Source organism: Myotis nattereri, assembly GCF_964212035.1.
Source record: "Myotis nattereri genome assembly, chromosome: X".
Taxonomy (NCBI): Eukaryota; Metazoa; Chordata; class Mammalia; order Chiroptera; family Vespertilionidae; genus Myotis; species Myotis nattereri.
In genome coordinates, this window is record NC_138078.1 from 1,449,644 (window position 1) to 1,575,177 (window position 125,534).

The 125,534-nt window shown below is 45.5% G+C and overlaps 17 protein-coding genes across 17 annotated transcripts; 13 read left to right on the top strand and 4 right to left on the bottom strand.

Moving 5' to 3' along the window:
* Positions 1-624: 624 nt before the first annotated feature.
* Positions 625-963, bottom strand: LOC308511046 (T-cell leukemia/lymphoma protein 1A-like; the record flags this gene model as incomplete). Its single annotated transcript, XM_081081056.1, has 1 exon — positions 625-963. One exon carries the CDS (start codon positions 961-963, stop codon positions 625-627), a length of 339 nt encoding a protein of 112 aa, XP_080937182.1.
* Positions 964-6,857: 5,894 nt separating this feature from the next.
* LOC308511047 (T-cell leukemia/lymphoma protein 1A-like) lies at positions 6,858-7,193 on the bottom strand (the record flags this gene model as incomplete). The annotated part of the gene is made up of 1 exon (XM_081081057.1): positions 6,858-7,193. One exon carries the CDS (start codon positions 7,191-7,193, stop codon positions 6,858-6,860), a length of 336 nt encoding a protein of 111 aa, XP_080937183.1.
* A 9,461-nt stretch (positions 7,194-16,654) lies between these two features.
* LOC308511048 (protein p13 MTCP-1-like) lies at positions 16,655-16,993 on the bottom strand (the record flags this gene model as incomplete). Its single annotated transcript, XM_081081058.1, has 1 exon — positions 16,655-16,993. The coding sequence occupies one exon, from the start codon at positions 16,991-16,993 to the stop codon at positions 16,655-16,657; it is 339 nt and encodes a 112-aa protein (XP_080937184.1).
* A 4,656-nt stretch (positions 16,994-21,649) lies between these two features.
* Positions 21,650-21,988, bottom strand: LOC308511049 (T-cell leukemia/lymphoma protein 1A-like; the record flags this gene model as incomplete). The annotated part of the gene is made up of 1 exon (XM_081081059.1): positions 21,650-21,988. One exon carries the CDS (start codon positions 21,986-21,988, stop codon positions 21,650-21,652), a length of 339 nt encoding a protein of 112 aa, XP_080937185.1.
* Positions 21,989-33,828: 11,840 nt separating this feature from the next.
* On the top strand, positions 33,829-34,158 carry LOC308511050 (T-cell leukemia/lymphoma protein 1A-like; the record flags this gene model as incomplete). Its single annotated transcript, XM_081081060.1, has 1 exon — positions 33,829-34,158. The coding sequence occupies one exon, from the start codon at positions 33,829-33,831 to the stop codon at positions 34,156-34,158; it is 330 nt and encodes a 109-aa protein (XP_080937186.1).
* A 2,884-nt stretch (positions 34,159-37,042) lies between these two features.
* LOC308511052 (T-cell leukemia/lymphoma protein 1A-like) lies at positions 37,043-39,040 on the top strand (the record flags this gene model as incomplete). The annotated part of the gene is made up of 2 exons (XM_081081062.1): positions 37,043-37,144; positions 38,723-39,040. The coding sequence occupies 2 exons, from the start codon at positions 37,043-37,045 to the stop codon at positions 39,038-39,040; spliced, it is 420 nt and encodes a 139-aa protein (XP_080937188.1).
* A 6,722-nt stretch (positions 39,041-45,762) lies between these two features.
* On the top strand, positions 45,763-46,059 carry LOC308511053 (protein p13 MTCP-1-like; the record flags this gene model as incomplete). Its single annotated transcript, XM_081081063.1, has 1 exon — positions 45,763-46,059. The coding sequence occupies one exon, from the start codon at positions 45,763-45,765 to the stop codon at positions 46,057-46,059; it is 297 nt and encodes a 98-aa protein (XP_080937189.1).
* A 4,512-nt stretch (positions 46,060-50,571) lies between these two features.
* LOC308511054 (protein p13 MTCP-1-like) lies at positions 50,572-50,919 on the top strand (the record flags this gene model as incomplete). Its single annotated transcript, XM_081081064.1, has 1 exon — positions 50,572-50,919. The coding sequence occupies one exon, from the start codon at positions 50,572-50,574 to the stop codon at positions 50,917-50,919; it is 348 nt and encodes a 115-aa protein (XP_080937190.1).
* Positions 50,920-60,285: 9,366 nt separating this feature from the next.
* On the top strand, positions 60,286-60,627 carry LOC308511055 (protein p13 MTCP-1-like; the record flags this gene model as incomplete). The annotated part of the gene is made up of 1 exon (XM_081081065.1): positions 60,286-60,627. One exon carries the CDS (start codon positions 60,286-60,288, stop codon positions 60,625-60,627), a length of 342 nt encoding a protein of 113 aa, XP_080937191.1.
* Positions 60,628-70,573: 9,946 nt separating this feature from the next.
* On the top strand, positions 70,574-70,909 carry LOC308511056 (protein p13 MTCP-1-like; the record flags this gene model as incomplete). The annotated part of the gene is made up of 1 exon (XM_081081066.1): positions 70,574-70,909. The coding sequence occupies one exon, from the start codon at positions 70,574-70,576 to the stop codon at positions 70,907-70,909; it is 336 nt and encodes a 111-aa protein (XP_080937192.1).
* Positions 70,910-75,227: 4,318 nt separating this feature from the next.
* Positions 75,228-75,584, top strand: LOC308511057 (protein p13 MTCP-1-like; the record flags this gene model as incomplete). The annotated part of the gene is made up of 1 exon (XM_081081067.1): positions 75,228-75,584. The coding sequence occupies one exon, from the start codon at positions 75,228-75,230 to the stop codon at positions 75,582-75,584; it is 357 nt and encodes a 118-aa protein (XP_080937193.1).
* Positions 75,585-85,347: 9,763 nt separating this feature from the next.
* LOC308511058 (protein p13 MTCP-1-like) lies at positions 85,348-85,692 on the top strand (the record flags this gene model as incomplete). The annotated part of the gene is made up of 1 exon (XM_081081068.1): positions 85,348-85,692. One exon carries the CDS (start codon positions 85,348-85,350, stop codon positions 85,690-85,692), a length of 345 nt encoding a protein of 114 aa, XP_080937194.1.
* A 4,938-nt stretch (positions 85,693-90,630) lies between these two features.
* Positions 90,631-90,969, top strand: LOC308511059 (protein p13 MTCP-1-like; the record flags this gene model as incomplete). Its single annotated transcript, XM_081081069.1, has 1 exon — positions 90,631-90,969. One exon carries the CDS (start codon positions 90,631-90,633, stop codon positions 90,967-90,969), a length of 339 nt encoding a protein of 112 aa, XP_080937195.1.
* Positions 90,970-95,165: 4,196 nt separating this feature from the next.
* LOC308511060 (protein p13 MTCP-1-like) lies at positions 95,166-95,504 on the top strand (the record flags this gene model as incomplete). The annotated part of the gene is made up of 1 exon (XM_081081070.1): positions 95,166-95,504. One exon carries the CDS (start codon positions 95,166-95,168, stop codon positions 95,502-95,504), a length of 339 nt encoding a protein of 112 aa, XP_080937196.1.
* An 8,673-nt stretch (positions 95,505-104,177) lies between these two features.
* LOC308511061 (protein p13 MTCP-1-like) lies at positions 104,178-104,516 on the top strand (the record flags this gene model as incomplete). The annotated part of the gene is made up of 1 exon (XM_081081071.1): positions 104,178-104,516. The coding sequence occupies one exon, from the start codon at positions 104,178-104,180 to the stop codon at positions 104,514-104,516; it is 339 nt and encodes a 112-aa protein (XP_080937197.1).
* Positions 104,517-112,636: 8,120 nt separating this feature from the next.
* Positions 112,637-112,975, top strand: LOC308511063 (protein p13 MTCP-1-like; the record flags this gene model as incomplete). Its single annotated transcript, XM_081081074.1, has 1 exon — positions 112,637-112,975. One exon carries the CDS (start codon positions 112,637-112,639, stop codon positions 112,973-112,975), a length of 339 nt encoding a protein of 112 aa, XP_080937200.1.
* A 9,498-nt stretch (positions 112,976-122,473) lies between these two features.
* On the top strand, positions 122,474-122,812 carry LOC308511064 (protein p13 MTCP-1-like; the record flags this gene model as incomplete). The annotated part of the gene is made up of 1 exon (XM_081081075.1): positions 122,474-122,812. The coding sequence occupies one exon, from the start codon at positions 122,474-122,476 to the stop codon at positions 122,810-122,812; it is 339 nt and encodes a 112-aa protein (XP_080937201.1).
* Positions 122,813-125,534: the final 2,722 nt, after the last annotated feature.

The window sequence follows — 125,534 nt, forward strand, 5'->3', positions numbered from 1 at the left end:
ACATCAATGATGAGAGAGAATCATACATCGGGTGCGTCTTGCACGCCCCTACTGGGGATCGATCCTACAACCAGAGCATTTGCCCTTGATCAGAAATGAACCTGGGACCTTCCAGAATCCACAGGCCAACCCTCTATTCACTGAGCCAAACCATCTAGGGCTCCTTGGGCAATTGTTGTCTGTGCCTGGACCAGGAATCGAACTTTGACTTCCCGATTCATAGGTCGTCCTTCAACCACTGAGCAACACCAGCTTGGCTCAAAATTGATTTGAGAGAGAGGGAGAGAGACAGTGAGAGAGAGAGAGAAAAAGAGACAGAGAGAGAGAGAGAGAGAGAGAGAGAGAGAGAGAGAGAGAGAGAGGAGGTGAAGAAGAAGAAGAAGAAGAAGAAGAAGAAGAAGAAGAAGAAGAACAACAACAACAACAACAACAACAACAAGAAAGAGAGAGAGAGAGAGAGAGAGAGAGAGAGAGAGAGAGAGATTAATGCGCCCTCGCACCAAAGAGGTGGCAGATAGAAAAACAGAGCTTATTGAGAAGGTGAACAGAGCTATACATGGCCCACTTGCAGGCCAGCAGGACTGGGGCTCAGGTTGACAAGAGCCAGGGACCCCATCAGATGTCCTACGAGTTGTCCACCAGCTCAAGTATCATTTCTTCCACACCATTCTCCTTGATGTGGTGCACGATGTGCCAGAACCGGCACCTGCAGTCCAGGTACTGGTTGTCAGATTGGAGCATCCACAGCGAAGGCATGGTGCTCGAGTACAGCGGGTTGATGGTGAATTCGATATGCCCACTGGGGATGTCTTCCTGGCGCAACCGTACTTGCAGGACACCTCTTGTCTCCATGACGAAATGCAGCCACGTGCGCTGCTTCTCGTCCTGGTAAACCGAGGGCCGACGCATCCTCAGGCCAATGGGGTGAGAGGTGAGATGCACCTTCAACGGGAGCTCGGCCATGACCCCTCCGTGGTCCAAGGATGAACAGCCTCAGCTTCTCAGAGCCTCTTGCTACTTCGGTCCTGGTATCGAAAGACAGGGAATGGGGTCTCCAAACGCATTTTACCTCTGCTTTTATCTTTATGGTTTTTACCATTGTGTTTGTGGTTGCCTTTGGTTTATTTTGCAAATTTATGAGTCTCAACTTATCTTTCTTTATAGTTTTAGATCTCTGTTCTCAAACAACCTGTACAAAACGTACTTAATGTAAAATATGACTCTATGAAGGTAACATGGTCCTATGTAATTTTAAAAACAATTTTTAAATGAGTTAACATAGAACATTAGGTTCATTTCAGGGATACACCCCAATGATTAGACATTATATAATGGACTAAGAAATGATGTAATTAATGTCAAACCCATATGACACCGTACACAGATGTTATAATATTACTAGAGGCTCAGTGCACAAAATTAATGCACTTAAGCCAACCCCTCAACCAACCCTGCTGCATCTTCCAGTACAGGACCCCTTGAGGGATGTCCAACTGAAAGCTAAGGCCTGCTTTAGTGCTGCCGTGGAGTCTCCCACTACCCCCTGTGCTCGGCAGCTGTGAGCCTGTCTTTTGGCTGAGCGGTGCTCCCCCTTTGGGAGTTCACTGACCACCAGTGGACAGCTCCTCCCATGCGTATCTGCCCCCGATCTTCAGTGTGTGTCATAACGACCAGTCATTCTGCCGTTTTACGATTTGCATATTAGCCTTTTATTATATTGGATTGACTCAAGGCTCTACTTTCCTGTGCCAAGACTATTCTTTCTTTTTTTATATAGTTTTACTGATTTCAGAGAGAAAGGGAGAGGGAGAGAAAGAGAAGGATCAATGATGACAGAGAATCTAGGAACGGTTTCCTCCTGCACACTCCCTACTGGGGATCAAGACTGTAACCCGGGCATGTGTCATGACTGGGAATCAAGTCGACATCTCCTGGTTCCTAGGCTTAAGCTAAACAACTGTGACATGACAGCCGAGCTCTTTATTTCTTTTCTATTCTTTTCTTTTCTTTTTTTCTTAATTAAAGTTTGTAGTTTGTTCAACTTTTCTTTTTGTCCTGACAACAACACCTTCTCTCTGTTCATCTCAGAGGGAACTCACAGACCATAGAAGTAATATGCAATACCCACCCCACGCAAATAATATGCTTTACCTTTAACAGCTGGAAGAGGAACAAAGCTAACGTCTGCGTCCAGGTGGGCTTCTGAACAGCCGTCTTGCTTCTCAAGTGCTGGTGAAAGAGGCAAGACCAAAATATTCAGGGACAGACAGACACCTGGGATAGCTGATTGGGAAAACAGGAACCAAGTGACAGGTGAAACAGAAAGTCGGATTCCTGAGGTCTCATTACATCATTTATAGAATGATCTCTCCCTTCCCCAAACCTCAGCCATGCTCTTGGCAAGAGCTGTATGGTTTTACTGGTAAACTCACTTCAGTCCACAAAGTCCAACTTCCTCCATCAGATCAGACTCCATTTCCCATCCTTCCTTCTCCTCCTCCCATCCATCTTTTTCTTACATGTTCTTCTTGTTCTGAAGGCAAAGCACCGTTCTTCGCTCCTTTCCTCTGGGACTGGTCTCTGCTTCCCCCTGTCACCTGCAGAAGAAAGAATATGAGAATGATACACATATTCCCAGGAGTCCATGTACTCGGAATGTGTCCAGAAAAACAAGTTTCCCCTGACTCACACCCCAGAAACCAGTTCCGGGAACCAGGTGGTCATCAGAAGGAAAGAGGTTTATTCAGGTGCTGGCAACCTGAGACGATGGGGGAAGCTCGTCCCAAAACTCATCTGCACATCTCAGTGCAGGCAGAGGCTTTTATAAGGAATGAGAGGCCAAACGGAGCAAAGAGGTCAGGGGGCGGGGCTGGAGAAGTTCTCTATGTGCCCACAGGCAAAATCCAATCTGATAAGGATCTTGCAAGTGGTCATGTGACAGTCCAGTGTGCATCATCCTAGCTTTTGTCCTCCTGGTTCTAAGGTTGAATGTGACTAAATCTCCCAGGACTAGGAAGGTCAGAGTTTATATCTTCTAAAATTAGTTCTAGGATTCTTATACAAACATGCTGTTTACCTACCAGCTTCTTTGAGTCAGAGTCTGTATTTACAGAAAAAATGTGGAAAGAATGGGGAGGTGAGTTGTAATTCCCAATGTGACATGAATGCTGAGATTCTTCAAGGCGTTTCCACCCTTTGAAAATGTCAAATTGGTTCTGGCCTATTTGGCTCAGTGGATAGAGTGTCAGCCTTTGACCTGAAGGGTCCTGGGTTCTATTCCCGGGCAAGGGCACATTCACAGTTTGTGGGCTTGATTCCCAGGGTGGGAAGTGCCGGAGGAAGCCCATCTAGATTCTCTCATCATGGATGTTTCTAACTCTCTCCCTCTCCTTTCCTCTCTGAAATCAATAAAAATGTATTTGAAAAAAAAGAAAAAAATCAAATTGCCTCCTTAATATTCACAACCTGAACTACCGTGCATAGAAATACCCAGAATCAGGCAAATGTCTAAGTTTCTTGGAAAGAATAAAAGTGCCCGTCTCCAAAACCCTTGTTTTAAATCCCCAGCGGGGAGAGGAATTTTTCATGGAGTGTGAGGTCGCATATTGTTTTCATTTTCGGACATCTGATCAACCCAATTCCAACGGTAGTTCTGATGTAAGCCTGCCCCCCCTGCAAAGGGTGAGATATCAAATAGCTGGGTAAGCCCACTCTTAAATTCTTAAATATTCCTCTTTCATCAGTCCACACTTAACATCTATCCATAGCCTCTCATCCGAAGAATCATGCCGGCTTAGAAGTGTTAATATCATGGAGAAATGCATCCAATAAACCTCAACACACAGTCTTCTCCCTACTCTTAAATAAGACAAAGAGTATTCAATGACAGACACAGGCATCCCTGAGAATAAAGTTCAAAAATAAAATTTAATGCATTCATTTCAGGAGAGAGTCATTGATTCATTTCCAAGTAATTTTCAGTATAATCATGTTAATCCTTCGCTGAACTTAAGGTCTTTGTATTTGTGTTTGAATGAATCCTAACCATAGGTTATAGCAACATGTATGTATCGTTAAAACACGAAAGAACAAGTAGAGCAATTACTATCTATACTAATAAAGGGGTAATATGCTAATTAGGCCAGACATCTTCTGGACTACCTTCCAGACATCCTTCCTGAAAAAAGGCAGCCCCAGGCAAAGCCACCCAGGTCCTGGGTGCCTGGAACCAGCTGGCAAAAGCAGGCCCTGGTCCTGGGCGCCTGCAGCTGCCCAGAGGGAGGGAAGACCGGGTCGCAGGTGCCTGCTGCCAGCTGGAGGAGGGAAGCTTGGGTCCTGGTTGCAGGGGCTGAGGCAGAGGCATTTAGGGGCGATCAGGCCAGCAGAAGAGCAGATAGAGGCCATCGGGCCAGCAGGGGAGCTGTTAGCGACATCAGGTCGCAGGGGAGCAGTTAGGGGTGATCAGGCAGGCAGCGAGCGATTACAGCCAGCAGTCCTGGATTGCAAGAGGGATGTCCCAGAATGAAGAATGCCTGAGGGACGCCCCCCCCTTCTCCCCCAATGCAGCAGTTCCATGCACAAGACCTCTAGTACTGAAAAGATTTGCTATGGTGGATGTTCTTCTCTTCTAGACACCATCATCTCAGTCTGCTTTTTAAAAAGTATTTGCTATTTTTACAAAGACCAAAGCGGTAGTTGGACATTATATATGACGTCCTACATATACTTCCACATAATAGATGTTTTAGGGGATATTCATAAATATCAAATGCCAACTAAGTGCACGGGTTTTTAATACTCTGGGACACTGCTCAAAAGCCAGAGAACATATATGCGTAACCCATAGACACAGTCAACAGTGTGGTGATGGCCACAGGAGAAAGGGAGGACATGGTGGAGGTGGGATAAGAGAGGGAAAATGGGGACATCAGTAGTAATGACAACAATAAAAATAAAGTAAAAAAATAAATATGAAGCCCAGCTGGTGTGGCTCAGTGTTTGAGTGTCAACATATGAACCAGGAGGTCACAGGTTCTATTGCCAGTCAGGCACATGCCTGAGTTGGGGGCTCGATCCCCAGTAGGGGGCGTGCAGGACACAGCCAATCCATGGTTCTCTCTCATCATTGATGTTTCTCTCTCTCCCTCTCCCTTACTCTCTGAATTCCCTAAAAACATATTTATTGAAAACACACACATACACACACATAAAACCAGAACTTTTTCTGAAGGGCAGTAGAAAAAACGATGCTTTCATTTCTTTGATGACATGGGCCAGGGAGTGTGTCATAATCTGAAATTATCCATAACCCTCCTTAAAAAAAGGCCAGTCATGGGTCAGACTGCCAAAACCCAACAAGGATGTGAAATCCAATTCAAATGCATAAAAATTACCAGTAAAAACAACAACAAAAAATACCAAATGTAAACTTTTGGGGGAAGGTGAGAAAAAAAAATTTCTAGGGTTATTGGGGCAAGAACACCACACACAATGAGACAAATCGGTTCTACCAGCAGAAACGTTATGGGAGACAAATTATACACACAATTAACACGACTTTCCCTTTATTTGAAATCCCGGGCTTTTTTCTAATGGAAATGGAAGCTCCCTCGGAGGTAACTAATCACCAACGCGATGAAATATATATACTGTGGGCAGTCTCTGTATTTGCGGAATATGAGGTTAAATTCCTGTTCATATTCTTGGAAGAGTAACGAGGGGTCTTAGGAACTGGTTCCCAATTTCATCGCCCGTGGAAATAGAAGACTTGGTGTGTTCTTTAAATATAATTTTACGAGAGGCCCGGTGCACGAATTCGTGCACTAGTGGGGTCTCTGGGCCTGGCCGGCGGGATCGGGGTGAAAACGGCCCTCCTACGTCCCCCGAGGGGTCAAGATTGGTAGAGGGCGCAGGCCAAGCCTAGGGACCCCACTGGTGCAAGATGGAGGATGGGGTGGGATGTGGGAGGTTGGCCAGCTGGGAAGGGACCATAGGAGGGCTCCAGGGCATGTCTACCCATCACACTCAGTCCCGATCAGCCAGACCCTAGCAGCAAGCTGTCCTACCAGTCTGAATGTCTTGTCCCTGGTGGTCAATGCATGTCATAGTGAGCAGTTGATATCCTTAGCATATCATTTCCCTATTATGCTTTGATTAGTTGAACAGACAACCGGTCGACTGGACACTTAGCACATTAGGCTTTTAAAATATCGGATTGATGTCATACAGGAAGGGAGCGAGAAACACCAATGATGAGAGAGAATCATACATCGGGTGCCTCTTACACTCCCCCTACTGGGTATCGAGCCCACAACCAGAGAATGTGCCCTTGACCAGAATCGAACCTGGGGCCTTCCACCGTCCATAGTCCAACCCTCTATCCACTGAGCCAACCAAGATAGGGCTCATTGTTTAATTCTTGTCTGTGTCCTGACCAGGAATCAAACCATGACCGCCGGGTTCATAGGGCGTCCCTGAACCACTGAGAAACATCAGTTTGGCTCAAAATGCTTTTATTGATTTGAGAGAGAGGGAGAGAAACAGAGAGAGACACTGAGACAAAGAGACACACAGAGAGAGAGAAAGGAGGAAGAGGAGGAGGACAAGAGGAAGAAGAAGAAGAAGAAGAAGAAGAAGAAGAAGAAGAAGAAGAAGAAGAAGAAGAAGAAGAATTACAATAACAAGAACAAAGAAAGAGAGAGAGAGAGAGAGAGAGACATCAATGTGCCCTCATACCCAGGGGGTGGCAGATAGAATAACAGAGCTTATTAAAAAGGTGCACAGAACTATACATGTCCCAGGGTAAGCCAGCAGGACTGGGGCTAAGGTGACAAGTGCCAGGCACACCATCACGTGTCCTAAGAGTCTTCCATCAACTCAAGGATCATTTCCTCCACGCCATTCTCCTTGATGTGGTGAACGATGCGCCAGAACCGGCACCTGCAGTCCCGGTATTGGCTGCCAAGGTGGAGCATCCACATCAAAGGCATGGTGATCAAGGCCAGAGGACTGGTGGTGAGTGCCATATCTCCACTGGGGATATTTTCCTGGCGCAACCGTACTTGCAGGACACCGTCTGTGTACATGACCAAAGGCAACCATGTGCGATCATCCTCGTCCTCATACACCGAGGGCCCACGCCTCAAGCACATGGGGTGCGAGGTGAGGTGCACCATCGATGGGAGATCAGCCATGGGCCCTTCATGGTCCCATGAGCAACAGCCACAGTTTCTCATAGCCTCTCGCTTCTTCAGTCCTGGCAATGAAAGACAGGGGATGGGGTCTCCAAATGCATTTTACCTCGGATTTTATCTTTATGGTTTTTACGGTTGTGTTTGTGGTTGCCTTTGTTTAATTTTTGCAAACTTATAAATCTCAACTTTTCTTTCTTTTCAGGTTTAGAGCTCTCTTCTCAAAAAAACTGTACAAAAAGTACTTAAGATAAAATATGACTCTATGCAGATAACATGGTCCTATGGAATTTTAAAACCATTTTGTAGATGACAGTTGAGATACAACCTTAGGTTCATTTCAGGGGTACATCCCAATGATTACACATTATATAATGGACTAAGAAATCATGCAATTAATCTCACACCCATCTGACAACATACACAGTTATTATAATATTACTAGAGGCTCAGTGCACAAAAAATCTATACACTCTGGGGGGTCTCTCAGCCAACCCTGTGGCCTCTCCCATTCCGGGACCACTTGAGGGATGTCTAACTGACGGCTTAGGCACGCTTTAGTGCTGCCGTTGAAGCTCCCACCAAACCTTCTGCTTGGCAGCTGTGAGCCTGACTTTTGGCTGAGCGGCGCTCCCCCTGTGTGAATGCACTGACCACCGGTGAACAGCTCCTGCCATGAGCATCTGCCCCTGGTGGGCAGTGTGTGTCTTAGTGACCAGTAGTTCTGGCATTTGGTCTATTTGCATATTAGCCTGTTATTATATAGGATTGACTCAATGCTCTACTTTATTGTGCCATGACTATTCTTTTGTTATTTTTCATATAGGTTACTGATTTCTGAGAGGAAGGGAGAGGGAGAGAAGGAAAGATCAATGATGACAGAGAATCACGGATTGGTTGCCTCCTGCATGCCCCCAAGTGGGATCAAGACTGTAATCCGGGCATGTGCCATTACTGCAAATCAAATCGACATCTCTGGTTACTAGGTTTAAGATAAACAACTGAGCCATGCTAGCCGGGCTCTTTTATCTTCATTTCTTTCCTTTTCTTTTCTTCTTTTCTTAATTAAAACTTTGTAGTTGGTTCAACATTACTCTTTGTCCTGACTACACCACCTTCTTTCTGATCATCTCAGAGGGAACTCACAAACGATAGATCAACCCACCCCATGCAAGTAATATGAAAATAATATGCTTTACCTTTAAGAGCTGGCAGAGGAAAAGCTAACCTTAGCGTCCAGGTGTGTTTTTTAACAGCGGTCTTGCTTCTCAGGTGCTGGTGAGAGAGGCAAGACCAAAATATTCAGGGACAGACGGATACCTGAGATACCTGATTGGGCAAACAGGAGGCAAAGAGCAAGGTGAAACAGCAAGTAGGATTCCTGAGGTCTCATAACATCACTTATAGAATGATCTCTCCCTTCCCCAAACCTCAGCCAGGCTCTTGGCAAGAGCTTTATGGTTTTGCTGCTATACTCCCTTCAGTCCACAAAGTCCAAATTCCTCCCTCAGATCAGACTCCATCCCCAATCCTTCCACCTCCTCCTCCTCCCATCCACCTTTTTCTTACCTGTTCTTCTTCCTCCGAAGGAAAAGCACCGTTCTTCGCTCCTTTCCTCTGTGACCGGTCTCTGCTTCCCCCTCTCACCTGCAGAAGAAAGAAAATGGCCATGATACACCTGTTCCAGGCAGTCCATGTACTCGGAATGTGTCCAGAAAAACAAGGATCCCCTGACTCACACCCCAGAAACCAGTCCCGTGAGACAGGTGGTCATCAGGATGGGAAGAGGTTCATTCAGGTGCCGGCCACCTGAGAAGATGGAGGAAGCTCGTCCCAAAACCCATCTGCACATCTCAGTGCAGGCAGAGGCTTTTATAAGGAGGGAGAGGCCAAACAGAGCAAAGAGGTCAGGGGGCAGGGCTTGAGAAGTTCTCTACATGCCTACAGGCACAATCCAATCTTATAAGTATCTTGCAAGTGGTCAGGTGACGGTCCAGTGTGATTCATCCTAGACTTTGTCCTCCTGGTTCTAAGGTTGAAGGTCATCAAATCTCCCAGAACTGGGAAGGTCAGAGTTTATATCTTCTAAAATTAGTTCCTGGGATTCTTATACAAACATGCTGTTTACTACAAGCTTCATTAATAGTCAAAGTCTACATATACAGGAACAATGTGGAAAGAATGGGGAGGTGAGTTGTCATTCCAACTGTGACATGAATGCTGAGATGCTTCAAGGAGTTTCCACCCTTTAAAACGGTCAAATTGGCCCTAACCAGTTTGCCTCAGTGGATAGATGTTGCCCGGGTTCGATTCTGGGTCAAGGGCACATGCCCAGGTTGTGGTCTTGATCCCCAGTGAGGGACGTGCAGGAGGCAGCTGATCCATGATTCTCTCATGATGGATGTTTCTAACTCTCTCCCTCTCCATTCCTCTCTAAAAAAAAAATAAAAATAAAAAACAATTCCCAGCTCAATGACCTGTCCTTAGGCAAACTCTTTCCCAACTAGGATGGAAAGATGAATGGGGCTATGAGGGAATGTCAGATATTTGCCTGTTGGCATTTAGGAGAAGTAATAGAAAAAGAAAAAAGAAAAAAGGGGTGAAAAAAACCATAATTCAAATGTCATTCTCATACCGCCCTCGAAGGAATCGAGGCCAAAAGGGTTACGAGACAATGTGTCTGCCGTGCAACACATGACAGATCTCGAGGCATGGGCTCTTTTATAAATATATATATATTTTTTTATTGATTTTAGAGAGGAAGGGAGAGAGAGATAGAAACCTCAGTGATGATGAGAGAGATCATGGACCTGCTGCCTCCTGCACACCTCCCACTGCGGATCGTCCTGCAAACTGGGCATGTGCCCGTGACTGGAATTGAAACCGGAACCCTTCAGTCCGAACACCTATGCTCTATCCACTGCGCAAAACCAGCTGAGGCGCTAGGTCGTCTTTAAATAACTACACACCTGGTATGTTAAAACAAAAAAATAATAAACTGTTTTAAAACAATGTGCATGCCATCTGATGCAACAATTGCTAATATTTTTTTAAATGATTTTATTGACTCAGAAAGGAAGGGACATCGAGAAGGAGAGAAACATCCATGATGAGAGAGAATCACGGCTTTAGAGTCTAGCACTGTGTGCATTTGGGTTTTTAATTGTGTTTAGCACTAAACAGCCCCAAACAAAGCCCAGCGATCATAAAATTCTTCTACCATCACACCAGCTAGAGGAGGCTTGAGGGTGAAGTGGAGGGAGTACCAGAAATCAATTTCAGGACCTCCATGATTGCATTAAAGAGAATCACGGATTGGCTGCCTCCCACACGTCCCATACTGGCAATCGAGCCAATAACCTGGGCCTTTAGTAAAAATATATTAAACAGAGAAAGAAAAAGAAAAAGACCTTAAGCCTAAAAATATTAGCCCAGCCCCGGTAGACAAGGCTCGAAGACATCACTGGAAATAGTTTTCATTTCAATGACCAGCGTTCTCATTGTTTGATCTCCTGAGGTTCGTCAAGCAATACTACCCTCTCCAAAAAAACAACGAAAGTTTGGGGGAATTCGTGCACCAGTGTGGTGCCTGCGCCTGGCCTAGGGGAATCGGCCGAAACTGGCTCTCTGAGATCCCCCGAGGGGTACCAGATTACGAGTGGACACAGGCCAGGCCAAGGCACCCTCTCGGTGCCCCATTAGGTCTGCGGAGGGACAGGGGAGGATGGCCAGCTGGGGAGGGACCATGGGAGATCTCCAGGGTGTGTCCAGCATGTCTCACTCAGTCCCGATCAGCCAGACCCCAGCACCAAGCAGACGTACAAGTCTGAATATTTTCTCCCTGGTGGTCAATGCATGTCATAGTGAGCAGTTGAGCAACCTTAGTATATCCTTTGCATATTATGCTTTGATTGTTTGAACAGATGACTGGTAGACTGGACACTTAGCACATTAGGCTTTTATTAATTAGGATTGATTTCATACAGGAAGGGAGCGAGAAACATCAATGATGAAAGAGAATCATACATCGAGTACCTCCTGCACGCCCCCTACTGGGGATCGATCCCACAACCAGAGCATGTGCCCTTCACCAGAATTGAACCTGGGACTTTCCAAGTCCACAGTCCAACCATCTATTCACTGAGCCAAACAAGGTAGGGCTCATTGTTTAATTCTTTTCTGTGCCCTGACCGGGAATCGTACCATGACCTCAAGGCTCATACGTCTTCCCTCAACCACTGAGAAACACCAGATTGCCTCGGAATGCTTTTATTGATTTGAGAGAGAGGGAGAGAGACAGAGAGAGACAGAGAGACAAAGAGACAGCGAGAGAGAGAAGAGGGAGGATGAGAAGAAAAATAGAAGAAGAACAACAACAAGAAGAACAACAAGAAGAACAACAAGAATAAAAACAGTACCAAGAAGAAGTACAAGAAGAAAGAGAGAGAGAAAGAGAGAGAGAGAGAGAGAGAGAGAGAGAGAGAGAGAGAGAGAGAGAGACATCAATGAGCCCTTGCACCCAGGGGGTTGCAAATGGAACAACAGAGCTAATTAAATGGTGAACACAATTATGCATGTCCCACCAGCAGGCCAGAGGGCTGGGGCTCAGGCTAACAAGAGCCAGGGACCCCATGACGTGTCATACGAGTCTTCCATCAACTCAAGGATCATTTCCTCCATGTCATCCTCCTTGATGTGGTGCACAATGCGCCAGAACCGGCACATGCAGTCCAGGTACTGGTTGCCAGGGTGGATCGTCCACATAAAAGGCATGGTGCTCGAGGTCAGCGGGCTGGTGGTGAGTGCGATATGCCCACTGGGGATGTCTTCCTGCCACAACCGTACTTGCAGGACACCTCCTGTCTCCATGACTAGATGCAGCCACGTGCGCTGCTTCTCGTCCTGGTACACCGAGTCCCCAAGTATCCTCAGGCAGATGGGGTGGGAGGTGAGGTGCACCTTCGATGGGAGCTCGGCCATGACCCCTCTGTGGTCCAAGGAGCAACAGCCACAGCTTCTCAGATCTTGCTACTTTGGTCCTGGTATCGAAAAACAGGAGATGGGGTCTCCAAATGCATTTTACCTTGGCTTTTATCTTTATGGTTTTTATGGTTGTGTTTGTGGTTTCCTTTGCTTTATTTTGCAAATTTATATATCTCAACTTTTCTTTCTGTTTTAGCTTTAGATCTCGCTTGTAGAACAAACTGTACAAAACATACTTGAAGTATAATGTGACTCTGTGAAGGTAACATGGTCCTATAGAATTTTTAAAACATTTTTTAAATGGCAGTTGACATACAACCTTAGGTTCATTTCATGGGTACAACCTAACGATTAGACATTATATAATGGACTAAGATATCATGCAATTAATCTCACACGTATCTGACACCATACACAGTTATTATAATGATACTGCAGACTCAGTGCATAAAATTCATGTTCTTGGGGAGGGGTCACTCCATAAGCCCTGGGGCTTCGCCCAGTCTGGGACCCTTTGAGGGATGTCCAACTGATGGCTTAGGTCCGCTTTAGTGCTACTGTGGAGGCTCCCACCAACCCCTTTGCTTGGCAGCTGAGCCTGGCTTTTGGCTCAGCGGTGCTCCCCTTGTGGGAGTGCACTGACCACTGGTGGACAGCTCCTGACATGAGCATCTGCCCGTGGTGGTCAGTGTGTTTCATAGAACCACTTGTTCTGCCATTTGGTAGATTTGCATATTAGCCTTTTATTATATAAGATTGCATTGACTCAATACTCTACTGTGCCATAACTATTCTTTCGTTTTTTTCATATAGTTTTACTTATTTCAGAGAGGAAGGGAGAGGGAGAGAAAGAGAAAGATCAATGATGACAGAGAATCAAGGATTGGTTGCCTCCTGCATGCCCCCTACTGGGGATCAAGACTGTAACCAGGGCATGTGCCATGTGTGGGAATCGAATTGACATCTCCTGGTTCCTCTGTTTAAGCTAAAAAAACTGAGCCATGCCTACTGAGGTCTTTTCATTTCTTTTCTTTTCTTTGGTTTTCTTTTCTTCTTAATTAAAACTTTGTAGTTGGTTCAACTTTTCTTTTTGTCCTGACACCACCACCTTCGTTCTGACCATCTCAGAGGGAATTCACAAACCATAGAACAAGCCACCCCATGCAAATGATATTCAAATAATATGCTTTACCTTTAACAGCTAGCAGAGAAACAAAGCTAATGTCTGCATCCAGGTGGGCTTTTTAGACAGTGGTCTTGCTTCTCAGGTGCTGGAAAGAGGGGGAAGACCAAAATATTCAGGGACAGACAGACACCTGTGATAGCTGATCAGGAAAACAGTAAGCAAAGTGACAGGTGAAAGAGCACTTAGATTCCTGAGGTCTCATAACATCAATTATAGAATGATCTCTCCCTTCCCCAAACCTCAGCCATACCAGTTGCAAGAGCATTATGGTTTTGCTGCTAAACTCACTTCTATCCACAAAGTTCAAATTCCTCAAGCAGATCCAACTCCATCCCCAAACCTTCCTCCTCCTCCTCCCATCCATCTTTTTCTTGCCTGTTCTTCTTGCTCTGAAGGCAAAGCACTGTTCTTCACCCCTTTCCTCTGAAACCGGTCTCTGCTTCCCCCTGTCACCTGCAGAAGAAAGTAAATGGCCATGATACACCTGTTCCAGGGAGTCCATGTATCAGGAATGTGTCCAGAAAAAACAAGGTTCCCCTGACTCACACCCCAGAAACCAGTCCCAAAAGACAGGTGGTCATCAGGAAGGAAAGAGGTTCATTCGGGAGCCGGCAACCTGAGAAGATGGGGGAAGTTCGCCCCCAAACCCATCTGCACATCTCAGTGCAGTCAGAGGCTTTTATAAGGTGGGAGAGGCCAAACAGAGCAAAGAGGTCAGGGGGCGGGGCTTGAGAAGTTCTCTAAGTGACGACAGGCACAGTCCAATCTGATAAGGATCTTGGAAGTGGTCAGGTGTCTGTCCAGTGTGCGTCATCCTACCCTTTGTCCTCACGGTTCTGAGGTTGAAGGTCACCAAATCTCCCAGAAGTGGGAAGGTCTGAGTACATACCTTGTAAAATGTGTACCTAGGATTCTTATACAAACAGGTTGTTTACCTACAAACTTCAGTATTAGTCACCGTCTGCAGTTACAGGAACACTGTGGAAAGAATGGTGAGGTGAGTCGTAATTCCCACTGTGACATGAATGCTGAGATGCTTACATCTTCTTCAAGGAATTTGGGTCCTTTGAAAAGTCAAATTGGCCCTGGCTGGTTTGTTTCAGTAGGTTGAGTGTCGGCCTGCAAACTGAAGTGTCCCGGGTTCGTTTCCCAGTCAAGGGCACATGCCCAGGTTTTGGGCTTGATCCCCAGTGAGAGACTTGCAGAAGGCAGCCTATCCATGATTCTCTCATCATGGATGTTTCTAACTCTCTCCCTCTCCCTTCCTCTCTTAAATCAATAAAAATATATTTGAAAAAAAAAAAAAAAGGCCGATGCTCTATCCACTGAGCCAAACTAGCTCAGGCGCTAGGTCATCTTTAAATGACTACCCACCTGGTCTGTTAAACCTAAAAAATAATAAACCATTTTAAAAGAATGTGCATTTAATCTGAATGCAACACTTGCTTAATATTATTTTTAAAATGATTGAATTGACTCAGAGAGGAAGGAAAAAGAGAGGAAGAGAAACATCCACAATCAGTGAGAATCACGGATCGGTCACCTCCCGCATGCCCCCTACTGGCAATTGAGCCCGCAACGTGGGCATGTGCCCTTGACCAGGAATGGAACCATGACCTCCTGGTTGATAGGTTGATGCACAACCACTGAGCAACGCTGGCCAGGCCGGAAGTGCAATATTCTGAATGTGAGAAACGCAACTTGGAAATACTTCACTCACACTTCCAAGTCCTCTGCCTTAAAGGTGTCAATGTGCATTTGCAAACACTTTCTTGCAAGAGAAGAATTTATTGATCAGTCAGTGATCTCTTTAATGCAACCATGGATGCCCTGAAATTGATTTCTGGGGCTCCCTTTGGACCCCCTCCAACCACCTCTGTCTGGTGCGATGTTAGATGAGTTATATGATCGCTGGCTTTTGTTTGGGGCTGTTTAATGCTAAACGCAATTAAAAACCCAAATGCATCCAGAGCTAGATGCTAAAGCCACACACAGAGCCCGCTCGAGAGTTCAGGAGATGAGCCCTGTCATCCCTCGTATCCTCAAAGGAAAGAGATGATAAGCATAAAACACCCGTAATCCCCCAAACATTTGGTCTTTTTTTTGGAGAGGGTAGTATTGGTTGAAGAACCTCAGGAGATCAAACAATGAGCACGCTGGTTATTGAAATGAAAACTATTTCCAGTGATGTCTTGGAGCCTTGTCTACCCGGGCTGGGCTAATATTTTCATTCTTAAGGTCTTTTTCTTTGTCTTTCTCTGTTTAATATATTTTTACAAGAGGCCCGGTGCACGAATTTGTGCACCAGTGTGGTGCCTTGGCCTGGCCTGCGGGTTCGGCTGGAACTGGCTCTCTGACATCCCCCGAGGGGTCCCAGATTACGAGAGGCCACAGGCCAGGCCAAGGGACCACACTGGTGCACCATTACATCTGGGAGGGACACGGGAGGTTGGCCAGCTGGGGAGGGAACATGGGAGAGCTCCAGGGCATGTCCAGCCCGTCTCACTCAGTCCCGATCAGTGAGACCAGAGCAGCAAAGCTGACCTACCAGTCTGAATGTCTTGTCCCTGGTGGTCAATGCATGTCATAGGCAGCAGTTGAGCAATCTTAGTATTTCATTTGCATATTATGCTTTGATTAGTTGAACAGATGACTGGTCGACTGGACACTTATCATATTAGACTTTTATTATATAGGATTGATTTCATACAGGAAGGGAGTGAGAAACATCAATGATGATAGAGAATCAAACATCAGGTGCCTCCTGCACGCCCCCTACTGGCGATTGAGGCCAATCCAGAGCTTGTGCCCTTGACCATAATCGAACCTGGGACTTTCCAGAGTCCACGGTCCAACACTCTATACACTGAGCCAAACAAGCTAGGCTCATTGGTTAATTCTTGTCTTTGACCTCACCAGGAATCGAACTGTGACCTCCAGGTTCATAGGTCATCCTTCAACCACTGACAAACACCAGCTTTTCTCAAAATGCTTTTATTGATTTGAGAGAGAGAGAGAGAGATACAGAGAGAGACAGAGACAAAGAGACAGTAGAGAGAGAAGGAGAAAGGACGAGAAGTAGGACCAAGAAGAGGACGAGGAGGAGGAGGAGGAGGAGGAGGAGGAGGAGGAGGAGGAGGAGAAGGAGAAGGAGAACAATAAGAAAGAGAGAGAGAGAGAGAGAGAGAGAGAGAGATCAAGGTGCCCTCACAGACAGGAGGTGGCAGATAGAACAGCAGAGCTTATTAAAAAGGTGAATAGAACTACACACATCCCACGGACCCCAGCAGATGTTTTACGAGTCGTCCATCAGCTCAAGGACCATTTCCTCCAGGTCATCCACCTTGACATGGTGCACGATGCTCCAGAACCGGCCCATGGAGTCCAGGTACTGGCTGCCAACGTGTAGCATCCACATCGAAGGCATGGTGCTTGTGGGCAGCGGGCTGGTGCTGAGTGCGATATACCCACTAGGGATGTCGTTCTGCCACAACCGGACTTGCAGGTTACCTTCTAGGTCCATGACAAGATGCAGCCATGTGCGCTGGTTCTCGTCCTCATACACCGAGTGCCCACGGATCCTCAGGAAGATGGGGTGCGAGGTGAGGTGCACCTTCGACAGGAGCTCGACCATGACCCCTCCGTGGTCCAAGAAGCAACAGCCACAGCTTCTCAGATCCTCTCGCTACTTCGATCCTGGTATCGAAAGACAGGGATTGGGTTCTCCAAACGCATTTTACCTGGGCTTTTATCTTTATGATTTTTACGGTTGTGTTTGTGGATGCCTTTAGTTTATTATGCATATTTATAAATCTCAACTTTTCTTTCTTTTTAGCTTTAGATCTCTCTCCTAGAACAAACTGTACAAAACGTACTTAATGGAAAATATGACTCTATGAATGTAACATGGTCCTATGGAATTTTAAAACCATTTTTTAAATGACAGTTAACATAGAACCTTAGGTTCTCCTCAGGTTTACACCCCAGTGATTAGACATTATATAATGGACTAAGAAATCATGCAATTAATTTCATACCCATCTGACACCATAAACAGTTATTATAATATTACTAGAGGCTTGGTGCATAAAATTTATGCAATCAGGGGGGGTTCCTCAGGCATCCCTGCAGCCTCTCCCAGTCCGGGACCCCTTGAGGGATGTCAAACTGCCAACGTAGGCCCGCTTTAGTGCTTCCGTGGAGGCTCCCACTAACTCCCTGTGCTCGGCAGCTGTGAGCCTGGCTTTTGGCTGAGCGGTGCTCCCCCTGTGGGAGTGCACTGACCACCGGTGGACAGCTCCTTCCATGAGCATATGCCCCCAGTGGTCAGTGCGTGCCATAGAGACCAGTCATTCTGCTCTTTGGTCGATTTGCATATTAGCCATTTATTATATTGATTGACTCAATGCTCTACTTTACTGTGCCATGACTATTCTTTCATTTTTTTCATATAGTTTTACTGATTTCAGAGAGGAAGGGAGAGGGAGAGAAAGAGAAAGATCAATGATGACGGAGAATTACAGATGGGTTGCCTCCTGCATGCCCCCTACTGGGAATCAAGACTGTAACCTGGGCATGTGCCATGACTGCAAATCGATTCAACATCTCTGGTTCATAGGTTTAACATAAACAACTGAGCCATGCCTGCCAGGCTCTTTTATCTTCATTTCTTTTCTTTTCTTTTAATTTCTTTTCTTTTTATTTCTTTTCTTTTCCTTTCCTTTCTTTAATTTCCTTTTCTTTTCTTTTCTTTTCTTTTCTTCTTTTCCTAATTAAAACTTTGTAGTTGGTTCAACATTTCTTTTTGTCCTGACTACACCACCTTCTTTCTGATCATCTCAGAGGGAACTCACAAACGATAGAACAACCCACCCCATGCAAGTAATATGAAAACAATATGCTTTACCTTTAATAGCTTGCAGAGGAAAAGCTAACCTTAGCGTCCAAGTGGGCTTTTTAACAGTGGTCTTGCTTCTCAGGTGCTGGTGAGAGAGGCAAGACCAAAATATTCAGGGACAGTCAGATACCTGGGATACCTGATCAGGAAAACAGGAGGCAAAGAGACAGGTGAAACAGCAAGTAGGATTCCTGAGGTCCCATAACATCACATATAGAATGATCTCTCCCTTCCCCAAAACTCAGCCATTCTCTTGAGAAGAGCTGTAAGGTTTTGCTGCTAAACTCACTTCTATCCACAAATTTCAACTTCCTCCAACAGATCAGACTCCATCCCCATTCCTTCCTCCTCCTCCTCCCATCCATATTTTTCTTACCTTTTATTCTTACTCTGAAGGCAAAGCACCGTTCTTCGCTCCGTTCCTCTGTGACTGGTCTCTGCTTCCCACTGTCACCTGCAGAAGAAAGAATATGACCATGATACACATCTTCCCAGAAGTCCATGTACCAGGAATGTGTCCAGAAACAACAAAGTTCCCCTGACTCACTCCCAAGAAACCAGTCCCGTGAGACAGGTGGTGGTGAGGAAGGAAAGAGGTGTACTCAGGTGCAGCAACCTGAGAAGATGGGTGAAGGTCTTCCCATAACTCATCTGCACATCTCCTGCAGGGAGAGGCTTTTATAAGGAGGGAGAGGCCAAACAGAGCAAAGAGGTCAGAGGATGGGGCTGGAGAAGTTTTCTATGTGGCCCCAGGCACAATCCAATCTGATAAGGATGTTGCAAATGGTCAGGTGACGGTCCAGTGTGCGTCATCCTAGACTTTGTCCTCCTGGTTCTATGGTTGAAGGTCATCAAGTCTCCCAGAACTGGGATGTCAGAGTTTCTATCTTCTAAAATTTGTTCCTAGGATTCTTATACAAACAGCCTGTTTATCTACATGCTTCATTATTAGTCAGAGTCTGCATTTAAAGGAATAATGTGATAAGAATGGGGAGGTGAGAAGTAATTCCCACTGTGACAGGAATGCTGAGATGCTTCCAGGCGTTAACACCCTTTGAAAAAGTCAAATTGGCCGGTTTGCTCAGTGGATTGAGTGTTCGCCTGGGAATTTAAGGGTCCTGGGTTCGATTTCCAGTTAAGGGCACATGCCCAGGATGTGGGCTTAATCCCCAGTGAGGGACTTATAGGAGGCAGCTGATCCATGACTCTCTCATCATGGATGTTTGTAACTCTCTCCCTCTCCCTTCCTCTCTGAAATTAATAAAATTATATTTGGAAATAAAAGTTGGATGCTCTATCCACTGAGCCAAACAAACTCGGGTGCTAGGTCATCTTTAAATAACTACCAACCTGGTATGTTAAACCAAAAAAATAATAAACGATTTTAATACAATGTGCATGTTATCTAAATGCAACGATTGCTAATATGTTTGAAACGATTTTATTGACTCAGAGAGGAAGGGAAAGAGATAAGGAGAGAAACATCCATGATGAGAGAGAATCACGAATGGGCCACCTCCCCCAGGCCCCCTACTGGCAATCGGACCACAACCTGGGCATGTGCCCTTGACCGGCAATCGAAGCATGAACTCCTGTTTATAGGTCGATGATCAACCTCTTAGCCACGCCGGCCGGGCCCGATGTGCAATATTTGAACATGAGAAACACACGTTAGAAACCAATCCCTCATGCTCCCCAATCCTCAGCCTTAAAGGTCTCAATTTGCATTTGCAAACACTTTCCTGCAAGAGGAGAATTTAATCAGCAGTCAGTGATCTCTTTAATGCAAACATGGATGCCCTGAAATTGATTTCTGGGGATCCCTCCATCTCCCTCTCTAGCCACCTCTCTCTGGTGCGATGCTAGATGAATTTTATGATCGCTTGTCTTTGTTTAGTGCTCTTTAGTGCTAAACACAACTAAAAATCCAAATGCATCCAGAGCTAGATGCTAAAGCCATACACAGAGCCGGCTCGAGCCTTCAGGAGACGAGCCCTGGCATCCCTAGTAATTCCTCCAAGGAAAGATATGATCAGCATAAAACACCCATAATCCCCCAAACTTTCATTTCTTTTTTGGAGAGGGTAGTATTGGTTGACAATCCTCAGGAGATCAAACAATGAGAACGCTGGTCATTGAAATGAAAACTATTTCCAGGGATGTCTTCGAGCCTTTTCTACCGGATCTGGGCTAATATTTTCAGGCTTAAGGCCTTTTCTTTGTCTTTCTCTGTTTTATATATTTTCACTAGAGGCCCAGTACAGGAATTCGTACACCAGTGCCCTGCCTAGGCCTGCCCTGCGTGGATCCAGCCAAAACCACCTCTCTGACATCCCCTGAGGGGTCCCAAATCACAAGAGAGCACAGGCCGGGCCAAGGGACCCCACAGGTGCATGATGGGCGCCGGGGGGGGGGGTGGATGTACGAGGTTGGCCAGAAGGGGCTGGATCATAGAAGGGTCCAGGGCATGTCCAGCCGGTCTCACTCTGTCCCGATCCGCCAGACCCCAGGAGCAAGCTGACCTACCAGTCTCAATGTCTTGTCACTGGTGGTCAATGCATGTCACAGTGAGAAGTTGAGCAACCTTAGTATATCATTTCCATATTATGCTTTGATTGGTTGAACACATGAACAGTCGACTGGACACTTAGCATATTAGGCTTTTATTATATAGGATTGATTTCATACAGGAAAGGAGCAAGAAACATCAACGATGAGTGAGAATCATACATTAGGTGCTTCCTGCACGCCTCCTACTGGGGAATGAGCCCACAACCTTAGCATGTACCCTGGACCAGAATCTAACCTGTGACCTTCCAGAGTCCACAGTCCAACCCTGTATTCACTGAGCCAAACAAGCTAGGTCTCATTGATTAACTATTCTGTGTGCCCTGACCAGGAATCAAACTGTGAACTCCGGGTTCATAGGTCGTCTCTCAACCACTGAGAAAAACTAGCTTGGTTCAAAATGCTTTTATTGATTTGAGAGAGAGGGAGAGAGACAGAGAGAGACAGAGAGACAAAGAGAAAGAGAGTGAGAGAAAGAAATGACGAGAAGAAGAAGAAGAAGAAGAAGAAGAAGAAGAAGAAGAAGGAGGAGGAGGAGGAGGAGGAGGAGGAGGAGGAGGAGGAGGAGGAGGAGGAGGAGGAGGAGAAGAAGAAGAAGAGGAAGAAGAAGAAGAAGAAGAAGAAGAAGAAGAGGAAGAAGAAGAAAGGGAGAGAGAGAGAGAGAGAGAGAGAGAGAGAGAGAGATCAATGTGCCCTCGCACCCAGGGGGTGGCAGATAGAACAACAGAGCTTAGTAAAAAGGTGAACAGAACTATACACTTCCCACCGGCAGGCCAGTAGGACTGGGGTTCTGGTTGACAAGAGCCAGGGACCCCATCATGTGTCCTACGAGTTGTGCATCAGCTCAAGGATCATTTCCTCCATGCCATCCTCCTTGACGTGGTGCACGATGCGCCAGAACCGGCCCATAGAGTCCCGGTACTGACTGCCACGGTGGAGCGTCCACATCCAAGGCATGCTGCTCGTGATCTGCGGGTTGGCGGTGAGTGTGATATACAAACGGGGGATGGGCTCCTGCCACAACCGTACTTGCAGGACACCTTCTGTGTCCATGTGGAGATGCAGCCATGTGCGATGGCGTTCGTCCTCATACACCGATTGCCCACGAATACTCAAGCAGTTGGGGTGCGAAGTGAGGTGCACCATCGACTGGCGCTTGGCCATGACCACTCTGTGGTCCAAAGAGCAACAGCCACACCTTCTCAGGGCCTGCCGCTACTTCTGTCCTAGTATCGAAAGACAGAGGATGGGGTCTCCAAATGCATTTTACCTCGGCTTTTATCTTTATCATTTTTACCGTTGTGTTTGTGGTTGCCTTTGGTTAAAATTTATAAATCTCAACTTTTCTTTCTTTTTCAGCTTTAGATCTTTCTTCTAGAACAAACTGTACTAAACGTACTGAATGTAAAATATGATTCTATGAAGGTAACATGGTCCTACGGAATTTTAAAACATTTTTTAAATGACAGTTGACATAGAACTTTAGGTTTATTTCGGGGGTACACCCCAATGATTAGACATTATATAATGGACTAAGAAACCATGCAATTAATCTCATACCCATATGACACCATACACAGTTATTATAATATTACTAGAGTCTCAGTGCACAAAATTGATTCACTCAGGAGTGTCCCTCAGCCAACCCTACGTACTCTTGCAGTCCAGGACCCCTTAAGGGTTGTCCAACTGATGGCTTAGGGCCACTTTAATGCATTGACTCAGTGCTCTACTTTACTGTGCCGTAGCTATTCTTTCGTTTTTTACATATAGTTTTACTGATTTCAGAGAGGAAGGGAGAGGGAGAGGAAGAGAAAGATCAATGATGACAGAGAATCAAGGATTGGTTGCCTCCTGCATGCCCCCTACTGGGGATCAAGTCTGTAACCCCGGAATGTGCCATGACTGGGAATCAAATTGACATCTCGTGGTTCCTGGGTTTAAGCTAAACAACTCAGCCCTGCCAGCCCAGCTCTTTTTATTTCTTTTCTATTCTTTTCTTTTTTTCTTAATTAAACTTTGTAGTTGGTTCAACTATTCTTTTTGTCCTGACAACACCACCTTCTTTCTGATCATCTCAGACAGAACTCACAAACCATAGAACAACCCACCCAGTGCAAATAATATGCTTTACCTTTAACAACTGGCAGAGGAACAAAGCTAACGTCTGCGTCCAGGTGGGCTTCTTAACAGCCGTGTTGCTTCCCAAGTGCTGGTGAGAGAGACAAGACTAAAATATTCAGGGACAGAAAGATACCTGGGATAGCTGATCGGGCAAACAGGAAGCAAGTGACTCATGAAACAGCAAGTCAGATTCCTGAGGTCTCATAACATCACTTATAGAATGATCTCTCCTGTCCCCAAACCTTAGCCATGCTCTTGGCAAGAGCTGTATGATTTTGCTGGTAAACTCACTTCAGTCCACAAAGTCCAAATTCCCCCCTCAGATCAGACTCCATCCCCAATCCTTCCTTCTCCTCCTCCCATCCACCTTTAACTTACTTGTTCTTCTTGCTCTGAAAGCAAAGCATCTTCGTAGCTCCTTTCCTCTGTGACTGGTCTCTGCTCCCCCTGTCACCTGCAGAAAAAAGAACATGACCATGATACAAATAGTCCCAGGAATCCATGTACCAGGAATGTGTCCAGAAAAAACAAGGTTCCCCTGACTCACACCCCAGAAACCAGTCCCGGAAGCCAGATGGTGGTGTGGGAGCAAAGAGGTTTATTCAGGTCCCGGCAACCGGAGAAGATGGGGGAAGCTCGTCTCAAAACCCATCTGCACATCTCTGTGCAGTCAGAGGCTTTTATAAGGACAGAGAGACCAAACAGAGCAAAGAGGTCAGTGGGCTGGGTTTGAAATGTTCTCTACGTGGCCACAGGCACAGTCCAATCTGATAAGGATCTTGCAAGTGGTCAGGTGTCGGTCCAGTGTGCATCATCCTAGACTTTGTCCTCCTGGTTCTAAGGTTGAAGGTCATCATATTTCCCAGAACTTGGAATGTCAGAGTTCATATCTTCTAAAAATTAGTTCCTAGGATTTTTACACAAACAGGCTGTTTATCTACAAGCTTTATTATTAGTCAGTGTCTTCATTTACAGGAACAATGTGGAATGAATGGTGAGGTGAGTTGTAATTCCCATGAATTACATGAATTCATGTAATTACTGTGACATGAGTAATGAGATGCTTCATTCTTCTCAAGGTGTTTCCACCCTTTGTAAAAGTCAAATAGGCCCTAGCCGGTTTGGCTCAGTGGATAGAGTGTCGGCCTGCGAACTGAAGGGTCCCGGGTTTCATTCCTGGTCAAGGGAACATGCCCTGGTTGTGGGGCTTGATCCCCAGTGAGGGACTTGCAGGAGGCAGCAGATCCATGATTTTCTCATCATGGATGTTTCTACCTCTGCCCCTCTCCCTTCCTTTCTGAAATCAATAAAAATATATTTGAAAAAAAAAAAGACCGACGCTCTATCCTCTGAGCCAAACTAGCTCGTGCGCTAGGTCATCTTTAAATGACCACCCACCTGGTATGTTGAACCAACAAAAATAATAAACTATTTTAAAACATTGTGCATTTAATCTGAATGCAGCACTTGCTTAATATTTTTATAAATGTTTTTATTGACTCAGAGAGGAATGAAAAGCTAGAGGGAGAGCAACATCCATGATGAGAGAGAATCAATGATCGGTCGCCTCCCACACACCCCCTACTGGGGGTCGATCCAGCAACCCGGGGACGTGCCCTTGATCAGGAATCAAACGGTGAACTCCTGGTTGATAGGTCGACACTCAGCCATTGAACCAAGCCGGCTGAGCCCCAAGTGCAATATTTTGAATATGAGAAACACACCTTAGAAACACATCCGCACGCTCCCCAGTACTATGCCTTAAAGTTCTCAATTTGCATTTGCAAACACTCTCTTGCAAGAGCAGAATTTATTTTTTAAAGAAATATATTGATTTTTTACAGAGAGCAAGGGAGAGGGAGAGAGAGTTTGAAACATCCATGAGAGAGAAACATCGATCAGCTGCCTCTTGCACACTCCCTACTGGGGATGAGCCCACAGCCAAGATACATGCCCTTGACTGGAATTGAACCTGGGACCATTCAGTTTGCGGGCCAACGCTCTATCCACTGATACAAACCAGTTAAGGCCTGCAATAGGAGAATTTAATCAGCAGTCAGTGATCGCTTTAATGCAACCATGGATGTCCTGAAATTGACTTCTAGGGCTCCCTCCAGCTCTCTCTCCAGCCGCCTCTCTCTGGTGTGGTGCTAGATGAATTTTATGATCACTGGGCTTTGTTTAGTACTGGAAGTATTAGCCATTGCAATTAGACAAGAAGAAGAAATAAAAGGCATCCAAATTGGAAAAGAGGAAGTAAAAATCGTCCTTATTTGCAGACGACATGATATTATACATAGAAAACCCTAGAGACTCCATCAAAAAACTACTAGACTTAATACATGAATTTGGCAATGTAGCAGGATACAAAATTAATCCCAAGAAATCTGAGGCATTTCTATACACCAATAGTGAACTTTCAGAAAGAGAGATTATAAAAACAATCCCATTTACCATCGCACCAAAAAAAAATGAAGCTACCTAGGAATAAACTTAACTAAAGAGGTAAAAGACCTCTTCTCAGAAAACTACAGGACGTTGAAAAAAGAGATAGAGGGAGACATAAACAGATGGAAGAACATAGCGTGTTCATGGATTGGTAGAATCAACATCATTAAAATGTCCATACTACCCAAAGCAATCTATAAATTCAACGCACTTCCCATTAAAACACCAATGGCATACTTCAGAGATCTAGAACGAACTCTCCAAAAATTCATCTGGAATAAAAAAAGACCCCGAATAGCTGCAGCAATCCTGAAAAAGAACAAAGTAGGTGGGATCTCAATACCAGATATCAAGTTGTATTACAAAGCCACTGTTCTCAAAACTGCCTGGTACTGGCACAAGAATAGGCATATAGATCAATGGAATAGAATAGAGAGGCCAGAAATCGGCCCGAACCAATATGCTCAATTAATATTTGACAAAGGAGGCAAGAACATACAATGGAGCCAAGATAGTCTCTTCAATAAATGGTGTTGGGAAAATTGGATGGATATATTCAAGAAAATGAAACTAGACCACCAACTTACACCATACACAAAAATAAACTCAAAATGGATAAAGGACTTAAATGTATGACAGGAAACCATAAAAATTCTAGAAGAATCCAAAGGCAACAAAATCTCAGCCATATGCCGAAGCAATTTCTTCACTGATACAGCTCCTAGGGCACTTGAAACTAAAGAGAAAATGAACAAATGGGACTACATCAAAATAAAAAGCTTCTGCACAGCAAAAGAAACCATCAACAAAACAACGAGAAAACCAACTGTGTGGGAAAACATATTTTCCAATGTCATATCTGAAAAGGGCCTAATCTCCAAAATTTATAGGGAACTCATACAACTTAACAAAAGGAAGATAAACAATCCAATCTCCCATTTTTTATTTTATTTTTTTTATTTTGCTTCTCCATAATGCCAACAGGCAAATGTCTGGCATTTCCATAGGACTCCATTCATCTTTCCTTCCTAACTGGGGAAGAGTTTTTCTCAGTTCAGGTCATTGAGCTGGGAGTGCTTTTAATTATATTTTTTTCAGAGAGGAATGGAGAGAGAGAAACATCCATGATGAGAGAATCATGGATCAGCTGACTCCTGCACGTCCATCACTGGGGATCAAGCCCACATCCTGGGCATGTTCCCTTGACTGGGAATCGAACCCGGGATACTTGAGTTTGCAGGCCGACACTCTATCCACTGAGCCAAACTGACCAGGGCCAATTTGACTTTTTCAAAGGGTGCAAATGCCTTGAAGAAGAACGAAGCTACTCAGCATTCATGTCACAGTGGGAATTACAACTCACCTCACAATTCTTTCCAAATTGCTCCTGTAACTGCAGACTCTGACTAATCATGAAGCTTGTAGATAAACAGCATATTTGTATAAGAATCCTAGGAACTAATTTTAGAAGATATGAACTCTGACCTTCCCAGTTCTTGGAGATTTGATGACCTTCAACCTTAGAACCAGGAGGACAAAGTCTCAGATGATGCACACTGGAACATCACCTGACCACTTGCAAGATCCTTATCAGATTGGACTGTGCCTGTGGGCACGGAGAGAACTTCTCAAGCCCCGCCCCCTGACCTCTTTTTATTTTTTGGCCTCTCCCTCCTTATAAGAGCCTCTGCCTGCACTGAGATGTGCATATGGGTTGTGGGATGAGCTTCCCCCATCTCCTCAGGTTGTCGGCAACTGAATAAACCTCTTCCCTTCCTCACCACTGCTTGTCTCTCGGCACTGGATACTCTGGTGTGAGTTAGGGGAACCTTGTTTTTTCTGGACACATTCCTGGTACATGAACTCCCTGGAACAGGTGTATCATGGCCATTTTCTTTCTTGGGCAGGTGACAGGGGGAAGCAAAGACCGGTCACAGAGGAAAGGAGCGAAGAACGGTGCTTTACCTTCAAAGCAAGAAGGACAGGTAATAAAAACATGGATGGGAGGAGGAGGAGGAGGAAGTATTGGGAATGGAGTCTGATATGAGGGAGGAATTTGGACTTTGTGGACTGAAGTGAGTTTAGCAGCAAAACCGTACAGCTCTTGCCAAGAGCATGGCTGAGGTTTGGGAAAGGTAGAGATCATTCTATAAGTGATGTTATGGGACCTCAGGAATCATACTTGTTGTTTCACCTGTCTCTTTGCTTCCTGTATGCCTGATCATGTATCCCAGGTGTCTGTCTGTCCCTGAATATTTTGGTCTTGCCTCTCTCACCAGCACTTGAGAAATAAGTCCGCTGTTAAAAAGCCCACCTGGACGCTGACGTTAGCTTTGTTCCTCAGCCAGCTGTTAAAGGTAACACATATTATTTGCATATTATTTGCATGGGGTGGCTTGTTCTATGGTTTGTGAGTTCCCTCTGAGATGATCAGAGAGAAGATGGTGGTGTCAGGATAAAAAGAAAAGTTGATCCAAAAAAAAGTTTTCATTACGAAAATACAAAAAGAAAAGAAAACTAGGATCCTGGTCAGCATGGATTAGTTGTTTAGCTTCAACTGAGAAACCAGGAGATCACAGTTCGATTCCATGTCAGAGCACATGCCCAGGTTACAGTCTTGATCTCTAGTAGGAGGTGTGTAGGAGGCAACCAATCTGTGATTCTCTGTCATCATTGATCTTTTTTTCTCTTTCTCTCCCTCTCCCTTTCTCTCTGAAATCAGTAAAACTATTTAAAAAAAACGAAAGAATAGTCATGGCACAGTAAAGTAGAGCATTGATTAAATGCAATCCTATATCATAAAAGGCTAATATGGAAATCGACCAAATGGCAGAACGACTGGTCTCTATGACATGCAATGACCACCGGGGGCAGATGCTCATGTCAGGAGCTGTCCACCGGTGGTCAGTGCACTCCCACATGGGGACCGCCACTTAGTCAAAGGCCAGGCTCACAGCTGCCGAGCACTGGGGTTGGTGGGAGCCTCCACGGCAGCACTAACACGGGCTTTTGTTGTCACTTAGACATCTCTTACTGGTCCTGGACTGGGAGAGGACCCAGGGTTGGGTTACGGACCTGCCTGAGTGCATAAATTTTTTCACTGAGCTTCTAGTAATATTATAATAACTGTGTAACTTGTCAGTTGGGTATGAGATTAATTGCATGACTTCTTAGTCCATTATATAATGTCTAATCATTGGGGTGTACCCCTGAAATAAATCTAAGGTTCTATGTTAACTGTCATTTAAAAAATGTTTTTAAAATTCCATAGGACCATGTTACCTTCATAGAGTCATATTTTACATGAAGTACATTTTGAACAGTTTGTTTAAGGAGAGAGATCTAATGCTAAAAAGAAAGAAAAGTTGAGATTCACAAATTTGCAAAATAAACCAAAGGCAACCACAAACACAACCATAAAAACCATAAAGATAAAAGCCGAGGAAAAATGCGTTTGGAGACCCCATCCCCTGTCTTTCGATACCAGGACCGAAGTAGCGAGAGGCTCTGAGAAGCTGTGGCTGTTGCTCCTTGGACCACGGAGGGGTCATGGCCGAGCTCCCATCGAAGGTGCACCTCACCTCGCACCCCATATTCCTGAAGCGTGGGCCCTCGGTGTATGAGGATGAGAATGATCGCACATGGTTGCACCACATCATGGACACAGAAGATGTCCTGCAAGTAGGGTTGCACCAGGAAGTCATCCCCAGTGGGGATATTGCACTCACCCCCAGCCCCCTGACCTCGTACACCATGCCTTTGGTGTGGACGCTCTACTCTCACAGCCAGTACGTGGACCACATGGGTCGGTTTTGGCGCATCCTGCACCACATCAAGGAGGATGGAGTGGAGGAAATGATCCTAGAGCTGATGGAGGACTCGTAGGACACGTGATAGGGTCCCTGGCTCTTGTCAACCTGAGCCCAAATCCGGCTGCCCTGCTGGTAGGACGTGTATAGTTTTGTTCACCTTTTATCTAAGCTCTGTTGTTCTATCTGCCACCCCCTGGGTGCAAGGACACATTGATGTCTCCCTCTCTCTCTGTCTCTCTTTCTTCTTCTTCTTCTTCTTCTTCTTCTTCTTCTTCTTCTTCTTCTTCTTCTTCTTCTTCCAATCCTCCCTCTTTCTCTCTCTGTCTCTGTCTCTTTGTCTCTCTGTCTCTCTGTCTCCCTCTCTCTCAAATCAATAAAAGCATTTTGAGCCAAGCTGGTTTTTCTCAGTGGTTGAGGGACGACTTATGAACCCGGACATCACAATTCGATTCCTGGTCAGGGCACGGACAAGAATTGACCAATCATCCCTAGCTTGTTTGGCTCAGTGGATAGAGAGTTGGACTGTGGACTTTGGAAGGCCCAGGTTCGATTCTGGCCAAGGGCACACACTCTGGTTTTGGGTTCAATCCCCAGTAGGGGGTGTGCATGAGGCACCCGATGTATGATTCTCTCTCATCATTGATGTTTCTCGCTCCCTTCCTGTATGAAATCAGTCCTATATAATAAAAGCCTGATATGCTAAGTGACAAGTCGACCAGTTATCTGTTCAACCAATCAAAGTATAATATAAAAATGATATACTAAGGTTGCTCAACTGCTCATTATGACACGCTTTGACCACCAGGGAAAAGACATTCAGATTGGTAGGTCAGCTTGCAGCTGGGGTCTGGCTGATCGTGACTGAGTGAGACGGGCTGGACATGCCCTGGAGCCCTCCCATGGTCCGTCCCCAGCTTGCCAACCTCCCGAGTCTCTCCCCAGATATAATGGTGCACCGGTGGGGTCCCTTGGCCTGGCCTGTAATCTCTTGTAACCTGGAACCCCTCAGACGATGTCGGAGAGCCGGTTTCATCTGATATCCGCAGGACAGGCCTAGGGATCACACTGGGGCATGAATTCGTGCACTCGGCCTCTAGTAAAATATATTAAACAGAGAAAGACAAAGCAAAAGATCTTAAGCCTGAAAATATTAGCCCAGCCCTGGTAGAGAAAGCTTGAGGACATCACTGGAAATAGTTTTCATTTCAATGACCAGCGTTCTCATTGTTTGATCTCCTGAGGTTCTTCAACCGATACTACCCTCTCAAAAAAAAGAATAAATGTTTGAGGGATTATAGGTGTTTTATGCTGATCATCTCTATCTTTTGAGGAATTAAGATGGATGCCAGGGCTCATCTCCTGAAGGCTCGAGCCGGCTCTGTGTATGGCTTTAGCATCTAGCTCTGGATGCATATGGGTTTTTCATTGTGTTTAGCACTAAACAGCCCCAAACAAAGCCCAGCGATCATAAAAATCATCTAGCATCGCACCAGAGATGGGCGCTGGAGGGGGACCCAGGGGAAGCCCCAGAAATCAATTTCAGGGCATCCATGGTTGCATTAAAGAGATCACTGACTGATGATTCAATTCTCCTCTTGCAGGAAAGAGTTTGCAAATGCACATTGAGACCTTTAAGACTGAGGACTGGGGAGCGTGAGGGATGTGTTTCTAAGTTGTGTTTCTAGTATTCAAAATATTGGACTTCTAACCAACCAAAGTTGCTGAAGCATTGAGCGTCAACCTATAAAGAAGGAGGTCATGGCTCTATTCCTGGTCAAGGGCACATGCCCAGGCTCCGGGCTCGATCCCCAGTAGGGGGCGTGCGGGAGGCAGCCGATCCGTGATTCTCTCTCATCATGGATGTTTCTCTCCCTCTCGCTATTCCTGCCTCTCTGAGTCAATAAAAACATTTAAAAAAATATTAAGCAACTGTTGCATTCAGATTGAATGCACATTATTTTAAAATAGTTAATTATTTTTTTGGTTTTACATACCAGGTGTGTAGTCATTTAAAGACTACCTAGTGCCGAGCTGGTTTGGCTGAGTGCATAGAGCGTCCGCCTTTTTTTCCAAATATATTTTTATTGATTTCAAAGAGGAAGGGAGAGGGAGAGAGTTAGAAACATCCTCGATTAGAGAATCATGGATCAGCTGCCTCCTGCAAGTCCCTCACTGGGGATCAAGCACACAACCTGGGCATGTACACTTGACCGGTAATCGTACTGGGGTCCATTCAGTTCGCAGGCGGACACTCTATCCACAGAGCCAAACCAACCAGGGCCAATTTGACTTTTCAGAGGTCGGAAATGCCTTGAAGAAGAAGTAAGCATCTCATTATTCATGTCACAGTAATTACATGAATTCATGTAATTCACGAGAATTACAACTCACCTCACCATTCTTTCCACATTGTTCCTATAAATGCAGACTCTGACTAATAATGACGCTTGTAGGTAAACAACCTGTTTGTATAAGAATCCTAGGAACAAATTTTATAAGGTATGAACTCTGACCTTCCCAGTTCTGGGAGATTTTCTGACCTTCAACGTTAGAACCAGGAGGACAAAGTCTAGGATGACACACACTGGACCGTCGCCTGACCACTTGTAAGATCCTTATCAGATTGGACTGTGCCTGTGGGCACATAGAGAACTTCTCAAGCCCCGCCCCCTGACCTCTTTGTTGTGTTTGGTCTCTCCCTCCTTATAAAAGCCTCAGCCTGCAGTGAGATGTGCAGATGGGTTGTGGAACAAGCATCCTCCACCTTCTCAGGTTGCCGGCACCTGAATAAATCTCTTTCCTTCCTGACGACCACCTGTGTCCAGGGACTGGTTTCTGGGGTGTGAGTCAGTGGTACCTTGTTTTTTCTGGACACATTCCTGGTACATGGACTCCCTGGAACAGGTGTATCATGGTCATGTTCTTTCTTCTGCAGGTGACAGGGGGAAGCAGAGACTGGTCACAGAGGAATGGAGTGAAGAACTGTGCTTTCCTTTCAGAACAAGAAGAACAGGTAAGAAACAGAAGGATGGGAGGTGGAGGAGGAAGCATTGGTGATGGAGTCTGGTCTGAGGGAGGAATTTGGACTTTGTGGACTGAAGTGAGTTTAGCAGCAAAACCATACAGCTCTTGCAAAGAGCATGGCTGAGGTTTTGGGAAGTGAGATAATTCTATAAGTGATGTTGTAAGACCTCAGGATTCTGACTTGCTGTTTCACCTGTCTCTTTGCTTCCTGTTTATCCCTTCAGGTACCACTGGTTTCTGTCTTTCCCTGAATATTTTGGTCTTGCATCTCTCACCAGCACCTGAGTAGCAAGACTTCTGTTAAGAAGCCCACCTGGACGGTGACATTTGCTTTGTTCCTCTGTTAACTGTTAAAGGTAAACCATGTTATTTGCATGGGGTGGGTTGTTCTATGGTTTGTGAGTTCTGTCTGAGATGATCAGAAAGAGAGTGGTGTTGTCAGGACAAAAAAGTTGAACCAACTACAAAGTTTTAATTAACTAAAAGAAAGGAAAAGGAACGAAAAGAAAAGAAAAGAGAAGAAAAGAAAAGAAAACAAATGAAAACAAATGAAAACAAAAGTAGAGAAAAGAGCCCAGCCAGCATGGCTCAGTTTTTTAGCTTAAACAGAGGAACCCAGAGATTTCGGTTCAATTCCTGGTCTGGGTACATGCCCAGGTTATAGTCTTGATCCCCAGTAGGGGGCATGCAGGAGGCAACCAATCTGTGATTCTCTGTCATAATTGATCTTTCTCTTTCTCTCCCTCTCCCTTCCTCTCTGAAATCAGTAAGACTGTATGAAAAAAACGAAAGAGTAGTCATGGCACAGTAAATTAGAGCATTGAGTCAATCCTATATACTAAAAGGCTAATATGCCAATCTACCAAACGACAGAATGACTGGTCACTATCACACCCACTGACCATTTCGGGCAGATGCTCATGGCAGGAGCTGTTCTCCAGTGGTCAGTGCACACCCACAGGGGGAGCGCCGCTCAGCCAAAAGCCAGGCTCACAACCTCCGTGTACAGGGTGGTGGTGGGAACCTCCACGGCAGCACTAAAGAGGGCCTAAGCCGTCAGTTGGACATCCCTCAGGGGGTCCCGGACTGTGGGAGGACACAATGCTGACTGAAGGATCCCCACCATGTGCATGAAGTTTGTGCACTGAGCCACTAGTAATATTATAATATCTGTGTAAGGTGTCAGATGGGTATGAGATTAATTGCATGATTTCTTAGTCCATTATATAATGTCTAATCATTGGGGTGTACCACTGAAATGAACCTAATGTTCTATGTCAACTGTCATTTAAAAAATGTTTTAAAAATTCTATCGGACTGTATTACCTTCACAGAGTCATATTTTACATTAAGTACATTTTGGACAGTTTGTTCTAGGAGAGAGATCTAAAGCTAAAAAAAAAAAAGAGAAGTTGAGATTTACAAATTTGCACAATAAAGCAAAGGGAACCACAAACACAACCATGAAAACCATAAAGATAAAAGCCGAGATAAAATGCGTTTGGAGACCCCATCCCCTGTCTTTCGATACCAGGACCGAAGTAGCGAGAGGCTCTGAGAAGCTGTGGCTGTTGCTCCTTGGACCACGGAGGGGTCATGGCCGAGCTCCCGTCGAAGGTGCATCTCAACTCGCACCCCATCTGCCTGATGCTTCGTAGGCACTCGGTGTATGAGGATGAGAACCAGCGCACGTGGCTGCATCTCCTCATGGACACAGGAGGTGTCCTGCAAGTACGGTTGCGCCAGGAAGACATCCCCAGTGGGCATATCTCACTCACCACCAGCCCGCTGACTTTGAACACCATGTGGACGCTCCACCCTTGCGGCCAGTACATGGACCCCATGTGCCGGTTCTGGCGCATTGTGCACCACGTCAAGGACAATGGAGTGGAGGAAATGATCCTTGAGCTGATGGAACACTCATAGGACACGTGATGAGGTCCCTGGCTCATGTCAACCTGAGCCCCAGTCCTGCTGTCCTTCTGGTGAGGCGTGTATTGTTCTGTTCACTTTTTTACTAAGCTCTTTGGTTCTATCTGACACCCTCTGGGTGGGAGGGCACATTGATCTCTCTCTCTCTCTCTCTCTCTCTCTCTCTCTCTCTCTCTTCTTGTTATTGTTCTTCTTCTCAACTCCTTTGTCTCTGTCTCTCTGTCTCTCTGTCTCACCTCCTCTCTTTCAAATCAATAAAAGCATTTTGAGCCAAGCTGGTGTTTCTCAGTCTTTCAGGGACGACCTATGAACCTGGAGGTCACGTTTCGATTCCTGCTCAGGGCACAGAGAAGAATTAACCAATGAGCCCTAGCTTGTTTGGCTCAGTGGATAGAGGGTGGGACTGTGGACTCTGGAAGTACCCAGGTTTGATTCTGGTCAAGGGCACATGCTCTGGTTGGTGGTTCGATCCCCAGTCCGGGGCATGCAGGAGGTACCTGATGTATGATTCTCTCTCCTCATTGATATTTCTCGCTCCCTTCCTGTATAAAATCAATCCTATATAATAGAAGCCTAATATGCTAAGTGTGCAGTCGACCGGTCATCTGTTCAACCAAACAAACCATAATATGCAAATGATATACTAAGGTTGCTCAACAGCTCGCTATGACATGCATTGACCACCAGGGACAAGCCATTCAGACTGGTAGGTCAGCTTGCTGCTGGGGTCTGGCTGATTGGGTCTGAGTGAGACATGTTGGATACACCCTGGAGCCCTCCAATGTTCCCTTCCCAGCTGGCCAACCTCCCGTGCCCCCCACCCCCAGACCTAAATGGGCACCGGTGATGTGCCTTGGCCTAGCCTGTGCCCTCTTGTAATCTGGGACCCCTCGGGTGATGTCAGAGATGGCTTCGGCTGATCCCCAAAGGCTAGGCCGTGCCACCACAATGGTTCAGGAATTCCCCCAAATATTCCTTCTTTTTTTGGAGAGGGTAGTATCTGTTGACGAACCACAGGAGATAAGACAATGAGAATGCGGGTCATTGGAATGAAAACTATTTCCAGTGATGTCTTTGAGCCTTGTCTACAGGTGCTGGGCTAGAGGTCTTTTTTCAGGCTTAAGGTCTTTTTCTTTAACTTTCTCTGTTTAATATATTTTTACTAGAGGCACAGGTTTCAGGCTCGATCACCAGTAGTTGCCCTGTGTGAGGTGGCCGATACATGATTCTCTTTAGTGCAAACATGGATGTCCTGAAATTGATTTCTGGGGCTTCCCGGCTCCCCCTCCAGCCTTCTCTCACTGGTGGGATGGTAGGTGAATTTTATGTTCGCTGGGTTTTGTTTGGGGTGTTTAGTGCTAAACACAATTAAAAACCGAAGTGCACACAGAGCTAGATGCTAAAGCCATGATTTTCTCTCATCATGGATGTTTCTCTATCTCTCGATTTCCCTTCCTGTCTGAGTCATTGAAGTCATTTAAAAAAATATTAGCAATTGTTGCATTCACATCCCATGGACATTGTTTTAAAATAATTTATAATTTTTTTTGTTTCACATACCAGGTGGGTACTCATTTAAAGACTACCTATCGCCTGTGCAGGTATGCTCAGTGGATAGAGCATCGGCCTGCGGACTGACGGTTCCCGGGTTTGATTCCAGTCAAGGGCACATGCCTGGGTTGCAGGCTCGATCCCCAGTGGGAGGCGTGCAGGAGGCAGACGTTCCATGATTCTCTCTTATCATCACTGATGTTTCTACCTTTCTCTGCCTTCCTATCTAACATCAATAACACATATATATTTTTTTTAAATAAAAGAGCCCACGCCTCGGGATGTGTCTCACTGCAGACACTCTGTCTCGAGACCCTTTTGTGCTCAATTCCACTGAGGGCAGTATGAGGGTAACATTTGAATTATGTTTTTTTTCGCCCATTTTTTCTTTTTATGTTTCTTCTCCTAAATGCCAACAGGCAGATGCCTGAAATTTCCCTTAGGACCCCATTCATCTTTCCTTCCTAATTGGGGAAGAGTTTGCCTCAGTCCAGGTCATTGAGCTGGGAGTTGTTTTTAATTTTTTTTGTTTTTTTGAGAGGAATGGAGAGGGAGAGAGTTAGAAATATCCATGATGAGAGAATCATGGATTGGCTGCCTACTGGAAGTCCCTCACTGGGGATCAAGCCCACAATCTGCACATGTGCCTCAACCAGGAATCGAACCAGGGACCCTTCAGTTCGCAGGCCGACACTCTATCCACTGAGGCAAACCGGCCAAGGCCAATTTGAATTTTTCAAAGGGTGGAAATACCTTAAGGAATAATGAAGCATCTCAGCATTCATGTCACAGTGGGAATTACAACTCACCTAACCATTCTTTCCTCATTGCTCCTGTAAATGAGGACTCTGACTAATTATGAAGATTATAGATAAACAGCCTGTTTGTATAAGAATCCTAGGAACTAATTTTAGAAGATATGAACTCTGACCTTCCCAGTTCTGGGAGATTTGCTGACCTTCAACCTTAGAACCAGGAAGACAAGTCTAGGATGATGCACACTGGACCATCACATAACCACTTGCAAGATTCTTATCAGATTGGATTGTGCCTGTGGGAACACAGAGTACTTCTCAAGCCCCGCCCCCTGACCTGTTAACTCTGTTTGGCCTCTCCCTCTTTATAAAAGCCTCTGCCTGCACTGAGATGTGCAGATGGATTTTGGGACGAGCATCCTCCATCTTCTCAGGTTTCCAGCACCTGAATAAACCTCTTTCCATCCTAACCACCACCTGTCTCCCGGGACTGGTTTCTGGGGTGTGAGTCAGTAGTACCTTGTTTTTCTGGACACATTCCTGGTACATGGACTCCAGGGAATATATGTATCATGGTCATGTTCTTTCTTCTGCAGGTGATAGGGGGAAGCAGAGATCGGACACAGAGGAAAGGAGTGAAGAACGGTGCTTTTCTTTCAGAGAAAGAAGAACGGGTAAGAAAAAGATGGATGGGATGAGGAGGAGGATTTATTGGGGAAGGAGTCTGATCTGAGAAAGGAATTTCGGCTTTGTGGACTGCAGTGAGTTTAGCAGAAAAACCATACTGCTCTTTCCAAGAGCATGGCTGAGTTTTGGAGAAGGGACAGATCATTCTTTAAGTGATGTTATGAGACCTTGGGAATCCTACTTGCTGTTTCTCCTGCCTCTTTGCTTCCTGTTTGCCTGATCAGCTATCCCAGGTGTCTGCATGTTGCTGAATATTTGGTTTGCCTCTCTCACTAGCACCTGAGAAGCAAGACCGCTGTTAAGAAGCCCACCTGGACGCTGATATTAGCTTTGTTTTTCGGCCAGCTGTTAAAGGTAAAGCATATTATTTGCATATTGTTTGCATGGGGTGGGTTGTTCTATGGTTTTTCAGTTACTTCTGAGATGATCAGTAAGAAGGTGGTGGTGTCAGGACAAAATGAAAAGTAGAACCAACAACAAAGTTTTAATTTAGAAAAGAAAAAAAGAAAAGCAAACTAAGAGCCTGGTCAGCATGGATTAGTTGTTTAGCTTCAACTGAGGAACCAGGAGATCACAGTTCGATTCCCTGTCAGGGCACATGACCGGGTTACAGTCTTGATCCCCAGTAGGAGGTGTGCAGGGGGCAACCAATCCGTGATTCTCTGTCATCATTGATCTTTTTTTCTCTTTCTCTCCCTCTCCCATCCTCTCTGAAATCAGTAAAACTATATGAAAAAAATGAAAGAATAGTCATGGCACAGTAAAGTAGAGCATTGAGTCAATGCAATCCTATATAATAAAAGGCTAATAAGCAAATTGAAAATCGGCAGAATGACTGGTCATTATGATACACACTGACCACTGGGGGCAGATGCTCATGGCAGGAGTGCTCCACTGGTGGTGACTGCAATCCCACAGGGGGACCACCGCTCAGCCAAAAGCCAGGCTTACAGTTGCCGAGCACAGGGGTTGGTGGGAGCCTCCACAGCAGCACTAAAGGGGCCCTAAGTTGGCAGTTGGACAGCCCTCAAGGTGTCCCAGACTGCGAGTTGCCGCACACCTGACTGAGGGACCCCCTGCAAGTACATGAATTTTGTGCACTGAGCCTCTAGAAATATTATAACTGTGTATGGTGTCAGATGGGTATGAGATTAATTGCATGATTTCTTAGTCCATTATATTATATGTAATCATTGGGGTGTAACCCTGAAATGAACCTAAGTTTGTATTTCAACTCATATAAAAAATGTCTTATATATTCTATAAGACCGTGTTACCTTCACAGAGTCAAATTTTACCTCAAGTATGTTTTGTACAGTTTGTTCTAGGAGAGAGATCTAAAGCTCAAAAGAAAGAAGAGTTGAGATTTATAAGTTTGCAAAATAAACCACAGGCAACCTCAAACACAACCATAAAAACCATAAAGATAAATGCCGAGGTATAATGCGTTTGGAGACCCCATCCCCTGTCTTTCGATACCAGGACCAAAGTAGCGAGAGGCTCTGAGAAGCTGTGGCTGTTGCTCCTTGGACCACGGAGGGGTCATGGCCGAGCTCCCATCGAAGGTGCACCTCACCTCGCACCCCAACTGCCTGAGGATCCGTGGGCCCTGGTTGTATGAGGACGAGAATGATCGCACGTGGCTGCATCTCTTCATGGAGAGAGGAGATGGCCTGCAAGTACTGTTGCGCCAGGAAGACGTACCCATTGGGCATATTGCAGTCATCAAAAGCCTGCTCACCTCGAGGATCATGCCTTTGATGTGGACGCTCCACCCTGGAGGCCTGTATGAAGACCACATTTGCCGGTTCTGGCGCATAGTGCACCACTACAAGGAGGATGGAGTGGAGGAAATGATCCTTGAGCTGATGCACAACTCGTAGGACACGTGCTAGGGTCCCTGCCTCTTGACAACCTCAGCCCCAGGCCTGCTGTCCTTCTGGTGGGACATGTATAGTTCTGAACGTTCACCATTTACTAAGGTCCATTTTTCTATCGGCCACCACCTGTGTGCGAGGGCACATTGATCTCTCTCTCTCTCTCTCTCTCTCTCTCTCTCTCTCTCTCTCTTTCTCTCTTCTTGTTGTTCTTCTTGTTTTTCTTCTTCTTCTTCTTCTTCTTCTTCTTCTTCTTCTTCTTCTTCACCTTCTACTCTTTTCTCTACCTCTCTCTGTCTCTTTCTCTCTCTCACTCTCTCTGTCTCTCTCCATCTCTCACATCAATAAAACCATTTTGAGCCAAGCTGGTGTTTCTCAGTGGTTGAGGGATGACCTATGAACCCGGAGGTCATGGTTGGATTCCTGGTAAGGGCACAGATAAGAATTGACCAATCAGCCCTAGCATGTTTGGCTCAGTGGGTAGAGGGTTGGACTGCAGACAGTGGAAGGTCCCAGGTTCGATTCTGGTCAAGGGCACATGCTCTGGTTGTGGGCTCGATCCCCAGTCAGGGGCGTGCAGGAGGCACCTGATGTATGCAAATACTGTTGTGCCAGGAATACATCCCCAGTGAGGATATCGAACTCACCACCAGCCCGCTGACCTCGATCACCATGCCTTGGATGTGGAGGCTTAACCCTGTAGGCCAGTACGTGGACCACATGTGCCGGTTCTGGCGCATCGTGCACCACGTCAAGGAGAATGGCGTGGAGGAAATGATCCTTGAGCTGCGGGAAAACTCACAGGACATGTGATGGGGTCCCTGACTCTTGTCAACCTGAGCCACAGTCCTGCTATCCTGCGGGTGGGGCGTGTATAGTTCTGTGCACCTTTTTAATAAGCTCTGTTGTTCTATCTGCAACGCCCTGGGTGAGAGGGCACATTGATCTCTTTCTCTCTCTCTTTCTTCTTCTTCTTCTTCTTCTTCTTCTTCTTCTTCTTCTTCTTCTTCTTCTTCTTCTTCTTCTTTCTTTTTCTTCTTCTCCTCCTCCTCCTCGTCCTCCTTTATCTCTCTCTCTGATTTTTTGTCTCACTGTCTCTCTCTGTCTCTCTCCCTCTCTCTCAAATCAATAAAAGAATTGTGAGCCAAGCTGATGTTTCTCCGTGGTTTAGGACGACCTATGAACGCGGAGGTCATGGTTTGATTCCTGGTCATGGCACAGACAAGAATTAACCAATGAGCCCTAGCTTGTTTGGCTCAGTGGATAGAGGGTTGGAATCTGGACTCTGGAAGGTCCCAGATTCAATTCTGGTCAAGGGCACAAGTTCTGGTTGTGGGCTCAATCCCCAGTAGGGGTTGTGCAGGAGGCATCGATGTATGATTCTTTCTCATCATTGATGTTTCTTGCTCCCTTCCTGTATGAAACCAATCGTATATAATAAAAGCCTAATATGCTAAGTGTCCAGTCAACAGGTGATATGTTCAACCAATCAAAGCATAACATGCAAATGATATGGTCAGTCTGCTCAACTGCTCACTATGGCATGCATTGACAACCAGTGACAAGACATTCAGACTGCTAGGTCAGCTTGCTGCTGGGGTCTGGCTGATTGGGACTGAGTGTGATGGTCTGCACATGCCCTGGAGCCCTCCTATGGTCCCTTCCCAGCTGGCCAACATCCCACATCCCACCCTGGCCTCTATTTGCACCAGTGGGTTCCCTAGGCTTGGCCTGAGCCCTCTCCCAATCTGGGACCCCTTGGGGGATGTCAGAGAGCTGGTTTCACCCCGATCCCGCCAGCCAGGCCGAGGGGCCCCACTAGTGCACTAATTCGTGCACCGGTCCAGTCATGAAAATATATTTAAAGAACACACTAAGTTCGATTTCCTAGGGCGATGAAATTGGGAACCAGTTCTTAAGACCCCTCATTCATCTTCCAAAAATATGAACAGGAATTTAAGCTCAGATTCCGGAAATACAGAGACTGCCCACAGTATATATATTTCATCGTGTTGGCCATTAGTTACCTCCGAGGGAGCTTTCATTTCCATTAGAAGAATGCCCACGATTTCAAATAAAGGGGAAGTCATGTTAATTGTGTCTATAATTTGTCTCCCATAACTTCTGCTCATAGAACCGATTTGTTCTCATTGTGTGTGGAGTTTCTTGTCCCACAAACCCTAGAAGTATTCTTTTCTCACCTTCACCCAAAAGTTTACATTTGTTTTTTTTTTGTTTGTTTGCTTTTACTGGTAATTTTTATGCATTTGAAGTGGATTTCAAATCCTTGTCGGGTTTTGGGTGTCTGACCCATGACTGGCCTTTTTTAAGGAGGGGTATGGATAATTTTAGATTATCACACACTCTCACCAACCCTCTGCCCCATGTCTTCAAAGAAATGAAAGCATGATTTTCAATACTGCCCTTCAGAAAAAGTTCTGGCTTTATGTGTGTGTACGTGTGTGTTTTTAATAAATATGTTTTTATGGATTTCTGAGAGGAAGGGAGAGGAAGAGAGAGAGAAACATTAATGATGAGAGAGAACCATGGATTGGCTGTGTCCTGCACGCCCCCTACTGGGGATCGAGCCCTCAATTCAGGCATGTGCCTGACCGGGAATAGAACCTGTGACCTCCTGGTTCATAGGTCGACGCTCAAACACTCAGCCACACCAGCTGGGCATCATATTTATTTTTTTACTTCGTTTTTATTGTTGTCATTACTACTGATGTCCCCATTTTCCCTCTCTTATCCCACCTCCACCATGTCCTCCTTTTCTCCTTTGGCCATCACCACACTGTCTACTGTGTTTGTGGGTTATGCATATATGTTCTCCGGCTTTTGACCAGTTTCCCAAAGAATTTAAAACCCATGTACTTAGTTGGCATTTGATATTTATGAATATCCCCTAAAACATCTATTATGTGGAAGTATATGTAGGAAGTCATATATAATGTCCAACTACCGCTTTGGTCTTTGTAAAAATGGCAAATACTTTTTAAAAAAGCAGACTGTGATGATGGAGTCTAGAAGAGAAGAAAATCCACCGTAGTAAATCATTTAAGTACTAGAGGCCCGGTGCATGAATCTCGTGCATGGGAAGGCGGGTGTCCCTCATCCCCTCTCCAATCTGGGCCTTCCCTCTCACAATAGAGGACTGCTGGCTCCTAACCACTCGCCTGTCTGCCTGATTGCCCCTAACCCCTCTGCGTGCCAGTCTGATCACCCCTAACTGTTCCTCTGCCTGACTGATCGCCCCTAACTGCTCCCCTGCGACCTGATGTCTCTAACTGCTCCCCTGTTGGCCCGATCGCCTCTATCTACTCTTCTGCTGGCCTGATCGCCCCTAATTGCCTCTGCCTCTATCCCTGTCCCCAGGACCCAGGCTTCCCTGCTCCGGCTGGAAAAAGGCACCTGGGACAAGGACCAGCTTTGCCCCACCGGGTTTCAGGCAACCTGGACTCCGGGTGCCTTCTCCTGGGCCCACCTTTGTTAGGCAGGACATCCAGAAGGTCGTCTGGAAGACATCCTGTCTAATTACCATATTACCCTTTATTAGTATAGATAGTAATTCCTCTACTTGTTCTTTCTTGTTATAAAGATGCATACAGGTTGCTATAACCTATGGTTAGGATTCATTCAAACACAAATACAAAGAACTTAAGTTCAGGGAAGGATTAACGGGATTATGCTGAAAATTAATTGGAAAAGAATCAACTACTCTCTCCTGAAATGAATACATTAATTTTTTTTGAACTTTATAGTCAAGGATGCCTGTGTTTGTCATTGAATACTATTTGTCTTTTTAAGAGTAGGGAGAAGGCTGTGTGTTGAGGTTTATTGGATGCATTTCTCCATGATATTAACACTTCTAAGCCCGCATGATTCTTTGGATGAGAGGCTATGGATAGATGTCAAGGGTGGGCTGATGAATGAGGAATATTTAAGGATCAGGGTGGGCTTACCCATCTGTTTGATATCTCACCATTGGGGGGGGGGCAGGCTTACATCAGAACTTCCATTAGAATTGGGTTGACCAGATGTCCGAAAATGAAAAGAATTTGCGACCACACCCTCCATGAAACATTCCTGTCCAGGCTTTGGGGATTTCAAACCAGCGTGTTGGAGATGGGCACTTTTATTCTTTTCAAGAAACTTAGACATTTGCCTGATTCTTGGTATTTCTATGCACTGCAGTTCAGGTTGTGAATATTGGTGAGGCAATTTGATTGTTTCTTTTTTTTCAAATACATTTTTATTGATTTCAGGGAGGGGAGGAGATGGAGAGAGTTAGAAACATCCATGATGAGAGAATCATGGATCAGCTGCCTCCTGCACGTCTCTCGGTGGGGATCAGGCCCACAACATGGGCATGTGCCCTTGACCGGGAATCAAAACCAGGACCATTCGGGTCAAAGGTCGTCACTCTATCCACTGGGCAAAACTGGCCATGGCCAATTTGACTTTTTCAAAGGGTGGAAACACCTTGAAACATCTCAGAATTCATGTCACATGGGAATTACAACTCACCTCCCCATTCTTTCTACATTGTGCCTGTAAATACATACTCTGACTAATAATGAAGCTTGTAGGTAAACAGCATGTTTGTATAAGAATCCTAGGAACTAAATTTAGAAGATAGGAACTTTGACCTTCCCAGTTCTGGGAGATTTGCTGACCTTCATCGTTAGAACCAGGAGGACAAAGTGTAGGATGACGCACACTGGACCGACACATGACCATTTGCAAGATCCTTATCAGATTGGACTGTGCCTGTCAACACATAGAGAACTTCTCAAGCCACGCACCCTGACCTCTTTGCTCTGTTTGGCCTCTCCCTCCTTATAAAAGCCTCTGCTGGCACTGAGATGTGCAGATGGGTTTTGGGACGAGCTTCCCCAATCTTCTTAGGTTGCTGTCACATGAATAAACCTCTTTCCTTCCTCACCACCACCTGTCTCACAGGACTGGTTTCTGGGCTGTGAGTCAGGGGAACATTGTTTTTTCTGGACACATTACTGGCACATGTACGCTGGGAAGATGTGTATCATGGTCATGTCCTTTCTTCTGCAGGTGACAGGAAGAAGCAGAGACCGGTCACAGAGGAAAGGAGCAAAGAACGGTGCTTTGCCTTTAGAGCAAGAAGAACAGGTAAGAAAAAGGTGGATTGGAGGAGGAGTAGGAAGGATTAGGGATGGAGTCTGATCTGAGGGAGGAATTTGGACTTTGTGGACAGAAGTGAGTTTAGCAGCAAAACCATACAGCTCTTTCCAAGGGCATGGCTGAGGTTTGGGGAAGGGAGAGCACATTCTATATGTGATGTAATGGGACCTCAGGAATCCTACTTGTTGTTTCACCTGTCTCTTTGCTTCCTGGGTGCCTGATCAGCTATCCCAGATGTCTGTATGTCCCTGAATATTTTGGTCTTTCCTCTCTCAACAGCACTTGAGAAGCAAGACCGCTGTTAAGAAGCCCACCTGGACGCTGACATTAGCTTTGTTCCTCTGCCAGCTGTTAAAGGTAAAGCATATTATTTGCATATTACTAGCATGGGGTGGGTTGTTCTGTGGTTTGTGAGTTCCCTCTCAGATGATCAGAAAGAAGGTGGTGGTGTCAGGACAAAAAGAAAAGTAGATCCAACAACAAAGTTTTAATTAAGAAAAGATATTGAAAAGAAAACTCAGAAACTGGTCAGTATGGATTTGTTGTTTAGCTTCAACCGAGGAAGCAGGAGATCAGAGTTCGATTCCCTGTCAGGGCACATGCCCAGGTTAGATTCTTGATCGCCATTAGGAGGTGTGCAGGAGGCAACCAATCCGTGATTCTCTGTCATCATTGATCTTTTTTTCTCTTTCTCTCCCTCTCCCATCCTCTCTGAAATCAGTAAAACTATATGAAAAGAATGGAAGAATAGTCATGGCACAGTAAAGTAGAACATTGAGACAATGCAATCCTATAGAATAAAAGGCCTATATGCAAATCCACCAAAATCAGAACAACTGGTTGCTATGACACACACTGAACACTGTGGGCAGATGCTCATGTCAATAGCTCTCCACTTGTGGTCGGTGCACTCCCACAGGGGGAGCACCGCTCAGCCAATAGCCAGGCTCACAGTTGCCGAACACAGCAGCAATAAAGATGGCCTAAGCTGTCAGTTGGACAGCCCTCAAGGGGTCCCAGACTGCGAGTTGCCGCAGACCTGACTGAGGGACCCTCCCAAAGTACATGACTTTTGTGCACTGATCCTCTATTAATAGTATAACTGTGTATGATGTCAGATGGGTAAGAGATTAATTGCATGATTTCTTAGTCCATTATATAATGTGTAATCATTGGGGTGTACATCTGAAATGAACCTAAGGTTGTATGTCAACTCATTTAAAAAATGTTTTAAGTATTCTACAGGACCATGTTACCTTCACAGAGTCAAATTTTACTTAAAGTACGTTTTGTACAGTTTATTCTGGGAGAGAGATCTAAAGCTCAAAAGAAAGAAAAGTTGAGATTTATAAATTTGCAAAATAATCCAAAGGCAACCACAAACACAACTGTAAAAACCATAAAGAAAAAAGCCGAGGTAAAATGCATTTGGACACCCCATCCCCTGTCTTTCGATGCCAGGATCATAGTAGCGAGAGTCTCTGAGAAGCTGTGGCTGTTGCTGCTTGGACCACGGAGGGGTCATGGCCGAGCTCCCGTGGAAGGTGCACCTCACCTCGCACCCCATGTACCTGGATATCCGTGGGCCCTCGTTGTATGAGGATGAGTACCATCGCACATGGCTGCATCTCGTCGTGGAGACAGGACGGGTTCTGCAAGTACAGTTGCGCCAGGTAAACATCGCCAGTGGGTATATAGCACTCACCACCCACCCGCTGACCTCGATCGCCATGCCTTCTTTGTGGACGCTCCACCTTGGAATCCAGTATCTGGACTCCATGGGCCGATTCTGGCGCATTGTGTACCACGTCAAGGAGAATGGCGTGGAAGAAATGATCCTTGAGCTGATGGAAGACTCCTAAGACATGTGATGGGGTCCCTGGCTCTTGTCAACCTGAACCCCAGTCCTGCTTTCCTGCATGTGGGACATGTATAGTTCTGTTCACCTTTTTAATAAGCTATGTTGTTCTATCTGCCATGCCCTGGGAGCCGAGGGCATATTGATGTCTCTCTCTCTCTCTCTCTCTCTCTCTCTCTCTCTCTCTCTCTCTCTCTCCTTTTCTTGTTCTTCTTCTTCATCATCTCCTTTCTCTCTGTCTCTATGTCTCTCTGTGTCTCCCTCCCTCCCTCTCAAATCAATAAAAGCATTTTGAGCCAAGCTGGTGTTTCTCAGTGGTTGAGGGATGACCTATGTACCTGGAGGTCACGGTTTGATTTCTGGTCAGGGCACAGACAAGAATTAACCAATGAGCCCTACCTTGTTTGGCTCAGTGAATAGAGGGTTGGACTGTGGACGCTGGAAGGTTCCAGGTTCAATTCTGCTCAAGGGCATATATGCTCTGGTTGTGGGATCGATCCCCAGTAGGGGGCATGCAGGAGGCACCCGATGTATGATTCTCACTCATCATTGATGTTTCTTGCTCCCTTCCTGTATGAAATCAATCCTATATAATGAAAGTCTAATATGCTAAGTGTCAAGAAGACCGGTCATCTGTTCAACCGATCAAAGCATAATATGCAAATGATATACTAAGTTGATCAACTGCTCACTATGACATGCTTGACCACCAGGAAGAAGACATTCATACTGGTAGGTCAGCTTCCCACTGTGGTCTGGCTGATCGGGACTGAGTTAGACTGGCTGAACATGCCTTGGAGCCCTGCCATGGTCCCACCCCTGCCGGCCAACTTCCCGTGTCCCTCCCCACATATAATGATGCAATGGTGGGGTCTCTTGTTCTTGCCTGTGCCCTCTCATAATCTGGGACCCATCGGGGGATGTCAGATAGCCAGTTATGGCCAATCCCCACAGGTCAGGCCGAGGCACCCCACTGGTGAAAGAATTAGTGCCCTGAGCTTCTAATAAAAATATATTAAACAGAGAAAGACAAAGACAAAGCCCTTAAGCCTGAAAATATTAGCCCAGCCCCAGTAGACAAGGCTCAACGACATCACTGGAAATAGTTTTCATTTCTTTTTTTCATTTAGTATTTTTTTATTGCTTAAAGTATTACAAAGGGTATTACATATGTGTCCTTTTTTTTTTTGCCACCTTTGACAATCGCCTGGCCTCCCCTGTCCCCTAGTGTCTTATGTCCATTGGTTATGCTTATATGCATGCATAAAAGTCCTTCGTATTCATTTCAATGACCAGCATTCTCATTGTTTGATCTCCTGAGGTTCATCAACCAATACTACTCTCTCCAAAGAAAAAGAACGAATGTTTGGGGAATTACGGGTGAGTTATGCGATCATCTATTTACTTTGAGGAATTATGAGGGATGCCAGGGCTGATCTCCTGAAGCCTCGATCCAGCTCTGTGTATGACTTTAGCATCTAGCTCTGGATGCCTATGGGTTTTAAGTTGTGTTTAGTACTAAACAGCCCCAAACAAAGCCCAGCGATCATGAATTCATCTAGCATCGCACTAGAGATGGCCGCTGGATGGGGAGCCCGGGGGAGCTCCAGAAAGCAATTTCAGGTCATCCATGGGTGCATTAAAGAGATCACTGACTGCTGATTAAATTCTCCTCTTGCAGGAAAGTGTTGGCACATGCACATTAAGACCTTTAAGGTTGAGGACTGGGGACCGTGAGGGATGTGTTTCTAAGGTGTGTTTCTCATATTCAAAATATTGCACTTTGGGCCCAGCCAGCATGGATAAGTGGCTGATTGTCGACCTATCAACAGGAGGTCATGGTTTGATTCCTGGTCAAGGGCATACACCCGGGTTGCGGGCTCAATCCCATGTAGGGGGCGTGCAGGAGGTGGCCGATCTGTGATTCTCTCTCATCATGGATGTTTTCCCCCTTCTTGCTATTCCTTCCTCTCTGAGTCAATAAAAACATTAAAAAAATATTAAGCAAGTGTTGTATTCAGATTAAATGCACATTGTTTTAAAATAGTTTATTATTTTTTTTGGTTTAACATACCAGGTGGGTAGTCATTTAAAGACGACCTAGTGCCCGAGCTGCTTTGGCTCAGTAGATAGACCATAGGCCTTTTTTTTCAAATATATTTTATTGATTTCAAAGAGAAAGGGAGAGGGAGAGAGTTAGAAACAACCATGATGAGAGAATAATGGATTGGCTGCCTCCTGCAAGTTCCTCACTGGGGATCAAGCCCACACCTGGGCATGTGCCCTTGACTGGGAATCAAACCCGGGGCCCTTAATTTCGCAGGCTGACACTCTATCCACTGAGCCAAACCGGCAAGGGCCTATTGGACTTTTTCAAAGGGTGGAAACGCCTTGAAGAAGAAGGAAGCATCTCAGCATTCATGTCACAGTAATTACATGAATTCACATAATTCATGGGAATTACAACTCAGCTCAACATTCTTTCCATATGGTTTCTGTAAATGCAGACTCTGACTAATAATGAAGCTGGTAGGTAAACAGCATGTTTGTGTAAGAATCCTAGGAACTAATTTTACAAGATATGAACTCTGACCTACAGAGTTCTGAGAGATTTGCTGACCTTCAACCTTAGAACCAAGAGGACAAAGTCTAGGATGATGCACACTCTACTGTCACCTGACCACTTGCAAGATCCTTATCAGATTGGACTGTGCCTGTGGGAACGTAGAGAACTTCTCACGCCCCGCCCACTGACCTCTTTGCTGTGCTTTTCCTCTCCCTCCTTATAAAAGCCTCTGCCTGCACTGAGATGTGCAGATGGGTTTTGGGACGAGCTTCCCCCATCTTCTCAGGTTGCCGCACCTGAATAAACCTCTTTCCTTCCTCACCACCACCTGGCTCCCGGGAATGGTTTCTGGGGTGTGAGTCCAGGGAACCTTGTTTTTCTGGACACATTCCTGGTACACAGAATCCTGGGAATATGTGTATCATGTCCATTTTGTTTCTTCTGCAGGTGACAGGAGAAAGCAGAGACCAGTCACAGAGGAAAGGAGCTACGAACGGTGCTTTGCCTTCAGAGCAAGAAGAAAAGGTAAGAAAAACGTGGATGGGACGAGAAGGAGAAGGATGAGGAGGAAGATTTCGGGATGGAGTCTGATCTGAGGGAGGAATTTGGACTTTGTGGACTGAATTGAGTTTAGCAGCAAAACCATACAGCTCTTGCCAAGAGCATGGCTGAGGTAAGGGAAGGGAGAGATCATTCTATAAGTGACGTTATGAGACCTCAGGAAGGCTACGTGCTCTTTCACCTGTCACTTTGCTTCCTGTTTGCCCGATCAGCTATCCCAGGTGTCTGTCTGTCCCTGAATAATTTGGTCTTGCTGCTTTCACCAGCACCTGAGAATCAAGACCGCTGTTAATAAGCCCACCAGGACGCTGACATTAGCTTTGTTCCTGTATCAGCTGTTAAAGGTAAAGCATATTACTTGCATATTATTTGCATGGGGTGGGTTGTTCTCTGGTTTGTGAGTTCCCTCTGAGATGATCAGAAAAGAGGTGGTGTTCTCATGACAAAATGAAAAGTGGAACAAACTACAAAGTTTTAACTAAGAAAAAAGGAAAAGAAAAGAATAGAAAAGATAAGAAAAGTAAATGATTCTCTGTCATCATTGATCTTTCTCTTTCTCTCCCTCTCCCTTCCTCTCTGAAATAAGTAAAAGTATATGAATAAAAACGAAAGAATAGTCATGGCACAGTAAAGTAGAGCATTGAGTCAATCAATGTAATAAAAGGCTAATATGCAAATCGACCAAATGGCAGAACAACTGGTCCCAATGAAACACACTGACCACTGGGGGCAGATGCTCATGGCAGGAGCTGTTTACTTGTGGTCAGTGTGCTCCCACAGGGGGAGCACCAAGCAGACAAAAGCCAGGCTCACAGCTGCCGAGCACATGGGGGTGGTGGGAGCCTCCACTGAAGTGGGACTAAGTTGGCAGTTGGACATCCCTCAAGGGGTCCTGGACTGGAAGAGGATTCAGGGATGGCTGAGGGACCCCCCAATTGCATACATTTTGTGCACTGAGCCTCTAGCAATAATATTATAACTGTGTATGGTGTCAGATGGGTACGAGATTAATTACATGATTTCTTAGTCCATTATGTCTAATCATTGGAGTGTACCCCTAAAATGAACCTAATGTTCTTTTTCAACTGTCATTTAAAAAATGTTTTAAAATTCCAAAGGACCATACTACCTTCATAGAATCATATTTTACATTCAGTATGTTTAGTACAGTTTGTTCTAGGAGAGAGATCTAAAGCTTAAAAAGAAAGAAAAGCTGAGATTTTAAATTTGAACCAAAGGCAACCACAAACACAACCGTAAAAACCATAAAGATAAAAGCCACAGTAAAATGCATTTGGAGACCCGATCCTCTGTCTTTCGATGCCAGGACCGAAGTAGCGAGAGGCTCTGAAAAGCTGTGGCTGTTGCTCCTTGGACCACGGAGGGGTCATGCCCAGGCTCCCGTCGAAGGTGCACCTCAACTTGCCCCCCACCTCCCTGAGGATCCTTGGGCCCTCCGTGTATGAGGACGAGAAGCAGCGCACGTGGCTGCACCTCGTCATAGACACAGGAGGTGTCCTGCAAGTACGGTTGCGCCAGGTAAACATCCCTAGTGGGCATATCCCACTCACCACCCACCCGCTGACCTCGAGCACCATGCCTTTGATGTGGACGCTCCTCTCTGGCAGCCAGTACGTGGACATCATGTGCCAGTTCTGGCGCATCGTGCACCACGTCAAGGAAAATGGAGTGGAGGAAATGATCCTTGAGCTGATGGAAGACTCGCAGGATGTGTGATGGGGTCTCTGGCTCTTGTCAACCTGAGCCCCACTCCTTCTGGCCTGCCGGTGGGATGTGTATGGTTCTGTTCACCTTCTTAATAAGCTCTGTTGTTCTATCTGTGACCCCCTGGTTGCGAGGGCACATTGATGTCTCTCTCTCTCTCTCTCTGTCTCTCTCTCTCTCTTTCTGTCTCTTTGTCTCTCTGTCTCTCTCTGTCTCACTCCCTCTCTCTCAAATCAATAAAAGTATTTTGAGTCAAGCTGGTGTATCTCTGTTGTTGAGGGACGACCTATGAACCTGGAGGTCATGATTCAATTCCTGGTCAATGCACAGACAAGAATTAACGAGTGAGCCCTTGGTTGCTGGCTCAGTGGATAGAGGGGTGGACTGTGGACTCTGGAACATCCCAGGTTCGATTCTGGTCAAGGGCACAAGCTGTGGTTGTGGGCTCGATCCCCACTAGGGGGAGTGCAGGAGGCACCCAATGTATGATTCTCTCTCATCATTGATGTTTCTCTCTCCCTTTCTGTATGAAATCAATCCTATATAATAAAAGCCTAATATGCTAAGTGTCCAGTCGACCGGTCATCTGTTCAACCAATCAAAGCATAATATGCAAATAATATACTAAGGTTGCTCAACTGCTCGCTATGACATTCATTGTCAACCAGGGACAAGACATTCAGGCTGGTAGGTCAGCTTTCTGCTGGGGTCTGGCAGATCGGGACTGAGTGAGACATGCTGGACACACACTGGAGCCCTCCCATGGTCCCTCCCCACCTGGCCAACTTCGTGTGTTCCTTCCCAGACCTAATGGGGCACCAGTGGGGTGCCTTGGACTGGCCTGCGCCCTCTCGTAATCTGGGACCCCTCGGGAGATGTCAGAGAGCTAATTTCGGCCGATCCCTGCAGGCCAGGGCGAGGCACCACACTGGTGTATGAATTCCCCCAAACATTCATTCTTTTTTTGGAGAGGGTAGTATAGGTTGATGAACCTCAGGAGATCAAACAATGAGAACGCTGGTCATTGGAATGAAAACTATTTCCAGTGATGTCTTTGTGCCTTGTCTTCCGGGGCTGGGCTAGAGGTTGTTTTTAAGGCTTAAGGTCTTTTTCTTTTTCTTTCTCTGTTTAATATATTTTTACTAGAGGCACAGGTTTCAGGCTCGATCGCCAGTAATTGCCGTGTGTGAGGCGGCCGATCCATGATTCTCTTTAATGCAACCATGGATGTCCTGATATGGATTTCTGGGGCTCCATCCAGCTCACCCTCCAGCCTCCTGTAGCTGGTACCATGGTAGATCAATTTTATAATCGCTGGGCTTTGTTTGGGGTGTTTAGTGCTAAACACAATTAAAAACTGAAATGCACACAGAGCTAGACACTAAAGCCACGATTTTCTCCCTCATCATGGATGTTTCTCTATCTCTCGATTTCCCTTCCTCTCTGAGTCAATAAAGTCATTTAAAAAAATATTAGCAATTGTTGCATTCAGATCGCATGGACATTATTTTGATATAATTTATTATTTTTTTGGTTTCACAAACCAGGTGGGTAGTCATTTAGAGACAACCTATAGGCAAAACTGGTTTGGCTCAGTGGATAGAGCGTTGTCCTGCGGATGACGGTTCCCGAGTTTGATTCCAGTCAAGGGCACATGCCTGGGTTTTGGGCTCAATCCCCAGTGGGAGATGTGCAGGAAGCAGCTGGTCCATGATTCTCTTTCATCATCACTGATGTTTCTATCCCTCTCTGCCTACCTCTCTAAAATCAGTAACAAATATATATATTTTTTTAAATAAAAGAACCCACGCCTCAAGATCTGTCATGTGTCGCACTGCAAACACAATGTCATGTGACCCTTTTGGCCTCGATTACTTCGAGGGCAGTATGAGGGTGCCATGTGATATATGTTTTTTTTACCCCTTTTTTCTTTTTTCTTTTTCTTTTGCTCCTCCTAAATGCCAACAGGCAGATGTCTGACATTCCCTTATAGCCCCATTCATCTTTCCTTCCTAATTGGGGAAGAGTTTGCCTCAGTCCAGGTCATTGAGCTGGGAGTTGTTTTTTATTTATTTATTTATTTTTTTCAGAGAGGAATGGAGAGGGAGAGAGTTAGAAACAACCATGATGAGAGAATCATGGATCGGCTGCCTCCTGCATGTCCCTCACTGGGGATCTAGCCCACAAACTGGGCATGTGCCCTTGATGCAGAATCAAACCTGGGAACCTTCATTTCGCAGGCCAACACTCTATCCACTGAGCCAACCGGCAAGGGCCAATTTGACCTTTTTAAAGGGTGCAAACGCCTTGAAATATCTCAGCATTCATGTCACAGTTGGAATTACAACTCACCTCACCATTCTTTCCACATTGTTCCTGTAAATGCAGACTCTGACTAATAATGAAGCTTGTAGGTAGACAGCCTGTTTGTATAAGAATCCCAGGAACTAATTTTAGAAGATATAAACTCTGACCTTCCCAGTTCTGGGAGATTTTATGAATGTCAACCTTAGAACCAGGAGGACAAAGTCTAGGATGAATCACACTGACCACTTGCAAGATACTTATCAGATTGGATTGTGCCTGTAGGCACGTAGAGAATATCTCTAGCCCAGCCCCCTGACCTCTTTGCTCTGTTTGGTCTCTTCCCCCATCTTCTCAGGTCGCCGGCACCTGAATAAACCTCTTTTCTTCCTAATGACCACCTGTCCCACGGGACTGGTTTCTGGGGTGTGAGTTAAGGGAACCTTGTTTTTCTGGACACATTCCTGATACATGGACTCCCTGGAACAGGTGTATCATGGCCATTTTCTTTCTTCTGCAGGTGAGAGGGGGAAGCAGAGACCGGTCACAGAGGAAAGGCGTGAAGAACAGTGCTTTGACTTCAGAGCAAGAAGAACAGGTAAGAAAAAGATGGATGGGAGGAGGAGAAGGAAGGATTGGGGATGGAGTCTGATCTGAGGGAGGAATTTGGACTTTATGGACTGAAGTGAGTTTAGCAGCAAAACCATACAGCGCTTGCCAAGAGCTTGGCTGAGGTTTGGGGAAGGGAGAGATCATTCTATAAGTGATGTCATGAGACCTCAGGAATACTACGTGCTGTTTCATCTCTCACTTGCTTCCTGTTTTCCTGATCAGCTATTCCAGGTATCTGTCTATCTCTGAGTATTTTGGTCTTGCCTCTCTCACCAGCATTTGAGATGCAAGACCGCTGTTAAGAAGCCCAGCTGGACACAGATGTTAGCTTTATTCCTCTGCCACCTGTTAAAGGTAAAGCATACTATTTTCATATTATTTTCATGGGGTGGCATGTTCTATGGTTTGTGAGTTCCCTCTGAGATGATCAGAAAGAAGGTGGTGTTGACAGGACAAAAAAATGTTGAAACAACTACAAAGTTTTAATTAAGAAAAAAAGAAAACAGGTGAAAAGAAATGGAAAGAAAGAAAAGAAAAGAAAAGAAAAGAAAAGAAAAGAAAAAAGAAAAAAGGCCGGCTGGCATGGCTCATTTGTTTAATGTAAAACTAGGAACCAGGAGATGTCGATCAATTCCCAGTCATGGCACATCCCCAGGTTACAGTCTTGATCCCCAGAGGGTGCATTCAGGAGACAACCAATCTGTGATTTTCTGTCATCATTGATCTTTCTTTCTTTCCCTCTTTCTTTCCTCTGAAATCAGTAAAACTTTATAAAAAAAGAAAGAATATTCATGGCACAGTAAAGTAGAGCGTTGAGTCAATCCTTTATAATAAATTGCTAATATGCAAATCAACAAAACAGCAGAACGACTGGTCGCTATGACACACTCTGACCACCGGGAGCCGATACTCATGTCAGGATCTGTCCACCGGTGGTCAGTGCACTCCCACAGGGGGAGCGACACTCAGCCTAAAGCCAGGCTCACAGCGACAGGGCACAGGAGTTGGTGGGAGCCTCCCCAGCAGCACTAAAGTGTACCTAAGCCATCAGTTGGACATCCGAAAGGGGTATCATACTCCCAGAGGCCACAGGGCTGAATGCAGGACCCCCGCCCCCAAGTGCATGAATTTTGTGCACTGAGCCCTAGTAATATCATAATAACTGTGTATGGTGTCACATGGGTATGAGATTAATTGCATGATTTCTTAGTCCATTTTATAATGTCTAATCATTGGGGTGTACCCATGAAATGAACCTAAGGTTCTATGTTAACTGTCATTGAAAAAATATTTTTAAAATTGCATAGGGCTATGTTACATTCATGGAGTCATATTTTACATTAAATACGTTTTGTACAAGGTGTACAAGAAGAGAGATTTAAAACTAAAAAAAAAGAAGAGTTGATATTTATAAATTTGCAAAATGAAACAAAGGCAACCACAAACACAACCGTAAAAACCATAAAGATAAAAGCCGAGTTAAAATGCATGTGGAGACCCTATCCCCTGTCTTTTGATACCAGGACCGAAGTAGCGAGAGGCTCTGAGAAGCTGTGGCTGTTGCTCCTTGGACCACGGAGGCGTCATGGCAGAGCTCCCTTCGAAGGAGTACCTGAACTCACACCCTATCTGCCTGAGGCGTGGGCTCTCAGTGTATTAGGACCAGAACCAACGCATGTGGCTGCTTTTCTTCTTGGACATACGAGGTGTCCGGCAAGTACGGTTGCGCCAGGAAGACATCCCCAGGGGGCATAGCATACTCAGCACCAGTCCTCTGACCTCGAGCACCTTGCCTTGGATGTGGACGCTCCACCCTGTAGGCCAGTACCTGGACCCTATGTTCCGATTCTGGCGCATCGTGCACCACGTCAAGGAGAATGGCGTGGAGGAAATGATGCTTGAGCTGATGAAAGACTCATAGGACATGTGATAGGGTCCCTGGCTCTTGTCAACCTGAGCCCCAGCTCTGCTCACCTGCTGGTGGGATGTGTATAGTTCTGTTCACCTTTTTAATAAGCTCTGTCATTCCATCTGCCACCCACTGAGTCTGAGAGCACATTGATCTCTCTCTCTCTCTCTCTCTCTCTCTCTCTCTCTCTCTCTCTTTCTTCTTGTTCTTATTCTTCTTGTTGTTCTTGTTCTTGTTCTTCTTCTTTTCTCTTGCTCTTCTTCTTCTTCTCCTTTCTCTCTCTCTGTCTCTGTCTCTCTCTGTCTCTGTCTCTCTCTCTCTTTCTCTGTCTCTCTTCCTCTCTCCCAAATCAATAAAAGCATTATGAGCCAATCTGGTGTTTCTCAGTGGTTGAGGGACGACCTATGAACCCAGAGGTCAAGATTCGATGCCTGGTCAGAGCTCAGACAAGAATTAACCAATGAGCCCTACCTTGTTTGGCTCAGTGGATAGAGGGTTGGACTGTGGACTCTGGAAGGCCCCAGGTTCGATTCTGGTCACGGGCACATGCTCTGGTTGTGGGCTCGATCCCCAATAGGGGTCTTTCAAGAGGCATCCGAGGTATGATTCTCTCTCATCATTGATGTTTCTCTCTCCCTTCCTGTATGAAATCAATCCTATATAATAATAGCCAAATATGCTAAGTGTCCAGTTTACCGGTCATCTGTTCAACCAATCAAAGCATAATATGCAAATGATATACTAAGGTTGCACAACTGCTCACTATGACATGCATTGACCACCAGGGACAAGACATTCAGACTGGTAGGTCAGTTTGCTGCTAGGATCTGGCTGATCAGGACTGAGTGAGACATGCTGGACACTCTTTGGAGCCCTCCCATGGTCCCTCCCCAGATGGACAACCTCTCATGTCCCTCCCAAGACCTAATGGGACACCAGGTGGGTGCCTTTGCCTGCCCTGTGCCTTCTCATAATCTGGGACCCCTCGGGAGATGTCAGGCATCCCACTGGTGCACGAATTCGTGCACTGTGCCTCTTGTAAAAATATATTAAATGGAGAAAGAAAAAGAAAAAGTCCTTAAACTTGAAACTAGTAACCCAGCCCTGGTAGACAAGGCTCAAAGACATCACTGGAAATAGTTTTCATTTCAATGACCAGCGTTCTCATAGTTTGATCTCCTGAGGTTCGTCAAACCGTACTACAATCTCCAAAGAAGGAATAAATGTTTGGGGAATTACTGGTGTTTTTGCTGATCAACTCTTTCCTTTGAGGAATTTCGAGGGTTGCCAGGCTCGTCTCCTGAAGTCTCGAAACTGCTCTGTGTGTGGCTTTAGCGTCTAGCTCTGGTTGCATTTGGGTTTTTAGTTGTCTTTAGCACTAAACAGCCCCAAACAAGCCCAGCGATCATAAAATTCATCTAGGATCACACCGGAGAGGGGCGGCTTGAGTGGGAGCTGGAGGGAGCCCCAGAAGTCAATTTCAGGACATCCATGGTTTCATTGAACAGATCACTGACTGTTGATTAAATTCTCCTCTTGCAGGAAAGTGTTTGCAAATACACATTGAGACCTGTAAGGCTGAGGACTGGAGAGGGTGAGGGATGTGTTTCTAAGGTGTGTTTCTCATATTCAAAATATTGCACTTCTGGCCTGGCTGGCGTGGTTCCGTGGTTGAGCGTCAACCTATTAACAAGAAGGTCATGGGTCGATTCCAGCTCAAGGGCACATGTCCGGGTTGCGGGCTCAATCGCCTGAAGGGGGCTTGCGGGATGCGGCCGATCTGTGAATCTCTCTCATCATGGATGTTTCTCTCCCTCTTGCTTTTCCTTCCTCTCTGAGTCAATAAAAAGATTAAAAGAATATTAAGCAAGTGTTGCATTCAGATAAAATGCACATTGTTTTAAAATAGTTTATTATTTTTTTGGTTTAACATGCCAGGTGAAGGGTCATTTAAAGATGACCTAGCGTCCGAGATGGTTTAGCTCAGTGGATAGAGCATCGGCCTATTTTTTCAAATATATATTTATTGATTTCAAAGAGAAAGGGAGAGGTAGAGAGTTAGAAATAACCATGATGAGAGAATCATGGATCGGATGCCTCCTGCAAGTCCCTCACTGTGGATCAAGCCCACACCTGGGCATGTGCCCGTGACCGGGAATCAAACCCGGGACCCTTAAGTTCAAAGGCTGACACTCTATCCACTGAGCCAAACCAGCAAGGGCCTATTTGACTATTTCAAAGGGTGGAAACGCCTTGAAGAAAAACGAAGCATCTCAGCATTCATGTCACATGAATTGCATGAAATCATGTAATTCATGGGAATTACAACTCACCTCTCAATTCTTTCCACATTGTTTCTGTAAATACAGACTCTGACTAATAAAGAAGCTTGTAGGTAAACAGCATGTTTGTGTAAGAATCTTAGGAACTAATTTTAGAAGATATGAAGTCTGACCTTCCCAGTTATGGGAGATTTGCTAACCTTCAACCTTAGAAACAGGATGACAAAGTCTGGAATGATGCACAATGGACTATCACCTGACCACTTGCAAGATCCTTATCAGATTGAATTGTGCCTGTGGGCACGTAGAGAACATTTCAAGCCCAGCCCCCTGACCTCTTTGCTCTGTTTGGCCTCTCCCTCCTTATAAAAGCCTCTGCCTGCACTGAGATGTGCAGATGGGTTTTGGGACAACCTTCTCCCATCTTCTCAGTTGCCGGCACCTGAATAAACCTCTTTTCTTCCTCACCACCACCTGTCTCCCGGGACTGATTTCTGGGGTGTGAGTCAGTCGTACCTTTTTTTTCTGGACACATTCCTGGTACATGGATTCCTGGGAATATGGGTATCATGGTCTTGTTCTTGCTTCTGCAGTTGACAGGTAGAAGCAGAGACCAGTCACAGAGGAAAGGAGCTACCACGGTGCTTTGCCTTTAGTGCAAGAATAATAGGCAACAAAAAGATGGATGGGAGGAGGAGGAGGAAGTATTGGGAATGGATTCTGCTCTGAGTGAGGAATTTGTACTTTGTGGACTGAAGTGAGTTTAGCAGCAAAACCATACAGCTCTTGCCAAGAGCATGACTGAAGTTTGGGGAAGGGAGAGATCATTTTATAAGTGATGTTATGAGACCTCAGGAATCCTACTTGCTGTTTCACCTTTCTCATTGCTTTGTGTTTGCATTATCAGCTATCCCAGGTATCTGTCTGTCCATGAATATTTTGGTCTTGCCTCTCTCACCAGCACTTGAGAAGAAAGACCGCTGTTAAGAACCCCACCTGGACGCAGACGTTAGCTTGGTTCTTCTGCCAGCTGTTAAAGGTAAAGCATATTATTTCCACATTATTTGCATGGGGTGGCTTGTTCTATGGTTTTGAGTTCCCTCTTAGATGATCAGAAAGAAGGTGGTGGTGTCAGGACAAAAAGAAGTGTTGAACCAACTACAAAGCTTAATTAAGAAAAAAAAAGAAAGGAAAGGAAAGGAAAGGAAAGGAAAGGAAAGGAAAGGAAAGGAAAGGAAATGAAAAAAGCCTGGCTGGCATGGCTCACTTGTTTAGCTTAAACCAAGGACCTGGAGATTTGGATTCGATTCCCAGTCATGGCACATGCACGGATTACAGTCGTGATCCCCAGTAGGGGACATGCAGGAGGCACCCAATCCGTGATTTTCTGTCATCATTCATCTTTCTTTCTCTCCCACTCCCTTTCTCTCTGAAATCAGTAAAACTATATGTAAAATACAAAAGAATAATCATGGCACAGTAAAGTAGAGCATTGAGTCAATGCAATTGTATATAATAAAAGGCTAATATGCAAATCCACTAAACAGCAGACAGACTGGTCGGTATGAGACGCACTGACCACTGGGGGCAGATGCTCATGACAAGAGCTGTCCAAACGGTGGTCAGTCCACTCGCACACAGGGAGCGCCGTTCATCCAAAAGCCAGGCTCACAGGTGCCGAGCACAGAGGGGTTGGTGGGAGCCTCCACGGCAGAACTACAGCGGGCCTAAACTGTCAGTTGGACATTCCTCAAGGGGTCTTGGACTGGGAAAGGCTGAAGGGTTGGCTGAGCGAACCCCCTGAGTGCATAAATTTTGTGCACTGAGACTCTAGTATTATTATAATAACTGTGTATGTTGTCAGATGGGTATGGGATTAATTCCATGATTTCTTAGTCCATTATATAATGTCTAATCATTGGGGTGTACCGCTGAAATGAACCTAAGGTTCTATGTTAACTGTCACTTAAAAATGTTTTTAAAATTCCATAGGACCATGTTACGTTCATAGAGTCATATTTTACCTTACGTACTTTTTGTACAGTTTATTTGAGAAGAGAGATCTAAAACTGAAAAGAAAGACAAGTTGAGATTTATAAATTTGCAAAATAAACCAAAGGCAACCACAAACACAACCCTAAAAACCATAAAGATAAAAGCCGAGGTAAAACGCGTTTGGAGACCCCCATCCCCTGTCATTCGATACCAGGACCGAAGTAGCAAGAGGCTCTGAGAAGCTGTGGCTGTTGCTCCTTGGACCACGGAGGGGTCATGGCCGAGCTCCCAAGAATCATCGTGCACCTCACCTCGCACCCCAGCTACCTGAGATTTCGTGGGCCCTCAGTTTATGAGGACGAGAACCAGCGCACATGGCTGCATCTCGTCATGGACACAGGAGGTGTCCTGCAAGTACGGCTGTGCCAGATGAACATCCCCAGTGGTTATAACGCGTTCACCACCAACCCGCTGACCTCGATCATCATGCCTGCGATATGGACACTCCACGTTGATAGCCAGTACCTGGACTCCTTGGGCCGGTTCTGGCGCATTGTGCACCACGTAGAGGAGGATGATATGGAGGAAATGATCCTTGAGCTGATGGAAGACTCGTAGGACACGTGATGGGGTCCCTGGCTCTTGTCAACCTGAGCCCCAGTCCTACTGGCCTGCTGGTGGGACGTGTATAGTTCTGTTCACCATTTTGCTAAGCTCTGTTGTTCTATCTACCAACCCCTGGGTGCGAGGGCACATTGATGTCTCTCTCTCTCTCTCTCTCTCTCTCTCTCTCTCTCTCTCTCTCTCTTTCTTCTTGTTCTTATTCTTCCTGTTGTTTTTGTTCTTGTTCATCTTCTTCTTCTTGTTGTTGTTGTTCTTCTTCTTCTCCTTCTTGTTCTTGTTCTTGTTCTTCATCCCCTCCTTTCTCTCTCTCTCTCTGTCTCATTTTTTCTCTTTCACTCTCTGTCTCTCTCCCTCTCTCTCAAATCAATAAAAGCATTTTGAGCCAAGCTGGTGTTTCTCAGTGGTTTAGGGATGACCTAGGAATCTGGAGGTCAAGGTTCAATTCCTCGTCCTGGTGCAGACAAGATTTAACCAATGAATGCTACCTTGTTTGACTCAGTGGAAAGAGGGTTGGACTGTGGACTCTGGAAGGTCCCTGGTACGATTCTGATCGAGGGCACATCCTCTGGTTTTGGGCTCGATCCACATTAGGGGACATGCATAAGGCACCCGATGTATGATTCTCTCTCATCATTGATGTTTCTCTCTCCCTTCCTGTATGAAATCAATCCTATATAATAAAAGCCTAATATGCTAAGTGTCCAGTCGACCGGTCATCTGTTCAACCGATCAAAGCATAATATGAAAATGATATACTAAAGTTGCTCAACTGCTCACTATGACATGCTTTGACCACCAGGGACAAGACATTCAGACTGGTAGGTTAGCTTGCTGCTGGGGTCTGGCTGATCAGGACTGAGTGAGACGAGCTGAAAACACCCTGGAGCCCTGCCATGGTCCCTCCCCAGCAGGCCAACCTCCCATGTCTCTCCCCAGATCTAATGGTGACCAGTGGTTTCCCTTGGCCTGGCCTCAGGCCTCTCATAATCTGGGACTCCTTGGGGGATGTCAGTCAGCCACTTTCGCCTATCCCCGCAGGCCAGGCCGAGGTAACACACTAGTTCACGAATTCGTGCACCGGGCCTCTAGTACATAAATATTAAACAGAAAAAGAAAAAGAGAAAGACCTTAGGCCTGAAAATATTAGCCCAGCCCCAGTAGGAAAGGCTCAGAGACATCACTGGAAATAGTTTTCATTTCAATGACCAGCGTTCTCATTGTTTGATCTCCTGATATTTGTCAACCGATACTACCCTCTCCAAAAAAAGAACAAATGATTGGGGGATTATAGGTGTTTTATGCTGATCATCTCTTTCCTTTGAGGAATTTCGAGGGATGCCAGGGCTCGACTCCTGAAGGCTGGAGCCGGCTCTGTGTATGGCTTTAGTGTCTAGCTCTGGATGCATTTGGGTTTTTAATTGTGTGTAGCACTAAACAGCCCCAAACAAAGCCCAGCGATCATGTAACTCATCTAGCATCGCACCAGAGAGAGTCGGCTGGAGAGGGAGCTGGATGGAGCCCCAGAAATCAATTTCAGGGCATCCATGGTTGTATTAAAGAGATCACTGACTGCTGATTAAATTCTCCTCTTGCAGGAAGGTATTTGCAAATACAAATTGACCCCTTTAAGGCTGAGGGACGTGTTTCCAAGTTGCGTTTTTCATATTCAAAATATTGCACTTCTGGGCCGGCCAGTATGGCTCACTGTTTGAGCATCGACCTGTCAACCAGGAGGTCATGGTTCGATTCCCGGTCAAGGGCACATGCCCAGGTTGTGGGCTTGATCAGAGTAGGGTCGTCCCGGAAGCGGCCCATCCCTGTTTCTCTCTCATGATGGATGTTTCTCTCTCTCCCTATCCCTTCATCTCTGAGTCAATAAATCATTTTTAAAAAAATATTACCAATAGTTGCATTCAGATGGCATGCACATTGTTTTAAAATAGTTGATTATTTCTTTGGTTTAATATACCAGGTGGATAGTCATTTAAAGACTACCTAGGGCCCGTGCTGGTATGCTTCAGTGGATAATGTGTCGGCCTGCGGACTGAAGGGTCCCGAGTTTGATTCCAGTCAAGGGTACATGCCCGGGTTGCAGGCTCCATACCCAGTGGGGGGCGGGCAGGAGGCAGGGGTCCATGATTCTCTCTCATCATCACTGATGTTTCTATCTCTAACTCCCTTCCTCTCTAAAATCAATAATATATATATATATATATATATATATATATATATATATATATATATTTATAAAAGAGCTCACGCCTCGAGATCTGTCATGTGTCGCACTGCGAACACTCTGTCTCATGACCACTTTGGACTAGACGCCTTCGAGGGCAGTATGAGGGTGACATTTGAATTATGTTTTATTTTCTCCTGTTTTTTTATTTTTTCTTTGTATTTTGCTTATCCTAAATGCCATCAGGCAGATGTCTGATATTTCCTTATGGCCCCATTCATCTTTCCTTCCTAACTGGGGAAGAGTTTGCCTCAGTCCAGGTCATTGAGCTGGGAGTTGTTTGTTATTTTAATTTTTTTTCAGAGAGGAATGGAGAGGGAGAGAGTTAGAAACATCCATGACAAGAGAATCATGGATTGGTTGCCTCCTGCAAGTCCCTCACTGGGGATTGTACCCACAACCTGGGCATGTGCCCTTGCCCGGGAATCAAACCCGGGACCGTTCAGTTCGCAATCCGACACTCTATCAACTGAGCCAAACCGGCTAGGGCATATTTGACTTTTTAAAGGGTGGAAACACCTTGAAGAAGAATTAAGCATCTCAGCATTCATTTCACAGTGAGAATTACAACTCACCTCACCATTCTTTCCACATTTTTCCTGTAAATGCAGACTCTGACTAATAATGAAGCTTGTAGGTAAACAGGGTGTTTGTATAAGAATCCTAGGATCTAATTTTACAAGATATGAACTCTGACCTTCCCAGTTCTGGGAGATTTGATGACCTTCAACCTTAGAACCAGGAAGACAAAGTCTAGGATGACACACATGGGACCAACACCTGACCACTTGCAAGATCCTTATCAGATTGGATTGTGCCTGTGGGCATGTAGAGAACTTCTTTGCTCTGTTTGGCCTCTCCCTCCTTATAAAAGCCTCTGCCTGCACTGAGATGTGCAGATGGGTTTTGGGACGAGCTTCCCCCATCTTCTCAGGTTGCCCCCACCTGAATAAACCTCTTTCTTTCCTGAAGTCCACCTGTTTCACGGGACTGGTTCTGGGGTTTGAGTTAGTGGTACCTTTTTTTTCTGGACACATTCCTGCTACAAGGACTCCTGGGAATATGTGTATCATGGCCATGTTCTTTCTTCTGCAGGTGACAGGGGGAAGCCGAGACTGGTCACAGAGGAAAGGAGCTACCACGGTGCTTTGCCTTCACTGCAAGAAGAACAAGTAAGAAAGAGGTGGATGGGTGGAGATGGAGGAAGGATTGGGAATGGAGTTTGATCTGAGGGAGGAATTAGGACTTTTTGGACTGAAGTGAGTTTAGCAGCAAAACCATACAGCTCTTGCCAAGAACATGGCTGAGGTTTGGGGAAGGGAGAGATCATTCTATAAGTGATGTTATGAGACCTCAGTAATCCTACATGCTCTTTCACCTGTCACTTGCATCCTGTTTGCCCGACCAGTTATTCCAGGTATCTTTCTGTCCCTGAATATTTTGGTCTTTCCTCTCTCACCAGCACTTGAGAAGCAAGACCGCTGTTAAGAAACCCACCTGAAAGCTGACATTACCTTTGTGCCTCTGCCAGCTGGTAATGGTAAAGTATATTATTTGCATATTGTTTGCATGGGGTGGGTTGTTCTATGGTTTTTGAGTTCCCTCTGAGATGATCAGAAAGGAGGTGGTGTTCTCATGACAAAAAGAAAAGCAAAACGAACTACAAAATTATAACTAAGAAAAAAGGAAAAGAAAAGAATAGAAAAGAAAAGTAAAGGATTCTCTGTCATCACTGATCTTTCTCTTTTCTCCCTCTCCCTTCCTCTCTGAAATAAGTAAAATATATGAATAAAAACGAAAGAATAGTCATGTTACAGTAGAGTAGAGCATTGAGTCAATCCTATATAATAAAAGGCTAATATACAAATCGACCAAATGGCAGAACGACTGGTCCCTATGACACACACTGAGCACCCGGGGCAGATGCTCATGTAAGGAGCTGTTCCCCAGTGGTCAGTGTGCTCCCACAGGGGGAGCACCGCTCAGACAAAAGCCAGGGTCACAGATGCCGAGCACACGGGGTGTTGGGAGCCTCCACAGCAGCACAAAAGCGGGACTAAGCCATCAGTTGGACATCCCTCAAGGGTTCCGGACTGCGAGAGGCTGCAGACCTGACTGAGGGCCCCACCAAGTGCATGAATTTTGTGCACTGAGCCTCTAGTAATATTATAATAACTGTGTATGGTATCATATGGGTATGAGATTAATTGCATGATTTCTTAATCCATTATATACTGTGTAATCATTGGGGTGTACCCCTGAAATGAACCTAAGGTTGTATGTCAACTCATTTAAAAATGTTTTAAATATTCTACAGGACCGTGTTACCTTCACAGAGTCAAATTTTACTTCAAGTACGTTTTGTACAGTTTGTTCTAGGAGAGAGATCTAAAGCTAAAAAGAAAGAAATGTTGAGATTTATAAATTTGCAAAATAAACCAAAGTCAACCACAAACACAACCGTAAAAACCATAAAGAAAAAAAGCCGAGATAAATGAGTTGGAGACCCAATCCCCTGTCCTTCTATGCCAGGACCGAAATAGCTAGAGGCTCTGAGAAGCTGTGGCTGTTGCTCCTTGGACCACGAAGGGGTCATGGCCGAGCTTCCGTTGAAGGTGCACCTAACATCTCACCCCATCTGCCTGGATATCTGTGGGCAATCAGTGTATGAGGATGAGAACAATCGCATATGGCTGCATCTCTTCATGGAGACAGGAGGAGACCGGCAAGTAAGGCTGCACCAGGAAGGCATCCCCAGTGGGCATATCACACTCACCACCAGACCGCCGACCTTGATTACCATGCCATCAGGTGAGCGCTCCACCTTGGCATCCAGTACCTGGACTCCATGGGCCGGTTCTGGCGCATCATGCACCACATCAAGGAGGATGATAGTGAGGAAATGATCCTTGAGCTGATGGAGGACTCGTAGAACATGTGATGGGGTCGCTGGCTCTTGTCAGCTAGAGTCCCAGTCCTGCTTCCCTACCGGCGGGAAGTGTATAGTTCTGTTCACCTTTTTACTAAGCTCTGTTGTTTTATCAGCCACCCTCTGAGTGTGAGGGCACATTGATCTCTCTGGCTCTCTCTCTCTTTCTTCTTGTTCTTCTTGTTCTTGTTCTTGTTCTTGTTTTTCTTCTTCTTCTTCTTCTTCTTCTTCTTCTTCTTCTTCTTCTTCTTCTTCTTCTTCTTCTTCTTCTTCTCCTTCGTCTTCTTCTTCTGCTTTTGCTTCCTCTCTCTATTTGTGTCCCTTTGTCTCTCTCTGTCTCTCTCCCTCTCTCTCAAATCAATAAAAGCATTTTGAGCCAAGCTGGTGTTTCTCAGTGGTCGAAGGACGACCTATGAATCCGGAGGTCATGGATCACTTCCTGGCCAGGGCACAGACAAGAATTAACCAATGAGCCCTAGCTTGTTTGGCTCAGTGGATAGAGGGTTGGACTGTAGACACTGGAATGTCCCAGGTTAGATTCTGGTCAAGGGCATATGCTCAAGTTGTGGGTTCGACCCCAGGAGGGGGCGTGCAGGAGGCACCCGATGTATGATTCTCTCTCACAATTGATGTTTCTCGCTTCCTTCCTGTATGAAATCAATCCTATATAATAAAAGCCTAATATGCTAAGTGTCCAGTTGACCATTCATCTGTACAAACAATCAAAGCATAATCTGCAAAAGATATGCTAAGGTTGCTCAACTGCTCACTATGACATGCATTGACCACCAGGGAGAAGTCATTCAGAGTGGTAGGTCAGCTTGCTGCTAGAGTCTGGCCGACCAGGACTAAGTGAGAAGGGCTGGACATGCCCTGGAGCCCTCCTACGATACCGCCCCAGTTGGCCAATCTCGCACATCCCACCCCAGCCCATATCATGTACCGGTGGGATCCCTTGGTCTGGCCTGTGCCATCTCATAATCTGGGACCTCTCGGGGGATGTCAGTGAGCCGATTCCTGTCGATCCCCGCAGGACAGGCTGAAGCCCCACACTGGTGCATGAATTCGTGCTCCGGCTTCTAATTCAAATATATTAAACAGCGACAGGCAAAGAAAAAGACCTTAAGTTTGAAAATATTAGCCCAGCCCGGGTAGACAAGGCTCGAAGACATTACTGGAAATAGTTTTCTTTTTTTCTTTTTTTTATTTTTAGTTTTCTTTCTTTCTTTTTTTTTTTAAATATTACAAAGGGTATTACATATGTGTCCTTTTTTCCCCCGCCCTTGACAATCCAATGGCCTCCCCTGCCATCCCGTGTCTTATGTCCATTGGTTATGCTTATGTGCATGCATATAAGTCCTTCGTTTTCATTTCAATGACCAGAATTCTCATGGTTTGAACTCCTGAGGTTCGTCAACCAATACTACCCTCTCCAAAAAAAGAACGAATGTTTTGGGGATTACGGGTGTTTTATGCTGATCGTCTCTTTCCTTTGAGGAATTATGAGGGATGCCAGGGCACGTCTCCTGAAGGCTCAAGTTGGCTCTGTATGTGGCTTCAACATCTAGTTCTGTGTACATTAGGGTTTTTAATTGTGTTTAGCACTAAACAGCCCCAAACAAAGCCCAGCGATCATAAAATTCATCTACCATCGAACCAGACAGAGGCGGCAGGCCGAGGCCCAAGGGGAGCCCCAGAAATCAATTTCAGGGCATCCATGGTTGTATTAAAGAGATCACTGACTGCTGATTAAATTCTTCTCTTGCAGGAAAGTGTGTGAAAATGCAAATTGAGACCTGTAAGGCTGAGGACTGGGGAGCGTGAGGGATGTGTTTCTCCTGTTCAAAATATTGCACTTCCGGGCCAGCCGGAGTGGTTCAGTGGTTGAGCATCGACCTTTCGACCAGGAGGTCACCGTTGGAATTCCGATAAAGGGCACATGCCCAGGCTGCGGGTATGATTGCCAGTAGGAGGCGTGTGGGAGGCGGCCGATCAGTGATTCTCTCTCATCATGGATGTTTCTCTCCCTATTGATTTCCCTTCCTCCCTGAGTCAATAAAAACATTTTTAAAAATATTAGCAATTGTTGCATTCAGATTGAATGCACATTGTTTTAGAATGGTTTACTGTTTTTTTGAAAAAACATAACAGGCGGGTAGTCATTTAAAGACTATCCTAGCGCCCGAGCTGCTTCGGCACAGTGGACAGAGTGCCGGCTTTTTTTTTTCAAATATATTTTTATTGATTTCAGAGAGGAAGGGAGAGGGGCAGAGGTAGAAACATCCATGATGAGAAAATCATGGATCGGCTGCCTCCTGCAAGTCCCTCACTGGGGATCAAGCCCACACCCGGGCATGTGCCCTTGACTGGTAATTAAACCCGAGACCCTTCAGTTTGAAGGCCTACACTCTATCCACTGAGCCAAATTGGCTAGGGCCTATTTGACTTTTTCAAAGGGTGGAAACCCCTTGAGAAAAACGAAGCATCTCAGAATTCATGTCACATTAATTACATGAATTCATGTAATTCATGGGAATTACAACTCACCTCACCATTCTTTCCACATTGTTCCTGTAAATGCAGACTCTGAATAATAATGAAGCTTGTAGGTAAACAACCTGTTTGTATAAGAATCCTAGGAACTAATTTTACAAGATATGAACTCTGACCTTCCCAGATCTTTGAGATTCGCTGACCTTCAACCATAGAACCTGGAGGACAAAGTCTAGGATGACGTACACTGGACCATCACCTGACCACTTGCAAGACCCTTATCAGATTAGATTGTGCCTGTTGGGACATAGAAAACTTCTCAAGCCCCGCCCCCTGACCTCTTTGCTCTGTTTTGCCTCTCCCTCCTTATAAAATCCTCTGCCTGCACTACATGTGCAGATGAGTTTTGGGACGAGCTTCTTCCATCTTTACAGGTTGCCCTCAACTAAATAAACCTCTTTCCTTCCTCACCACCACCTGTCTCACAGGACTGGTTTCTTGGGAGTGAGTTAGGGGAACCTTGTTTTTCGGGACACATTCTGGGTACATGGACTTCTGGGAATATGAGTATCATGGTCATGTTCTTTCTTCTGCAGGTGACAGGGTTAAGCAGAGACCAGTCACAGAGGAACGGAGCGAAGAACGGTGCTTTGCCTTCAGAGCAAGAATAAAAGGTAAGAAAAAGATGGATGGGAGGAGGAGGAGGAAGCATTGGGGATGGAATCTGATCTGTTGGAGGAAGTTGAACTTTGTTGATAGGACTGAGTTTAGCACCAAAACCATACAGCTCTTGCCAAGAGAATGGCTGAAGTTTGGGGAAGGGAGAGATCATTCTATATGTGATGTTATGGGACCTCAGGAAACCTACTTGCTGTTTCATCTGTCTCTTTCCCTCCTGCTTTCCCAATCAGCTATCCCAGCTATCTCTCTATCCCTGAATATTTTGGTCTTGCCTCTCTCACCAGCACCTGAGAAGCAAGACCTCTGTTAAAAAGCCCACCTGGATGCTAAATTTAGCTTTCTTCCTCTGCCAGCTGTTAAATGTAAAGCATATTATCTTCATATTACTTGCATGGGGTGGGTTGTTCTATTGTTTGTGAGTTCCCTCTGAGATGATCAGAAAGAAGGTGGTGTAGTCAGGACAAAAAGAAATGTTGAACCAACTACAAAGTTTTAATTAAGAAAAACAAAAGAAAAGAAAAGAAAAGAAAAGAAATGAAAAGAAAAGAAATAAAAAGAAAAGAAAAGCAATGAAGATAAAAGAGCCTGGCAGGCATGGCTCAGTTGTTTAGCTTAAACCTAGGTACTAGAGATGTCGATTCGATTTGCAGTCATGGCACATGCCCGGCTTACAGTCTTGATTCCCAGTAGGAGGCATGCAGGAGGCAACCACTCGGTGATTCTCTGTCATCATTGACCTTTCTTTCTATCCCTCTCCCTTCCTCTCAGAAATCAGTAAAACTACATGAAAAATAACAAAAGAATAGTCATGGCACAGTAAAGTAGAGCATGGAGTGAATCCTATATATTAACAGGCTAATATGCAAATTGACCAAATGCCAGAACTACTGGTCACTAAGACACACACTGACCACCAGGGGCAGATGCTCATGGCAGGAGCTGTTCACCGGTGGTCAGTGCACACACAGGGGGAGCGCTGCTCAGCCAAAAGCCTGTCTCACAGCTTCCAAGCAGAAGGTTTGGAGGGAGCTTCAACGGCAGCACTAAAGCGGGCCTAAGCTATCAGTTGGACATCCCTCAAGGGGTACTGGAATGGGAGAGGCCACAGGGTTGGCTGAGAGACCCCCCAGAGTGCATAGATTTTTTGTGCACTGAGCCTCTAGTAATATTATAATAACTGTGTATGTTGTCATATGGGTATGAGATTAATTGCATGATTTCTTAGTCCATTTTATAATGTCTAATCATTGCGGTGTACCCCTGAAATGAACCTAAGGTTGTATCTCAACTGTCATCTACAAAATTGTTTTAAAATTCCATAGGACCATGTTACCTGCATAGAGTCATATTTTACCTTAAGTACTTTTTGTAGAGTTTTTTTGAGAAGAAAGCTCTAATACTGAAAAGAAAGAAAAGTTGAGATTTATAATTTTGCAAAAATAAACCAAAGGCAACCACAAACACAACCGTAAAAACCATAAAGATAAAAGCCAAGGTAAAATATATTTGGAGACCCCATCCCCTGTGTTTCGTTGCCAGAACGGAAGAAGCGAGAGGCTATGAGAAACTGTGGCTGTTGCTCATTGGACGACGGAGGTGTCATGGCCGATCTCCCGTCAAAGGTGCACCTCACCTTGCACCCCATGTGCCTGAGGCGTGGGCCCTGGATGTATGAGGACCAGGATAATCGTACATGGTTGCCTTTAGTCATGTACACAGAAGGTGTTCTGCAAGTACGGTTGCGCCAGGAAGATATCCCCAGTGGAGATATGGCACTCACTACCAGCCCGCTGGGCTTGATCACCATGCCTTTGATGTGGAGGCTCCACCTTGGCAGCCATTACCTGGACTGCAGGTGCCGGTTCTGGCGCATCGTGCACCACATCAAGGAGAATGGTGTGGAGGAAATGATCCTTGAGATGATGGAAGACTCGTAGGACACGTGATGGGGTCCCTGGCTCTTGTCTACCTGAGCCCCAGTCATGCTGGCCTACCCTGGGATGTGAACAGTTCGGTGCACATTTTTAATAAGCTCTGTTATTCTATCTGCCACCACCTGGGTATGAGGGCACATTGATGTCTCTTTCTTTCTCTCTCTTTCTTCGTATTCTTGTTCTTGTTGTTATGGTTCTTGTTCTTATTCTTCTTCTCCTCCTCCTCTTCCTCCTTTCTCTCTCTCTCCCTGTCTCTTTGTCTCAGTGTCTCTCTCCATTTCTCTCCCTGTCTCTCAAATCAATAAAAGCATTTTGAGCCAAACTGATGTTTCTCAGTGGTTCAGGGACGACCTATGAACCCGGCGGTCATGGTTTGATTCCCGGTCAGGACACAGACAAGAATTAACCAATGAGCCCTAGCTTGTTTGGCTCAGTGGATAGAGGGTTGGACTGTGGACTCTGGAAGGCCCCAGGTTCGATTCTGGTCAAGGGCACTTGCTCTGGTTGTGGGCTCGATACCCAATAGGGGGAGTATAAGAGGCACCTGATGTATGATTCTCTCTCATCATTGGTGTTTCTCGCTCCCTTCCTGTATGAAATCAATCTGATATAATAAAAGCCTAATGTGCTAAGTATCCAGTCGACCTGTTGTCTGTTAAACCAATCAAAGCATAATATGCAAATGATATGCTGAGGTTTTCAACTGCTCACTATGACATGCATTGACCACCAGGGAAAGACATTCAGACTGGTAGGTCAGCTTGCTGCTGGGGTCTGGCTGATCGGGACTGAGTGAGACGTGCTGGACATACTCTGGAGCCGTGCCATGGTCCATCCCCAGATGGCCAACCTCCAGTGTCCCTCCCCAGACCTAATGGTGCACCGGTGGGGTGCCATGGCCTGGCCTGTGCCCTCTCATAATCTGGGACCCCTCGGGTGATGTCAGAGAGCCAGTTTCAGCTGATCCCCACAGCCCAGGCAGAGGCACCACACTGGTGCATGAATTCATGCAACAGGCCTCTAGTAAAAATATATTAAACATAGAAAGACAAAGAAGAAGACCTTAAGCGTGAAAAGATTAGCCCAACCCCAGTAGTCAAGGCTCGAAGAAATCACTGGAAATACTTTTCATTTCAATGGCCAGGGTTCTCATTGTTTGATCTCTTGAGGTTCATCAACCCATACTACCCTCTCCAAAAAAAAGAACGAATATTTGGGGATTATGGGTGTTTTATGCTGATGATCTCTTTCCTTTGAGGAATTACGAGGATATGCCAGGGCTCATCTCCTGAATGTTCGAACTGGTTCTGTGCATGGCTTTAGCATCTAGCTCTGGATGCTTTTGGGTTTTTAGTTGTGTTTAGCACTAAACAGCCCCCAAAAAGCCCTGCGATCATAAAATTCATGTAGCATTGCACCAGACAGAGGCGGCTGGAGAGGGAGCTGTAGGGACCCCAGAAATCAATTTCAGGTCATCCATGGTTTCATTAAAGAGATCACAGACTGCTGATTAAATTCTCCTCTTGCAGGAAAGTGTTTGCAAATGCACATTGAGACCTTTAAGGCAGAGGACTGGGGAGTGTGAGGGATGTGTTTCTAAGGAGTGTTTCTCATATTGAAAATTTTTCACTTCTGGCCCAGCCGGCGTGGCTCAATTGTTGAGTGTCGACCTATGAACAACGAGGTCATGGTTCGATTTAAAAAAATATTAAGGAAGGGTTGCATTCAGAATAAATGCACCTTGTTTTAAAATGGTTTATTATTTTTTTGGTTTAACATACCAGGTGGGTAGTCATTTAGAGACTACCTAGCGCCCGAGCTGGTTTGGCTCAGTTAATAGAGTGTCGACCTTTTTTTTCCAAATATATTTTTATTGATTTCAGAGAGGAAGGGAAAGGGAGAGAGTTAGAAACATCCATGATGAGAGAATCATGGATTGGCCACAACCAACACGTCCCTCACTGAGGATTAAGCCCACAACCTGGGCATGTGCCCTAGACCGGGAATCCAACCTGGTACCCTTCAGTTCGAAGGCCGACACTCTATCCACTGAGCCAAAATGGCCAGGGCCAATTTGACTTTTTCAAAGGGTGGAAATGCCTTGATGAAGAACAAAGCAACTCAGCATTCATATCATATTAGTTACATGAATTTATGTAACTCATGGGAATTACAACTCACCTCAAGATTCTTTCCACATTGTTCCTGTAAATGCAGACTCTGACTAATAATGAAGCTTGTAGATAAACAACATGTTTGTATAAGAATCCTAGGAACTCATTTTAGAAGATATAAACTCTGACCTTCCCAGTTCTGGGAGATTTGATGACCTTCAACCTTAGAACCAGGACAACAAAGGCTAGGATGACGCACACTGGACCGTCACCTGACCACTTGCAAGATTCTTATCAGATTGGACTGTGCCTGTGGGCACGTAGAGAACTTCTCAAGCCCCGCCCCCTGACCTCTTTGCTCTGTTTGGCCTCTCCCTCCTTATAAAAGCCTCTGCCTGCACTGAGATGTGCAGATGGGATTTGTGACGTGCTTTCCCCCTCTTCACAGGTTGCTGGTACCTGAATAAACCTCTTTCCTTCCTCACCAAGACCTGTCTCACGAGGTGGTTTCTGGGGAATGAGTGAGGGGAACCTTGTTTTTCTGGACACATTCCTGGTGCATGGACTCCCTGGAACAGGTGTATCATGGAGATGTTCTTTCACCTGCAGTGACAGGGGAAGCAGTGACCGGTCAAAGAGGGAAGGAATGAAGAACAGTGCTTTGCCTTCACAGCAAGAAGATCAGGTAAGAATCAGATGGATGGGAGTAAGAGAAGGAGGAAGAGGAAGGATTGGGGATGGAGTCTGATCTGAGGGAGGAATTTGGACTTTGTGCACTGAAGTGAGTTTAGCAGCAAAACCATACAGCGCTTGTCAAGAGCATGGCTGAGGTTAGGGGAAGGGAGAGATCATTCTATAAGTGATGTTATGAGACCTCAGGAATCCTACGTGCTCTTTAACCTTTCACTTTGCTTCCTGTTTTCTCAATCACCTATCCCAGGTGTCTGTCTGTCCCTGAATATTTTGGTCGTGCCTCTCTCAACAGCACTTCCTGAAGGAAGACGGCTGTTAAGAAGCCCACCTGGACGCTGATGTTAGCTTTGTTACTCTGCCAGCTGTTAAAGGTAAAGGACATTATTTGCATGGAGTGGGTTGTTATATGGTTTGTGAGTTCCGTCTGAGATGATCAGAAAGAAGGTGGTGGTGTCAGGACAAAAAGAAAAGTTGAACAAACTACAAAGTTTTAATTAAGAAAAAAAGAAAAGAAAAAAAGCCCGCATGGAATGGCTCAGTTGTTTTGCTTAAACCTAGGAAACAGTTGATGTCTATTTGATTCACAGTTATGGCACATGCCGGGGTTACATTCTTGATCCCCAGAGGGTGCATGCAGGAGGCAACCAATCCGTGATTCTCTTTCATCATTGATCATTCTTTCTCTCCCTCTCCCTTTCTCTCTGAAATCAGGAAAACTATATAAAAAAGGAAAGAATAGTCAGGGCAGAGTAAAGGAGACCATTGAGTCATTCATATATAATAAAAGGCTAATATGCAAATCAATACAACGGAAGGACGACTGGACCCTATGACACGCACTGACCACCGGGGGCAGATACTCATGACAGGAGCTGTCCACCTGTGGTCAGTGTGTTCCCCCAGGGGGACCGCCGCCCAGTCAAAAGCCAGGCTCACTGCTGCTGAGCACAGGGGTTGGTGGGAGCATCCATGGCAGCATTAAAGTGGTCCTAAGCTGTCAGTTGGACATCCCTCAAGGGGTCCCGGACTGTGAGAGGCTTCAGGGCTGACTGAAGGACGCCCAAAGGGCATGAATTTTGTCCGCTGAGTATCTAGTAATATTATAATAACTGTGTATGGTGTCAGATGAGTATGAGATTAATTACATGATATATTAGTCCATTATATAATGTGTAATCATTGGGGTGTACTCCTGAAATGAACCTAATGTTCTATGTCAACTGTCATTTAAAAAATGTTTTTAAAATTCCATAGGACCATGTTCCCTTTACAGAGTCATATTTTACATTAAGTACGTTCAGTACAGTTTGTTCGAGAAGACAGATCTAAAACTGAAAAGATAGAAAAGTTGAGATTTATAAATTTGCAAAAGAAACCAAAGGCAACCACAAACACAACCATAAAAACCATAAAGATAAAAGCCGAGGTAAAATGCGTTTGGAGACTCCATCCCCTGTCTTTCAATGCCAGGACCAAAGTAGCGAGAGGCTCTGAGAAGCTGTGGCTGTTGCTCCATGGACCACGGAGGGATCATGGCCGAGCTTCCATCGAAGGTGCACCTCACCTCCCACCCCTTGTGCCTGAGGATCCGTGGGCCCTTGGTTTATGAGGACGAGTACCATCGTACGTGGGTGCATCTCGTCATAAACACAATAGGTGTCCTGCGAGTACGGTTGCGTCAGGAATACATCCCCAGTGAGGATATCGGAATCAGTACCGTCGCGCTGGCCTCGAGCAGCATGCCTTGGATGTGGAGGCTCCACCCTGTAGGCCAGTACGTGGACCCCATGGACCGGTTCTGGCAGATCGTACACCATGTCAAGGAGAATGGCGTGGAGGAAATGATCCTTGAGCTGATGAAAGACTCATAGGACAATGATGGGGTCCCTGGATTTGTCAACCTGAGCCCCAGTCCTGCTGGCCTGCCCGTGGGACGTGTATGGTTCTGGTCACATTCTTAATAAGCTCTTTTGTTCTATATGCCACCCCCTGGGTGCGAGAGCACGTGTCTCTCTCTCTCTCTCTCTCTCTCTCTCTCTCTCTCTCTCTCTCTCTCTCCTTTCTTCTTGTTCTTCTTATTCTTGTTCTTCTTCTCCTTTCTCTCTCTCTTTCTGTCTCTTTGTCTAGCTGTTTCTCTCCCTCTCTCTCAAATCAATAAAAGCATTTTGTGTCAAGCTGGTGTTTCTCAGTGGTGGAGGGATGACTTCTGAACCCGATGTCACGGTTCAATTCCTGGTCAATGCACAGACAAGATTTAACCAATGAGCCCTAGCTTGTTTGGCTCAGTGGATAGAGGGTTGGACTGTGCACTCTGTAAGGTCCCAGGTTCGATTCTGGTCAAGGGCACATGCTCTGGTTATGGGCTCCATCCCCAGTAGGGGCCGTGCAGGAGACACCCTATTTATGATTCTCTCTCATCATTGATGTTTCTTGCTCCCTTGCTGTATGAAATTAATCCTATATAATAAAAGCCTAATATGCTAAGTGTCCAGTCGACTGTTCATGTGTTCAACCAATCAAAGCATAATATGCAAATGATATACAAAGTTTTCTCAACTGCTCATTATGACATGCATTGACCACCAGGGACAAGACATTCAGACTGGTAGGTCAGATTGCTGCTCGGGTGTGGCTGACTGGCACTGAGTGAGACGGGGTGGACACACCCTGTAGCCCTCCTACGGTCCTGACACAGTTGGCCAACCTCCCACATCCAACCCTGGAACTGATCGTGCACCACTTGGATCCCTTGGCCTGGCCTGTGCCCTCTCATAATCTGGGACCTCTCGGGGGATGTCAGACAGCGAGTTTCGGCCGATACCTGCAGGCCAGGCCTAGGGACCACACTGATGCATGAATTCGTGCACCGGGCCTCTAGTTAAAATATATAAAACAGAGAAAGACAAAGAAAAAAACCTTAAGCCTGATAATATTACCCCACACCCGGTAGACAAGGCACAAAGACATCACTGGAAATAGTTTTCATTTCAATGACCAGGGTTCTCATAGTTTGATCTCCTGAGGTTCGTCAACTGATACTACCCTCTCCAAAAAAAGAACGAATGCTTGGGGGATTACGGGTGTTTTATGCTGATCATCTCTTTCCTTTGAGGAATTAGGAGGGATGCCAGGGCTCATATCCTGAAGCCTCGATCCTGCTCTGTGTATGGCTTTAGCATCTAGCTCTGGATGCATTTGGGTTTTTAGTTTTGTTTAACACTAAACAGCCCCAAACAAAGCCCAGCAATCATAAAATTCATCTAGCATCGCACCAGAGATGGGTGCTGGAGGGGGAGCCAGGGGGAGCCCCAGAAATCAATTTCAGGGCATCCATGGTTGCATTAAAGAGATCACTGACTGCTGATTAAAGTCTCCTCTTGCAGGAAAGTGTTTGGAAATGCACATGGAGACCTTTAAGGCTGAGGACTAGGGAGCATGAGGGATGTGTTTCTAAGGTGTGTTTCTCATATTCAAAATACTGCACTTCCGGCCCGGCCAGCATTGCTCAATGGTTGAGCGCTAACCTATCAAGAAGGAGGTCATGGTTTGATTGCCAGTCTGGGGCACATGCCCTGGTTGCGTGCTGGATCCCCAGTACGGGGCATGCGGGAGGCTGCCGATCCGTGAACTCTCTCATCATGGATGTTTCTCTCCCTCTCGCTTTTCCTTCCTCTCTGAGTCAATAAAAACATTTAAAAAATACTAAGCAAGCGTTGCATTCAGATTAAATGCACATTGTTTTAAAATTCTATTATTTTTTTGGTTTAACATACCAGGTGGAGGGTCATTTAAAGTGGACCTAGCGCCCGAGCTGGTTTGGCTCAGTGGATAGAGCGTCTGCCTTTTTTGGTTTAAAATATATTTTTATTGATTTCAGAGAGGAAAGCAGAGGGAGAGAGTTAGAAACATCGGTGATGAGAGAATCATGGATCGGCCGCCTCCTGCAAGTTTCTAAGTGGGGTTGAAGTCCACAACCTGGGCATTTGCCCTTGACCGGGAATCATACCTGGGACCCTTCAGTTCAAAGGCCGACACTCTATCCACTGGGCCAAACCTGCTAGGGCCTATTTGACTTTTTCAAAGGGTGGAAACACCTTGAAGAAGAACGAAGCATCTCAGCATTCATGTCACAGTAATTACATGAATTCGTGTAATTCATGGGAATTACAACTCACCTCACCATTCTTTCCAAATTGCTCCTGTAAATGCTGGCTCTGACAAATAATGAACCTCGCAGATGAACAGCATGCTTGTATAAGAATCCTAGGAACTAATTTTAGAAAATATGAAGTCTGACCTTCCCAGTTCTGGGAGATTTGCTAACCTTCAACCTTAGAAACAGGATGACAAAGTCTGGAATGACGCCCACAGGACCGTCACCTGACAACTTTCAAGATCCTCATCAGATTGGACTGTGCCTGTGGTCACGTAGAGAACTCCTCAAGCCCCGCCACCTGAGGTCTTTGCTCTGTTTGGCCTCTCCCTCCTTATAAAAGCCTCTGCCTGCACTGAGATGTGCAGATGCGTTTTGAGACGAGCTTCCCCCATCTTCTCAGGTTGCCGTGCCTGAATGAATCTCTTTCCTTCCTCACCACCTCCTGTCTCACGGGACTGGTTTCTGGGGTGTGTCAGGGGAAACTTATTTTTTCTGGACACATTCCTGGTACATGGACTTCTGAGAATATGTTTATCATGGTCATGTTCTTTCTTCTGCAGGTGACAGGGGAAAGCAGAGACTGGTCACAGAGGAAAGGAGCAGTGTTTTGCCTTAAGAGCAAGAAGAACAGGTAGGAAAAAGGTGGATGGGAGGAGGAGGAGGAAGGATTGGGAATGGAGTTTGATCTGAGGGAGGAATTAGGACTTTTTGGACTGAAGTGAGTTTAGCAGCAAAACCATACAGCTCTTGCCAAGAGCATGGCTGAGGTTGGGGGAAGGGAGCGATCATTCTTTAAGTGATGTTATGAGACCTCAGGAATCCTACTTGCTGTTTCAACTGTCTCATTGCGTTGTGTTTGCCTGATCAGCTATCCCAGGTATATGTCTCTCCCTACATATTTGGTCTTGCCTCTCTCACCAGCACTTGAGAAGCAAGACCACTGTTAAGAAGCCCACTTGGACGGAGATGTTAGCTTTGTTCTTCTGCCAGGTGTTAAAGGTAAAGCATATTATTTCCATGGGGTGGCTTGTTCTATGGTTTTGAGTTCCCTCTTAGATGATCAGAAAGATGGTGGTGCTGTCAGGACAAAAAGAAGAGTTGAACCAACTACAAAGCTTAATTAAGAAAAAAAGTAAAGGAAAGGAAATGAAAGAAAGGTAAAGGAAAAGAGCCCGGCAGGCATGGCTCAGTTGTTTAGCTTAAACCAAGGACCTGGAGATTTGGATTCGATTCCCAGTCATGGCACATGCCCGGGTGACAGTCCTGATCCCCAGTAGGGGGCATGCAGGAGGCACCCAATCCATGATTTTCTGTCATCATTCATCTTTCTTTCTCTCCCACTCCCTTTCTCTCTGAAATCAGTAAAACTATATGTAAAATACGAAAGAATAATCATGGCACAGTAAAGTAGAACATTGAGTCAATGCAATCCTATATAATAAAAGGCTAATAAGCATATCGACTAAACAGCAGACAGACTGGTCGGTATGACACGCACTGACCACTGGGGGCAGATGCTCATGACAAGAGCTGTCCAAACGGTGGTCAGTCCACTCGCACAGGGGGAGCGCCATTGATCCAAAAGCCAGGCTCACAGGTGCCGAGCACAGAGGGGTTGGTGGGAGCCTCCACGGCAGAACTAAAGCGAGCCTAAACTGTCAGTTGGACATTCCTCAAGAGGTCTTGGACTGGGAAAGGCCGAAGGGCTGGCTGAGCAACCCCCTTGAGTGCATAAATTTTGTGCACTGAAACTCTGGTGTTATTATAATAACTGTGTATGGTGTCAGATGGGTATGGGATTAATTCCATGATTTCTTAGTCCATTATATAATGTCTAATCATTGGGGTGTACCCCTGCAGTGAACCAAAGGTTCAATGTTAACTATCATGTAAAAAGTGTTTAAAATTCCATAGGATCATGTTCCATTCATAGAGTCATATTTTACATTAAGTACGTTTTGAACAGTTTGTTTAAGGAGAGATATCTAATGCTAAAAAGAAAAAAAAGTTGAGATTTATAAATTTGCAAAATAAACCAAAGGCAACCACAAACACAACCATAAAAACCATAAAGATAAAAGCAGAGGTAAAATGCGTTTGGAGACCCCATCCCCTGTCTTTTGGTACCAGGACCCAAGTAGCGAGAGGCTCTGAGAAGCTGTGGCTGTTGCTCCTTGGACCACGGAGGGGTCATGGCTGAGCTCCCATTAATGGTGCACCTCACATCACACCCCAACTGTCTGAGTAGCAATGGGCCCTCGGTGTATAAGGACTAGAACCAGCCCACATGGGTGCATCTCGTCATGGACACAGGAAGTGACCTGCAAGTATGGTTGTGCCAGGTAAACATCCACAGCGGGGATATCCCACTCACCACCAGTCCGCTGACCTCAAGCACCATGCCATCGATGTGGACGCTCAACTTTGGGAACCAGTACCTGGACTCCATGGGCCGGTTCTGGCACATCTTGTTCCACATCAAGGAGGATGACACGGAGGAAATGATCCTTGAGCTGATGGACAACTCGTAGGACATGTGATGGGGTCCCTGGCTCTTGTCAACCTGAGCCCCAGTCATGCTGGCCTGCCAGTGGGAGTGTATCATTCTGTTCACCTATTTAGTAAAGTGTGTTGTTTTATCTGCCAACCCCTGGGTGTGAGGGCATGTTTATGTCTCTCTCTCTCTCTTTCACTCTGTCTATCTTTCTCTCTCTGTCTCACTCTGTCTCTCTCAAATCAATAAAAGCAATTTGAGCCAATCTGGTGTTTCTCAGTGGTTGAGGGACAACCTATGAACCTGGAGGTCACAACTCGATTCCTGGTCAGGACACAGACAAGAATTGACCAATCATCCCTAGCTTGTTTGGCTCAGTGGATAGAGAGTTGGACTGTGGACTCTGGAAGGGCCAGGTTCGATTCTGGTCAAGGGCACATGCTCTGGTTGTGGGCTTGATCCCCAGTAGGGGGCATGTAGGGGGCACCTGACGTATGATTCTCTCTCATCATTGATGTTTCCCGCTCCCCTCCTGCATGAAAATATTCCTATAAAATAAAAGCCTAATATGCTATGTGTCCAATCGACCAGTCATCTGTTCAACCAATTAAAGCATAATATGCAAATGATATACTAAGTTGATCAGCTGCTCACTATGACATGCATTGACCAGCAGGGACAAGACATTCAGACTGGTAGGTCAGCTTGCAGCTGGGGTCTGGCTTGTCAGAACTGAGTGAGACATGCTGGACAAACCCTGGAGCCCTCTCATGGTCCCTCCCCAGCTGGCCAACCTCCCGTGTCCCTCCACAAACCAAATGGGGCACCGGTGGGGTCCCTTGGCCTGGCCTGTGCCCTCTCATAATCTGGAACCCTCAGGAGATGTCAGAGAGCCAGTTTCGGCCGATCCCCCCAGGCCAGGCTGAGGCACCACATTGGTGCATGAATTCATGCACCGCGCCTATAGTGAAAATATATTAAACAGAGAAAGACAAGAAAAAGACCTTAAGCCTGAAATTATTATCCCAGCCCCTGTTGACAAAGCTCCAAGACATCACTGGAAATAATTTTCATTTCAATGACCAGCGTTCTCATTGTTTGATCTCCTGAGGTTCATCAACCTATACTACCCTCTCCAAAAAAAGAACGGATGTTTGGGGATTAGGGGTGTTTTATGCTGATCATCTCTTTCCTTTGAGGAATGATGAGGGATGCCAGGGCTACTCTCCTGAAGGCTCGAGCCAGCTCTGTGTATGGCTTTAGTGTCTAGCTCTGGATACAGTTGGGTTTTTAGTTGTGTTTAGCACTAAACAGCCCCAAACAAAGACCAGCAATCATGAAATTGATCTAGCATTGCACCAGAGAGGGGCAGCTTTAGAGGGAGCTGGAGGGAGCCCCAGAAATCAATTTCAGGGCATCCATGGTTGCATTAAAGAGATCAGGGAATGCTGATTAAATTCTCCTCTTGCAGGAAGGTGTTTGCAAATGCAAATTGAGCCCTTTAAGGCTGAGGACCGGGTTCTGTGAAGGAGGTGTATAACACTTGCTTTTCTCATATTCAAAATATTGCACTTCCAGCCCAGCCAGCGTGGCTCAGTGGTTCAGCATGGACCTATCAACCAGGACGTCATGGTTCGATTCCTGGTCAATGGCACATGCACAAGTGCGGGCTAGATCTGAGTAGGGGGCGTGAGGGAGGCGGCCGATCCTTGTTTCTCTCTCATTATGGATGTTTCACTCTTTCCATCCCTCTCCCTTCCACTCTGAGTAAATAAAATCATTTTAAAAAATATTCACAATTTTTGCATTCAGATTACATGCACATTGCATTAAAATAGTTTATTATTTTTTTTGGTTTAACATAGTAGGGCGGTCGTCATTTAAAGATGACATAGGGCCTGAGCTGGTTTTGCTCAGTGGATAGAGCGTTGGCCTGTGGACAGAAGGGTCCCAGGTTCGATTCCAGTCAAGGGCACATGCTTGGGTTGTGGGCTCGATACCCAGGGGGGGCGTGTAAGAGATAGCCAGTCCATGATTCTCTCTCATCATCACTGATGTTTCTATCTCCCTCTCCCTTCCTCTCTAAAATAAATAATAAAAAATGTATATTATTTTATAAAAGAGCCCACACATTGAGATCGGTCATGTGTCGCAATGCAGACACTCAGTCTCGTGACGACTTTGGTCTCGATTCCATCGAGAGCAGTATGAGGGTGACATTTGAATTATGTTTTTTTTCTCCGTTATTTTATTTTATTTTATTTCATTTTATTTTATTTTATTTTATTTTATTTTATTTTATATTATATTATTGAATAATTTTTTCTCCTAAATGACAACAGGCAAATGTCTGACATTTCCTTAGAACCCCATTCATCTTCCTTCCTAATTGGGAAGAGTTTGCCTAAGTCCAGGTCATTTACCTGTAAGTTGTTTATTATTTTATTTTATTTTTTCCGAGAAGAATGGAAAGGGAGAGAGTTTGAAACATCCATGATGAGAGAATCATGGATCACCTGCCTCCTGCACATCCCTCACTGGGTATCAAGCCCACAACCTGAGGATGTGACCTTGAAAGGGAATCAAAACCGCGACACTTCAGTTCAAAGGCTGACACTCTATCCACTAAGCCAAACCGGCCAGGGACAATTTCATTTTTTCAAAGGGTGGAAACGCCTTGAAGAAAACAAAGCAACTCAGAATTCATGTCACATTAATCACATGAATTCAAGTAATTCATGGGAATTACAACTGACCTCACGATTCTTTCCACATTGTTCGTGTAAATGCAGACTCTGACTAATAATGAAGCTTGTAGATAAACAACATGTTTGTATAAGAATCCTAGGAACTGTTTTTAGAAGATATAAACTCTGACCTTCCCAGTTCTGGGAGATTTGATGACCTTCAACCTTAGAACAACGACAACAAAGGCTAGGATGACGCACACTGGACCGTCACCTGACCACTTGCAAGTTCCTTATCAGATTGGACTGTGCCTGTGGGCACATAGAGAACTTCTCAAGCCCCGCCCCCTGACCTCTTTGCTTTGTTTGGCCTCTCCCTTCTCATAAAAGTCTCAGCCTGTTCTGAGATGTGCAGATGAGTTTTGGGACTAGCTTCCCCTCTCTTCTCAGGTTGCCTGCACCTAAATAAACCTCTTCCCTTCCTAATGACCACCTGTGTCCAGGGACTAGTTTCTGCGGTGTGAGTCAGTTGTATCTTGTTTTTCTGGACACATTCCTGGTACATGGACTCCGGGAATATGTGTATCATGGTAATGTTCTTTCTTCTGCAGTTGACAGGGGGAAGCAGACACCGGTCACAGAGTAAAGGAGCGAAGAATGGTGCTTTGCCTTCAGAGCAATAATAACAGGTAAGAAAAATTTGGACCGGAGGAGGAGTAGGAAGGACTGGGAATGGACTCTTACCTCAGGTAGGAATTTGGACTTTGAGTACTGCAGTGAGTTTAGCAGAAAAACCATACAGCTTTTGCCAAGAGCATGGCTGTGGTTTGGGGAATGGAGAGATCATTCTATGAGTGATGTTATGAGACCTCAGGAATCCGACTTGCTGTTTCACCTATCTCTTTGCTTCCTGTTTGCCCAATCAGGTATCTCAGGTATCCGTCGGTCCCTGAATGTTTTGGTCTTGCCTAACTCACCAGCACTTGAAAAGCAAGACCTCTCTTAAGAAGCCCACCTGGACGCTGACGTTAGCTTTGTTCCTGTATCACCTGTTAAAGGTAAAGCATATTATTTGCATATTATTTGCATGGAGTGGCTTGTTCTATGGTTTGTGAGTTCCCTCTGAGATGATCAGAAAGATGTTGATGGTGTCAGGACAAAAAGAAAAGTTAAACCCACTACAAAGTTTTAATGAGGAAAAGAGAAAAGAAAAGAAAAGAAAAGGATAGAAAAAGAAAAGAAAAGAAAAGGATAGAAAAGAAAAGAAAAGAGGCCAGGCTGGTATTGCTCAGTTGTTTAGCTTAATCCTAGGAACCAGGAATTCTCAGAATTCTCAGTTCGATTCCCGGTCTGAGCACATGCCCGGCTTACAGTCCTGATCCCCAGTAGGGGGCATGCAGGAGGCAACCAATCCGTGATTCTCTGATATCTTTGATCGTTCTCTCTCTCTCTCCCTCTCCCTTCCTCTCTCAAATCAATAAAACCATATAAAAAAATGAAAGAATAGTCATGGCACAATAAAGTAGAGCATTGAGTCAATCCTATATAATAAAAGGATAATATGCAAAAAGACAAAACCGCAGAACTACTGGCCACTATGACACACACTGATCACTGGGGTCAGATGCTCATGGAAGGAGCTGTCCACCCGTGGACAGTGCACTCCCACAGGGTGAGCACTGCTCAGCCAAAATCCAGGCTCAAAGCTGCTGAGACGGGGGCCGGGGAGGAGCCTCCACGGCAGCACTAAAGCGGGCCTAAGACATCAGTTGAACATCCCTCAAGGGGTCCCAGACTGTGAGAGGTAAAAGGTCTGACTGAGGGATCCCCCAATGTATGAATTTTGTGCAATGAGCCTCTAGTAATATTATAATAACTGTGTATGGTGTCAGATAGGTTGAGATTACTTGCATGATTTCTTAATCCATTATATAACATCTAATCATTGGGGTGTACCCCTGAAATGAACCTAAGGTTTCATGTCAACTGTCATTTAAAAAATGTTTTAAAAATTCTATAAGACCATGTTACCTTCATAGAATCATATTTTACATTAAGTACGTTTAGTACAGCTTATTCTAGGAGAGAGATCTAAAGCTAAAAAGAAAGAAAAGTTGAGATTTATAAATTTGCAAAGTAAACCAAAGGCAACCACAAACACAACCGTAAAAACCATGAAGATTAAAGCCGAGGTAAAATGCGTTTGGAGACCCCATCCCCTGTCTTTCAATACCAGGACCGAAGTAGCGAGAGGCTCTGAGAACTGTGGCTGTTACTGCTTGGACCACGGAGGGGACATGGCCGAGCTCCTGACGAGGGTGCACCTCACCTCGCACCCCAAGTGCCTGAGGATCCGTGGGCACTTAGTGTATGAGGACGAGATCAGGCGCACATGGCTGCATCTCGTCATGGACACAGGTGTAATGCAAGTACGGTTGCACCAGGAAGACATCCCCAGTGGGCATATCGCACTCACCACCAGCCAGCTAACCTCGAGCACCATGCCTCTGATGTGGACGCTCCACTCTGGCAGCCACTACATGGACCCCATGGGCCGCTTCTGGCGCATCGTGCACCACATCAAGGAGAATGGAGTGGAGGAAATGATCCTTGAACTGATGGAAGACTCTCAGGACACGTGATGGGGTCCCTGGCTTTGTCAACCTGAGCCCCAGTAATGCTGGCCTGTCAGTGGGCGTGTATCATTCTGTTCACCTATTTAGTAAACTCTGTTGTTTTATCTGCCACCCCCTGGGTGCGAGGGCATGTTGATGTCTCTCTTTCTCTTTCTCTCTGTCTCTCTTTCTCTCGCTGTCTCACTCTGTCTCTCTCAAATCAATAAAAGCAATTTGAGCCAATCTGGTGTTTCTCAGTGGTTGAGGGACAACCTGTGAACCTAGAGGTCGCAATTCGATTCCTGGTCAGGGCACAGACAAGAATTGACCAATCATCCCTAGCTTGTTTGGCTCAGTGGATAGAGGGTTGGACTGTGGACACTGGAAGGCCCAGGTTCGATTCTGGTCAAGGGCACATGCTCTGGTTGTGGGCTTGATCCCCAGTAAGGGGCGTGTAGGGGGCACTTGACGTATGATTCTCTCTCATCATTGATGTTTCCCGCTCCCCTCCTGCATGAAAATATTCCTATATAATAAAAGCCTAATATGCTATGTGTTTAATCGTCCGGTCATCTGTTCAACCAATTAAAGCATAATATGCAAATGATATACTAAGTTGATCAAATGCTCACTATGACATGCATTGACCAGCAGGGACAAGACATTCAGACTGGTAGGTCAGATTGCAGCTGGGGTCTGGCTTGTCAGAACTGAGTGAGACATGCTGGACAAACCCTGGAGCCCTCCCATGTTCCCTCCCCAGCTGGCCAACCTCCCGTGTCCCTCCACAAACCAAATGGGGCACCGGTGGGGTCCCTTGGCCTGGTCTGTGCCATCTCATAATCTGGAACTCTCGGGAGATGTCAGAGAGCTAGTTTCGGCCGTTCCCTCCAGGCCAGGCTGAGGCACCACATTGGTGCATGAATTCATGCACCGGGCCTATAGTGAAAATATATTAAACAGAGAAAGACAAGAAAAAGACCTTAAGCCTGAAATTATTATCCCAGCCCCTGTTGACAAAGCTCGAAGACATCACTGGAAATAATTTTCATTTCAATGACCAGCGTTCTCATTGTTTGATCTCCTGAGGTTCATCAACCTATACTACCCTCTCCAAAAAAAGAACGGATGTTTGGGGATTAGGGGTGTTTTATGCTGATCATCTCTTTCCTTTGAGGAATGATGAGGGATGCCAGGGCTCGTCTCCTGAAGGCTCAAGCCGGGTCTGTGTATGGCTTTAGTGTCTAGCTCTGGATGCAGTTGGGTTTTTAGTTGTGTTTAGCACTAAACAGCCCCAAACAAAGACCAGCAATCATAAAATTGATCTAGCATTGCACCAGAGAGGGGCGGCTGGAGAGGGAGCTGGAGGGAGCCCCAGAAATCAATTTCAGGGCATCCATGGTTGCATTAAAGAGATCAGGGACTGCTGATTAAATTCTCCTCTTGCAGGAAGGTGTTTGCAAATGCAAATTGAGCCCTTTAAGGCTGAGGACCGGGTTCTGTGAAGGAGGTGTATACCACTTGCTTTTCTCATATTCAAAATATTGCACTTCCAGCCCAGCCAGCGTTGCTCAGTGATTGTGCATGGACCTATCAACCAGGGCATCATGGTTCGATTCCCGGTCAAGGGCACATTCCCAAGTGCGGGCTCGATCTGAGTAGGGGAGGTAAGGGAGGCGGCCGATCCTTGTTTCTCTCTCATTATGGATGTTTAACTCTTTCCATCCCTCTCCCTTCCACTCTGAGTAAATAAAATCATTTTAAAAAATATTCACAATTTTTGCATTCAGATTACCTGCACATTGCTTTAAAATACTTTATTATTTTCTTTGGTTTAACATACTAGGGCGGTAGTCATTTAAAGATGACATAGGGCCTGAGCTGGTTTGGCTCAGTGGATAGAGCGTTGGCCTGTGGACAGAAGGGTCCCAGGTTCGATTCCAGTCAAGGGCACATGCCTTGTTTGTGGGCTCGATACCCGGGGGTGAGGGGGGCGTGCAAGAGATAGCCAGTCCATGATTCTCTCTCATCATCACTGATGTTTCTATCTCCCTCTCCCTTCCTCTCTAAAATAAATAGTAAAAAATGTATATTATTTTATAAAAGAGCCCACACATTGAGATCTGTCCTGTGTCGAAATGCAGACACTCAGTCTCGTGACCACTTTGGGCTCGATTCCTTCGAGAGCAGTATGAGGGTGACATTTGAATTATGTTTTTTTTCTCTTATTTTATTTTATGATTTTATTTTACTTTATTTTATTTTATTTTATTTTATTTTATTTTATTTTATTTTATTTTATTTTATTTTATTTTATTTTATTTTATTTTATTTTATTTTATTGTTTTATTTTTTCTCCTAAATGACAACAGGCAGATGTCTGACATTTCCTTAGAACCCCATTCATCTTTCCTTCCTAATTGGGAAGAGTTTGCCTCAGTCCAGGTCATTGAGCTGTAAGTTGTTTATTATTTTATTTTATTTTATTTTTTCCGAGAAGAATGGAAAGGGAGAGAGTTAGAAACATCCATGATGAGAGAATCATGGATCAGCTGCCTCCTGCACATCCCTCCCTGAGGATCAAGCCCACAACCTGGGGATGTAACCTTGAACCAGAATCAAAACGGAGACACTTCAGTTCAAAGCCTGACACTCCATCCACTGAGCCAAACCGGCCAGAGACAATTTGATTTTTTCAAAGGGTGGAAACGCCTTTAAGAAAACAAAGCCACTCAGAATTCATGTCACATTAATCACATGAATTCATGTAATTCATGGGAATTACAACTCACCTCCCCATTCTTTCCACATTGTTCCTGCAAATGCAGACTCTGACTAATAATGAAGCTTGTAGGTAAACAACATGTTTGTATAAAAATCCTAGGAACTGTTTTTAGAAGATATAAACTCTGACCTTCCCATTTCTGGGAGATTTGATGTCCTTCAACCTTAAAACAAGGACGATAAAGGCTAGGATGACGCACACTGGACCGTCACCTGACCACTTGCAAGATCCTTATCAGATTGGATTGTGCCTGTGGGCACGTAGAGAATTCCTCAAGCCCCGCCCCCTGACCTCTTTGCTCTGTTTGCCCTCTCCATCCTTATAAAAGCCTCTGCTTGCACTGAGATGTGCAGATGAGTTTTGGGACGAGCTTCTCCCATCTTCTCAGGTTGCTGGCACCTGAATAAACCTCTCCTTCCTCACCACCACAGTTCTCACAGGACTGGTTTCTGGGGTGTGAGTCAGGGGAACCTTGTTTTTTCTGGACACATTCCTGATACATGGACTCCTTGGAAAAGGTGTATCATGGCCATTTTCTTTCTTCTGCAGGTGACAAGACGAAGCATAGTCTGCTCACAGAGGAAAAGAGAGAAGAACGGGGGTTTGCCTTCACAGCAAGAAGAACAAGTAAGAAAAAGATGTATGGGAGGAGGAGGAGGAGGAACTGGAAGGATTGGGCATGGAGTCTGAACTGAGGGAGCAATTTGGACTTTGTGGACTGAAGTGAGTTGAGCAGCAAAAGCATACAGCTCCTGCCAAGAGCATGGCTGAGGTTTGGGGAAGCGAGAGGTCATTCTATATGTGAGGCTATGGGACTTCAGGAATCCTCCTTTCTGTTTCACCTGTCTCTTTGCTTCCTGTATGCCTGATCAGCTATTCCAGGTATCTGTCTGTCCATGAATATTTTGGTCTTGCCTCTCTCACCAGCACTTGAGAAGCAAGACCGCTGTTGATAAGCCCACCTGGATGCAGACGTAACCTTTGTTCCTCTGCCAGCTGTTAAATGTAAAGAATATTATTTGCATATTACTAGCATGGGTGGGTTGTTCTATGGTTTGTGAGTCCCTCTGAGATGATCAGTAAGAAGGTGGTGGTGTCAGCACAAAAAGAAAAGTAGATCCAACAACAAAGTTTTAATTAAGAAAAGAAAAAAAGAAAAGAAAACTAAGAGCCTGATCAGCATGGATTAGGTGTTTAGCTTCAACCGAGGAACCAGGAGATCTCAGTTTGATTCCCTTTCCAGGCACATGCCCGGGTTACAGACTTGATCCCCAGTAGGAGGTGTGCAGGAGGCAACCAATCCGTGATTCTCTGTCATCATTGATCATTTTCCTCTTTCTCTCCCTCTCCCTTGCTCTCAGAAATCAGTAAAACTATATGAAAAAAATGAAAGAATAGTCATGGCACAGTAAAGTAGATCATTGAATCAATGCAATCCTACATAATAAAAGGCTAATATGCAAATTGACCAAATGTCAGAACAGCTGGTTGCTTTGACACACACTGAGCATTGGGGGCAGATGCTATGTCAGGAGCTCTCCACTGGTGGTCAGTGCACTCCCACAGGGGGAGCACCGCTCAGCCAAAGCAGGACTCACAGTTGCCGAGCACAGGGGTTGGTGGGAGCCTACACAGCAGCACTCAAGCGGGCCTAAGTTGTCAGTTGGACATCCTTCAAGGAGTTCCGGACTGGGAGACCAGACTGAGGGACCCCCACAAGTGCATGAATTTTGTGCACTGAGTCTCTACTAATATTTTACTCTGTATGGTGTCAGATGCGCATGAGATTAATTGCATTGTTTCTTAGTCCATTATATAATGTGAAATAATTGGGGTGTAACTCTGAAATGAACCTAAGGTTGTATGTCAACTCATATAAAAAGTGTTTTAAATAATCTATTGGACTGTGTTACCTTCACGGAGTCAAATTTTACTTCACGTACGTTTTGTACAGTTTATTCTAGCAGAGAGATCTAAACCTCAAAAGAAACAAGAGTTGAGATTTATAAGTTTGCAAAATAAACCAAAGGCAACTACAAACACAACCACAAAAACCATAAAGATAAAAGCTGAGGTAAAATGCGTTTCGAGACCCCATCCCCTGTCTTTCGATACCAGGACCGAAGTAGTGAGAGGGTCTGAGAAGCTGTGTCAGTTGTTCCTTGGACCACGGAGGGGTCATGGCAGAGCTCCCGTCAAAGGTGCACCTCACCTCGCACCCCATCTTCCTGAGGATCCGTGGGCATGCGGTTTATGAGGATGAGGACCAGCGCACGTGGCTGCATCTCGTCATGAACACAGAAGGTGTCCTGCAAATACGGTTGCGCCAGGTATACATCCCCAGTGAGGATATCTCACTCAACACCAGCCCGCTGACCTCGATCACCATGCCTTGGATATGGAGGCTCCTCCCTGTAGGCCAGTACATGGACCCCATGTACCGATTCTGGCGCATCGTGCACCACGTCAAGGAGTATGGCGTGGAGGAAATGATCCTTGAGCTGCGAGAAAACTCGTAGGACATGTGATGGGGTCCCTGGCTCTTGTCAACCTGGGTCCCAGTCCTGCTGGCCTGCCGTTGGGACGTGTATTGCTCTGTTCACCTTTTTAATAAGCTCTGTTGTTCTATCTGCCACGCCCTGGGTGAGAGGGCACACTGATATCTCTCTTTGTCTCTCTCTCTCTCTCTCTATCTCTCTCTCTCTTTCTTCTTGTTCTTCTTATTATTGTTCTTGTTCTTCTTCTTGTTTTTCTTGTTCTTTATCTTCTTCTTCAACTTCTTCTTATTTTTCTCCTGCTCCTCCTCCTCCTCTTTCTCCTCCTCCTCCTCCTCCTCCTCCTCCTCCTCCTCCTCCACCTCCTCCTCCTCCTCCTCTTTTCTCTCTCTGTCTGTCTCTCTCCCTCTCTCTCAAATCAACAAAAGCATTTTGAGCACGGCTGGTGTTTCTCAGTAGTTGAGGGACAACCTATTAACCCGGAGGTCATGGTTCGATTCCTGGTCAGGGCACAGACAAGAATTAACCAATGAGCCCTAGATTGTTAGGCTCAGTGGATAGAAGGTTGGACTGTTCAAGGGCACATGCTCTGGTTTTGGGCTCCATGCCCAGTAAGGGGTGTGCAGGAGGCGCCCGATGTATGATTCTCTCTCATCATTGATGTTTCTCGCTCCCTTCCTGTATGAAATCAGTCCTATATAATAAAAGACTAATATGCTAATTGTCTCGTCAAACAGTCATCTGTTCAACCAATTACAGCATAGTATGCAAATGATATACTAAGGTTGGCTCAGTGGATAGAGGGTTGGACTGTAACTCTGGAAGGTCCCAGGTTCGATTCTGGTCAAGAGCACATGCTCTGGTTGTGGGCTCAATCCCCAGTAGGGGGAGTGCAGGAGGCACCCGATGTATGATTGTCTCTCATCATTGATATTTCTTGCTCCCTTCCTGTTTGAATTCAATCCTATATAATAAAAGCCTAATATGCTAAGTGTCCTGTCGACCGGTCATCTGTTCAACCAATCAAAGCATAATATGTAAATGATATACTTAGATTGCTCAACTGCTCGCTATGACATGCATTGACCACCAGGGACAAGACATTCAGACTGGTAGGTCAGCTTGCTCCTTGGGTCTGGCTGATCTGGACTGAGCGAGACATGCGGGACACACCCTGGAGCTCTCCCATGGTCCCTCCACAGCTGGTCAACCTCCCGTGTCCCTCCCGAGACCTAATGGGTCACAGGTGGGTGCCTTGGCCTGGTCTGTGCCCACTCATAATCTGGGACCACTCTGGAGAGGTCAGAGAGCCAGTTTCGGCCGATCCCGGCAGGCTTGGCCAAGGCAACTCTCAATATCCCTTCCTTTCTGAGTCAATTAAATCATTTAAAAAAATATTGTAATTGTTGCATTCAGATGGCATGCACATTGTTTTAAAGTAGTTTATTATTTTTTTGGCTTAACATACCAGGTGGGTAGTCATTTAATGACTACCCAGCGCCCGTGCTGGTATTGCTCAGTTGATAGAGCGACGGCCTACAGACTGAAGTGTAACGGGTTTGATTCCAGTCAAGGGCACATGGCCAGGCTGCAGGCTTGATCCCCAGGGGGGGGTGTGCAGGAGGCAGCCAGTCCATGATTCTCTCTCATCATCATGATGTTTCTATATCTCACCCTTCCTCTCTAAAATCAATAAAATATATATATGTTTTTTTACAAAAGAGCCCATGCCTTGGGATCTGTCATGTGTCGCACTGCAGACACTCTGTCTCGTGACCTCTTTGGGCTCAATTCCTTCGAGGACAGTATGAGGGTGACATTTGAATTTTTTTTTCTCCCTTATTTTATTTTATTATTTTATTTTCTTCTCCTAAATGCAAACAGGCACATGACTGACATTACCTTAGGGCCCCATTCATCTTTCCTTCCTAATTGGGAAGAGTCTATCTCAGTCCAGGTCATTGAGCTGGGAGTTGTCTTTAATTTTTTTTTTCCAGAGAGGAATGGAGAGGGAGAGAGTTAGAAACATCCATGATGAGAGAATCATGGATCGGCCGCCTCCTGCATGTCCCTCATTGGGGATCAAGCCCACAAGGTGGGCATGTTCCCTTGACCGGGAATCAAACCCGGGACCCTTCAGTTTGCAGGCCGACACTCTACCCACTGAGAAAACTGGCTAGGACTTCTTTGACATTTTTAAAGGGTGGAAATGCATTGAAGAAGGATTAAGCATCACAGCATTCATGTCACAGTGAGAATTACAACTCACCTCCCCATTTTTTCCACATTGTTCTTGTAAATGCAGACTCTGACTAATAATGAAGCTTGTTGGTAAACAGTATGTTTGTATAAGAATCCTAGGAACTACTTTTAGAAGTTATAAACTCTGACCTTCCCAGTTCTGGGAGATTTGATGACCTTCAACCTTAGAACCAGGAGAACAAAGCCTAGGATGACGCACACTGGACTGTCACCTGACAACTTGCAAGATCCTTATCAAATTGGACTGTGCCTGTCTACACGTAGAGAACTTCTCAAGCCCCGCTCCCTGACCTCTTTGCTCTGCTTGGCCTCTCACTCCTTATAAAAGCCTCTGACTGCACTGAGATGTGCAGATGAGTTTTGGGACGAGCTTCCCCCATCTTCTAAGGTTGCTGACACCTGAATAAACCTCGTTCCTTCTTGACGACCACCTGTCTCCCGGGACTGGATTCTGGGGTGTGAGTCAGTGGTAACTTGTTTTTCTGGACACATTCCTGGTACATGGACTCCTGGGAATATATGTATCATGGTCATGTTCTTTCTTCTGCAGGTAACACGGGGAAGCAGAGACTGGTCACAGAGAAAAGGAGCAAAGAAGGGTGCTTTGCCTCCAGAGCAAGAAGAACAGGTAAGTAAAAGGTGGATGAGAGGAGGAGGAGAAAGGACTGGTGATGGTGTCTGATCTGAGGGAGGAGTTTGGACACTGTGGACTGAAGTGAGTTTAGCAGCCAAACCATACAGCTCTTGCCAAGAGCATGGCTAAGGTTTGGGGACAGGAGAGATCATTCTATATGTGATGTTATGAGACCTCAGGAATCTGCCTTGCTGTTTCATGAGTCACTTGCTTCCTGTTTGCCCGATCAGCTATTTCAGGTATCTTTCTGTCCCTGAATATTTTAGTCTTGTCTCTCTCACCAGCACTTGGGAAGCAACACGGCTGTTAAGACTCCCACCTGGACGCAGATGTTAGCTTTGTTCCTCTGCCAGCTGTTAAAGGTAAAGCATAGTATTTGCACGGGGTGGGTTGTTCTATGGTTAGTGAGTTCCGTCTGAGATGATCAGAAAGAAGGTAGTGTTGTCAGGACAAAAAGAATAGTTGAACCAACTACAAAGTTTAATTAAGAAAAAAAGAAAAGAAATAAATAGAGCCGGGCTGGCATGGCTGAGTTGTTTAGCTTAAACCTAGAAACCACGAGACATCGATTTGATTCCCAGTCATGGCACATTCCGGGGTTACAGACTTGATCCCCAGTAAGGGGTATGCAGGAGGCAACCAATCCTTGATTCTCTGTCATCATTGATCTTTCTCTTCCTCTCCCTCTCCCTTCCTCTCTGAAAGCAGTAAAACTATATGAAAAAAAAATGAAAGAAAAGTAATGGCACAGTAAAGTAGAGCACTGAGTCAATGCATTAAAGTAGGCCTAAGCCATCAGTTGGACAAACCGTAAGGGATCCTAGACTGTGAGAGTACATAGGGCTGGCTGAGGGACACTCCTGAGTGAATAAATTTTGTGCACTGAGACTCTAGTAATATTATAATAACTGTGTATGGTGTCGTATGGGTATGAGATTAATTGCATGGTTTCTTAGTCCATTATATAATGTCTAATCATTGGGGTGTACCCCCGAAATGAACCTAACGTTCTATGTCAACTGTCATTTAAAAAATGTTTTAAAATTCCATAGGACCAAGTTACCTTCATAGAATCATGTTTTACATTCAGTACATTCAGTACACTTTGTTCTAGAAGAAAGATCTAAAGCTGAAAAAGAAAGAAAAGTTGAGATTTATAAATTTGAACCAAAGGCTACCACAAACACAACGGTAAAAATGATAAAGATAAAAGCCGAGGTAAAATGCATTTGGAGACCCCATCCCCTGTCTTTCGATACTAGGACAGAAGTAGTGGCAGGCCCTGAGAAGGTGTGGCTGTTGCTCCTTGGACCACGGAGGGGTCATGGCCAAGCTCCCGTCGGTGGTGCACCTCACCTCGCACCCCATGTACCTGAGTATCCGTGGGCAATCGGTGTATGAGGACGAGCACCAGCGCACATGGCTGCATCTCGTCATGGACTCAGGAGGTGTCCTGCAAGTACGGTTGTGGCAGGACGACATCCCCAGTTTGTATATCGCACTCACCGCCAACCCGCAGACCTCGAGCAGCATGCCTTGGATGTGGACGCTCCACCTTGGCAACCAGTACCGGGACTCCATGGGCCGGTTCTGGCGCATCGTGCACCACGTCAAGGAGGATGACACGGAGGAATTGATCCTTGAGCTGATGGACGACTCGTAGGACACATGATGGGGTCCCTGGCTCTTCTCAACCTGAGCCCCAGTCCTACTGGCCTGCAGGTGGGATGTGTATAGTTCTGTTCACCTTTTTACTAAGCTCTGTTGTTCTATCTGCCACCCCCTGGGTGCGAGGGCAAATTGATGTCTCTCTCTCTCTCTCTGTCTCTCTCTCTCTCTCTCTCTCTCTCTCTCTCTCTCTCTCTCTCTCTTTCTCTCGTTCCCCCTTTTTCTTTTTCTTCTTCTTCTTCTTCTTCTTCTTCTTCTTCTTCTTCTTCTTCTTCTTCTTCTTCTTCTTCTTCTTCTCCTTCTTCTTCATCTTCTTCTTGTCCTCATTTCTTTCTCTCACTCTGTGTCTCTTTGTCTCTCTGTCTCTCTCTGTCTCTCTCCCTCTCTCTCAGATCAATAAAAGCATTTTGAGCCAAGCTAGTTTTTCTCAGTGGTTGAGAGACGACCTATGAACCCGGAGCTCACAGTTTGATTCCTGGTCAGGGCACACAGAATAATTAACCAATGAGTCCTAGCTTGTTTGTCTCAGTGAATACAGGATTGGACTGTGGACTCTGGAAGGTCACAGGTTAGATTCTGGTCAAGGGTATATGCTAAGGTTTTGGCCTAAATCCCCAGTAGGAGGCGTGAAGGAAGCACCCAATGTATGATTCTCACTCATCGTTGATGTTTCTTGCTCCTTTCCTGTATGAAATCAATCCTATATAATAAAAGCCTAATATGCTAAGTGTCCAGTCGACTGTTCATGTGTTCAACCAATCAAAGCATAATATGGAAATGATATACTAAGGTTGCTCAACTGCTCACTGTGACATGAATTGACCACCAGTGACGAGACATTGAGACTGGTAGGTCAGCTTGCTGCTGGGGTCTGGCGGATCGGGACAGAGTGAGACTGGTTGGACATGCTCTGGACCCTTCTATGATCCAGCCCCTTCTGGCCAACCTCGCACATCCCCCGCCCCCGGCGCCCATCATGCACCTGTGGGGTCCCTTGGCCCGGTGTGTGCTCTCTCGTGATTTGCGACCCCTCGGGGGATGTCAGAGAGGTGGTTTTGCCTGGGTCCCCGCAGGCCAGGCCTAGGCAGGGCACTTGTGCACGAATTCCTGTACTGGGCCTCTAGTGAAAATATATTAAACAGAGAGAGACAAAGAAAAGGCCTTAAGCCTGAAAATATTAGCCCAGCTCCGGTAGACAAGGCTTGAAGACATCACTGGAAAGTTTTCGTTTCAATGACCAGCATTCTCGTTGTTTGATCTCCTGAGGATTGTCAACCAATACTATTCTCTCCAAAAAAGAAACGAAAGTTTGGGGGATTACGGGTGTTTTATGCTGATCATCTCTTTCCTTTGAGAAATTACTAGGGATGCCAGGGCTCGTCTCCTGAAGGCTTGAGCTGGCTCTGTGTATGGCTTTAGCATCTAGCTCTGGATGCATTTGGATTTTTAGTTGTGTTTAGCAGTAAAGAGCACTAAACAAAGCCAAGCGATCATAAAATTCATCTAGCCTCGCACCAGAGAGAGGTGGCTAGAGAGGGAGATGGAGGGATCCCCAGAAATCAATTTCAGGGCATCCATGGTTGCATTAAAGAGATGACTGACTGCTGATTAAATTCTCCTCTTGCAGGAAAGTGATTGCAAATGCATATTGAGACCTTTAAGGCTGAGGATTGGGGAGCATGAGGGATGGGTTTCTAAGGTGTGTTTCTCATGTTCAAATACTGCACATCGGACCAAGCCGGCATGGCTAAGAGGTTGATCATCGACCTATAAACAGGAGGTCATGGTTCAATTCCCGGTCAAGGGCACATGGCCAGGTTGCCGTCCAATTGCCAGTAGGGGGCCGTGGGGGAGGCGGCCCATTCGTGATTCTCTCTCATCATGGATGTTTCATTCCCTATCTCTTTCCCTTCCTCTCTGAGTCAATAAAATAATTTCAAACATATTAGCAAGAACAGGTAAGACAAAGATGGATGGGAGGAGGAGGAGGAAGGATTGGGGAAGGAGTCTGATCTGAGGGAGGAATTTGAACTTTGTGGATAGAAGTGAGTTTAGCAGCAAAACCATACAGCTCTTGCCAAGAGAATGTCTGAGGTTTGGGGAAGGGAGAGATCATTCTATATGTGATGTTATGAGACCTCAGTAATCCTACTTGCTGTTTCACCAGTCTCTTTGCCTACTGTTTTCCCGATCAGGTATCCCAGGTATCTGTCTGTCTCTGAATATTTTGGTCTTGCCTCTCTCAACAGCACCTGAGAAGCAAGACCGCTGTTAAAAAGCCCACCTAGACGCTAAGGTTAGCTTTTCTCTGCCAGCTCTTAAAGGTAAAGCATATTATTTTCATATTACTTGCACGTGGTGGGTTGCTCTATCGTTTGTGAGTTCCCTCTGAGATGATCAGAAAGAAGGTGGTGTAGTCAGGACAAAAAGAAATGTTGAACCAACTGCAAAGTTTTAATTAAGAAATAAAGAAAAGAAAAGAAATAAAAAGAAAAGAAAAGAAATAAAAAGGAAAGAAAAGAAATGAAGATAAAAGAGCCTGGCTGGCATGGCTCAGTTGTTTATGTTAAACCTAGGAACCAGAGGTGTCGATTCGATTTGCAGTCATGGCACATGCCCAGGTTACAGTCTTGATTCCCAGTAGGGGGCATGCAGGAGGCAACCCATCCGTAATTCTCCGTCATCATTGATCTTTCTCTTTCTGTCCCTCTCCCTTCCTCTCTGAAATCAGTAAAACTATATGAAAAAAATGAAAGAATAGTCATGGCACAGTAAAGTAGAGCATTGAGTCAATCAATATAATAAATGGCTAATATGCAAATCTACCAAAGAGCAGAATGACTGGTCTCTATTGCACGTACTGACCACTGGGGGCAGATGCCCATGGCAGGAGCTGTCCACTGGTGGTCAGTGCACTCCCACAGGGGGAGCACCGCTCAGCCAAAGTCAGGCTCACAGCTGCCGAGCACAGGGGGTTAGTTGGAGCCTCCAAGGAAGCACTAAAGCAGGCCTAAGTTGGCAGTTGGACATCCCTCTAGGGGTCCCGGACTGGGAGAGGGTGAAGGACCCTCAGGCTGAGGGAATCCCCTGATTGCATAAATTTTATGCACTGAGCCTCTAGTAATGTTATAATAACTGTGTATAGTGTCAGATGGATATGAAATTAATTGCACGATTTATTAGTCCATTATATAATGTCTAATCATTGGGGTGTACCCCTGAGGAGAACCTAAGGTTCTTTGTTAACTGTCATTTAAAAAATGGTTTTAAAATTCCATAGGACCATGTTACATTCATAGAGACATATTTTCTATTAAGTACGTTTTGTACAGTTTGTTCTAGGAGAGAGATCTAAAGCTAAAAAGAAAGAAAAATTGAGATTTATAAATATGCAAAATAAACTAAAGGCATCCACAAACACAACTGTAAAAATCATAAAGATAAAAGCCGAGGTAAAATGCGTTTGGAGACACCAATCCCTGTCTTTCGATGCCAGGACCAAAGTAGCCAGAGGCTCTGAGAAGGTGTGGCTGTTGCTCCTTGGACCACGGAGGGGTCATGGCTGAGCTCCCATCGATCATCCGGCACCTCACCTCGCACCCCATCTGCCTGAGGATCCGTGGGCAATAGGTGTATGAGGACGAGAACCAGCACACATGGCTGCATCTCGTCATGGACCTAGAAGGTGAACTGCAAGTCCGGTTGTGGCAGAACGACATCCCTAGTGGGTATATCGCACTCAGCACCAGCCCGCTGACCTCGAGCACCATGCCTTCGATGTGGACGCTCCACGTTGGCAGCCAGTACCTGGACTCCATGGGCCGGTTCTGGAGCATCGTGCACCATGTCAAGGTGGATGACCTGGAGGAAATGGTCCTTGAGCTGATGGATGACTCGTAGGACATCTGCTGGGGTCCGTGGGACGTGTATAGTTCTGTTCACCTTTTTAATAAGCTCTGGTGTTCTATCTGCCACCTCCTGCCTGTGAGGGCACATTGATGTCTCTCTCTCTCTCTCTCTCTCTCTCTCTCTCTCTCTCTCTCTCTCTTCTTGTTCTTCTTTTCCTTCTCCTTCTCCTTCTCCTCCTCCTCCTCCTCCTCCTCCTCCTCCTCCTCCTCCTCCTCCTCCTTTCTCCCTCTCTCTCTTCTGTCTCCTTGTCTCTCTGTCTCTCTCCCTCTCTCTTAAATCAATAAAAGCATTTTGAGCCAAGCTGGTGTTTCTCAGTGGTTGAGGAATGACCTATGAACCTGGAGGTCACAGTTCGATTCCTGGTGAGGTCACAGACAAGAATTAACCAATGAGCCCTAGCTTGTTTGGTTCTGTGGATAGGAGGTTGGACGGTGGACTCTGGAAAGTCCCAGGTTCGGTTCTGGTAAAGGGCACGTGCTCTGGTTGTGGACTCGATCCCCAGTAGGGGGCGTGCAGGAGGCACCCGATATATGATTCTCTCTCATCATTGATGTATCTCACTCCCTTCCTGTATGAAATCAATCCTATATAATAAAAGTCTAATATGCTAAGTGTCCAGTCAACCAGTCCTCTGTTCAACCAATCAAAGCATAATATGAAAATGAAATACTAAGTTTGCTCAACTGGTCACTATGACATGCATTGACCACCAGGGACAAGACATTCGGACTGGTAGGTCAGCTTCTGCTGGGTTCTGGCTGTTCGGGACTAGTGAGATGGGCTTGAAATGCCCTGGAGTCCTCCCATGGTCCCTCTCCAGCTGGCCAACCTCCCGTGTCCCTCCCAGATGTAATGGTGCACCAGTGTCGTCCCTTGGCCTGACCTGTGGCCTCTCGTAATCTGGGACCCCTCGGGGGATGTCAGAGAGCCAGTTTCGGCTGAACCCCACAGGCCAGGCCGAGGCACCACACTGGTGCACGAATTCGTGCACCGTGTCTCTAGTAAAAATATATTAAACAGAGAAAGACAAAGAAAAAGACCTTAAGAATGAAAATATTAGCCCACCCCAGGTAGACAAGGCTCCAAGATATCACTGGAAATAGTTTTCATTTCAATGAGCAGCGCTCTCATAGTTTGATCTCCTGAGGTTCGTCAACCGATACTACCCTCTCCAAAAAAAGAACGAATTTTTGGTGGATTAGGGGTGTTTTATGCTGATCATCTCTTTCCTTTGAGGAATTACGAGGGATGCCAGGGCTGGTCTCCTGAAGTCTCGAAAGGACCCTCTGTGTGGCTTTAGAGCCTAGCTCTGGGTGCATTTGGGTTTTTTAATTGTGTTTAGCACTAAACAGCCCCAAACAAAGCCAAGTGATCATAAAATTCATCTTGCATTGCACCAGAAAGAGGCGGCTGGAGAGGGAGCTGGAGGGAGAAACAGAAGTCAATTTCAGGACATCCATGTTTGCATTAAAGAGATCACTGACAGCTGATTAACTTATACTATTGGAGGCCCTAACCAGTTTGGCTCAGTGGACAGAGCGTCGGCCTGCAGACTGAATGGTCCCAGGTTCTATTCCAGTCAAGGGCATGTGCCTTGGGTGTGGGCTTATCCACAGTAAGGGGTGTGCAGGAGGCAGCTGATCGATGTTTCTCTCTCATCGATGTTTCTAACTCTCTCTCCCTCTCCCTTCCTTTCTTTAAAAAATCAATAGAATATATTTTTTAAAAAAATAAATTCTGCTCTTGCAAGAAAGTGTTGGCAAATGCACATTGAGACCTTTAAGGCTGAAGACTGGGGAGCGTGAGGGATCTGTTTCTAAGGTGTGTTTCTCAAATTCAAAATATTGCACTTCGGGCTCAGCCAGCTTGGTTCAGTGGCTGAGTGTCGACCTATCAACCAGGAGGTCACAGTTCGATTCCTGGTCATGGTCCCATGCCCCGGATGCGGGCTCAATCCCCAGAGCGGAGTGTGTGGGAGGCGGCTGATCCGTGATTCTCTCTCATCATGGATGGTGCTCTCCCTCTCGCTATTCCTTCCTCTCTGAGTCAATAAAAACATTTAAAAAATTATGAAGCATGTGTTGCATTCAAATAAAATGCCCATTGTTCTAAAATAGTTTATTATTTTTTTTGTTTTAAAACACCAGATGTCATTTAAAGACGACCTAGCACCCGAGCTGGTTTGGCTCAGGGGATAGAGGGCCCGCCTTTGTAAAAAATATATATTTTTATTGATTTCAGAGAGGAAGGGAGAGGAAGAGAGTTAAAAACATCCATGATGAGAGAATCATGGTTTGGCTGCCTCCTGCAAGTCCCTCACTAAGGATCAAGCCCACAACCTGGGGATGTGACCTTGACTGGGAATCAAACCTGGGACCCTTCAGTTCACAGGACGACACTCTATCCACTGAGCTAAAGCAGCTAGGGCCTATTTGACTTTTTCAAAGGGTGGAAACGCCTTGAAGAAGAACGAAGTATCTCAGCATTCATGTCACAGTAATTACATGAATTCACATAATTCATGGGAATTACAACTCACCTACCCATTCTTTCCACATTGTTCCTGTAAATGCAGACTCTGACTAATAATGAAGCTTGTAGATAAACAGCCTGTTTGTATAAGAATCCTAGGAACTAATTTTAAAAGACATGAACTCTGACCTTCCCAGTTCTTTGAGATTTCCTGACCTTCAACCTTAGAACCAGGAGGACGAAATCTAGGATGACGCACACTGGACCGACACGTGACCACTTGCAAGATCCTTATCATATTGGACTGTGCCTGTGGTCACATAGAGAACTTTTCAAGCCCCGCCTCCTGACTACATTGTTCTGTTTTGCCTCTCTCTCCTTATAAAAGCCTCTGCTTACACTGAGATTTGCAGATGGGTTTGGGGACAAGCTTCCCCTATCTTCTCAGGTTGCCAGCACCTGAATAAACCTCTTTACTCCCACACCACCATCTGGCTCCAGGGACTGGTTTCTGGGGTGTGAGTCAGGGGAACCTTGTTTTTTCTGGACACATTCCTGGACACATGGACTTCTGGGAATATGTGTATCATGGTCATGTTTTTTTCTTCTGCAGGTGACAGGTGGAAGCAGAGACCAGTCCCAGAGGAAAGGAGCAAAGAACGGTGTTTTGCCTTCAGAGCAAGAAGAACAGGTAAGAAAAAGATGGATGGGAGAAGGAGGAGGAAGGATTGGGGATGGAGTCTGATCTTAGGGAGGAATTTGGCTTTGTGGACTGCAGTTAGTTTAGCAACAAAACCATACAGCTCTTGCCAAGAGCATGGCTGAGGTTTGGGGAAGGGAGCGATCATTCTATAAGTGATGTTATGAGACCTCGGGAATCCTACTTGCTGTTTCACCTCTCACATTGCTTTGTGTTTGCATGATCAGCTATCCCAGGTATCTGTCTTTCTCTGAATATTTTGGTGTTGCCTCTCTTACCAGTACTTGAGAAGCAAGACAGCTGTTAAGAAGCCCACCTGGACGCAGACGTTAGCTTTGTTCCTCTGCCAGCTGTTAAATGTGAAGCGTATTATTTCCATATTATTTGCATGGGGTGGTTTGTTCTATGGTTTGTGAGTTGCCTCTTAGATGATCAGAAAGAAGGTGGTGTAGTCAGGACAAAAAGCAATCTTGAACCAAATACAAAGTTTTAATGAAGAAAAAAAGAAAAGGAAAGGAAAAGAAAGAATAGGAAAGGAAAGGAAAGGAAAGGAAAGGAAAGGAAAGGAAAGAGCCTGGATGGAATGGCTCAGTTTTTTAGCTTAAACCAAGGACGTGGAGATGTGGATTTGATTCCCAGTCATGGCACATGCCCGGGTTACAGTCTTGATCCCCAGTAGGGGGCATGCAGGAGGCACCCAATCTGTGATTCCCTGTCATCATTGATCTTTCTTTCTCTCCCTCTCCCTTTCTCTCTGAAATCAGTAAAACTATATGTAAAAGACCAAAGAATAATCATGGCACAGTGAAGTAGAGCATTGAGTCTACGCAATCATATATAATAAAAAGCCTATATGCAAATTGACCAAACAGCGGAATGACTGGTCGCTATGACATGCACTGACGACCGGGGGCAGATGCTCATGAGAAGAGCTGTCCACTGGTGGTCGGTGCACTCCCACAGAGGGAGCACCATTCATCCAAAAGCCAGGCTCACAGGTGCCGAGCACAGAGTGGTGGTGGGAGCCTCCATGGCAGCACTATAGCGGGCCTAAACTGTCAGCTGTACATCCCTCAAGGGGTCCTGGACTGGGAGAGGCTGAAGGGTTGACTAAGCGACCCCCCTGAGTGCATAAATTTTGTGCACTGATACTCTAGTACCATACTCTGTATGGTGTCAGATGGGTATGGGATTAATTCCATGATTTCTTCGTTCATTATATAATGTCTAATCATTGGGGTGTACCCCTGAAATGAACCTAAGATGGTATGTTAATTGTCATTTAAAAAATGTTTTTAAAATTCCATAGGACCATGTTACCTTCATAGAGTCATATTTTTCCTTAAGTATGTTTTGTAGAGGTTGTTCGAGAAGAGAGATCTAAAACTGAAAAGAAAGATAAGTTGAGATTTATAAATTTGCAAAATAAACCAAAGGCAACCACAAACACAACCATAAAAACCATAAAGATAGAAGCTGAGATAAAATGTGTTTGGAGACCCCATCCCCTGTCTTTGGATACCAGGACCGAAGTAGCGAGAGGCTCTGAGAAGCTGTGGCTGTTGCTCTGTGGACTACGGAGGGGTCATGGCCGAGCTCCCATCAATCGTGCACCTCATCTCGCACCCCATGTACCTGAGTATTCGTGGGACCTCGGTTTATGAGGACGAGAACCAGCGCACATGGCTGCATATCTTAACGGACACAGAAGGTCACCTTCAAGTACACTTGTGCCAGGTCGACTACCCCAGTGAGCCTAACCGACTCCCCACCAGCCCCCTGACCTCGAACAACATGCCTTTGTGGTGGACGATCCACCTTCACAACAGGTACCTGGACTCCGTGGACCGATTCTGGCGCATTGTGCACCACATCAAGGAGGATGACGTGGAGGAAATGATCCTTGAGCTGATGGAAGACTCTTAGGACATGTGATGGGGTCCCTGGCTCTTGTCAACCTGAGCCCCAGTCTTGCTGACCCGCTGGAGGGACGTGTATAGTTCTGTTCACCTTTTTAATAAGCTCTATTGTTCTACCTGCCACCCCCTATGTGTGAGGGTACATTGATATCTCTCTCTCTCTCTCTTTCTCTCTCTCTCTCTTTCTTGTTCTTATTGTTGTTCTTGTTCTTCTTCTTTTCTTCTTCTTCTTCTTCTATTTTTCTTCTTCTACTTTCTCTCACTCTCTCTATCTCTTGTCTCTCTGTCTCTCTCCCAATCTCTCAAATCAATAAAACCATTTTGAGCCAAGCTGGGGTTTGTCACTGGTTGAGGGACAAACTATGAACCTGGAGATCGCGGTTGGTTCCTGGTCAGGGCACAGACAAGAATTAACCAATGAGCCCTAGCTTGTTTGGCTCAGTGGATAGAGGGTTGGACTGTGGACTCTGGAAGGTCCCAGGTTCGATTCTGGTCTTGGGCATATACTCAGGTTGTGCGCTCCATCCCTAGTAGGCGGTGTTGAGGAGGCACCCGATGTATGATTCTCACTCATCATTGATGTTTCTCGCTCCCTTCCTGTATGAAATCAATCCTATATAATAAAAGCCCAATATGCTAAGTGTCCAGTCAACGGGTCATCTGTTCAACCAATCAAACCATAATATGCACTAGGGTTGCTCAACTGCTCGCTATGACAGGCACTGACCATCAGGGACAACACATTCAGACTGATAGGTCTGCTTGCTGCTGGGGTCTGGCTCATCGTGACTGAGTGAGACATGCTGGACACACCCTGGAGCCCTTCCATGGTCCCTCCCCAGCTGGCAAACCTTCCGTGTCCCTCACCAGACCGAATTGGGCAACAGGAGGGTGCCTTGGCCTGGCCTGTGCCCTCTCATAATCTGGGACCCCTCGGGGGATGTCAGAGAGACAGTTTTGACTGATTCCCGCAGGCCAGGCTGAATCACCACACTGGTGCAAGAATTCCCCCAAACATTTGTTCTTTTTTTGGAGAGGGTAGTATCAGTGGTCGAACCTCAGGAGATCAAACAATGAGAACGCTGGTCATTGAAATGAAAACTATTTCCAGTGATGTCTTCAAGCCTTGTCTACCGGGGCTGGGCTAATATTTTCAGCCTTAAGGACTTTTTTCTTTTTTTTCCCCTGTTTAATATATTTTTATTAGAGGCCCAGGTTTCCGGCCCGATCGCCAGTAGGGGGAGTATGGGAGGCGGCCTATCTGGGATTCTCTTTAATGCAACCTTGGATGTCCTGAAATTGATTTCCTGGATCCCTCCCGCTCCCCCTCCAGCCTCCTCTCATTGGTGGGATGATAGATGAATTTTATGATTGCGGGGCTTTGTTTGGGGCTGCTTAGTGTTAAACACAATTGAAAACCCAAATGCACACAGAGGTAGACAGTAAAACCATGATTCTCTCTCATCATGGATGTTTCTCTCCCTCTCGATTTCCCATTATGTCTGAATCAATAAAATCTTTTTAAAAAATATTAGCAATTGTTGCATTCAGATGGCATGCACATTATTTTGAAATAGTTTATTATTTTTTTGGTTTAACATACCAGGTGTGTAGTCATTTAAAGACTAACCTCGCACCCGTGCTCCTTTGGCTCAGTGGATAGAGCCTCGGCCTGCGGACGTAAGGGTCCCGGGTTCGATTCCAGTCAAGGGCATATTTTCGGGTTGTGGGCTCCACCCCTGTGGGGGGCGTGCAGGAGGCAGCCGGTCCATGATTCTCTCTCATCATCACTGATGCTTCTATCTCTCTCTCCCTTCCTCTCTAAAATCAATACAAAAATATATATTTTTTAATAAAAGAGCCTACGCCTCAAAATCTGTCATGTGTCGCACTGCACACACTCTGTCTCGTGTCCCCTTTGGGCTCGATTGCTTCAAGGGCAGTATGAGGGTGACATTTGAATTATGGGTTCTTTTTCTCCACTTTTTTAATTTCTTGTTTATTTGCTTCTCCTAAATGCAAACAGGCAGAGGTCTGACATTTCCTTAGGGCCCCGTTCATCTTTCCATGCTAATTGGGGAAGAGTATGCCTCAGTCCAGGTCATTGAGCTGGGTGTTGTTTTTTATTTTATTTTTCCTTCAGAAAGGAATGGAGAGGGAGAGACTTACAAACATTCATGATGAGAGAAACATAGATCTGCTTCCTCCGGTAAGTCCCTTACTGGGGATTGAGCCCACAACATGGGCATGTAACCTTGCCTAGGAATCAAACCCCGGGACCCTTCAGTTCTCAGGCCGACAGTCTATCCACTGAGCCAACCTGGCTAGGCCCAATTTGACATTTAAAGGGTGGAAATGCCTTGAAGAAGAACGAGGCATCTCAGCATTCATGTCACAGTGGGAATTACAACTCACCTCACCATTCTTTATACATTGTTCCTGTAAATGCAGACTCTGACTAATGATGAAGCTTGTAGGTAAACAGCATGTTTGTACAAGAATCCTAGGAACGAATTTTACAAGACCTTCCCAGTTCTTTGAGATTTGCTGACCTTCAACCTTAGAACCAGGAGGACAAAGTCTTGGATGACGCACACTGCAGTCACCTGACAACTTGCAACATCCTTATCAGATTGGAATGTGCCTGTCGACATGGAGAGAACTTCTCAAGCCTTGCCCCCTGAACTCTTTGCTCTGTTTGGCCTCTCTTTACCGAGCTCTAAAAGTTAAAAGAAAGAAAAGTTGAGATTTATAAATTTGCAAAATAAACCAAAGGCAACCACAAACAGAACCATGAAAACCATAAAGATAAAAGCCGAGGTAAAATGCGTTTGGAGACCCCATCCCTTGTCTTTCGATGCCAGGACTGAAGTAGAGAGAGGCTCAGAGAAGCTGTGGCTGTTGCTCTTTGGACCACGGAGGGGTCATGGCCGAGCTCCCATCGAAGGTGCAACTCACCTCGCACCCCATCTGCCTGAGGATCCGTGGGCCCTTGTTGTATGAGTACAAGAACCAGCGCACATGGCTGCATCTCGTTATGGACACAGGAGGTGTCCTGCAAGTACAGTTGAGCCAGGAAGATATCCCCAGTGGGCATATCGCACTCACCACCAGCTCGCTGACCTCGAGCCCCATGCCTTTGCTGTAGAAGCTCCATCTTGACAGCCAGTACCTGGACTGCCTGTGCCGGTTCTGGCGCATGGTGCACGATGTAAAGGAGAATGGCGTGGAGGAAATGATCCTTGAGTTGAGGGAAGACTCGAAAGACACCTGATAGGGTCCCTGGCACTTGTCAACCTGAGCCCAAGTCCTTCGGGCCCGCTGGTGGGACATGTATAGATCTGTTCAGCTTTTTAATATGCTCTGTTGTTCTAATTGCCACCCCCTAGGTGCAAGGGCACATTGATCTCTCTCTCTCTCTCTCTCTCTCTCTCTCTCTCTCTCTCTCTGTTTTTTCTTGTTCTTGTTCTTCCTGTTCTTGTTCTTCCTGTTGTTTTCATTGTTGTTGTTGTTGTTGTTGTTGTTGTTGTTGTTCTTCTTCTTCTTCTTCTTCTTCTTCTTCTTCTTCTTCTTCTTCTTCTTCTTCCTTCTTCTTCTTCTCTTTTCTCTCTCTCTCATTCCCTGTCTCTTTGTCTCTCTATCTCTCTCTGTCTCTCTCCCTCTCTCTCATATCAATAAAAGCATTTTCAGCCAAGCTGGTGTTTCTAAGTGGTTTAGGGATGACCAAAGAAACCAGAGGTCATGGTTCGATGCCTGGTCAGGGCATTCACAAGAATTAACCAATGAGCCCTAGCTTGTTTGGCTCATTGGATAGAGGGCTGGACTGTGGACTCTGAAAGTCAAGGGCACACGCTCTGGTTGTGGGCTCGATCCAAGTAGGGGGCGTGCAGGAGGCAACCGATGTATGATTCTTTCTCATCACTGATGTTTCTCTCTCCCTTCCTGTATGAAATCAATCCTATATAATAAAAGCCTCTTTTTCTAAGTGTCCAGTTGACCGGTGATCTGTTCAATCAATCAAAGCATAATATGCAAATGATGTACCAAGGTTGCTCAACTGCTCACTATGTCATGCATTGACCACCCGGGACAAGACATTCAGACTGGGAGGTCAGCTCACTGCTGGGATCTCGCTGATTGGGACTGAGTGAGACATGCTGAACACTCCCTGGAGGCCTCCCATGGTTCCTCCCCAGCTGGTCAACCTCCCGTGTCCCTCAGCAGACCTAATGGTGCACTGGTGGGGTGCCTTGGCCTGGCCTCTGCCCTCTCATAAACTGGGAACCTTCGGGGGATGTCAGAGAGGTGGTTTCGGCCCAATCGCCTCTGGCCAAGTCGAGGCACCACACTGGTGCACAAATTCGTGCATTTGGCCTCTAGTAAAAATATATTAAACAGAGAAAGACAAAGAAAAAGATCTTAAGCCTGAAAATATTAGCCCGGCCCCAGTAGACAAGGCTCAAAGACATCACTGGAAATAGTTTTCATTTCAATGACCAGCGTTCTCATTGGTTGATGTCCTGAGGATCGTCAACCGATACTACCCTCTAGAAAAAAATAAAGAATGTTTGGGGGATTACGGGTGTTTTATGCTGATCATCTTTTTCCTTTGAGTAATTACAAGGGATGCAAGGGCTCATCTCCTGAATGCTCGAACCGGCACTGTGTGTTGCTTTAGAAACTAGCTATGTGTGCATTTGGGTTTTTAATTGTGTTTAGCACTTAACAGCCCCAAACAAAGGCCAGCGATCATAAAATTCATCTAGCATCGCACCAGAGAGGGGTGGTTGGAGATGAAGCTGGAGGGATCCACAGAAATCAATTTCAGGGCATCCATGGTTGCATTAAAGAGATCACTGACTGCTGATTAAATTCTCCTCTTGCTGGAAAGTGTTTGCAAATGCAAATTGAGACCTTTAAGGCTGAGGATTGGGGAGCATGTGGGATGGGTTTCTAAGGTGTGTTTCTCATATTCAAAATTTTACACATCGGGCCAGGCTGGCGGGGCTCAGAGGTTGATCATTGACCAATCAACCAAGAGGACATGGTCTGATTCCGGGTCAAGGGCACATGCCCAGGTTGCGATCCCATCGCCATTAGGGGGCGTGGGGGAGATGGCTGATCCGTGATTCTCTCTCATAATGGATGTTTCTCTCTCTCCCTCTCTCTTTCCCTTCCTCTCTGAGTCAGTAAAATCTTTTAAAAAATATTAGCAATCATTGCATTTAGATGACATGCACATTGTATTAAAATAGTTTATTATTTTTTTGGTTTAACATACCAGGTGGATACTCATTAAAGCGGACATAGGGCCTGAACTGGTTTGGCTCAGTAGATAGAGCGTCTGCCTTTTTTTTTCAGGTATATTTTTATTGATTTCAGAGAGGAAGGGAGAGGGAGAGAGTTAGAAACATCCATGATGAAACAATCATGGATCGACCGTCTCCTGCAAGTCCCTCACTGGGGATCAAACCCACAACTTGGGCATGTGCCCTTGACCGGGAATCAAACCCGGGACCCTTCAGTTCGATGTCTGACACCATGTACACTGAGCCAAAATGGCTAGGGCCTATTTGACTTTTTCAAAGGGTGGAAACAACTTGCAGAAAAGCAAAGCATCTCAGCATTCATGTCACAGTAATTCATGGGAATTAGAAGTCACCTCACCATTCTTTCCACATTGTTGCTAAAAATGCAGACTCTGACTAATAATGAAGCTTGTAGGTAACGAGCATGTTTGTATAAGAATCCTAGGAACTAATTTTAGAAGATATGAACTCTGACCTTCCCAGTTCTGGGAGATTTGATGACCTTCAACCTTAGAACCAAGAGGACAAAGTCTAGGATGACGCACACTGGACCGACACTTGACCACTTGCATCATCCTTATTGGATTTGACTGTCCTGTGGGCATGTAAAGAACTTCTCAAGCCCCGTCCCATAACCTCTTTGGTCTGTTTGGACTCTCTCTCCTTATAAAAGCTTCTGCCTACACAGAGATGTGCAGATGGGTTTTGGGACGAGCTTCGCCCATCTTCTCAAGTTGCTGGCTCCTGAATAAACCTCTTTCTTTCCTCAACACCACCTGTATTACGGGACTGGTTTCTGGGGTGTGAGTCAGGTGTACCTTGTTTTTCTGGACACATTCCTGGTACATGGACTCCCTGGAACACATGTATCATGGCCATTTTCTTTCTTCTGCTGGTGACAGGGGGAAGTAGAGACTTGTCACAAAGGAAAGGAGTGAAGAACGGTGCATTGCCTTCAGAGAGAAAAGAACAGGCGAGAAAAAGACTGATGGGAGGTGGGGGAGGAAGGATTGGGGATGGAGTCTGATCTGAGGGAGGAATTTGGACTTTGTGGACTGAAGTGAGTTTAGCAGCAAAACCATACAGCTATTGCCAAGAGCATGACTGAGGTTTGGGAAGGAAGGGATCATTCTATAAGTGATGTTACGAGACCTCAGGAATCCTACTTGCTGTTTCACCTGTCACTTTGCTTCCTGATTTCCTGATCAGCTATCCCAGGTATCTGTCTGTCCCTGAATATTTTGGTCTTGCCTCTCTCACCAGTACTTGAGAAGCAAGACCGCTGTTAAGAAGACCACCTGGACACAGACGTTAGCTTTTTTCCACTGCCAGTTGTTAAAGGTAAAGCATATTATTTGCATATTATTTTCATGGGGTGGCTTGTTCTATGGTTTGTGAGTACCCTCTGAAATGATCAGAAAGAAAGTGGTGTTGACAGGACAAAAAAAATGTTGAAACAACTACAAAGTTTTAATTAAGAAAAGGAGAACAGAGGTGAAAAGAAATGGAATTGAAAGAAAAGAAAAGGAAAGAAAAGAAAAGAAAAGAAAAGAAAAGAAAGAAAAGAAAAGAAAAGAAAAGAAAAGAAAAGACCCCAGCTGGCATGGCTCATTTGTTTAGCATAAACCTAGGAACCAGGAAATGTCGATCAATTCCCAGTCATGGCACATGCCCAGTTTACAATCTTGATCCCCAGTAGGGGGCATGCAGGAGGCAACCAATCAGTGATTCTCTGTTATCATTGATATTTCTTTCTCTCCCTCTCCCTTTCTCTCTGAAATCAGGAAAACTATATAAAAAAAGAAAGAATAGTCATGGCACAGTAAAGTAGAGCATTGAGTCAATCCTATATAATTAAAGGCTAATATGCAAATTGACAAAACGGCAGAACGACTGGACGCTATGACACTCACTGAACACCGGTGGCAGATACTCATGGCAGGAGCTGTCCAACGATGGTCAGTGCACTCCCACAGGGGGAGCGCAGCTCAGCCAAAAGCCAGGCTCACAGCTGCCGAGCACAGGGGTTGGTGGGAGCCTCAATGGCAGCACTAAAGCGGGCCTAAGCCGTAAGTTGGACATCCCTCAAGGGGTCCCCGAGTGGGAGAGGCCACTTGGTTGGCTGAGGTACCCCACAGAGTGCACAGATTTTTGCACACTGAGCCTCTTGTAATATTATAACTGTGTGTGAAGTCAGATGTGTATGAGATTAACTGCATGATTTCTTAGACCATTATATAATGTCTAATCCAGCCGTGGACAAACTGCAGCCCGTGGGCTGGATCCGGCCCTTTTGAAATGAATAAAACTAAAAAAAAAAACAATGACCATACCTTTTTATGTAATGATGTTTACTTTGAATTTATATTAGTTCACACAAACACTCCATCCATGCTTTTGTTCTGGCACTCCGGTCCAGTTTAAAAACCCATTGTGGCCCTCGAGTCAAAAAGTTTACCCACCCCTGGTCTAATCATTGGAGAGTACCCCTGAAATGAACCTAATGTTCTATGTCAACTATCATTGAAAAAATGGTTTTAAAATTTTATAGGACCATGTTACCTTCACAGAGTCATATTTTACATTAAGTACGTTTAATAAAGTTTGTTCTAGAAGAAAGATCTAAAGCTAAAAATGAAAGAAAAGTTGAGATTTATAAATTTGCAAAAGAAACCAAACACAACCGTAAAAACCATAAAGATAAAAGGTGAGGTAAAATGCGGTTGGAGACACCCTCTCCTGTTTTTCGATACCAGAACCGAAGTAGCGAGAGGCTCTGAGAAGCTGTGGCTGTTGCTCTGTGGACCACGGAGGGGTCATGGCCGAGCTCCCATTGATCTTGCAACTCACCTCCCACCCCATCTACCTGAGTATTCGTGGGCCCTCGGTTTATGAGGACCAGAACCAGCGCACATGGCTGCATCACGTCATAGACACAGAAGGTCACCTTCTAGTACAGTTGTGCCAGGTCGACTACCCAAGTGAGCATAACAGACTCCCCACCAGCCCTCTGACTTCGAGCACCATGCCTTCCTACTGGACGATCCACCTTCACAGCATGTACCTGGACTCCATGGACCGATTCTGGCGCATCGTGCTCCATGTGATGAAGGATGACAAGGAGGAAATGATCCTTGAGCTGATGGACGACTCTTAGGACATGTGATGGGGTCCCTGACTCTTGTCAACCTGAGCCCCAGTCTTGCTTCCCCGCTGGTGGAACGTGTATAGTTCTGTTCACCTTTTAAATAAGCTCTGTTATTCTATCTGTCACCCACTGAGTCTGGGAGCACATTGATATCTCTCTCTCTCTCTCTCTCTCTCTCTCTCTCTCTCTCTCTCTCTCTTAATTCTTGTTCTTGTTGTTCTCCTTGTTGTTGTTGTTCTTCTTCTTCTTCTCCTCCTCCTCCTACTTCTCCTCGTCCTCCTCCTCCACCTCCTCGTTCTCCTCCTCCTCCTCCTCCTTCTTTCTCTCTCTCTCTGTCTCTTTGTATCTCTGTCTCACTCTGTCTCTCTCCCTCTCTCTCAAATCAATAAAAGCATTTTGAGCCAAGCTGGTGTTTCTCAGTGGTTGTGGGACGACCTATGAACTCGGAGGTCACAGTCCGATTCCTCGTCAGGGCACAGACAACAATTAAACAATGAGCCCTAGCTTGTTTGGCTCAGTGAAGAGTGGGTTGGACTGTGGAATCTGGAAGGTCCCAGGTTCGATTCTGGTCAAGGGCACATGCTCTGGTTGTGGGCATGCAGGAGGCACCCGATGTATTGTTCTCTCTCATCATTTATGTTTCTTTCTCCCTTCCTGTATGAAATAAATCTTATATAATAAAAGCCTAATATGCTAAGTGTCCAGTCAACTGGTCATCTATTCAACCAATCAAAGTATATTATGCAAATGATATACTAAGTTTGCTGAACTGCTCACTATGACAATCATTGAACACCAGGGACAAGACTTTCAGACTGGTTCATCAGCTTCCTCCTGGGGCCGGGCTGATCGGGACTGACGGGCTGGACACACCCTGGAGCTCTTCCATGGTCCCTCCCTAGCTGCCCAACCTCCCATGTCCCGCACCAGACCTAATGGTGCACCAGTGGGGTCATTTGGCCTGGCCTGTGGCCTCTCATAATCTGGGACCCCTCGGGGGATGTCATAGAGCCGGTTTCAGCCGATCCCCGCAGGTCAGGCTGAGGCACCACACTGGTGCATGAATTCGTGCACCGGGCCTATAGTGAAAATATATTAAACAGAGAAAGACAAAGAAAAAGGCCTTAAGCTTGAAAATATTAGCCCAGACACGGTAGGCAAGGTTCGAAGACATCACTGGAAATAATTTTCATTTCAATGACCAGCGTTCTCATTATTTGATCTCCTGAGGTTCTTCAATCCATACTACCCTCTCCAAAAACAGAACGAATGTTTTTGGGATTACCGGTGTTTTATGCTGATCATTTCTTTCCTTTGGGAAATTATGAGGGATGCCAGGTATCGACTCCTAAAGGCTCGAGCCGGCTCTGTGTATGGCTTTAAAATCTAGCTCTGGATGCATTTGGGTTTTTAGTTGTGTTTAGCACTAAACAGCCCCAAACAAAGCCCAGTGATCATAAAATTCATCTAGCACCACACCAGAGAGAGGCGGCTGGAGAGCGAGCTGGAGGGAGCCCCAGAAGTCAATTTCAGGACATCCATGGTTGCATTAAAGAGATCAGGGACTGCTGATTAAATTCTCCTCTTGCAGGAAGGTGTTTGCAAATGCACATTGAGCTCTTTAAAGCTTAGGACTGGGTTACGTGAAGGTCGTGTATACCAGTTGCTTTTCTCATATTCAAAATATTGCACTTCCAGCCCAGCTGGCGTGGCTCAGTGGTTGAGCATGGACCTATCAACCAGGACGTCATGGTTCGATTCCTGGTCAAGGGCACAAGCCCAAGTTGCGGGCTCAATCTGAGTAGGTGGCGTGTGGGAGGCGGCTGATCCTTGTTTCTCTCTCATTATGGATGTTTCTCTCTTTCCATCCCTCTCCCTTTCACTCTTAGTCAATAAAATCATTTTAAAAAATATTCACAATTCTTATAATTCAGATTACATGCACATTGCTTTAAAATAGTTTATTATTTTTTTTTGGTTTAACATACTAGGGCGGTAGTCATTTAAAGATGACATAGGGCCTGAGCTGGTTTGGCTCAGTGGATGGAGCATCAGCCTGTAGACAGAAGGGTCCCAGGTTCGATTCCAGTCAAGGGCACATGCCTGGGTTGTGGGCTCGATACCGAGGGGGGGCTTGCAAGAGGTAGCCAGTCCATGATTCTCACTCATCATACTGATGTTTCTATCTCCCTCTCCCTTCCTCTCTAAAATAAATAATGAAAAAATATATTTCTTTATAAAAGAGCCCACACATTGAGATCTGTCATATGTCTCAATGCAGACACTCAGACTCGTGACCACTTTGGGCTCGATTCCTTCGAGAGCAGTATGAGAGTAACATTTGTATTATGTTTTTTTTCTCCCATATTTTATTTTATTTTTTTATTTTATTTTATTTTATTGTTTTATTTTTTCACCTAAAAGCCAACAGGCAGATGTCTGACATTTCCTTAGAACCCCATTCATCTTTCCTTCCTAATTGGGAAGAGTTTGCCTCAGTCCAGGTCATTGAGCTGGAAGTTGTTTATTATTTTATTTTATTTTTTCAGAGAAGAAAGGAGAGGGAGAGAGTTAGAAACATCCATGATGAGAGAATCATGGATCAGCTGCCTCCTGCACATCCCTCCCTGGGGTTCAAGCCCACAACATGGGGATGTCACCTTGAATGGGAATCAAAACCGGGACACTTCAGTTAAAGTCTGACACTCTATCCACTGAGCCAAACCGGCCAGGGACAATTTGATTTCTTCAAAGGGTGGAAACGCCTTGAAGAAAACAAAGCCACTCAGAATTCATGTCACATTAATCACATGAATTCATGTAATTCATGGGAATTACAACTCACCTCACGATTCTTTCCACATTGTTCGTGTAAATTCAGACTCTGACTAATAATGAAGCTTGTATATAAACAACATGTTGTATAAGAATCCTAGGAACTGTTTTGAGAAGATATAAACTCTGACCTTCCCAGTTCTGGGAGATTTGATGTCCTTCAACCTTAAAACAAGGACGACAAAGAGTAGGATGATGCACACTGGACCGTCACCTGACCACTTGCAAGATCCTTATCAGATTGGATTGTGCCTGTGGGCACGTAGAGAATTTCTCAAGCCCCGCCCCCTGACCTCTTTGCTCTGTTTGGCCTCTCCATCCTTATAAAAGCCTCTGCTTGCACTGAGATGTGCAGATGAGTTTTGGGACGAGCTTCCCCATCTTCTCAGGTTGCTGGCACCTGAATAAACCTCTCCTTCCTCACCACCACATTTCTCACAGGACTGGTTTCTGGGGTGTGAGTCAGGGGAACCTTGTTTTTTCTGGACACATTCCTGATACATGGACTCCTTGGAAAAGGTGTATCATGGCCATTTTGTTTCTTCTGCAGGTGACAGGGCAAAGCAGAGTCTTCTCAGAGGAAAAGAGAGAAGAACGGTGGATTGCCTTCACAGCAAGAAGAACAAGTAAGAAAAAGATGTATGGGAGGAGGAGGAGGAGGAACTGGAAGGATTGGAGATGGAGTCTGAACTGAGGGAGCAATTTGGACTTTGTGGACTGAAGTGAGTTTAGCAGCAAAACCATACAGCTCTTGCCAAGAGCATGGCTGAGGTTTGGGGAATTGAGAGATCATTCTATATGTGAGGCGATGGGACCTCAGGAATCCTCCTTTCTGTTTCACCTGTCTCTTTGCTTCCTGTATGCCTGATCAGCTATTCCAGGTATCTGTCTGTCCATGAATATTTTGGTCTTGCCTCTCTCACCAGCACTTGAGAAGCAAGACCGCTGTTGATAAGCCCACCTGGATGCAGACGTAACCTTTGTTCCTCTGCCAGCTGTTAAATGTAAAGCATATTGTTTGCATATTACTAGCATGGGTGGGTTGTTCTATGGTTTGTGAGTTCCCTCTGAGATGATCAGTAAGAAGGTGGTGGTGTCAGCACAAAAAGAAAAGTAGATCCAACAACAAAGTTTTAATTAAGAAAAGAAAAAAAAGAAAAGAAAACTAAGAACCAGGTCAGCATGGATTAGATGTTTTGCTTCAACCGAGGAACCAGGAGATCTCAGTTTGATTCCCTTTCCAGGCACATGCCCGGGTTACAGACTTGATCCCCAGTAGGAGGTGTGCAGGAGGCAACCAATCCGGGATTCTCTGTCATCATTGATCATTTTCCTCTTTCTCTCCCTCTCCCTTCCTCTCGGAAATCAGTAAAACTATATGAAAAAAATGAAAGAATAGTCATGGCACAGTAAAGTAGGTCATTGAATCAATGCAATCCTACATAATAAAAGGCTAATATGCAAATCGACCAAATGTCAGAACAGCTGGTTGCTTTGACACACACTGAGCATTGGGGGCAGATGCTATGTCAGGAGCTCTCCACTGGTGGTCAGTGCACTCCCACAGGGGGAGCACCGCTCAGCCAAAGCAGGACTCACAGTTGCCGAGCACAGGGGTTGGTGGGAGCCTACACAGCAGCACTCAAGCGGGCCTAAGTTGTCAGTTGGACATCCTTCAAGGAGTTCCGGACTGGGAGACAAGACTCAGGGACCCCCACAAGTGCATGAATTTTGTGCACTGAGTCTCTACTAATATTTTACTCTGTATGGTGTCAGATGCGCATGAGATTAATTGCATTGTTTCTTAGTCCATTATATAATGTGAAATAATTGGGGTGTAACTCTGAAATGAACCTAAGGTTGTATGTCAACTCATATAAAAAGTGTTTTAAATAATCTATTGGACTGTGTTACCTTCACGGAGTCAAATTTTACTTCACGTACGTTTTGTACAGTTTATTCTAGCAGAGAGATCTAAACCTCAAAAGAAACAAGAGTTGAGATTTATAAGTTTGCAAAATAAACCAAAGGCAACTACAAACACAACCACAAAAACCATAAAGATAAAAGCTGAGGTAAAATGCGTTTCGAGACCCCATCCCCTGTCTTTCGATACCAGGACCGAAGTAGTGAGAGGGTCTGAGAAGCTGTGTCAGTTGTTCCTTGGACCACGGAGGGGTCATGGCCGAGCTCCCGTCAAAGGTGCACCTCACCTCGCACCCCATCTTCCTGAGGATCCGTGGGCATGCGGTTTATGAGGATGAGGACCAGCGCACGTGGCTGCATCTCGTCATGAACACAGAAGGTGTCCTGCAAATACGGTTGCGCCAGGTATACATCCCCAGTGAGGATATCTCACTCAACACCAGCCCGCTGACCTCGATCACCATGCCTTGGATGTGGAGGCTCCTCCCTGTAGGCCAGTACATGGACCCCATGTACCGATTCTGGCGCATCGTGCACCACGTCAAGGAGTATGGCGTGGAGGAAATGATCCTTGAGCTGCGAGAAAACTCGTAGGACATGTGATGGGGTCCCTGGCTCTTGTCAACCTGGGTCCCAGTCCTGCTGGCCTGCCGTTGGGACGTGTATTGCTCTGTTCACCTTTTTAATAAGCTCTGTTGTTCTATCTGCCAAGCCCTGGGTGAGAGGGCACACTGATATCTCTCTTTGTCTCTCTCTATCTCTCTCTCTCTTTCTTCTTGTTCTTCTTATTATTGTTCTTGTTCTTCTTCTTGTTTTTCTTGTTCTTTATCTTCTTCTTCAACTTCTTCTTATTTTTCTCCTGCTCCTCCTCCTCCTCTTTCTCCTCCTCCTCCTCCTCCTCTTTTCTCTCTCTGTCTGTCTCTCTCCCTCTCTCTCAAATCAACAAAAGCATTTTGAGCACGGCTGGTGTTTCTCAGTAGTTGAGGGACAACCTATTAACCCGGAGGTCATGGTTCGATTCCTGGTCAGGGCACAGACAAGAATTAACCAATGAGCCCTAGATTGTTAGGCTCAGTGGATAGAAGGTTGGACTGTTCAAGGGCACATGCTCTGGTTTTGGGCTCCATGCCCAGTAAGGGGTGTGCAGGAGGCGCCCGATGTATGATTCTCTCTCATCATTGATGTTTCTCGCTCCCTTCCTGTATGAAATCAGTCCTATATAATAAAAGACTAATATGCTAATTGTCTCGTCAAACAGTCATCTGTTCAACCAATTACAGCATAGTATGCAAATGATATACTAAGGTTGGCTCAGTGGATAGAGGGTTGGACTGTAACTCTGGAAGGTCCCAGGTTCGATTCTGGTCAAGAGCACATGCTCTGGTTGTGGGCTCAATCCCCAGTAGGGGGAGTGCAGGAGGCACCCGATGTATGATTCTCTCTCATCATTGATATTTCTTGCTCCCTTCCTGTTTGAATTCAATCCTATATAATAAAAGCCTAATATGCTAAGTGTCCTGTCGACCGGTCATCTGTTCAACCAATCAAAGCATAATATGTAAATGATATACTTACATTGCTCAACTGCTCGCTATGACATGCATTGACCACCAGGGACAAGACATTCAGACTGGTAGGTCAGCTTGCTCCTTGGGTCTGGCTGATCGGGACTGAGCGAGACATGCGGGACACACCCTGGAGCTCTCCCATGGTCCCTCCACAGCTGGTCAACCTCCCGTGTCCCTCCCGAGACCTAATGGGTCACAGGTGGGTGCCTTGGCCTGGTCTGTGCCCACTCATAATCTGGGACCACTCTGGAGAGGTCAGAGAGCCAGTTTCGGCCGATCCCGGCAGGCCTGGCCAAGGCAACTCTCAATATCCCTTCCTTTCTGAGTCAATTAAATCATTTAAAAAAATATTGTAATTGTTGCATTCAGATGGCATGCACATTGTTTTAAAGTAGTTTATTATTTTTTTGGCTTAACATACCAGGTGGGTAGTCATTTAATGACTACCCAGCGCCCGTGCTGGTATTGCTCAGTTGATAGAGCGATGGCCTACAGACTGAAGTGTAACGGGTTTGATTCCAGTCAAGGGCACATGGCCAGGTTGCAGGCTTGATCCCCAGGGGGGGGTGTGCAGGAGGCAGCCAGTCCATGATTCTCTCTCATCATCATGATGTTTCTATATCTCTCTCCCTTCCTCTCTAAAATCAATAAAATATATATATGTTTTTTTACAAAAGAGCCCATGCCTTGGGATCTGTCATGTGTCGCACTGCAGACACTCTGTCTCGTGACCTCTTTGGGCTCAATTCCTTCGAGGACAGTATGAGGGTGACATTTGAATTTTTTTTTCTCCCTTATTTTATTTTATTATTTTATTTTCTTCTCCTAAATGCAAACAGGCACATGACTGACATTACCTTAGGGCCCCATTCATCTTTCCTTCCTAATTGGGAAGAGTCTATCTCAGTCCAGGTCATTGAGCTGGGAGTTGTTTTTAATTTTTTTTTTTTCCAGAGAGGAATGGAGAGGGAGAGAGTTAGAAACATCCATGATGAGAGAATCATGGATCGGCCGCCTCCTGCATGTCCCTCATTGGGGATCAAGCCCACAAGGTGGGCATGTTCCCTTGACCGGGAATCAAACCCGGGACTCTTCAGTTTGCAGGCTGACACTCTACCCACTGAGAAAACTGGTTAGGCCTTCTTTGACATTTTTAAAGGGTGGAAATGCATTGAAGAAGGATTAAGCATCACAGCATTCATGTCACAGTGAGAATTACAACTCACCTCCCCATTTTTTCCACATTGTTCTTGTAAATGCAGACTCTGACTAATAATGAAGCTTGTTGGTAAACAGCATGTTTGTATAAGAATCCTAGGAACTACTTTTAGAAGTTATAAACTCTGACCTTCCCAGTTCTGGGAGATTTGATGACCTTCAACCTTAGAACCAGGAGAACAAAGCCTAGGATGACGCACACTGGACTGTCACCTGACAACTTGCAAGATCCTTATCAAATTGGACTGTGCCTGTCTACACGTAGAGAACTTCTCAAGCCCCGCTCCCTGACCTCTTTGCTCTGCTTGGCCTCTCACTCCTTATAAAAGCCTCTGACTGCACTGAGATGTGCAGATGAGTTTTGGGACGAGCTTCCCCCATCTTCTAAGGTTGCTGACACCTGAATAAACCTCGTTCCTTCTTGACGACCACCTGTCTCCCGGGACTGGATTCTGGGGTGTGAGTCAGTGGTAACTTGTTTTTCTGGACACATTCCTGGTACATGGACTCCTGGGAATATATGTATCATGGTCATGTTCTTTCTTCTGCAGGTGACACGGGGAAGCAGAGACTGGTCACAGAGAAAAGGAGCAAAGAAGGGTGCTTTGCCTCCAGAGCAAGAAGAACAGGTAAGTAAAAGGTGGATGAGAGGAGGAGGAGAAAGGACTGGTGATGGTGTCTGATCTGAGGGAGGAGTTTGGACACTGTGGACTGAAGTGAGCTTAGCAGCCAAACCATACAGCTCTTGCCAAGAGCATGGCTAAGGTTTGGGGACAGGAGAGATCATTCTATATGTGATGTTATGAGACCTCAGGAATCTGCCTTGCTGTTTCATGAGTCACTTGCTTCCTGTTTGCCCGATCAGCTATTTCAGGTATCTTTCTGTCCCTGAATATTTTAGTCTTGTCTCTCTCACCAGCACTTGGGAAGCAACACGGCTGTTAAGACGCCCACCTGGACGCAGATGTTAGCTTTGTTCATCTGCCAGCTGTTAAAGGTAAAGCATAGTATTTGCACGGGGTGGGTTGTTCTATGGTTAGTGAGTTCCGTCTGAGATGATCAGAAAGAAGGTAGTGTTGTCAGGACAAAAAGAATAGTTGAACCAACTACAAAGTTTAATTAAGAAAAAAAGAAAAGAAATAAATAGAGCCGGGCTGGCATGGCTGAGTTGTTTAGCTTAAACCTAGAAACCACGAGACATCGATTTGATTCCCAGTCATGGCACATTCCGGGGTTACAGACTTGATCCCCAGTAAGGGGTATGCAGGAGGCAACCAATCCTTGATTCTCTGTCATCATTGATCTTTCTCTTCCTCTCCCTCTCCCTTCCTCTCTGAAAGCAGTAAAACTATATGAAAAAAAAAATGAAAGAAAAGTAATGACACAGTAAAGTAGAGCACTGAGTCAATGCATTAAAGTAGGCCTAAGCCATCAGTTGGACAAACCGTAAGGGATCCTAGACTGTGAGAGTACATAGGGCTGGCTGAGGGACACTCCTGAGTGAATAAATTTTGTGCACTGAGACTCTAGTAATATTATAATAACTGTGTATGGTGTCGTATGGGTATGAGATTAATTGCATGGTTTCTTAGTCCATTATATAATGTCTAATCATTGGGGTGTACCCCCGAAATGAACCTAACGTTCTATGTCAACTGTCATTTAAAAAATGTTTTAAAATTCCATAGGACCAAGTTACCTTCATAGAATCATGTTTTACATTCAGTACATTCAGTACACTTTGTTCTAGAAGAAAGATCTAAAGCTGAAAAAGAAAGAAAAGTTGAGATTTATAAATTTGAACCAAAGGCTACCACAAACACAACGGTAAAAATGATAAAGATAAAAGCCGAGGTAAAATGCATTTAGAGACCCCATCCCCTGTCTTTAGATACTAGGACAGAAGTAGTGGCAGGCCCTGAGAAGGTGTGGCTGTTGCTCCTTGGACCACGGAGGGGTCATGGCCAAGCTCCCGTCGGTGGTGCACCTCACCTCGCACCCCATGTACCTGAGTATCCGTGGGCAATCGGTGTATGAGGACGAGCACCAGCGCACATGGCTGCATCTCGTCATGGACTCAGGAGGTGTCCTGCAAGTACGGTTGTGGCAGGACGACATCCCCAGTTTGTATATCGCACTCACCGCCAACCCGCAGACCTCGAGCAGCATGCCTTGGATGTGGACGCTCCACCTTGGCAACCAGTACCGGGACTCCATGGACCGGTTCTGGCGCATCGTGCACCACGTCAAGGAGGATGACACGGAGGAATTGATCCTTGAGCTGATGGACGACTCGTAGGACACATGATGGGGTCCCTGGCTCTTCTCAACCTGAGCCCCAGTCCTACTGGCCTGCAGGTGGGATGTGTATAGTTCTGTTCACATTTTTACTAAGCTCTGTTGTTCTATCTGCCACCCCCTGGGTGCGAGGGCAAATTGATGTCTCTCTCTCTCTCTCTGTCTCTCTCTGTCTCTCTGTCTCTCTCTCTCTCTCTCTCTCTCTCTCTCTCTCTCTCTCTCTTTCTCTCGGTCCCCCTTTTTCTTTTTCTTCTTCTTCTTCTCCTTCTTCTTCTTCTTCTTCTTCTTCTTCTTCTTCTTCTTCTTCTTCTTCTTCTTCTTCTTCTCCTTCTTCTTCATCTTCTTCTTCTTGTCCTCATTTCTTTCTCTCACTCTGTGTCTCTTTGTCTCTCTGTCTCTCTCCCTCTCTCTCAGATCAATAAAAGCATTTTGAGCCAAGCTAGTTTTTCTCAGTGGTTGAGAGACGACCTATGAACCCAGAGCTCACAGTTTGATTCCTGGTCAGGGCACACAGAATAATTAACCAATGAGTCCTAGCTTGTTTGTCTCAGTGAATACAGGATTGGACTGTGGACTCTGGAAGGTCACAGGTTAGATTCTGGTCAAGGGTATATGCTAAGGTTTTGGCCTCAATCCCCAGTAGGAGGCGTGAAGGAAGCACCCAATGTATGATTCTCACTCATCGTTGATGTTTCTTGCTCCTTTCCTGTATGAAATCAATCCTATATAATAAAAGCCTAATATGCTAAGTGTCCAGTCGACTGTTCATGTGTTCAACCAATCAAAGCATAATATGGAAATGATATACTAAGGTTGCTCAACTGCTCACTGTGACATGAATTGACCACCAGTGACGAGACATTGAGACTGGTAGGTCAGCTTGCTGCTGGGGTCTGGCGGATCGGGACAGAGTGAGACTGGTTGGACATGCTCTGGACCCTTCTATGATCCAGCCCCTTCTGGCCAACCTCGCACATCCCCCGCCCCCGGCGCCCATCATGCACCTGTGGGGTCCCTTGGCCCGGTGTGTGCTCTCTCGTGATTTGCGACCCCTCGGGGGATGTCAGAGAGGTGGTTTTGCCTGGGTCCCCGCAGGCCAGGCCTAGGCAGGGCACTTGTGCACGAATTCCTGTACTGGGCCTCTAGTGAAAATATATTAAACAGAGAGAGACAAAGAAAAGGCCTTAAGCCTGAAAATATTAGCCCAGCTCCGGTAGACAAGGCTTGAAGACATCACTGGAAAGTTTTCGTTTCAATGACCAGCATTCTCGTTGTTTGATCTCCTGAGGATTGTCAACCAATACTATTCTCTCCAAAAAAGAAACGAAAGTTTGGGGGATTACGGGTGTTTTATGCTGATCATCTCTTTCCTTTGAGAAATTACTAGGGATGCCAGGGCTCGTCTCCTGAAGGCTTGAGCTGGCTCTGTGTATGGCTTTAGCATCTAGCTCTGGATGCATTTGGATTTTTAGTTGTGTTTAGCAGTAAAGAGCACTAAACAAAGCCAAGCGATCATAAAATTCATCTAGCCTCGCACCAGAGAGAGGTGGCTAGAGAGGGAGATGGAGGGATCCCCAGAAATCAATTTCAGGGCATCCATGGTTGCATTAAAGAGATGACTGACTGCTGATTAAATTCTCCTCTTGCAGGAAAGTGATTGCAAATGCATATTGAGACCTTTAAGGCTGAGGATTGGGGAGCATGAGGGATGGGTTTCTAAGGTGTGTTTCTCATGTTCAAATACTGCACATCGGACCAAGCCGGCATGGCTAAGAGGTTGATCATCGACCTATAAACAGGAGGTCATGGTTCGATTCCCGGTCAAGGGCACATGGCCAGGTTGCCGTCCAATTGCCAGTAGGGGGCCGTGGGGGAGGCGGCCCATTCGTGATTCTCTCTCATCATGGATGTTTCATTCCCTATCTCTTTCCCTTCCTCTCTGAGTCAATAAAATAATTTCAAACATATTAGCAAGAACAGGTAAGTCAAAGATGGATGGGAGGAGGAGGAGGAAGGATTGGGGAAGGAGTCTGATCTGAGGGAGGAATTTGAACTTTGTGGATAGAAGTGAGTTTAGCAGCAAAACCATACAGCTCTTGCCAAGAGAATGTCTGAGGTTTGGGGAAGGGAGAGATCATTCTATATGTGATGTTATGAGACCTCAGTAATCCTACTTGCTGTTTCACCAGTCTCTTTGCCTACTGTTTTCCCGATCAGGTATCCCAGGTATCTGTCTGTCTCTGAATATTTTGGTCTTGCCTCTCTCAACAGCACCTGAGAAGCAAGACCGCTGTTAAAAAGCCCACCTAGACGCTAAGGTTAGCTTTTCTCTGCCAGCTCTTAAAGGTAAAGCATATTATTTTCATATTACTTGCACGTGGTGGGTTGCTCTATCGTTTGTGAGTTCCCTCTGAGATGATCAGAAAGAAGGTGGTGTAGTCAGGACAAAAAGAAATGTTGAACCAACTGCAAAGTTTTAATTAAGAAATAAAGAAAAGAAAAGAAATAAAAAGAAAAGAAAAGAAATAAAAAGGAAAGAAAAGAAATGAAGATAAAAGAGCCTGGCTGGCATGGCTCAGTTGTTTATGTTAAACCTAGGAACCACAGGTGTCGATTCGATTTGCAGTCATGGCACATGCCCAGGTTACAGTCTTGATTCCCAGTAGGGGGCATGCAGGAGGCAACCCATCCGTAATTCTCCGTCATCATTGATCTTTCTCTTT